This window comes from Mesoplodon densirostris, chromosome 11 (assembly GCF_025265405.1).
Source record: "Mesoplodon densirostris isolate mMesDen1 chromosome 11, mMesDen1 primary haplotype, whole genome shotgun sequence".
NCBI lineage: Eukaryota > Metazoa > Chordata > Mammalia > Artiodactyla > Ziphiidae > Mesoplodon > Mesoplodon densirostris.
This window is the reverse complement of record NC_082671.1, coordinates 85,105,920-85,214,735: the sequence shown is the minus strand read 5'-3', so window position 1 is coordinate 85,214,735 and position 108,816 is coordinate 85,105,920. Positions and strand designations below refer to the sequence as shown.

General features: G+C 37.3%; 1 protein-coding gene across 2 annotated transcripts; it reads right to left on the bottom strand.

Moving 5' to 3' along the window:
• Positions 1-8,261: 8,261 nt before the first annotated feature.
• Positions 8,262-107,923, bottom strand: CDK17 (cyclin dependent kinase 17). Of its 2 annotated transcripts, XM_060112615.1 has the most exons (18): positions 107,342-107,923; positions 55,226-55,345; positions 54,005-54,151; positions 44,200-44,364; positions 39,891-40,024; positions 38,346-38,471; positions 28,465-28,521; positions 27,361-27,475; positions 26,473-26,567; positions 26,088-26,150; positions 23,692-23,815; positions 18,700-18,820; positions 16,588-16,685; positions 15,977-16,082; positions 13,645-13,687; positions 12,507-12,597; positions 10,485-10,562; positions 8,262-9,959 (listed from the first exon to the last, which is right to left on the bottom strand). In XM_060112615.1, exons 3-18 carry the CDS (start codon positions 54,120-54,122, stop codon positions 9,922-9,924), a joined length of 1,572 nt encoding a protein of 523 aa, XP_059968598.1. In that variant the 5' UTR covers positions 54,123-54,151; positions 55,226-55,345; positions 107,342-107,923; the 3' UTR covers positions 8,262-9,921. The 2 variants fall into 2 exon arrangements, with proteins under 2 accessions (XP_059968598.1, XP_059968597.1); XM_060112614.1 differs by lacking the exon at positions 55,226-55,345.
• Between the last annotated feature and the right edge of the window lie 893 nt (positions 107,924-108,816).

Genomic DNA, 108,816 nt, shown 5'->3' with positions numbered 1-108,816 from the left:
TGTACAACGTTATTCAGGCATGAAAACAAATGAAGTTCTGACACGTGCTACAACATGGATGAACCCTGAAAACATTATGCAGGTGAAATAAGCCAGATAAAAAAAATAAGTGTGGTATGATTCCACTTACATGAAATATCTAGAATAAGCAAATTAATAGAGACAAAAAGTATTGGATTGGCCAAAAACTTCATTCAGGTTTTTCCGTATAACATCTTACAGAAAAACCCAACCAAACTTTTTGGCCAATCCAGAATATGAGAGGTAACCCAAGAGCTGGGGAAAGGGGAAAACGTGGGAGGGTGGGGGCTAAATCTTAATGGGTACAAAGTTTCCGTTTGGAGTGATGAAAAATTTTGGAGCTTGATTGTGGTAAATGCTTTACAACACTGTGAACGTAATAATTAATGCCACTGAAATGTATACTTACAAAGTGTAAAAATGGCAAATTTTATGTTATATGTATTTTACCACAATTTTAAAAAATAGTAAAAACAAAAACACAAAAATAACAACCACATGAACTGTCTTGGGTCAAAAAGATCGTTATAACATGTTAACAAGTACTCTTTCAAATGTAAGCTGATAAAGCACCAAATAGAATGCAGCCACTTCTATATATAGAGTAACATATTCAGTGTGTTAACAACATCACTTGGAAGGAAAACAAAAAGGCATCCTCTCTTACCTTTAAGAACCTTGTCAGTTTAAGATGAATCACGTGTTCAAGGTTCAATATTTCTGAGTTTCAATTCTCTTCACTGCAAAGTTTTCAGAATCTGAATGGTGCTCAAGTACCAAAAAAAAAAATCAAATTTCTTAGTAAAATGAAGAAACATCTCTAGCTTTTCCTAGGAAGAACAATTTTATGTAACTGCTGGATACAGTTCTTCACCTTTTATATGCAAGAATCAAACAAATGGATAACTATGTCAAATTTGCAACAAATATATAACGAATGAAATGAAAAGTCTGACAATGATACTTAAAAGTGCTATCCTATAAAATTACAGTATAGATTATTAAATGAATGGCCAGCACAATTATAAATTAAATGCCATTGACACAGTGAGACATCTTAAGGAGACCCATTAAGAGAAAATAATCCCAGAGACTGGTTCAAGATTGCAGAGTAGAAGGACGTGTGCTCACTCCCTCTTGTGAGAGCACCAGAATCACAATGAACTGCTGAACAATCATTGACAGGAAGACACTGGAACTCACCAAAAAAGATACCCCACACCCAAAGACAAATGAGAAGCTACAGTGAGACGGTAGGAGGGGTGCAATCACAATAAAATCAAGTCCCATAACTGCTGGGTGGGTGACTCACAAGCTGGAGAACAATTACACCACAGAAGTCCACCCATTGGAGTGAAGTTTCTGAGCCCCATGTCAGGCTGTCCAACCTGGGGGTCTGGCAACGGGAAGAGGAATTCCCAGAGAATCAGACTTTGAAGGCTAGTGGGATGTGACTGCAGGACTTCGACAGGACTGGGGGAAACAGAGACTCCACTCTTGGAGGACACAAAGTAGTGTGTGCACTGGGGCCCAGGGGAAGGAGCAGTGACCCCATAGGAGACTGAAACAGACCTACCTGCTACCGTTGGAGGGTCTCCTGCAGAGGCGGGGGGTGGCTGAGGCTCACGGTGGCGACAAGGACACTGGAAGCAGAAGTTCTGGGAAGTACCGCTTGGCATAAGCCCTACTGGAGTCCACTAATAGGCCCACCAAAGAGCCCAGTAGGCTCCAGTGCTGGGTCACCTCAGGCCAAACAACCAACAGGGAGGGAACTCATCCCCATCCATCAGCAAACAAGTGGATTAACGTTTTACTGAGCTCTGCCCACCAGAGGAACAGCCAGCTCTACTCACCACCAGTCCCTCCCATCAGGAAGCTTGCACAAGCCTCTTAGATAGCCTCATCCACCAGAGGGCAGACAGCAGAAGCAAGAAGAACTACAATCCTGCAGCCTGTGGAACGAAAACCACATTCACAGAAAGACAAAATGAAAAGGCAGAGGACTATGTACCAGAGGAAGGAACAAGATAAACCCCCAGAAAAACAACTTAATGAAGTGGAGATAGGCAATCTTCCAGGAAAAGAATTCAGAATAATGACAGTGAAGACGATCCATGACCTTGGAAAAACAACGGAGGCAAAGATCGAGAAGATGCAAGAAATCTAACAATGACTTAGAAGAATTAAAGAACAAACACCTAGAAGAAGTAAAGAACAAACAGAGATGAACAATACAATAACTGAAATGAAAAATACACTAGAAGGAATCAATGGCAGAATAACTGAGGCAGAAGAATGGATAAGTGACCTGGAAGACAGAATGGTGGAATTCACTGCCATGCCAGACTAAAGAAAAAAGAATGAAAAGAAATGAAGACAGCCTAAGAGACCTCTGGGACAACATTAAATGCACCAACATTCACATTATAGGGGTCCCAGAAGGAGAAGAGAGAGAGAAAGGACCTAAGAAAATATTTGAAGAGATTATAGTTGAAAACTTCCCTAACACGGGAAAGGAAACAGCCACCCAGGTCCAAGCAGCACAGAGAGTCCCAGGTAGGATAAACCCAAAGAGAAACACGCCAAGACACACAGTAATCAAACTGACAAAAATTAAAGACAAAGAAAAATTATTAAAAACAACAAGGGAAAAATGACAAATAACATACAAGGGAACTCCCATAAGGTTAACTAAGGCTGATTCTCAGCAGAAACTCTACAAGCCAAAAGGGAGTGGCATGATATATTTACAGTGATGAAAGGGAAGAACCTACAAGCAAGATTACTCTACCCGGCAAGGATCTCATTCAGATTCGATGCAGAAATCAAAAGCTTTACAGACAAGCAAAAGCTAAGAGAATTCAGCACCACCAAACCAGCTCTACAACAAATGCTAAAGGAACTTCTCTAACTGGGAAACACAAGAGAAGGACCTACAAAAACAAAAACAAAACAATTAAGAGAATGGTAATAGGAACATACAGATTGATAATTACCTTAAATGTGCATGGATTAAATGCTCCAACCAAAAGGCACAGGCTGGCTGAATGGATACAAAAACAAGACCCATATATATGCTGTCCACAGAAGACCCACTTCAGACCTAGGGACACATACAGACTGAAGGTGAGGGGATGGAAAAAGATATTCCATGCAAATGGAAATCAAGAGAAAGCTGGAATAGCAATACTCATATCAGATAAAACAGACTTTAAAATAATGTTACAAGAGACAAGGAAGGACACTACATAATGACCAAGGGATGAATCCAAGAATAAGATATAACAATTATAAATATATATGCACCCAACATAAGAGCACCTCAATACATAAGGCAAATGCTAACAGCTATAAAAGAGGAAACTGACAGTATCACAATAATAGTGGGGGACTTTAACACCTCATTTACACCAATGCGCAGATCATCCAGACAGAAAATTAATAAGGAAACACAAGCTTTAAATGACACAATAGACCAGATAGATTTAATTGATATTTATAAGACATTCCATCCAAAAACAGCAGATTACACTTCCTTCTCAAGTGAACAGGGAACATTCTCCAGGATAGATCACATCTTGGGTCAGAGATCAAGCCTTGGTAAATTTAAGAAAACTGAAATCATATCAAGCATCTTTTCTGACCACAATGCTATGACATTAGAAATCAATTACAGGGGAAAAAACGTAAAAAATACAAACACAAGAAGGTGAAACAATACATTACTAAATAACCAAGAGACCACTGAAGAAATCAAAGAGGAAATCAAGAAATACCTAGAGGGCTTCCCTGGTGGCGCAGTGGTTGAGAGTCCGCCTGCCGATGCAGGGGACACGGGTTCGTGCCCCGGTCCGGGAAGATCCCACATGCCACGGAGCGGCTGGGCCCGTGAGCCATGGCCGCTGAGCCTGCACGTCCGGGGCCTGTGCTCTGCAGCAGGAGAGGCCACAACAGTGAGAGGCCCGCGTACCGCCAAAAAAAAAAAAAAAAAAAAAGCCTGGAGAGAAATGACAACAAAAACATGACTATCCAAAACCTATGGGATTCAGGGGCTTCCCTGGTGGTGCAGTGGTTGAGAGTCTGCCTGCCGATGCGGGGGACACGGGTTCGTGCCCCAGTCCGGGAAGATCCCACATGCCACGGAGCGGCTGGGCCCGTGAGCCATGGCCGCTGAGCCTGCGCGTCCGGAGCCTGTGCTCCACAACGGGCAAGACCACAGCAGTGAGAGGGCCATGTACCGCAAAACAAAAACAAAAAAACCTATGGGATGCAGCAAAAGCAGTTCTAAGAGGGAAGTTTATAGCAATACAATCATGCCTCAAGAAACAAGAAAAATCTCAAATAAACAATCTCATCTTACACCTAAAGGAACTAGAGGAAGAAGAACAAATAAAACCCAAAGTTAGTAGAAGGAAAGAAATCATAAAGATCAGAGAAGAAATAAATGAAAAAAAAAACAAAGAAAACAATAGCAAAGATCAATAAAACTAAAAGCTGGTTCTTTGAGAAGATAAACAAAATTGATAATCCTTTAGCCAGACTCATCAAGAAAAAGAAGAAGACTCAAATCGATAAAATTAGAAATGAAAAAAGAGAAGTTACAATGGACACTGCAGAAATACAAAGCATCATAAGAGACTACTACAAGCAACTCTATGCCAATAAAATGGACAACCTGGAAGAAATGGACAAATTCTTAGAAAGGTATGACCTTCCAAGACTGAACCAGGAAGAAATAGAAAATATGAACAGACCAATCACAAGCAATGAAATTGAAACTGTGATTAAAAATCTTCCAACAAACAAAAGCAGGACCAGATGGCTTCACAGGTGAATTCTATCAAACATTTAGAGAAGAGCTAACACCCATCCTTCTCAAACTCTTCCAAAACACTGTAGAGGGAGGAACACTCCCAACTCATTCTACGAGGCTACCATCACCCTGATACCAAAACCAGACAAAGATACCACAAAAAAATAAAATTACAGAGCAGTATCACTGATGAATATAGATACAAAAAATCCTCAACAAAATACTAGCAAACAGATTCCGACAACACACTAAAAGGATCATATACCATATTAAGTGGGACTTATCCCAGGGATGCAAGGATTCTTCAATATATACAAATCAACCAATGTGATACACCATATTAACAAACTGAAGAATAAAAACCATACGATCATCTCAATAGAAGCGGAAAAAGCTTTTGACAAAATTCAACACCCATTTATGATCCATAGAATAAAAAGGAATACAAATTGGAAAAGAAGCAGTAAAACTGTCACTATTCGCAGATGACAAGATACTTTACATAGATAATCCTAAAGATGCCACCAGAGGGCTTCCCTAGTGGCGCAGTGGTTAAGAATCTGCCAGCCAATGCAGGGGATATGGGTTCAGGCCCTGGTCCGGGAAGATCCCACATGCCATGAAGCAACTAAGCCCATGCGCTACAACTACTGAGCCTGCGCGCCACAATTACTGAAACCCGCATGCCTAGAACCCGTGTTCCACAACAAGAGAAGCCACCGCAATGAGTAGCCCCTGCTTGCTGCGACTAGAGAAAGCCTGCCCGCAGCAAAGACCCAACACAGCCAAAATGAGTAAAAATTAAAAAAAAAAAAAAAAGATGCCACCAGAAAACTACTAGACCTAATCAATGAATTTGGTAAAGTTGCAGGATACAAAATTAATGCAAAGCAATCTCTTGCATTCCTATACACTAACAACAAAAGATCAGAAATAGAAATTAAGGAAATAATCCCATTCACCACTGCAACAAAAAGAATAAAATATCTAAGGATAAACCTACCTAAGGAGGTAAAAGACCTGTATGCAGAAAACTATAAGACACTGATGAAAGAAATCAAAGATAACCCAGATGGAGAGATATATCATGTTCTTGGATTAGAAGAATCAATACTGTGAAAATGACTAGACTACCCAAAGCAATCTACAGATTCAATGCAATCTCTATCAAATGACCAATGGTAGTTTTTACAGAACTAAAAAAAAAAATCTTAAAATTTGTATGGGGACACAAAAGATCCCGAATAGCCAAAGCAATCTTGAGGGAAAAAAAATGGAGCTGGAGGAATCAGACTCCCTGACTTCAGACTATATTACAAAGCTACAGTAATCAAGACAATATGGTACTAGCACAAACACAGACATATAGATCAATGGAACAGGATAGAAAGCCCAGAGTTAAACCCACGCACCTATGGTCAACTAATCTATAACAAAGGAAGCAAGGATATACAATGGAGAAAAGACAGCTGGTCTTCAATAAGTGGTGCTGGGAAAACTGGGCAGCTACATGAAAAAGACTGAAATTAGAACACTCCCTAACACCATACATAAAAATAAACTCAAAATGGATCAAAGGGCTTCACAGGTGGTGCAGTGGTTAAGAATCCACCTGCCAATGCAGGGAACATGGGTTCAAGCCCTGGTCTGGGGATTTCCCACATGCTGCGGAGCAACTAAGCCTGTGCACCACAACTACTGAGCCTGTGCTCTAGAGCCCACAAGCCACAACTACTGAGCCTATGTGCCACAACTACTGAAGCCCGTGTGCCTAGAGCCCGTGCTCCACAACGAGAAGCCACTACAATGAGAAGCCCGCACACCACAATGAACAGTTGCCCCCGCTCGCCACAACTAGAGAAAGCCCGCACGGAGCAACAAAGACTCAACACAGCCGAAAATAAATAAATAAATAAATAATTTTTAAAAAAGAATTAAAGACCTAAATGTAAGACTGGACACTATAAAACTCTTAGAGGAAAACACAGGAAGAGCACTCTTTGGCATAAATCACAGCAAGATCTTCTTTGACCCACCTCCTAGAGTAATGGAAATAAAAACAAAAATAAACAAATGGGACCTAATGAAACTTAAAAGCTTTTGTACAGCAAAGGAAACAAGATGAAAAGACCCTCAGAATGGGAGAAAATACTTGCAAATGAATCAACGGACAAAGGATTAATCTCCAAAATATAGAAACGGCTCATGCAGCTCAATATTAAAAAAACAACTAATCAAAAAATAGGCAGAAGACCTAAATAGACATTCCTCCAAAGAAGACAAATAGATAACCAAGAGGCACATGAAAAGATGCTCAACAACACTAATTATTAGAGAAATGCAAATCAAAACTACAATGAGAGGCTTCCCTGGTGGCGCAGTGGTTGAGAATCTGCCTGCTAATGCAGGGGACACGGGTTCGAGCCCTGGTCTGGGAGGATCCCACATGCCGTGGAGCAACTAGGCCCATGAGCCACAACTACTGAGCCTGCGCGTCTGGAGCCTGTGCTCCGCAACAAGAGAGGCCGCGATAGTGAGAGGCACGCACACCGCGATGAAGAGTGCCCCCGCTTGCCACAACTAGAGAAAGCCCTCGGAAAAAAAAAAAACAAACCTACAATGAGGTATTACCTCACACTGGTTAGGAAAAGGTATCATCAGAAAATCTACAAACAACAAATGCTGGAGAGGGTGTGGAGAAAAGGGAACCCTCTTGCACTGTTGGTGAGAATGTAAATTGATACAGCCACTATGGAGAACAGTATGGAGGTTCCTTAAAAAACTAAAAATAGAATTACCATATGACCCAGCAATCCCACTACTGGGCATATACCCAGAGAAAACCATAATTCAAAAAGACACATGCACCCTAATGTTCACTGCAGCACTATTTACAATAGCCAGGTCATGGAAGCAACCTAAATGCCCATTGACAGAAGAATGGATAAAGAAGATGTGGTACATATATACAATGGAATATTACTCAGCCATAAAAAAAGAATGAAATTGGGTCAGCTATAGAGACATGGATGGACCTAGAGACTGTCATACAGAGTGAAGTAAGTCAGAAAGAGAAAAACAAATATCATATATTAATGCATATATGTGGAATCTAGAAAAATGGTACAGATGAACTGGTTTGCAAGGCAGAAATAAACACAGATGTAGAGGACAAACGTATGGACACCAAGGGGGGAAAGCGGGGTGGGGGTGGGGTGAATTGGGAGATTGGGATTGACATATATACACTAACATGTATAAAATAGGTAATAAGAACCTGCTGCATAAAAATAAATAAATAAAAATTTAAAAAAAGATCCCATTCTGCACAGCCTTCTTCCCCAAGAAAGAACTGTGACTCAACAAAACCACATTTTAACAACATGAAGATTTTGTTATTATAAATTTCAAAACAAAATGGAGGAATTTTCACATAATATTTATAACCTTCAAAGTACAATATTAATACATATCTGTCAGTTAGAAATAACAGCAGTTTGTTAGGCTACAGGGTTTAACATAAAACCAATTTACAAATGTGGAAAGCAGTAGTGGTCCAATATTCACCATTACACATGAATCTGTTTCTTCCAGAAAATTTTTCTTAAAAAATTAAAATTTCAGTATTATGAAATATTAAAATAACACCCCAAACATGCCACAATCACTATTCACAAATAAAATTAAAAGGAAATATACAAAAATTCACTTAATACTGTTAAATAACAATAAACTACAAGATTTCCTGAACAGAAATGGTAGGACCCCTGAATGTTTTACAGTGAATGTCAGGAAAAGAATTAAGTTATGACTATTTTCATGATATATAAGCCCAAAATTTACATGACCATTTCAAGATATCGCAATTAAGATTTGCAGTTGGTAAGATGCACTAAACAAATAGTCCTTAAAAGTGAACACAAATGCTTAAAACACTGTTACCAACACCAAGGTGTATTTATGATGTTCAAAAAGATGCATAATTAAAACTGTAATATTTACTATCTCTGGTAAACAGATAATATCTATAATGCTTTAAAACAATCTTCCAAGTTCTCATTTCTCTCATTTGTATTTTTCATGGCTCATTTCAAAGACATATTACAGCTTTCAACTGATTCCAAGTGAATGTTATTAAAACACACACACACAGCTCCCAAATGAAATAAAACTGTTGCCCAATGAAGTATCATCCATTCTAATAAAAGAATTGTATTTAAAACAAATAAACAAAACAAGACCTCTGATGTTTGACTGGACTTGTATGGTTTAGTTTTAACTAAATTAAAGCACGATGTAAAATAGGTAAGTGTATTAGTATACAAATATCCAATAATATGCAGTAAATATTTCTAAAATGAGAAAAAATAAAAATAAATAATTTTGGTGCTTTAATTTACTGGTATTTAATGTGAGATCCCCAAAATGTCAGATATTCACTTGCTTGAATCAACTTCTGCATCACATGCTTTCCTAAACATAATGTGCTTATCAATTTCTTACTACTCTATTCGCCAATGTTCAATAAAAAAAATTATATAGCATGAATGTTAGAGTGTTCAAGTTGGCTCACTTATTTTACTGTTAAGCGAAGCTGGATTTACATTCCAGGAAACACTGCAGTTTAATTTTAAAAACAAACAAAGAAAAAACGCAGCAGTAAAACAATTTGTGAGGAGAAACAGATGCATTCACGTATAATAAAGCCACTGCAACTTCTTCAGGCATTCAACTGTTGTGTTAAATAAACAGACAGTAGTTATTTAGCAGCAATGATTCCGCAATAAATAATGCATTGTGTTTCTCAGTCCTGCACAAAAATTGCAGCTACAGTTACATCAATAGCTGTAACCTACTGGCTCTAATGGCAGAGAAGACCTTAAAACCAACTGTACAAAAAAATTGTCACACTGTGACAACAAATATAAAAACAATTTGTAGGTCTGAAATAAAAAGACTCCACTGTGAAGAGGACAGTGTAGACAAACGAAGATTCCAAGTCCACCAAAAGAAATAACTGCCTTCAGATCTGAGTCCTTGATTGGTAAGAAAGGCTGGGGGCTGGGCTTGAAAGCATGTTACCAGACTTAAAAGAGCATGCTCTGTCTTCTGTTCTTCCCATGTCCTAAAACATAAAGTCATTTTAGGAGGCAGTTCAAGGTTCAGTTTTATCCCACATACAGTATTTGTTGACTCTATGAAGCTAATGTTCCCACCAGCAAAAGCTAATATTCCACGGTAAGGGTGATCAGCACTGTCTTAAATGACCCTTTTGTTGATGGGGTCAGTCTACAGCTTCTATGCTTCCAAGTGATGAACCTGATGACTAGGAAAGCACAAGATGTGTCTTCTGCCTCAGGTGCCAGGGATGGCGTGTGCAGTGATCAAGCCAGGCCACTTGTAAAAGGTCTTTGTGCCATCTGCAGCTTTCAGGATCCCTGATTTGACTGAGTCAGATTTCTCTCTGAAGAATTACTGAGCTGCCCACATCATACAGGAAAGTATGTGCAATGCTAAACATACACAGCTGTGGAATGCACTGTACATTGTTTTTTACATCAGTAATTTTACCGATCAATTTATAAACCCAAAACTTGGTTCCACGCAAAATTTCATGATCGACACGTGAAATGGTTTATGACAAACACACCTGTCTCTGGATAAGAAGAATTTCGAAAACCCGGGTCCTTTTGCAACTGAATCTCTTTCAAACTGAATATTGATACACCTAAAATGCACAGACAAAAATTATCAGATGAAAGCCTATCATTAAAGCAAATATAACCCAACTATAGACAAAATATCTAAAAATGTATACTGATTCAACATGAAACATTTATACTACATTTACAAGGTTACAACCCTGCTGAAATACTTTCCCTTTTGTCCCAATGTCTTAAGAAAACCAAACCAAATAACCTCTCCCTCAGAACCTTTCTCCCCCAATTCTGCCTTAAATCATGCTTTGAGTATGTATTTCTCTAAGGAGAATGTCCATTGTCTATTTCTAGGGCTTACTGAGGTTGGAAGACCTAATCAAAATGTATTACTCGGTTTTATTCTCTCTGTTCTTTATCTGTCTCCTTATGATGGCGTGAAGGTCAAATCCTCAAACTATCTTCAGAATTTTAGAGAAAAACAAGAAATGGGTTTGTACACCTCACCCACAACTCAAACTATAAAACTTGGTATTAATAATGAAATGTAAATATCTTAAAAAACACTTGTAATTCATCCTTCTTTTTTCCATCTCTGCCAGAGAGGTAGTCTTTCATTAAAAAATATCCAATAGGGGCTTCCCTGGTGGCACAGTGGTTAAGAATCCACCTGCCAATGCCAGGGACATAAGTTTGAGCCCTGGTCCAGGAAGATCCCACATGCCGCGGAGCAGCTAAGCCCATGTGTCACAACTACTGGGCCTGTGCTCTAGAGCCCTCGAGCCACAACTACTGAAGCCCTTGTGCCTAGAGTCCGTGCTCTGCAACAAGAGAAGCCACTGCAACGAGAAGCCCACACACCACAACGAAGAGCAGCCCCCGCTCACCGCAACTAGAGAAAGCCCGTACGCAGAAGACCCAACGCAGCCAAAAATAAATAAACTAATTAAAATATGTATATATCCAATACGTTCTAAGTGAAAAGTCTTGAGGAGTCTTGATTCCAATTAGAAAACCTTTTAGTGAATCAACAGTCTAGTAAATGAGAACGGGAAATTAATGAAAGCTTTTGGCTGTTCAGTTCCCAAATATTCTCTTAATTCCCCACTCACCTTGCTAATTTTTTAAAATCTATTTTTGGCTGCATTGGGTCTTTGTTGCTGTGCGCAGGCTTTTCTCTAGTTGTGGCAAGCTGAGGCTACTCTTCGTTGCAGTGCGCGGGCTTCTCACTGTGGTGGCTTCTCTTGTTGCGGAGCATGGGCTCTAGGCACACAGGCTTCAGTAATTGTGGCACGCGGGCTCAGTAGTTGAGGCGCACGGGCTTAGTTGCTCCGTGGCATGCGGGATCTTCCCAGACCAGGGCTCGAACCTGTGTCCCCTGCATTGGCAGGCGGATTCTTAACTACTGCGCCACCAGGGAAGTCCTCACCTTGCTAATTTTAAAGTAAAATATTGGGGTAATTTATAAGACACTTCTGAGTAAAATCAAGCAGTTACCTCAGGCACGAGAAATCAGCTATTTTAGTGACAATATGCTCACCAATGTCATGGGGATGGTAAAGTCAGAGTGAACACAGTAAAGGAAAATCATCTTCACATCTTGAAAAGGAAATTTACTTCCACAAAAAAATCTTGTTTTGGTTGTGCTTCATTACTATTTGCTTGAAATCCATTTTTAACAACTCTAAATCAAAGCAATCCAGATTGGGCCTAATGACAACGTCTATCATCAGATGGCATTTTCCAACTTAAAAGTCAAATAAGACTAATGATCCACATCTAAGTGCTACTGATTTCTTACAGAGTCGTGGCAATATGCTCAGTGTTAAAAGAAATAAATTAAAACAGGCAAGTAAGACATACACCTCCCTTTAAGGAATTCTGATCTAATTACAGAAAGACCAGAATTTTAGGCTTAAAAACCAACCATCTTCCTAAATCTCTAATTCACCCCAGTCTCCAAACCTGGATAAAAATAAAGGGGGTGGGGGAATGCACTCTAGAATCTCTCTTACTTTCAGGTAAAGCATGTATCCTTGGTCCCAGACTTCGAAAGTACACATGTTTCATGGCCTCTTCTGCTGAAACCCTTTTCTTAGATTCATACTGTGAGAAACCAAAAAAACTGCTTCATTAATTTTTTTCTCTAAATACTGGAAAAAGTGTGGGCAAGGGGGAGGGGACACACACACACACACAAATTAGCATTTAAGCATTTAGAGCTACTCTTATCTTGATTACTTAATACACTGACTATTATTTTTAAGAACCAATTTGGAGTACTATGTTCTAATGTGAGTTACTACTGAGATTATGTAGCAATGATTATATCTCAGTTACAAATTTCCAAGATAAAGCTGGATCTTAACGAAAAATTTAGATGCCCTATATTTTCTGAAGTGATGAAAAAAAGCAAAATATCTGACCTTTTTTTTCACGAATACCAAAGGATTACTGGAAATATACCTAATACCTTTATGAAAGACATTTTTAATTACCTATTCAATACCCATTTCCCTTTTTTCCTTGACGAGATAATGTAGATTTGTTTAAGGTATCCATGCTTCCAATTCTGACATATGAATCATGACTATTCTAAGTTTAGGCTAATTATGGCAATCCTGCTCCCCAATTCTCAGTCTCTCTTACAATTAATATTCTGGCCTTAGGAAGATTTTGGAGACCTAGGAAGAAGTCCTTACAGGGGTTTTTGGAAAAGCCTTTGCTTTCCAGATACAAAAGGACTAATGCGACTGACACACTCTTATCCTCTCTCTTCTTCCTGCTCTGAATGAAGATATGGATGGTACTTGGGAGGTACAACAGCCTGTCAGGCAGTAGTATAAGGAAAAGAAAGAGAACGTAAGAGAACAGGAATTGCAGAGAACATGGCCTTGACACAGCTGATCAGGGCCAGCAGCTAACTACCTCAGACTGTTCTAGGTTACAATGAGAGACCCAGACACATTAAGAGAAACCGTAATTTTTTTTCACCTAAGCACATGTCTTAAGCATGCTAGATATTACCATAATCTTATTTGTCATGACAAATATTTGAGGGAGGTATTACTGATCCCATTCTACAGATGAAGAAACTAAGGCTCAGAGAAGTTAACAGACCATTTAACAATTATAAAATAAGATATAACTTACCTGAAGAAATTTCGTTATCAACTCGATTCCTTCAGAGTCTAACCTAAAAACAACAAAAGACAAGTAGCAATTTATTCTTTTTTAATCTTAGCTGATAGCAACTTTTCAAGTAAAACTATTTTCCAAATGTTTTTATCTGCTAAATTCAAGTGCCCTAAAATAGCACACCTTGCTGCTTTCAAACAGACTCAAATCTTTTATCCTTAGAAGGTTTATTTTGCCACTTGTTTAAGAAGAAACCACAAATAACTGGGCATCAACTCAAATGTTCAATATTCAAGAGTTAGATTATTAAAACTATAGAATTTTTTAAAATCACCATTCTGTCTCAAAACAAAATAACTTCTATTATTGAAAAAGCTTCAGTAAACTAGATCTGTTTTCATAGTGTTCCAGTGAAGGCAAGAGTACAAAAGCATCATTTTCCTATTATACAGGTGAAAACAAACAATTAAGTAACCCCAAAATATATCACTGTGGTTCAAGATAAACAGAGATGAGTCATTCAACAAATTTTTACAGGGCGGTCGGCTGAGCATTGGACACTAAGAGCTATAAAATTCAATTTAAATATGCCTCAATAACTTTATAAAACTTCATTAAAAAGGGATACAAAACCAATCAGATGGTCAATAAAGACATAATTACAAGGATGAAATTAATAAAACAGGGAGTAGAGGGTTTAGGGGTTATCTTAATGAGATCATCTCTTGATCAAAAATCACTAATTCTACCTTGCACTGACTTTCACTGGTAAAAGCACAATTATGGGGAAAAAAAATCCCCCCCTTCCCCCCTAGTGCTTAGTCGGTACTGTGGACGCTGTGGCATAGAAATTCTCCAGCGTCTTCTCATCCTTTGCAGTTTGCCATTCTGACAAATAACCAGAACTCCTTGGCCATAGACAAGCTAGGTGCTAAGGTCATAAAGAATGTGCTTTAAAGAGCTGCAACCTTTTATACTGGACATTACAACATATATACATATGTATACATATATATATGTTGTAATGTCCAGTGTAAAAAAATATATAAAAATAGGATTTATGCTATTTGGGAGAGACACATACAAAAAGTCTAACACATTATTCTTCCTAAGAAAGTCTGCTTAGAATATTCTTAGTTGCTATAGTGACAAGAGCATCAATTCACATAAAAACTTTCAAAATATTTTTGGTACCAGAATGGTTTTACTATTCTATGGAACTAGAGTGAGTGTGTAATGTTGTGAGCTATGTGAAACAACGAAACAGATATTGGCCTTATTTGGTATCCTGGTGCCCTTTTCACTTTTATTTTTTCTTAAAGAAAGATGAAAAAATACAGTCAAAGGGGTTATTCTATGTTACTTATTAAAAATGTAATACATTCCATAAGTAAATATGTTGTGAAAAAAATTTTTTTAATAAATATTTATTTTTGGCTGGGTTGGGTCTTCGTTGATGCGCATGGGCTTTCTCTAGTTGCGGTACATGGGCTTCTCATTGCAGTAGCTTCTTTTGTTGCGGAGCACGGGCTCTAGGCACGTGGGCTTCAGTAGTTATGGCATTTAAGCTCAGTAGTTGTGGCTCACGGGCTCTAGAGCACAGGCTCAGTAGTTGTGGCGCATGGGCTTAGTTGCTCTGTGGCATGTGGGATCTTCCCGGACCAGGGCTCAAACCCATGTCCCCTGCACTGGGAGGCAGACTCCCAACCACTGCACCACCAGGGAAGTCCCCTGACTCAAATTGTAATGGGAGTCTTGGATGGATCTGAGGTAGGTCTGAAAAGAAACTTTAATCGGATGGTCAACATATAGGATATGAAGGGTCAGAAAGAGTTTATATTCTTCAAATACAAATTGTCATTAACATTGACTGAAATGCTGATGGGTCATCTTGTGTAGGAGTCAAGATTTTACTTATAACACATTCTTAGGTTTTTCTAAGTAAATACATATAGAATAATTGTGTAGAAAGCAAAGCAAACTTCATCATGGTCTTCACAGTACTGAATAAGGCATTAATCAATGACTTCTTTCTGGGAAATGGAACAATCTACATAAGCCCTAGAATTTTATCATATATATATTCTATATTCATTTTATTTACAGCTCAATTCTGTGGACTCACATACTTTGGTAATTCTTGCTCACTGAATTATAAAATTAATGACACAGGAAGGAAGAAATTAAATCCTAAAATATTTAAGAACTGTGTATGTGTATCACATATTTTTCCCTGAATCCTTACTGTGGCTAATGCTTCAAGAGACCAAAAAAAACAAACAAACAAACAAAAAAAACAACAACAGGTGGGTTCCCCCCTTTTCACTTAAAGAGGAAAAAAAAATACCTGGGTGCATGGTTAATTAGAGGCTGTGGTTTATATTTTGGAAAGTTGTAGTTCTTGAACTCATCATTTGAAGAAACACCTGGCCAAGTTTCCTGAGATGGAGTTCCTGAATTTAAAAATATATATATTTATAAATATATAGAAATTTTTATACAGGCAAATATATATAAATAGGGAGAACTAAGAAAGCGTCTTAAAGAACAATTTATATTTAATAGATAATTTGATTATTTCAACTGAAACTAAAAAGATAGAAATAGTAAACATACAGATTTTTTTTTTTGGACTAAGCAATGATGTCATAAAAATGTTGTCTAATTGACACCTAAGCTAAAATATTTCCTAATAATGTGCTAAAAGTCAATTTTCAATAGTATTTCTCTTCTCTGTTCTTCCATACAATCATTATTGCAAAGGTAGAACTTGGTAAATAAAAAGCAGAAGTTACCTAGAGAGGATCTATCTTTATTGTAATTATGCTAATTATAATTCTTATAGCAGCTATTTATGTTAGTCTCAGTATCAAATTTATAAATATATTTTTTAAAGATATAGTCTTATCTAGCTACTCAATTATATGTAACAAATCACTGGGAAGAGAGTTCTGTTACCTAGCAGTCGGAAAATTAAGTGCAGTTCATCTTCCACAGTTGATCCTGGAAACAGAGGTCTTCCAGAAGCCATTTCAAAGAAAATGCAACCAACACCCCTACAAAATGTAGCATTAAAAAAAAAAAAAAAAAAAAAAGATGAGCAAACCATTTATTTATTATTAAGCACAAGAATCTTTTCCTTAAGGTTGCCTCTCTGGAGAATTTTGTACTAGCCTGCTAGAAAATCTGCAGAGATTTTTTTTTTCAGATCCGACTAATTTCTTAACATTTACCCTATTTGTCTCAACTTCCATACTGCCTTATCCATTTTCTCCACTTAAAATGTCCAGCCCTCCTCTGCATGATCCTTGAAGAACACCATTAACAATGGCTAATAATGATATAAAGCTTACTATGTATTAGGTAGTGGTTAGCAGGGCTAGGGAGAAGCAAATATTTCAAGATGTTTTTATGCAGGAAGCAGAGACAGAACACATAGATGCAGGGTGAAGAGTGTGTGAGTGTGTGAGTGAGTGACAGCAAGAGCGAGAGTGAGTGAGAGAGAGGGAGAGAGTTAAGAGAAGGAAGAGAAATGGATAGAGGCTCACTAAATAGATACTGTCTTCTAGGATCTGTGTGAATACACATCAGTTTAAGACAGTCCTTCTTTTGAAGGGCTCACAATCTAGCAATTATATAATAATTTAATTTTATATTTTAAAATGTTATATAGAAGATTAAATAATGGAGCCACTATGGAAAACAGTATGGTGGTTACTCAAAAAAAATGTAAAATAGAATTACCATATGATCCAGCAATTCTACTTCTAAGTATATAAAAGAATTGAAAGCAGTGACTCAAAGAGATATTTGCATCTACAACATGGGTGAACCTTGAAGACATTTATGCTAAGTAAAATAAATCAGTCACAAAAAAACAAACACAATATGATTTCACTCATGAGATACTTAGAAAAGTCAAATTCACAGACACAGAAAGGAGAATGGTGGAGGGAGAGGGAAATGGGGAGTTACTATTTAATAAGTACACAGCTTCAGTTTGCAAGATGGAAAAATTCTGTAGACTGATGGTGGTGACGCTTGCACAGCCATGTAAATGTATTTAATGCCAGAGAACTGTACACATAAAATGGTTAAAATGGTAAATTTGGTTGTATATATTTTTCTACAATTTAAACAAGTTTAAAAAAGAAATGTTACATAATACAAAAATTATATAAATGTTCAAACCCAAGACAAAACAGAACAAAGTATATGATTTATCACTATACTAAGAGTGCAAGCAATAAGTATAACCACAGTTCAGAGGAAGGAATTACCACGGGAGGCTAGGTTATATTCAGAAAGGATTTATGAAAAACTATGTTTTGAAGGCCCTAGGCACAGGCCCCAGTTATAGAAAAAGAGCAGGCGTTCCAGATGGGTGAACTAGTATGAACACAAGAGCAAAGGTGGGAAAACCCAGGCTATTTATGAAATATAGTGAGTAGCCACTTGGCTAAAAGGAAACGTTTGTGGAGAATAGTCTGAAATAAACTGAAAAAGGTAGTTTAGAGACATTTTATGGAGATCAAGTATCAGACTGAAGAATGTACCTTATTCTATAGGTAATAAATGGGGAAGCAGCAAACATGTTTAAATAAAGGAGTGTCATGATCAAAGTGCTATGTGAGGAAGATGCCTACGGTATTTTTTCAATATTATTTTTAGATCAACTTAAAGCAAGTGGGTTTTGGTGAATATTAAATGATGATAAAAATAAATTTTGTTTTAAATTACTATGTACCAGACACTCTTCGAAGTGCTTTATATACATTAGCTCATTTGGTCTTAACATTATCCACAGAACAGCCTTTTAAAGTAGTTATTGTTACTATTCCCATTTCCTTAAATGAGGAAACTGAGAAACAGGCCAATGATTTCAATAAGGTTATTGTATAGCTCTAAGTGGTTGAATTGGTATTTAAACCTAGGTGATCTTACTTGCCAGAACTCATAATTGTTGCTTACGTTTTATCTCCTTAAAGCCAAATATCTATCGGTATGCCCTGTGTTAATGGCTACATTCTTTCAAAATTATAAATGGCAGTAACATCTGCATATATTTACCACATGTCAATCTGTGTTGAGTACTCTGAGGAACCGAGAAGCACATCAGGCGGCCGGTACCACAGTGTGACAACTTCATTTGAGTAGGTCTTTGTGGGAACTGACTTGGCTCTGGCTAGTCCTTCACAGGGAAAAGAGAACAATTAAGAAATAGCTGGAATGCATTTCCCAGTCCATATTCTCACCGTGCCTCCAGTCACAAGGATGCCTGAGATGGCTACTCTATACCTTTTTGAGGCTTAACAAAATTAGTTTTATGAATTTTTTTTTTGAGTGTGCGTGGTCTTGGGTCAGCAAATCCTATTATTTATTAAACTAAATAATAATAATTCCACATTCAGAGACCATGCTTACTTTTATGAGTGAATGCACCTGGTACAGTATCTGGGCTAATCTAAACTTAAGATACCCTCCTTCTATCCACAAATTATTATGCCAAAATTATTTCCCACTTGAATTTAAATTAATGCAAAACAAGCCAATGACATTCGTCACCTTTTAACCTGATTCCAACTTCCATTTGCTATATCAATTCTTACCAAAAACCATGAAGTTACTGGTTCATGATCCTGTTAAGTTTTATTGACAATTCCCTTGCAGAAGTTTATATTTAAAGAAAGTTTCCTTGGAATAAACTACAATGTCATTCTGTACTTTCTAAGTTTTAAGTTACATGGTTAATTTTAAAATAAGGTGAACCTCACTGTCTTTGGATATTATTAATTGCTGTAGACGACGTAAAACATGAACCATTCCTTTGCCAATTTAATATGAAATTCACTGATTATCTAGAAATAAAGGCAAGAGTTCACAACTTTATCTCTTGAGCCACTGGCGTAAGAGAGTAGCTTTTATTACCTCTACGCCTCCAAATTCTGATCACCTAAAGAAGTAACTTTAAAAGATATATGAAGAAATATAAATTTATTTTAACATACAGTTTATTTCAAACAACACAGAATAATTAATTTTTAGGCTGTGATTTCTGTTGTGTGTAACTATTGTATCTAATTAAAATATTAAATAAGAAAAATGTAATAAAAGGATGATTCAATACTTTGTTAAACTGGATAAAGCCACCCAAATGAAACCAGAAATTTAAAAAATTAGGCAGTACTCATACTATTTTCATTAAGTATAAGGGCTAAAGGATGTAACTGAAACAATGTTGACACTGTTTTATTACAGGTTTTACTCTACCATCCCAACTTGGTAAAATAAATTCAACAAATTTTGGTAATTAGCAAACGGAAGCAGCTTTCTGATTTCTCTTCCTGATGTAATACTGGGTTATATGGGGGAAAGGACAAGGCTGCAAGTTTGCTAATACTATACATATAACATCAAAGCAATTGCAGTTATAGTTTCCTCAGTACCTTATACTCCACCTCCTGAGAGAATTCTAAATTATGATGCTCGCTCAAACAGGCTTCTGATTCAGTTCACAATTAGATTTGCAATTTTGGCATGAAATGAAATACACAGTAATTTCTTCCAAACCAAATTAATCGTGATATGGTATTATTACATAAACCATTTTCTATTATTAATGAAAATGTCTATTTATGTTAATACTTCCCTGATCACAGGAAAAGTAGGTCATAGAGATCAAGAACAATTTATTGTAAAATACTCAGTTATATGACTCTCCCTCACTTGTGTCCAAAGTATACTTACTATGAAACCAATAAAAAAATAAATAACTAAAAGCAATAGAGACAAAATTCATTGTACTATCTCATGGAATAATTAGATTTTCCTGTTGGCCTGTGTGGACAGATAAAATTTGCTTGGCTTGGTTTGTAGAGATAAAAAGCAAAATTTAAAGCACTCATAGTATTCCCCCACCAAAAGTATATTTTTGATGGCTTTTGCCATTCTTTTTGCATATCTTACAGCCAAGCAGGGTTTCTCCATCACTGCCATTCATTTGGGGATTAAGGAATAAGGAGCAGTAAATGCAGCCTGGCCAAAAAAATTTAAAAGAGGGGCAGGGAAAGAGAGAAAGAGAATAACAATTACTAGGAAAATAACAACATAAACTATGCCCTAGAGACTCTATGTAAGCATATGGAAATGACTTATAATTTCTCATTTAGACTCATGTGACCGACCCAATTCCTTTTAAATAGCAACCTACCTTTCAAACAAATGGAAAAGTGTTAAATGAATAAAGTACAGGAGTTTTCAGAACAAATTCACCACTTAATAACAGTGAATTTTTAATCTGTTACTAACAGAGTAACACTTGAAACACTAATATTTATCACATTAATCAAGTATTCCAAAAGTAAAACTACTACAATCACTTATGAAAAATGATAAATACTAACTATGGAAAACTGCATGGGCTTTTAAAAACTAACTTCTGTTACAGTACTCAAACTCTCAGAATGTGGAATATTAAAAAAAAAAAGTTACTATATGGAGTTCCTTCAATATAAAAAAGTTTACTCCCTAGAAGCCAAAAACATGTAATTTTATTTCACCTTTCTAGTCCCTTATAACTGGATTAGCTAAAGAGAGACAGACAGACAGCTACTAATTAAATTATTAAGCATATAAATAAATACAAAGCATGGTGGCAGGGACTTCCCTGGTGGTGCAGTGGTTAAGAATCTGCCTGCCAATGCAAGGGACATGGGTTTGATCCCTGGTCCAGGAAGATCCCGCATGCTGCAGAGCAACTAAGCCCATGCGCCACAACTACTGAGCCTGTGCTCTAGAGCCCGTGAGCCACAACTACTGAAGCCCATGCTCCTAGGGCCCGTGCTCTGCAACAAGAGATGCCACTGCAATGAGAAGCCCACGCGCCACAACGAAGAGTAGCCCCTGTTCGCTGCAACTAGAGAAAGCCCGCACAGCAATGAAGACCCAACGCAGTCAAATGAATAAATTAAATTTAAAAATAAATAAATAAAACTATTTTTTTTTTAAAAAAAGCATGATGGCAGGCATATTAAAGGAATCCCTTTCAGTAATGACATTTAAACTCTTTAGTCTCAGGACCCCTTTTAGGCTCTTAAAAATTATTGAGGATCCAAAAAGCTTTTATTTATGTAGATTATATTTACTGATATTTGCATATTAGAAAAACAGAAAAATCTAAAACTTCTTCCTTAAAAACACCATTTATATGTTAACATGCGTGTTTTATGAAAAATATTTTTTCCAAAATAAAATAAAAATTAGTATGAATGGCCTTGTTTTACATTTTTGTAGTCTATTTTAATAGAAGACAGTTGGATTCTCCTATCTACTTTTGCATTCAATCTTTTGTGATGTTACTTTGCAGTTATATATAAAGAGAATCAGGTTTCACAAGGATGCGAAATTGGAAAGAAGAGCATTTTAATAGCCTTTCTGATAATTGTGCATATACTTTTTTTTTTTTTTTTTTTTTTTTTTTTCCGTATGCGGGCCTCTCACTGTTGTGGCCTCTCCCGTTGCGGAGCACAGGCTCCGGATGCGCAGGCTCAGCGGCCATGGCTCACGGGCCCAGCCGCTCCGCGGCATATGGGATCCTCCCAGACCGGGGCACGAACCCGTATCCCCTGCATCGGCAGGCGGACTCTCAACCACTGCGCCACCAGGGAGGCCCTGCATATACTTTTTTGATACTACATCAAAATTAGAAAATATTTAGCTTCTTAAGGATTATATGGTTACTTGGAACTATATCAATCAACTTCTAATACTTTTGCTACATTAAAATTCACTGGTCTATCCTGCACTTTAAATGGATATTTTACCTATGCGTGATTCTATAATACCATGCATTGGTCATCTGGAAAATACTGGTTCTCTAGGCTATTCAGATATTACAAATGTTTACACATTTCTTTAGCATATCAAAAAAAATCATATTTGTTAACGTCACCACTGATCTCACCAGAAAAGTCTTCAAGTACTGGGAAGCTATCAAATTCAAAATGGCAGATCCAGGGCTTCCCTGGTGGCGCAGTGGTTGGGAGTCCGCCTGCCGATGCAGGGGATACAGGTTGGTGCCCTGGTCCGGGAAGATGCCACATGCCGCGGAGCGGCTGGGCCCGTGAGCCATGGCCTCTGGGCCTGCGTGTCTGGAGCCTGTGCTCCGCAACAGGAAGAGGCCACAGCAGTGAGAGGTCCGTGTACCGCAAAAAAAATGGCAGAACCAAATTTCCAAAATCTAGTTTTTGCTTGAAAACTCAAATTTTACTATTGTCAAGAAATACTTTCACAGTTGTTTTCCTTGAAATGATAAGGCTCACTTCATTCATTTTTTAAGAAAGCATCTGCCAAATACCTAAGTCTGAGTAACCACAGTTTGTCTATTGGTCATTTTTTTCAAGTAAAAATGATACTTCTTAAAATAAAAAGGTGGTGGGGTGGGCTAGTTCAGTTTGCACTCATATAATTACACAAGCACTTTTCCTTGAAATAACCATAGTATTTCTGTGTGCAGCAAATGTGTTTTATGTATATTTCCCATTTCATCACACAAAATACTAAAAAGACACCTACTCAAAAATGGAGATTTAATAAAATTTAATAAATTTTACTGCTTCATCTGATACCTCTTAAAAAGTGTTTTCCTACAAGTGTATAGTGGTGAAGAATACAATGGCTACTAAGTATAGTTTGGTGAGAGTGCCTTGATTTATACTAAGGGTACCAGTAGCTTTATCCCTTCTCACTTTTGGATAATCAACGCAAATATTAACACAGTGAAGAGGGCAAGTAAACTTTTAGTATAATTTTGAGAATATATTATACCTTTGGAGATCCCCTGAAAGGGTCTCAGGACACTTAGAGGTCTATGGACCATACCTGAGAACCAATGCCTTTTAGCATTCACTAATATAACTCACCACCAAAATTTTCAAATATTTTATTCCACGAGCTATGGAGAACACTTCCAAACTCACATAAAAGCAATCATACAGTGTCAACAGTTGTTCTTTTAAACTTAAACACCTGGAACTATTTATAAATATCTCATACATTCCATACCAAAATCTGCTAGCTTTAATTCTCCTTTTTCATTAATGAGGAGGTTCTGTGGTTTTAAGTCTCGGTGTAACACCTTTCTTCTGTGGCAATATGCCAAACCACGTAGAATTTGGTATAAAAACAGCTATGGAAACAAAAAATAGAAATTAGTCTTACAGATAATAAGATATACTTTGGTATAAGTTATGGTAAACAGAAAAGCAACTGGCTTAGAACAGTAAGAGAAAAAAAAAAGGAACCACATCCCTTTCCTTACATACCTGTTGTCTGAATTTTACAATTTATTATTCTATTTGAAGTATCTACGTATTTTTTTAGAGTGAACAAAGCGAAATGAAACTTTGTCTTAGTAGCAATGGTTCACTTGTTACTGAAAATGACTTTAAATAAATGTACCTCATAAATTTACAGGCCTACTAATTAGGCTTACAGTTTAATTATGAAATTCTGGCAAAACAAACAACCTTCTACCATTACCCCACACTACTCCCCCCAAAAAAATCTAATGTAGGACAACGTCTTTAAAATAAGGCAATGGAATTGGTGGTTTTATGAACATTCTGAGATGTCAAACAGAATGGTGTTGCATAGCTCTGGCAAATTATGTGCTATAAAAATAACCTAAAATAACCTAAACCAGCTTCTATCACCCACCTTCTGGGTACTTTACTTTCAGCACCTCCTACTCAGCCTTCAAAATCTGCTATGATTCGGAAAAGGGAATTGGCATTGTAGAGCTCTGAATGGCTTTTTGAGAAAAGCAATTCCTATAAGGCTAATGGGAGACTTTTTGTTGGTGGAAAAAAGAATATGAAACACAGGAGGTCTTTGATTCTTTGTGGTTAACAAAGAAGAGGATTCAGGACTGTACCCTTGGTTTTCTTGAAGGTGAAAGATAGCATTAGAACTTCAAGAATAAGCCAAGGCAGCGGGTGAACAATGGGCCTGAAGAAATTCTAATTAGCAGAGTTTCTACACTCTACATACTCATGTGTTTTGAAAACTCTTAAATTACTATTTCCAAATATTCCCGTTACTTTTTATGTTTGAAAAAATATAAGGGGCTAGTTAAACATAGAATAAAATACTCTACAACTTAAGCCAGGAATGTAAACCTGGCTTAAGACATATAAACTTCTCAAATCTTTGTCAAGTTATGATGATTAAGGACAATTTTCTTTCCAAATTACTGCTAATATGAAAGCAGGAAAAACAACATAAAAGCCACAAACAAAAATAAACACAAATGAGATTCAGTACACCTTGCAAAACACAATGTGAAATATGATGAAAACAATTCTCATAGAAAATATATGGAAAGAGACTTAAAGCCCTATTCTAAAATTCTTAGCCATGTGTTACCCATATGTTTTGAACTGTCTTTTACTAAAAGAAACTGGCTCTCCTTTATACCAAACTTAATTGTTTTTAAAAGTATATAAGTTTAAAGTTATTATCTACAGAATTGGAACTGTCTCAAAAATACAGCAGGGACAGCCTATTTTCAGAACAGTTTCTCACAAACTGTTGACTAAGTTTGGATAAATAAGTCTTTGCTAAATTTGGAGTACATCAGGTCAAAGAAACCTACTGTAAAAACACAACTGTATCAAAGGTTTTTATTTGATTTTACTTTTACTCTTGGGTTTCATCTGGCACTATTATACCAAACTTTTCTAGCATTACTTGCATCTTTAGATATTTTTCAGATAAGAAAACATAATTATGTTACTTTTCCTCCTGACAGTACAGAATGGTATTTCCAGTCTAGTATTCATAATACCTATGCAGGTTCCTGGCCTTACTCATTAGATTAGTACCTTGAAAAGATGTTTTATAATTAAATATCATTCTAAATACTTCAGGGGAGTTTGTCATGTAAAGGAGGCCCTTTGCAGAATGCACTAATCATTTTCATTGATCTTAATCATTTGGATTTTGATATAATAGGTATGTCGTTTTCTTTTTAAGCAGAATATACCTGTAAATGTATTCTACATATATCTAAGAGAATCAATGTTATAATGTGAAAGGAAATTGTCAAAAGTTTTTGTTTTTGTTTTTTTGGAGCAGAGAAAGGTTTATTGCAGAGCCAAGCAAGGAGAACGGGTAGCTCGTGATCAGAGAACGGGTAGCTCGTGATCAAAATCCTCAAATTCCTCAAAAGTACTTTTTAAAACTTTTTAAATGAAGTAGCTCTATAAAAAGGTCTGATTCTAAGAAATACTACAGTGTAGTAAACAGAAGTTCTGAGTAAATATGTTCAGAGGACAATAACCTATTTAAAATGCCTAACAGAAAATTCTGAAGCATATTTCATACGTAATGTAGTTCATCTATGCTTAAGTGTTTGTCTGTACTTTAAATAAAATTTAAAATGACACACTAAAGCATACCTTAACATTGTGCATACTCATGATGTTTCCACAGTCATCCATGTACTGTTTTAGATCTTTATCCTGAAAAAATACAGCACTTTACTATGTGATACATAGTTTTGAGAAGGCATGACTGATTTACTTAATAGCATTTAGTTAAAAAAATTTTTTTTTAATTGAAGTACAGTTGATTTACAATGTTGTGTTAGTGTCTGGTGTAAAGCAAAGCGATTCAGCTATAAATACATATATATACATATTCTTTTTCAGAAAAATAAGTTGTTTTTTGAGGAAAGATACTGAATGCACCACACATAATTTAATTAAACACTAATAACAATAATGTCCCCTGGGCTGTTACGAAATCCAATTTGCTATGTTTTATCATTTAGTAAATGCTTACCAGATACTCAAAGACCAGAGTCAAAGATTTATCTGTGTGAACAATGTCATGCAACGTTACTATATTTGCATGTTTTAGATCCTTTAATAGTGAAACTGCAAAACAGAAAAGAAAACCAATTACTTAATCTGTGGTAGCCAGTCTTTTTTAAAAAAAATCCTAAGTTTAACATATGAATGATTGAGTTTAGGAGTCTCTTAAATTTAAAACAATAATCCACCAAAGAGATTTGTAGTATAAATTTTATTAGAATCAATTTTTTTCTTTTCTTTTATGGTTCTGGGTTTGATATTTTTAATACTTAAATTATCCTCAATATTACATTAATACTCTCCATGACATCTTTTTTTCTCAAATGTTAACTTATCCAGACTTCTAGGATTAATTTAGACATAAAGTCCAAGGTACCTTTTTTTCCTCCAAATTGCTTGTCAGTTGCCTCAAACTATTTTCTGGATAATCTTTTTTAAAAAATTGTACCATTATACAAATATATTTACATCCTGTATATACTATTTATAGTTAGCTTTCCCCCATGCACCAATATATAACATTTCCCAATGTCAAATATTTGTCTGTGACAACAATCTTTAATGACTTCATAGTACTTCATTATAAGCAGTACAATAATATATCTAACTAATTCCTTTTATTAAATATTTCAGCTTTAGATATTGCTTTCCCCCACCCAGGGACTTGTTTTATTGTATTCTTTCTCCTCAATGAGATGCCATAAGCTGTAGTGGCATATATTTTCCAGTCATGTACTATTTCTGTATCTGAGCTCCTTGTACTTACAAACAATGAACTCTTACTACATAGCTTTGGTTTTAAAATATTCTATATAAATTTCATAATACATTCTGCTCACAAAAGTACAAATTATACCTTCTCTTATTGCTGTGCAGGGTGCACCTTCTTCATGTTCCAACCGGATCTCTTTCAGTGCCACCAAATTCTCTGTCAGTTTACTTCTTCCTTTATATACTGTTGCATATGTACCCTACAAAATATATTTTTGAAAGACACATCAAAAATATCATGAGTCTATCTATATCATCTATACAATAAAGAGCCCTAACTAAATTTCTAATTTCTAAGCATGTGTTAAATTCCATCTTGCAAGGAAAACCCCACCATGATTAATCTTGGTTTTCCTATAGCTAAGAGGACTTTCAGTTCCATATGCACAGCTTCCCTACTCTTACAACCCTACAGAGTGCTTCAAAGGTATGAAAACATAGGGAGAATATTTAATTTACTTTTTGTACTTCGTATTATATTAATAACTGAATCAATAGATTTGGAATCAAAGGTACTTTAACTGCAATGGTATGTGGAGATTGAGGAAATTAATTAAGCACAGTAAGTGAAAACTGAAAATTTAACTAACATATTGTGAAACTTTACCCGTTTTCAGACTTTTCAGAATCTTTGTATGCTAGAGCTCGCCTTTAAAAAACAAATATATTCTATAGATTTCTTCTATCATTTCCAGGATAGTTCTCAAACTCCCTTAAGGCCTCCCTAGTAACTAATTCTACTATTTTCTTCTCACTTTCTCACTCTGGGAGGTAGATCGTTTCAAAATTAGTCAGTACTAGTAGCAACTTCAAGAAAACCAAGGTCTTATGGGTCAAGAATTTCCTTAACCTTTAATGAGATGTGTCTTTAACCTTAAAGATAGTATTTTGATTTTTCACAAGTTTGAACACATGCAATTTCCCACATGACGGCACAAAGAATACCAGGAAGCTAACTAACAAATAAATGTCTATTTTGTTACCAAGAAAGCACAATATTTTATGTTTCAATAGCAGGTTATAAGGCTATTAAAAAAATTCATTTCTTCTCACACTGATGGGATGATTTCAAGAACTAAAGGGTTTTTCCTTCTAACATTCTGTTGCTTTTTCAGAACAAGATATAATCTTTTAGATGATGAACAAGAAAAAAATGCACCTTACATGTCTGAAATAAGTATTAACTTACCTCTCCAAGCTTTTCCAATTTGATGTAGGTTTCCATTTTTCCAAACCCAATTTCTGACTGAAAGCAAACAATTATAAATTTAGTATTCTTAAAATTTCAATTCATCACTGCCTCAATTTCTGAAACTCTCCTGCTCTGAAGAGTGTCTTGGAATAGAAAAATCTGATTATAATTAAATTGTTGAACATCTGTCAAATTTTAAAATAAATTTTAAAAACTGGAACATTCAAAGGTTCAAAAATATCAAAGTTCACAATTAAAATTGTCAACCCATCTTTTACACAGATCGATTAACATTCTGCTATAGGGACTTCCCTAGTGGCGCAGTGGTTAAGAATCCACCTGCCAATGCAGGAGACACGGGTTCGATCCCTGGACAGGGAAGATCCCACATGCCGCAGAGCAACTAAGCCTGTGTGCCACAACTACTGAGCCTGTGTTCTAGAGCCCACAAGCCACAACTACTGAGCCCACATGCTGCAACTACTGAAGCCCACGCACCTAGAGCCCGTGCTCCGCAGCAAGAGAAGCTACCACAGTGAGAAGCCCACGCACCGCAATGAAGAATAGCCCCCACTCGCTGCAACTAGAGAAAGCCTGCACACAGCAACGAAGACCCAACACAGCCAAAAATAAATAAAAACAAACAAACAAAAAACATTCTGCTATTATCAAAACTACAATAAGGTATCTATCAGCTAACACTGGTCAGAATGGGCATCATCAAAAAACCTACAAACAATAAATGCTGGAGAAGGTGTGGAGAAAAGGGAACCCTTTTGCACTGTTGGTGGGAATGTAAATTGATACAGCCACTATGGAAAACAGTATGGAGGTTCCTTAAAAAACTAAAAATAGGGCCTCCCTGGTGGCGCAGTGGTTGAGAGTCCGCCTGCCGATGCAGGGGATACGGGTTCGTGCCCCGGTCTGGGAGGATCCCATATGCCGCGGAGCGGCTGGGCCCGTGAGCCATGGCCGCTGGGCCTGCGCGTCCGGAGCCTGTGCTCCGCAGCGGGGGAGGCCACAGCAGTGAGAGGCCCGCATACCACAAAAAAAAAAAAAAAAAAAAAAAAAAAAAAAAAAAACTAAAAATAGAATTACCATATGATCCAGCAATACCACTACTGGGCATATACCCAGAGAAAACCATAATTCAAAATGATACACATACCACAATGTTCACAGCGGCACTATTTACAATAGCCAGGACACGGAAGCAACCTAAATGTCCATCAACAGAGGAATGGGTAAAGAAAATGTGGTACATATATACAATGGAATATTACTCAGCCATAAAAAGGAACAAAACTGGGTCATTTGTAGAGATGTGGATGGACCTAGAGAGTGTCATACAGAGTGAAATAAGTCAGAAAGAGAAAAACAAATATTGTATATTAACGCATATATGTGGAATCTAGAAAAATGGTACAGATGAACCGGTTTGCAAGGCAGAAATAGAGACACAGATGTAGAGAACACCGTATGCACACCAAGGTGGGGAAATGGGGCTGGGGGTGGGGGATGAATTGGGAAATTGGGATTGACATATGTACACTAATATGTATAAAACAGATAACTAATAAGAACCTGTTATATAAAAATAAAAAGAAAGAGAAAAACAAATATATATTAATGCATATATGTGGAATCTAGAAAAATGGTATAGATTACCTTATTTGCAAAGCAGAAATAGAGACAGAGACGTAGAGAACAAATGTATGGATACCAAGGGGAAAAGGGGTGGGGTGGGAAGAAATGAGAGATTGGGATTGATACATATACACTACTGATACTGTGTATAAAATAGACAACTGAGGGGACCATACTGTATAGCACAGGGAACTCTACTTAATGCACTGTGGTGTCCTAAATGGGTGGAAATCCAAAAGGGAGGGGAATATACGTATATGTATGGCTGATTCATTCTGCTGTGCAGTAGAAACTAACACAACATTGTAAAGCAACTATACTCCAATAAAAATTAATCAGAAAAAATTCTGCTATGAAAAAGTTTTGTCCTATTTTAAGACTCTGAGATTTTAAGATACCCCAGGCATTTTAAGATACTAAAGAATTTTATAAAAGGTAACTACATGATTTTCTTTTTAACAAAACTGCAAAATAAATAATTTTCCTACATATTCTCCTTCACCAATCTTTGTGTTCCCTAGGAAGGCCTGCAAAAAACAAAATACTATTTATTTCAGGTTTTCCCACCAAAATATAATAAAAAAGACAACTGCAAGTCACACTCTATTATGAGTCAGGAAATGGCTAACACAAAAGAAGCAATATAAATCTAAATCAGTCCCCTCCATCCCCAAAAAAGGGGTTTAAAAGTGAGTTCTTAAAATCATTGCTTTTAAACCTTGAGACTGTTTGCCTACTTTCTATGGAGTCAATAAATGAGATAGATGGAATACTCAAATATGTAATGGAAACCCAGTATTTAAAAACTAAAAACAAACAGAACAAAAAACCCTAACACAAAAGATTTAGGAAAAAAAGAAAAAACAAAGTGATAAAAATTATTGAGAGAAAAAAGTTAAACAGAGGAGAAGAATAAGAATTTTCTTAAACTGCTTTCTAGTAACCCTTTGTAGATAGTGCAAAAGGCAATAATAATCTAAAAATTCACTTCTCACTTTAGAGTGATACTAATGCCGTTAAATAAATAGCCAGTGAAAGGAATGATGTTCTTTTATATATAACCTCAGCTCTCAAAGGTGTATAAATAAGACTGGATCATTAAATACTATGTTTTAGTCAAATTCTGGAGGTTCAAATACACATTTTTTTCTGGAGGTGTTGAATAAAATAAAAATGATACTTGACAATTTGACTTAACATCTCTCACCACTTGGAACAAAAGGATAAACTGCCCCCACCTGAATGGCCAGAAGTAGCAGAGGCCTCTCAAAGGAACTGTTTCTATCCTTTTGTTACAAGGATATGTATCAATTTAAAAGCCATGCAGGGACTTCCCTGGTGGTGCAGTGGTTAAGAATCCGCCTGCTAATGCAGGGGACACAGGTTCGAGCCCTGGTCCGGGAAGATCCCACATGCTGCAGAGCAACTAAGGCTGTGCACCACAACTACTGAGGCTGCGCTCTACTGAGCCCTCGTGCCACAACTACTGAAGCCTGCGTGCCTAGAGCCTGTGCTCCACAATGACAAGCCACCGCAATAAAAAGCACACATACCGCAACAAAGAGTAGCCCCCAGCTCACCACAACTAGAGAAAGCCCGTGTGCAGCAACAAAGACCCAACACAGCCAAAAATAAATTAATTAAATAAATAAATTAAAAATAAAATAAAATAAAAGCCATGAGGAAAACTACATATCTAATAGTACTTAATTCAATTTTGGTAAACTAATGAAAACTGTGGTCACAGGCAGTATTATTGAATGACTGAAAAATTGCTTCTTTCTGTACTCTTAAAGACTTTTTTCTATATATGGTATTTAAAAAAATTTTAATTAAAAAAGTGAGATTTTGGGGCCTCCCTGGTGGCGCAAGTGGTCGAGAGTCCGCCTGCCGATGCAGGGGATACGGGTTCGTGCCCCGGTCTGGGAGGATCCCATATGCCGCGGAGCGGCTGGGCCCGTGAGCCGTGGCCGCTGGGCCTGCGCGTCCGGAGCCTGTGCTCCGCAACGGGGGAGGCCACAACAGTGAGAGGCCCGCATACCGCAAAAAAAAAAAAAAAAAAAAAAAAAAAAAGTGAGATTTTGGAACCATCATGCGCCATCCACCCACATACTATCTTATATATGACACAGATACTACGTCCTTGCTTTCTATTATCAATAATTATACAGAATAATAAGGTAAAACTACACTAGATAACACCTGCTAAATACAAATGGAGTTTTTTATTTTAATATGGAAAATGTGGCAAACAGCCCACCATCTGGTGCATGAGAACCTGATTCTGAATAACCTTTTGACTTTGCTTTTTTTTTTTTTTTTTTTTTTTTGGCGGTACACGGGCCTCTCACTGTTGTGGCCTCTCCCATTGTGGAGCACAGGCTCCGGATGTGCAGGCTCAGTAGCCATGGCTCACAGGCCCAGCTGCTCCGTGGCACGTGGGATCTTCCCGGACCGGGGCACGAACCCGTGTCCCCTGCATCGGCAGGCAGACTCTCAACCACTGCGCCACCAGGGAAGCCCTGCATGTTTTTATAGTCTATTTACATATTACCTTAACACTTAAAAAAAGGCTAATTACCAAGGTCACACAAACTATGATAGAATGTGTTTATTTTCTTATACCTATCTCTAGAATTCAGGTGATTAAATTCACAAACATGGAACTATTCTGCCATGAATTTTAAGTCTCATATCACATTTCTTTATGAAGGAAAAAAGAACTATATTTAAAGAATAAATGGAAACTAGTATGAACAAAATAATAAACGTCCCCCCCAAAAATATAATAAAAATGTTGTCATCTGTAACAATAAGAAGCACATAGAAAAATATAACTACGAGCTAGGAACTTTTTTTTTTTTTTTTTTTTGGCTACGTTGCGTGGCTTGTGGGATCTTAGTTCCCTGACCAGGAATTGAACCTGTGTCCTCAGCAGTGAAAGCACAGAGTCCTAACCACTGGACCACCAGGGAATTCCTGGGAACTTTTTCTTATCAGGAGTTGGGAAATTTTCTTATTCATTCTTTTACCTTAAGTGAATAAATACTAGCATGCCTTTAAAAGATCAAGTACACTTTGGTCCAATGGTGACTATGACAAAAATGCTGAGATTTGCTTTAAAGAGTGTATAAATGAACTATAAATTCAAGGTTATAAAGATAAAAATGTCGTAGAGATTTACTGTATCATATAAAGTATATAAGGAATAAACTGTAAGAGATGCATCAAAAATTAACATTACAAAGAGTCACTCTTCAAAGAATGAAACTTAGTGAGATCATTAAAATATGCTGAAAGTCTGCTTTTTAAAAAGAAGGTAAATACTGGAATTATCTGCCACAACCCAATTCAGAGTAAGTGTACCCACCTCACAACATTTTAATGATTCCCAACCTTTAGGATTTAATAATTACATCCAAATATTACTTACTGAACCTTTATATGGAATTTCTAGAAAATTTTGCTTACATTGTTATCTGCTGAACATGACAAGATTAACAATAGATATAATGACTAGCTTGTTGACACGCTCTCCTACTGAAATTATTCAGAGGACAGAGGACAAAGCTCATTTATTCAATATTTACCAAGCACAATGCTAGGTACTGGGGATATAGTGAAGAAGACAGATATGATTCCTGCTTTCATAAGTTCACAATCTAGACTGAGTTCCATCCTAGATTACTTTAGAGTATTTTTAAAGTCTCATAAAAACAGAAATAACAGCTAAAGGAACGGAACAGTAAGCTCTGTATTTTAATACAACATAAACATTTCCTTAATTCTGCTTTCCAAACAAAGATAATTTTTTTCTCATACTTCATTGCTCTAAGAGAATACTTGGCTTTTTGGAAAACCAAGCAAATTCCTGTTCAATCAGCTCTTGTACCATAAGCACATGAAAATTAAACAAAAATATAATTTATAATAGCCAGATTCCTATAATTCAGGGTAACTTGTAAGTAGCATCGAGTATTATGGGGTATTCCTTGATTACTTTGGCTCTGGCAATATAATCACTCTATCAAAGTTATAAAGATGTATTAACATGCTGGCAATGCAGTTCTAATTGAGCTTCAAAACAACTGAAATACGTGCAAAAGTTCTACAGATACCATTCTAAAAGTGAATGTGTATATAAGAAACACTGGGGGCAAAGGGAGATTTTTCAAACATCCATTTCCCTCCTTGTGAGATTCACCGAGTTACTGTTACTGACAGAGAAATGTGTTCTTAGATATGTGGGGGGCAGAAAAGAGACTGAGAATCTCTATTCTACTTGATCATTTGTCTTACAAAAATGTGCTGTCATCATCATCATGATACTACCTTAACCCTGTCCATAATACACCAAAGGTAAATTAAGTTGTGGGTGGACCTTTGAACCTCACTTCCACACCACATAATATACTTCTTATTTCTGAGAGACATCAGGACTTGATACCCTATTTACTCACCTGTCCTTAGAAACAAGGACTACATATGATATACCTTGGTAAAGTCATGAATGAGGAATCCAAAACTCATTGTTTAGGAAGAGGCAGATTCTTAAAATGTGTATAACTTAAACTTCAATAAAATGAGACAAACTTTCATGGATAGACTTAGTCTACTAAAGCTGCACTTAACACTCTTACAAAACTTCCACGGGGCATGCCATCATTGTAAGTGCAATAATGCTCTAACAAATCACTATCTCCCTATGGGCTTTCCCATTAGTCTAATGTTTAACTCAGTATGTTAAGAGTTAGAATATTCCATTTCTTATCAACTATAAATGAATATTAAATAACACTTCACCAATCTAATAACCAATATCTTTAATATGAGATAGAATGACTAAATGTAATGTGGTGTTCTGGATGGGATCCTGGGGAAAAAAGATATTAGTGGAAAACTAGGGAAATTTGAACAAAGTATGGAGTTTAGTTAATAGTAATGTACCAATATTGGTTTCCTTAGTTGTGAAAAATGTACTAAAGTAATGTAAAATGTTAATAACAGGGGTAACTGAGTATGTGGTATATGGGAACTCTCTATATGATCTTTTAAATTTTTCTGTAAATGTATAACTACTCTAAAATAAAAAAACTTATTTAAATAAAAAGTCAATAGAAAGGATTCAGCAAGAGAGGGAGACTGACTATACATGAGTGTATAGGAATAACAAATATTCTAATCATCTTGAGGAGATGGGATAGGAAGGACAATTCCTCAATATTAAAGAAAAGAAAGGAGAATTAGTGTAATTCAGAAAATGAGACGGTTTCTGGTTAGTGGCTTCTCTCTTCTTTGTCATGTAGTGGGAGAGGTCATCTGCTTAGAGAGGGGAAGAATTAACCAGAGAAATAAAATACAATAGGGCAGCCAAGCGATACTGAGAATCCAACTGAGGCTGATGATCATAAATTCATAGAAGAACCAATCAGCCCTATTGTATATCTTTCTCTACCAGAAATGAACTCTCTGACTGGTTTCTTATTTCCTACTCAAACAAAGGATTTATGTTATTTTTACTACCCTACTTATAATACACTGCTATTAAAAACAAAAAACAAAGTTTTATCCTTTTAGAAAGACAAAATTTTATATTTTGTCCTGAAAAATGTTTTTATCTTTTAGATAAAGAGTATATCATCCATGGAAACATGAGCTCTTACAAATGTGAAGAATATTTTTCTTTTCCCATCTCCTTTCCATGCATTCCCTAATCCTTCCCCTTCACATATAAACCTAGGGTACTCAAGAATAATTTTCTAATATACTTCAAAGAAACCATGGCTTTAGTAAGGTAGATAGATAATGAAAAGGATGAATCAGTAGAAACCAAAACAGAGCTGGCATGATTAATCTGAAATCTATAAGCCATTTCAGATCAAAAAGCAAGGGAGGTAGATAGGAACACTCAACACAATAAAAACTCCAGTCACGTAACATTCATTAGAGGGCACTGTTTTCCTTAATTTCATGTACACTGAAAAAGACAGGTCTTAGATGATAGCTTTGGTGATTAAACCATACCTTTAGTCCCAATCTGAAATATTTACTAACTCCAAAACTTAAGTACTGATCTTTAATAAAAATTGATAACCAAAGAAAACTTGCAAGCTGGTAATTAAATGACAAAGTTATTTGAATAAAAATGTCTTAAGCAGTGATGCAAAACTATGATGATCATAAACCTATACCAAAGTCAAGTTGGTATTACACTTCAACCTTGTTGTATAATGGTGAATGTCAAATAACTACCCATCCTTCTAGAGCCAGCTTAAGCACTATCACCTCTGTAAGGCTGTGATGTGCAAAGACATTTTACTTGCTGTCTCTTTAATTGTCTCATAGCACTTTATATATACTTCTACCATAGAACTAAAGTCATCCAAAACAGATCCTCACATACACAATCATCTCAATTTATGTCAAAGGTGACACTGCAATGGGGAAAGCTATCCTTTCAATAAGCAGTGCTGGGTCAATTGCTACAGATTGGGAGAAGGTATTTGCGAGACATGTAACTGACAAAGGTCCTTTATACAAAATGTATAAAGAATTCCTAACAAACCAATAAGAAAAAGGCAGAAAGTCCAAGAGTAAACAGATAACAGACTTGAACACTTAATTCAAAGAAGAGGATATCTAAATGGCCAATAAATATTAGAAAGGTGTTCAGCTTAAGGCATCAGGAAAATGAAAAATAAAACCACAATGAGATAGCACTATACACTCACCAGAAAAGTTAAAAAAAAAATTTTTTTTTAAAAGAAACAGTATCAGAAAATTGAATGGAGAGGGGCTTCCCTGGTGGCGCAGTGGTTAAGAATCCGCCTGCCAATGCAGGGAACACGGGTTCAATTCCTGGTCCGGGAAGATCTCACATGCCTAAGCCGGTGCACCGAGCCTGTGCTCTAGAGCCCTCAAGCCACAACTACTGAGGCCCGCGTGCCTAGAGCCCATGCTCCGCAACAAGAGAAGCCACCGCAATGAGAAGCCCGTGCACTGCAACGAACAGTAGCCCCCATTCGCTGCAACTAGAGAAAGCCTGTGCACAGCAACAAAGACCCAACGTAGCCAAAAATGAATAAATAAATAAATTTATAAAAAAAATACTGCATGGAGAGCAACTAGAACTCTCTTAATAGTGGTGATGGGAGTGTAAAATGGTATAATCACTTCAGAAACTATTTTGACAATACCTAGAAGAGCTGAATATATGCATACAATCTGATCCAACAATTCCACTCCTAGATATGCAACCAACAGAAATGCTTACATGTTAACCAAAACACATGAACAGGAATAGTGATGAAGCAATATTTGATCATAGCCAAAACTAAAAACTCAAATATAAACGTCCATCAATAGAAGACTGGATAAAATATAGCATACTCACACAATGGAATACCATGCAACAAAAAGAACAAATTAATTACATAACCACATGCAATAACCTAAATGAAAAACAAGCACAACACTGAACAAAAGAAGTCAATCACAAAAGGATACACATTGTGTACATACATAATAGATACATAATAGGTAGGCTATTTATTGTATACTATATATATAAACTTGTATAAATACACATTTTTATATATTTGAATAAAATGTATTTTAATAATTTGTATATTCATAATTATATAAAGTTCAAAAGTTTAAGAATAATCAGAAAAAGAATATTAAATGCATTTTTAAAATAAATAAGAATGTATATGTAAATGAGAATAAAGAAGTCTCATATAGAAACATATAGGTAAAACTAATCTTTGGCATTAGAAGGCAGGGATAATGGCTAAAGTTAAGGAAGTGAGGGTAGAAAGTGAACAAAGAAGTGGCAGGACAGGTTTTCTGGGATTTTTGGAATTTCATTTATCTGGGTACTTGTTACACAGGTATGTTAACTTTACAAAAATTCATGGAGCTATACAATTATGGTTTATGTACTTTTCTGTATATCTAGTATATAGTAATAAATACTTATATATCTAGTACATATTCTGTACATCTAGCATGCATCAGTAAAATTTACCAAAAAATAAAATATACCTTAAATTCTATTCCAATATAATATCTTTAAACCCTTAAGAAGGGAAAATGACAAAATCCAGAAAGCAACATAATAAACTTTAGTTATTCAACAATTAAATATAAAAATTAATATAAAATGTTTATACCCAGAAAATTAAACAACTAGATCTGATGGTGCAGGTATAATAGACTTAAAAACTTACTAAGGAAGCTCTCCGAGACCTTCGGCTCATTGGTTGATCAAATGGTGGACTGTTTATCTGCAACTTTTCAAGATATCCATCAGGTATTCTGATATCTGCAGGCAGTGATAACCGTTTATTTAAATCCTTTAAAAAAGTAGGAAAAAAAGATATTTGTAGGTAACCACAAACAGAAAAGACAGGGCATTTTACTTTTGGATTCATGGGCTCTAATATATTATTTCTTAGTGATCAATAACTATAAAGTTTTATTGCAATTGTAAAGTTACCTACATTGATTATACATAATATACTGAATGCCAATGTATTTATTTACTATCAGCAAAAGTATACAATATAGTTTAACAGAAATGGTATTCCACAACCCAGTTATTTCTGAGTCCCTTCACTGATAAATTCAACATGGAAATAATTTTGACATTATTATACCATAGTAAGAATAGGCAAAGTCTACCACAAAATGCAATTGGTTTAAATAACCAAGTGGATATTGTATGATTTTGCATGCAACACAATGAGACAGTTGAAATATTTTATTATTGCTATGCCAATGGAAAGAAATAAGTAAAAGGCATTTCTATTTCACTGTATTATGTGAACTGGGAGAAACATAAAAAGAGATTTTGCCTATATTATCACACCAAGAAACATAAATCCTTTAAAAATAAATCCCTACTGTTCAAAATAGTAACCAAACCATGAAACAAAATTGAGATGTATAGGAACTGTATACATATTATTGAGAGATATATGGCTTAAGTATAGATTTATATATTGTTCTCAGATGATAAGAGAAATAAAATGATGATAATCCTCCCATATTGGTTTTATATTTTACGTAGCCCTAAACAAATCACAGTCATTATTCTTGGAACAAAACAAAATGTTTACAATTTATCTAGAAGAATAAATAGAAAATATCCAGAAACATTCTCAAATAAGTATATACGTGGGGGTGCGTGGGTGTTAAGAAAGAAGTCTTTCCAGATACTAAATTATACAATAAAAAAACCATAGGGGATTCCCTGGTGGCGCAGTGGTTGAGAGTCTGCCTGCCAATGCAGGGGACGCGGGCTCGTGCCCTAGTCCGGGAGGATCCCACATACCGCGGAGCGGCTGGGCCCGTGAGCCATGGCTGCTGAGCCTGTGCGTCGGGAGCCTGTGCTCCGCAATGTAAGAGGCCACAGCAGTGAGAGGCCCACATACCAAAAAAAAAAAAAAAATTTTCTACAAAGAAGACTTTCCTAATGTATCATCCTGGATTTCTGAAACGTTTGAAAATCCACATATCCCTTACAGAGACCCTACATAGTATTTTGCAGAATGTTTAAGTATAATTAATGTATACTTGTCTTAATAGTAGATAATTAGAAAAAAATAATATTCACAGACTAGTTTTTGCTAATGCAAAGAAACAGCTTTCTTACAGGTGTCACTGCCCTAATCAACATTTTCAAATAGGCATTTATTCTGCTTGACATACATATATATATATGCATATTTATACACACAAACACAGGCATATTTGTATTTTTTAAATGGTACCTCCATTGAGATCCGTCTATGTATACGATTTCTAAGACAAACACCCGTAGGTGACTGGACTTCATCAGATGATGTCCCAGAAGCTTGGTCACTCTCACCATCTGATCCCATTTTTAGATTTTCATGAACAATATCTGTATCAGAAAATGAAACATTATTTATCTTAGAAGAGATGTATTAAATTCTACTATATCACTTAATTTATTATCACCACAGGTAAGATGTAGACAGCGAACACATAAAAATCACAGCATAAGAAGTCTTTTACATTCTGGGTACCATAGGTGTGCAGTTAATAAAAACTGCACACTTAGAACAAATGTCCTAAAGCAGTAGTATAAATCCTTCTATGCTCTCAGATTATGAAAAGTTATTTTAAAAAACTAACATTCAAGTTATTACCAAGAGTAGAATATTAAAATTAGAGACCGAAAATAACACTTGAGGATTATTTTAGTCAATTCTCTTATTTTCCAGATCTGGAAACTGACACCTTGAAAGGCTAAATGACTTTCAAAGGTCACAGAGCTTAAAAGGCAGACCTAAAATAGAAACCTGGTCTTTTATTTAGTTTAGTATTCTTTCCATGAAATAATGGGCTATTGGGTCTATAGCCAAATAAACTGGTTCTTTGAATATTCTTTTTAAAAACTGTTTTACTGCTGCTAATGCAGCTTCCCACCTCCCTGTGTTAAAAAACAACAATTCAAAAAGTATTCACTGAGTATCTACTTTGTATCATAACTACAAAACAAGTACCACAAAATCTACTGGGGGCCAAAATATATTCCACTTACAATACAAGGTGGATTACGATATTTTTTAAATAGGGATAAAAGATAAATGGGGGGCTTCCCTGGTGGTGTAGTGGTTGAGAGTCCGCCTGCTGATGCAGGGGACACAGGTTCGTGCCCCGGTGCGGGAAGATCCCACATGCCGCGGAGCGGCTGGGCCCTTGAGCCATGGCCACTGAGCCTACGCGTCCGGAGCCTGTGCTCCGCAACAGGAGAGGCCACAACAGTGACAGGCCACATAACGCAAAAAAAAGAAAAAGAAAAAGAAAAAAAGATAAATGGGAGTAGAGGGGAGGGAGATTAATTCCATTTGGGAATATTAAAAACAAACTTGTATACTTCTGTATCTGCTCATAAATTTGCATTGGTCAATCATCCTCTAATTCATCTAGAGCAGCCCACCAGAAACAAATGCTAGATCTCAAACACATCTCTTGCCACCAGTCCTCTCCACAGAATTATTCACTCCCCCAAAAGTATCATGTTGTTTCACACTGCAGTGCTTTAACAAGCTTTTTTTTTTTTTCTTATCTGTAAGAGATGCCTTTCTTCATTTTATCAATTTGGTGAACCCATTCTTCAAAACTATGCACATATGTCATCAGCACTCAGTGAAGTCTTTTCTACTCTCAGACACAGATGACTACTGTACCCACACCTAGCACACCTACTGCACTGAAGAGCATTTTTTGGTTCATGTTGTTTTATACCAAGTTATGAGATCCTTGGGGGAAGAATTTGGCTTATTCACTTTTCTATTCCTAGAACCGAACAAAGTTCATGATACTTAGTAGGTGGCTCAACAAATATTCTACTGAATTAAATATTAACTAAGAAGAATCAAAGAATGGACTAAACAACTGGACCTTTTCTTTCAAATGAAATGTAATATGAAATATCAACATGTAAAATAAATAAAAATAGTACTTCATAATTATAAATTTGAGCTTTTAGTTAACATTTACTTCTACAAATATAAGAACTGTTTAAATTAACAAAAAAATTGAACTCCAGGGTCTCATCAAATCAGTCTTAGAATTCATACATTTCTGTATTTTGTCTTGGTAACACATTATTGAGAAAATTCTTTTTCACACTGATAAGCAACTGCAAATAGTAATAATGGTTTTTAATAAACCAATATGTAATTTAAGAATATACTTCAATCGGGCTTCCTTGGTGGCATAGTGGTTGAGAGTCCGCCTGCCAATGCAGGGGACGCGGGTTTGTGCCCCCGTCCAGGAAGGTCCCACATGCCGCGGAGCGGCTGGGCCCATGAGCCATGGCCGCTGGGCCTGCGCGTCCAGAGCCTGTGCTCCGCAACGGGAGAGGCCACAACAGTGAGAGGCCCGCGTACCGCAAAAAAAAAAAAAAAAAAAAAAAAAAAGAATATACTTCAATGACACAGAGATTTCTGGAGAAATTTTATCCCATCTGAACAAAATATTAACATGGCAGTGAAAGTCAATGTATTTATCGGGTGACTGATTCCTAATCCAATGGTATTTAATACATCTGAGGCCAAGCATTCTTTACTGCCACACTTTTAAAATGTTAAAGATTATTTAACCATGCCTTCCACTTCCAGCAAAATTTAAAAATCTTCCTTCCTCAAGGAAATGTTGAATAAAAATATACTTTAAAATGTATAGCTAAGTTTGCATGAATATATGTTTAATACCTAGGAAGCAAAGACAAAGAGAGAACTGAATGTCCAAAGTTGTTATGCAAAAATTGACTCTGTCAGTTTCTTGGGATGGGCTTCTTATCTTGGTAAGAATGTGCTTGGATTTAGCAGCCACACTGAGATAAAAGATGAAGCTTCGGGTGTCCCACCTACAAATGAGAGCTCCTTTAGAAAGGCACGAGACTCTCAAAGAGCTACATCTTCAGTAAAAGGCAGACTTAAAAAAGAAATCTCCTCTTCTGCATGAGGACTACAAAGGAGCATATTAATCTCAGACTATGAATAAATACTTGAGTAGCATCTGACTCAACCAAGAAACAGCTCATGTCATTACTGAGCAAGTATAGTTCCGACATGAATACCAGTTGGTATTTTCACTTCCATCAACAAGACAAAAGTGAAATGATGGAGGCTTACGTCAATACTTTACTCATTTGTCACTGGTATGAGCAACTTCTTTTCTGAATCAGGTAATAGTTTTTGAGTAACTGAAGAATATTTACTTCTCAAATGGCTCAATTTTTGTGTAATTCACAATGTAACAGCTACAGGCAGACAACACACTTTTAAATTTAATCTGCATTACTAACATTTTCAACGTCACTTTCTTAAGTTTAGACCAAGGATCAGTATATGTGACCTGTTTTTGTATGGCCCTGAGTTAAAAATGGTTTTGGCATCTTTAAAGAATTATTTTAAAAAGAAGATTATGCAACAGACCATATATGGCCCTCAAAACCTCAAAAATTTTTACTGCCTGGCCCTTTACAGAAAAAATTTGCCAATCCCTAGTCTAGACAATCAAGAGAACAATAAATTAAGCCCTGATTTGAAGTGTTTTCCAACTTCTGTGGGGTAAGTACTCTGTTCATGGCCAACCTCAAGCTACCCACATGGCATCACTGAACATGCAGTTGGGAAATGGGCACAGCATGACACAGTGACTATCCAGATGTAATAGAAATAAATAACCCCCAAAGCATAGACAACAGTAAAGTGTAGTAAAATAATTAGGAAATAATGACTTTTGAGTATTCATTACCTTTGTTTTCAGTTTACTTAATTGTACGTGTATATAATTTAAATTTTAATAATGGCTATGTTTAACAATCAGCTTGCAAAATTTCTGAAAATTTTAACCATCTCTCATGAACCAGTGTAAGCCACAGACAAAAGCCCCCTGTAGATAATAAGCTCATCCTCCTAAAATTAACAAAACACATGAGAAAATAATCTACTATGGCTAGAGTAAGCAGATAAAACAAGAAGCAGAATAAAACCCTCAGGAACTTCAGTAAATATAATTATGTCGTAAGACTATAAAATAATTATACTTAGAATTATTTAAAAAACAAAACATGATAAATAAATAAGAAACCATCAGAAAAGACCAGAGAAATAAACGGAAACTTGCAGATAGATATTTTTCCTAGATATTTAAAATGACACAGTGATGTAAGAATAACTCAGGTAATGATGATATATACTAATTATTGCACTAAGCTATCAAATGGTGATAATCTGGAGTTACTAAGTATGACCCTAAGTTAAGCACCACCTCAAACTGCTGTTCACCTTGGAATCCTGCCTCCACCTCTTGAGGGCTCTGTTTTCTTCCTGGTGGACAGAGTCTCAAACATTACTCCTCTGTGGTGTCAGCACTAACACCTCTCTAGGCCCTTCCATCTTTCTACTCTCCCTCTTATTCCCAACTTGATTTTTACCTTACCGAAAAAACCAGATACTAAAGGCTGGCTGACTTGCATACAACTAAGACCTAGCTATGGACATAAGCTACAGTCAGAAAAATTTTTAAATAACAAATTACCTAATCTGCTTCCATTTCTGGGCATTGCCATGAAGGAGCCAAGGCTTCCTCCAATAACGCTATGTGGTCTCCGCAATGGAGGCTTCTTGAAGGACCCTGTGTACTGGTGGAGGAAGGAATGCATACTGTGAGAGGTTGGAGGTCTGCCATTCTTCACGATAGGCTCTGTGGTTCAGAGTATCCGAAAATCATTCCATCCAGGATCACATGAGAAGGATTGAGAAAGCAAGAGAGAAAACAAAACAAAAGATTATGATAGAGATCGTTACATTTAACCTCATTTCTTTGGCTATGTATATAAAGTACTAGAATTAAAATAATTTCTATTAAAAAATACAGAAAATTCTTCATTATTTGGAATTGATCTAGTAACTTAGTTACCGATTTTAATATAGTCAAAACTGGTTAGCAATCACAAAATTACTAATATAGTCCAAAGATTTTTGATTCTGTTTAATACATCTCAAGACTGTTTCCATAATTCTACGCTTACTGACTGCCTCATATAGGCTTTATGATTAGGTATGCTGTAGAATATAAAAGACATGGTCCTGGCCTGAAGTAACTTATATCCCTACTTGCTAGACATTCAAAAAAGTATGTCAAGTTAGTAAATAAAACAGAAGTACTTAAGTACAGATCAATATAGAAGTTCTGAAATTTATTTCCCCAAATTTGGAATTTTTTTACTATAAAGAGTTTTTTTTTTTTTTTTGCGGTATGCGGGCCTCTCACTGTTGTGGCCTCCCCCGTTGCGGAGCACAGGCTCCGGACGCGCAGGCTCCGGACGCGCAGGCTCAGCGGCCATGGCTCACGGGCCCAGCCGCTCCGCGGCATATGGGATCCTCCCAGACCGGGGCACGAACCCGTATCCCCTGCATCGGCAGGCGGACTCTCAACCACTCGCGCCACCAGGGAGGCCCTATAAAGAGTTTTTTTAAAAAAATCATAGGCCTATAACCATGCAGAAACATTACAAAAATACTTAAAAATTATTTAATTCTAAATGGGGGAAATCCTGTTTTGTAATGTTTATAGGGAATCTCATGACGCCTTTCCACCTCCAAAGAGCTTTGATAACTGTTAAGGACATGAAGTCTTCTGTGACACACAATCAGTCTTTTGTATTAGAATTACGTTTTTACTGGCAGTAGTCAGGAATTTTAAAAGGAAGTGGGCTCCTCTGAGTATCTTCTCCTCTAACATGCAGCAGCTGGCTCTTCTTTTGTAGCTGATAATCAGGAGTAAGGATTATTTCCTGATGAGGAGATTCCTCTACATGTAAAGGTTTATCAGACACAGAGAACAACTGGCAGGACCGGGTGGTTCAGATCCACAGAACAAGAAAGACCATGGTGGGCTTCCCTGGTGGCGCAGTGGTTGAGAGTCCGCCTGCCGATGCAGGGGACACGGGTTCGCGTCCCGGTCCGGGAAGATCCCACATGCCACGGAGCGGCTGGGCCCGTGAGCCATGGCCGCTGAGCCTGCGTGTCCGGAGCCTGTGCTCCACAACGGGAGAGGCCACAACAGTGAGAAGCCCGTATACCGAAAAAAAAAAAAAAGAAAGACCATGGCATGGGCCTATGAAAAATGAGCCAAGAAGGCCACTGGGCTTGTGCCTCGACTAATAATGGCTGCCTAAAAGGAGGAGAGAGAAGGAGGATGGGGCAAAAGAGCCCTCAAGGATCACACAAGGCCTAGGTCATCTACTCTGGGTGGAACACCAGACTGGAGGTAGGGGAAATGCATAACTAGTAAAGCAGAACATCAGTCCATGTCCCATGCCTGTACATTCCTTGGCAGTAGCTAGCTGATAAAAGATTTGGGGATCTTAACCTAAGCCTAGCAAAACAAACAATGATTTAACAATGAATGGGGAGAGGGTATCTGTCATAAATATATAAATTAGTTACAAACACTCGGGGATACAGGCTAGAACTATAAGAAACATCTCTTTCTAGGTTATAATATTTCATATCTGGAATCATAATATATAAATATTCTGCCTAGCGACATTTGTTTTAGTTGCTCTCTGAAGTTATCCTGGGAAACATAGCTTTATAGTACTGGGGAATATTGGAACAAAACAAAACAAAACAAAACACAGAGATCATAAATACATTCAATTATTCAGGGGATATTTATTGTGTGCTTACCATTTGACAAGCGCTCTTCCAGGCCCTGGGCATGAAGAGGTAAATAAAACAAACAAGGTACTACTCTTTGAAACTATAATATCTATTGAAGGGGAAAAAAGATACTAATAAATAAGAAAAATATCAGATAATGACAGGTAATATGCAAAAGATTAAAAGAGAGATGTAGTAGAAAATAAATGAGTGGTTATTTTACACTGGAATATTGAAAAAGTTCTCTCTGTAGAGGTATTTTCAAAAGAATTATAAATGCAAGAAAGAGCCAGTCATAGGAAGATGGGTGAGTGGTGGGTTACAAGATATTCCAAAGGGAAAAGCTACCGCAGAAGTCAGCACATGGCAAAGAGTTTGACTTACTAGAGCAATGGTCCTCAAACTTTAGCATGTTTCAGCATCACCTTCAAAGACTTGTTAAAACACAAGATTTCTGGGTCCCACCCCCAGACCTCCTGATTCAGTAAGTCAGGCATGGAATCCAAAAATTTGCATCTCTAACAAATTCCCAGGTGATGCTGATGTTACTCGTCCAGGGGTCACACTTTGTGAACCACTGCATCACAGAAACAGAAAGAAAGGAAGTGTAGCTATAGTAATAATTGTGGGGGGAACAGTGTTATTAAGATCAGAGAGAGAAGCAGATTTATATGTCACCACAGAAGTCTAAATTTCACTCTGAGATTGGAAGCAGTTATGGTAGCTCTGAAGTAGGAGGTAATATATCTGATTAATGTTTTAAAAATATCACTGAGGGGTCAGGGATAGTGGGAGGTAAGGAGGCAGGAACGACTTATAAAGGGGTAGCATGCAAGGGGTCTCTTTGTGGCAACTGAGTAGCTCTTTATCCTGACTGCACTGGTGGTTACATGAATCCACACATGTGATAAAATGACATAGAATTATATTCACGCTTTATTCCAATGTTAATTTCCTGCATTTGACAATGTTCTATAGTCACAGAAGGTGTAACCAAAAGGGCGGGGGATACTGAGAGAAGGGCAACCTCTCTGTACTATCTCTGCAACTTCCTCTGAATCTATTATCAAAAATTAAAAAAAATTTTAATCACTCTGGTTGCTGCTGGAGAACAGATGATAGAAAAACAACAGAAGGGAAACAGGAGGAGGAGACTATTGTATAGTACTCGAAGCAACAAATAATGGTGGCCTGGACTAGGATGAAGAGAAGCAGGCAGATTTAGGATATACTACACAAAGGCAGAACCAGAAGGCCAGCAGACATGGCTGCAAAATTACTTTCATACATACTCTCCGCACCCCACCGCAGCTTTTAGTGATAACCTACATTAAAAATATTTATCCAAAGAAAAATTTTAAATCTCCAATAGAGCCACTGTTAAAAATATATGAAATACAATATGTGAAAGGACAATTGGAATCATGTGTCAAGTATGCAAATGATTATCATTAACAGTGAGTTTTTTTAAGTTATTTATGTAGTAAATATATAGGAAACTACAACGGTAGAGGAGGGAAGAAAGGGTAAAAGAGAAAATAATCAAGGATAATTCCTGGATTCCTAGCTTTAAGGTTCCCTCACTTTAGGTTAAGTGAGGGAAGTTGGAGTAGAAGCTGATTTGGGGGGGAAGGAAATCAAGATTTGTGGTTTGGTCATATGTATTACATTTAAGGTTCTTATTAGACATCTATGTGGAGAAGCCAAGTAAGCATTTCGATATGAATCTAAAGATCCAGAAAAAAATCCTGACTAGAGAGACAAATTTCGGTGTAGTCAGCATTACATAGTAGCTGAGGTCATAGGACTAGATGAGGTCAAATATTCACACATTTCAAGATTATGACAGCAATTAACTGGACAGTTCAGTAAGATAATAATACTCTGTATTTTAAAAAGAAGTGGAAACCTTTAAGGCATTATGCTAAATGAAATAAGTCAGACACAAGAGGACAAATAGACAAAGGAGAATAGTGGTTACCAGGTCCTGAGGGGAGAGGAGAATGGGGAATTACTGTTTTGTTTTTTTATAATTTTTATTTTATATTGGAATATAGTTGATTTACAATGTTGTGTTAGTTTTAGGTGTACAGCACAGTGATTCAATTACACATATACGTGTATCCATTGTTTTTCAGATTCTTTTCCCATATAGGTTATTACAGACTACTGATCTTTCTGTTTTCTTTCTTTTTTTTTTTTTAAATTAATTAATTTATTTTTGGCTGCATTGGGTCTTCGTTGCTGCGCGCAGGCTTTCTCTAGTTGTGGCGAGCGGGGGCTACTCTTGGTTGCAGTGCAAGGGCTTCTCATGGAGGTGGCTTCTCTTGTTGCAGAGTACGGGCTCTGGGCTCACGGGCTCTAGAGAGCAGGCTCAGTAGTTGTGGCACGCTGGCTCAAGTAGTTGTAGCCCATGGGCTTAGTTGCTCTGCAGCATGTAGGATCTTCCCAGACGAGAGTTCGAGCCTGTGTCCCCTGCACTGGCAGGTGGATTCTCAACCACTGCGCCACCAGGGAAGTCTGGAATTACTGTTTAATGCGTACAGTGTTTCAGTCTGGGCTGATGAAAAAGTTCTAGATATGGTTAGTGGTGGTGGCTGCACAACAATGTGAATGTATGTAATAACACTAAAACTGTATGCTTCAAAATGGTTAAAATAGTAAATTACAGGTTATATGTATTTTACCACAATATATTTTAAAAAGTAATGGAAATCTATATGAAAACCTGCACTAGATCTTCCCTATTCTATAAAGTAATTAGTTCCAAGTAAGGATTTCAATGATTTTTTTAATATCATAACATGGCAATCATTAGATTCCACTAAGAAATTTATTTGACATCTTATTTATTTGGATAGTCTTATTATGTGAACTACTATGATCAGGAGAACGAATTTCTTAGCCAACACCTCGTAGTCTTAACTCACTCCCTGGTTCCTAATCCTGCTCTTGTAAGCTCTCTTATTAACCCGATCCTATTCCAGACCCTACATACATCCAATGAAGTCTGTGCTTTCAGCCTCATCCTCTCACAGACCTTGTGCTATTTGGAGGAGTTAGCGCTACTTAAAAACACCCTATGTCATCCACTATTGTCAAAAACTGTCACTGCTACCATGTAGTGTAGCGGTCCCCAACCTTCCTGGCATCAGGGACCACTTCCGTGGAAGACAATTTTTCCACAGATGGGGGTGGGGTGGGGTGGCGGATGGTTCAGGCGGTAACACGAGCCATGGGGAGTGATGGGGAGCGGCAGATGAAGCTTTGCTCACTTGCCTGCCGCTCACCTCCTGCTGCGTGGCCCGGGGGCGGGGGCGGGGGGGGGGGGCGGTTGGGGATCCCGATGTATCAGATTACCAGGAGAAAGGGAGAAACCTGGAAATAAGACAAGGTCTCACAATATCCATAAAACTAGTCTTGTTAATTCTGAACAACACGATAAACTGTCCCAGTGCACAGACTGAGGAATAAGGACAAGAAACTGAATATCTGGAAAACTGCACCATTTCAATCTTTGCCTTTTGGGTTTTTTGTTGTTGTTGTTCTTGTTATTGCTGCATTTGGAAGCCTCAAATAGTTTACGTATAATAAAACGCTACTTTTGCCTTTCTATAAGTGTGATCTATTCTCTTCATCATAATTAAATTGTCACCTGTCCTCATCAAATCAATAATTTCAATACACTTCTCATTACAGAGTAAGGCTAACTACTTAAAGACAACATCATGAAATATAACTTTCTGTATGTCTAAAATCATAATAAGACTTTTAGCAAGCAAATCAAGAATCTATGAGAAAAAGGTATTTTTCAGATGAACTGTTTTTACTGAGATGAAATTCACTAACATAAAATTAATCACTTTATTTGGTAGATGTACAATGTTGTACAACCATCACTTCTATTTAGTTCCAAAGTATTTTCATCACTACCAAAGGAGACCCTGTACCTACTACGCAGTCACTCCGCATTCCCCCCTCTCCTGAGTCCCTGGCAACCACTCAGCTGCTTTTTGTCTCTGGATTTACCTATTCTGGATATTTCATATAAACGGAATCATAGAATATGTGACCTTTGGGGTCTGGCTTCTTTCAGTTTTCAAGATTCATCCATATTGTAGCATGTATCAGTGCTTCATTCCATTTTATGGTTGAATAATATTCCATTCCTGGAATATGTCACATTTTGTTTATACATTCATCTGTTGATGGACATTTGAGTTGTTTCCACCTTTTGGCTACTGTAAATAGTGCTGCTATAAATATAAACATTCATGTGCAAGATTCTGTTTGAATACTTGTTTAAATTATTTGGATATATTCCTAGGAATGGAACTACTGGGTTATATGGTAATTCTATTTTTAATTTGTGAGGAACTGAGATGAATTAATGTTTGACAGGTTTTTTTTTTAAATGAAATATTCAGTGCCTTCTCAGTTACTAAAAAAAAAAAATCTGATGTGCTCAGAACTCTCTTTCCTTGAAAGTACTTTAGAAAAAAATGTTTCTTATACTTCAGTTTATAAATTTTAGTGCAAAAATTTCATTTTATAATTAGGAAAAGTTGTACTGAGTTAAGGCCAGTATGCTTAAATCAACCAAGTTTGCAAACTTCCAACCTAATTTTAACACACTAAATATAAATTCAAGATTCCTCTTTCCCGGGGTTCAATCCACCGATCAATCTGTAAACACACTAGCTTATCTAGAAAGGTACTCTAATGCGAACTATAATTATATTATACATTTATAACTGAGTTAAAGCCTTCACAGTATGACTCATAATTATCAAAATAGAGATAACAGCTCAAATTCTCTTTGGATGGAGGTAGAACATGTATGAGTGACAGTGTATGTACATTTTGATACACCTGTATCATATGCATTATAATTTTTCCAAGATTTTTATAGTATTATCCCCATTTATGTGTACTTTCTCATTTGATTTGTCCTAGAATATGCATGAGAGACATCTGCCTATATATAATGCAAGAATAAGAGGATTCTGCTCATACAAGTGACTGAACAAAAGACAGATCAAAAATTGGTTTAGTTTATTTAAGAAAGTTATAAACTATATTCTTCCTTCTTAAGCCAGCACTGCCACTATACAGTTGTTAGACAAATATCACTTGCTTTATAAACTGGTTATAGCGTATGTGAGAAGATCTTTTAAAAAGTATAGTCTACCTCTTCTCATTCATTAAACCATATTCAGACACAGACTGTGTGTGTTACCGATCTTAGGAGCTTTTTACCTTTAAGATAAACTCCATAAAGAAAGAAAATGTTGGAACCAGCTATCAGGTACTGAAAAATAACCAAAAAGGTAGAGAATCTTTGTGAAAACTGTCCCATGTGCTGTTGTTATACATAGGAAATAAGTAATAGCAGGTATAACTCAGAGATAGCCTATGCTACCAGCAATCTCTGCAACCCAAGAGGAATCAATGTCTATTATGACATCTTCAAGTATTATTTCAAATAATTTGAAAACCTTAAAGAGGAAACTCAGTAGAGTTTCTATTTTCTCTTCTTTACTAATTGTTAATGTTACTATTGAAATAAAAGTAAATTTTAAAGTATGTTCTACTTCAAAAAAATTTTCAATGTTTCACCATTCATTATAAATTAAGCATGTTTTAAGACAATTAATACTAAAATATTCCAGGAAATATACTATGAATCTAAAATATTAATTAGCTCTCCAAAAAGTATGTACATTTTCTTTGACTCACACTCTTTTTTTTTTTTAAAAGAGGTTTGTCTTGTAGTCAAATTCCCATCCAGAATGTGTTCCCAGAAAGCATCCATTAAGATGTATTCTGTGCTTACTTTACTCCTGAATATCACTGGCAAATAGCTAGCAAGACTCGTGGATCATAAGAATGAATAGACAGGGTTTAATTAATAACAAGAAATCAAAGGGGATCTGAGAGAGAATTAAGGATTTTTCTCCTGGCAAGAGGAATAAAAGTAAGACATTATAATATCAGCTTTGAGATTTGATCCAAATATAAAATATTTCCCTCCTAAAGTAAATTATATCCAAATCATTATTTTAAATTTTCTATCAAACTCATCTATGTTTCCCCTTCTATATTATGAGCCAGATAACCTTGAGTAAAATAATGACCCTTCTGAGGAAGAGATAAATTGAAGGTTGGGTAGGATAAATTACTTACCCAGAATCATGTAACTAATAAGTGTGTAAGTGTATCCCAAATTCCAATCCATGACTTTTTAAAAAAAGTAATTAATTAATTAATTTTATTTTTTGGCTGCGTTGGGTCTTTGTTGCTGCACACGGGCTTTCTCTAGTTGCAGTGAGCGGGGTCTGCTCTTCATTGCAGTACGCGGGCTTCTCATTACAGTGGCTTCTCTTGCTGTGGAACATGGGCTCTAGGCGTGTGGGCTTCAGTAGTTGTGGCACGCGGGCTCAGTAGTTGTGGCTCACGGGCTCTAGAGTGCAGGCTCAGTAGTTGTGGCACATGGGCATAGTTGCTCCGCGGCATGTGGGATCTTCCCGGACCAGGGCTCGAACCCATGTCCCCTGCACTGGCAGGCGGATTCTTAACCACTGCGCCACCAGGGAAGTCCCAGTCCATGACTTTTAACTTAAAGTCCAGAGCACTTTCCATTATACCTTTCCCTCTCTCACAAGGAGAGTTACATTTCATCCCGAGGGGGTGAGGGTATTCATGTTTTCACCCACTGCCACAAACCTCTAACAGAAGAACTTCAGGCAGAGGCAAGGAAGAGAATCTGCACATTATGACACACTGGCAGCCATTCCTGTAAGCTCCTTCCTGGTTATTACTATGACATCTCTAGAGCTATTTCAGTTTTGAATATGTAGGCTTGTTCTACAGATTTCATCAGGATTTTGCATTTTAATACATTCAATTTAACAAGCTTTTTATTTTATATCAATATCTGTGTAGTAACTACTTTACACCGTAAAAAGAACTGTCAAACTTGTGAAACATTATATGCCTATCTACTATAAGTGCTTTCAATACCATGGATAGATTCTTTGGTCAATATAAAGTAAGAAAATAGTATGATTCACTCATATGATAAATGTTGTCATCTATGTGGATAGTCAATATATGCATATATAATGCTATAAACCTATGATGAAATTTAAAACAGGAATTTCACAAACTTTTTTTTTTTTTGGCCACACCGCATGGCTTGTAGGACCTTAATTCCCTGACCAGTGATCGAACCCAGGCCCTCGGCAGTGAAAGCACAGAGTCTTAACCACTGGACCACCAGGGAATTCCCAGGAATTTCACAAACTTACTATGCACTTTTAAGCTGTATTAACTTTGGTTATAAGAATAACAAAAATATTTAAATGTTAATTTAAAAACAGCCACTTAACTAGGATAATATTATACAAAGTATTCTTATTTAAGAACTAATGAAAAATGGAAAGATAAACAGGATAGAGAATTCATCAGGGTTAGAGACCAGCTATAGTAACACTGTTGGAGTAAGGATAGAACATTCCAGTAAACAAGCAAAAGTTATTGAACTAGGGAAGGAGGCAGAGAAATAAACAGAAGGAACCTACTAGGACTAGGGACTAATCAGGAAAGTAAATTTACATTCGATTTATCATGTAATTCAATTCTCTCCTCCCCTTCCCTACCCCCTAAATATTTACCATTATCTTTGCTGCTGTTTTCTTCAATAGTCATTTGTTCAGCCAATTCAGACAACGATTCATCAATAGTCTGGCTTCCTCGAAGCGTGAGGGATAGCCTTCTCTTAAATTTTTTCATCCTATCAACTGAATGTCACTTGAAAAATCCTGAAAGAAAAGAACACAATGAACATAAGATTAAAGCTATGAATATCTTACAGCTCCAGAAAAATGTTGTTCTCAGTTTACTGGGAATCTTCAAAATAAGAATAAAATGAGGAATTCTCACGTCCATCAAACATCACAAAATCCAACCCTTCCTTAAAAAGATCCACTCACTTGAATTAATGCCATATTCATATAGCATCATAAGAGCAAGAATTCTACAAAACTAAAGACTGAGATTTTAAGCATCACAACTAACCTTAGAAGGATTACAAATCTTCCTAAAATGAGCTTTGTAAAAACCAATTTAGTGAAAATATACTATTTTGATGTGTAGGTTCCATTATTATAAATATCAATCATCATATTGGAACCAGTCAGTGATATCTTTAGATATAACTGAGGGGATAAGACAGGTGAAAGAGGTGGGGTAGGGAGAGAATAAAGAATGATGCTTGACAATTCATTAAACAGCTCCAACAGATTTTCTTTTTTAACTACTTATTTAGCCAATATATTGGGGGTTTGTTCCTCCCCCACCCTGGTCAGCTGTCAGGAGTCTCCTCCTATTATTATAACAATGCCAAATTTTAGAAGGAAAAAATGAAAGTCAAATTAACAGGTTTCAAATGCCTACTCCATACTAGACACTTTCATGTCTCTGAATTCATTTAGTCTTCCTAATTCTAAAGAGCATACTATACTATCCCATTTTCACAAATAAGTAAACAGGCTCAAAGAAGTTGCCTGACAGAAGGCAAACAAACAATTATCGATAGAACTGAGATTTAAAACTAAGATTACCATTTACCTTTTCCCCCACATTTTAACATCTCTGAAATCAGGATGTACCACAATTACAGTTAAGTCCCCTACATATGAATGAGTTCCATTCCAAGAGCATGTTCATAAGTCCAATTTGTTCGTAAGTCCAACAAAGTTAGCCTAGGTACTCAACTAACACACGCAGCTATATAGCACTGTACTGTAATAGGTTTATAATACTTTTCACACAAATAGTACATAAAAACAAACACAAAAAATAAAGAAAACATTTTTAATCTTACAGTACAGTACCTTGAAAAGTACAGTAGTACAACAGTTGGCATACAGGGGCCGGCATCGAGTGAACAGGCAAGAAGAGTTACTGACTGGAGGAGGGAGAGGAGGTGGGAACTGGCAGAGCTGAAGGACCATCTGCAATAGGAGATGGAGGGCAAGCTGCAATTTCACTCACGCCTGATGGTGATGGAACACGTATTCGCATCTTTGAAAGTTTGCAGCTTGAAGGTTTGTATGTAGGGGACTTATTGTAATAGGATGTCAGTTATAACTGACAGCTTTCTTTTGTCCTAGCAGTACATACACTAATGGTATAATTCATAGTGGAGTAGTCTTGGATGTGATCAAACAAGGTATTTGCTGCCAAAACCAATTCCTCAATTATTTACCTGTAACTTCTTTCCTAATCTACAGTCTTAATTGTGGTGAGCTAGTTTACCAGATTACCAGGTGTATTGTAACCATTACCCCAACTAAGAGCTTCTTCTAACTCCCCTATGCTAAAATACCTGTTTTACCATCCAGCTCTGGATATCTATCTTCAATCTGTAAGTAGTTTGCCTATTTTCTCATCCTAGGGCTCTATTCCAAGTAGCTGAGTGTGCTGAACAAGTGAACTCTACCTAAGATATTTTTAATGAATAATTTTTGTTTGCTCAAAGGCTCGGGGTAGGGTACTGAATACAAATTTATAAGTGATAATATTATGTTTTACCAACTCTGTTTTACATAGTTAAAGACAAATCAATGTTGCTGAATATTTTCTACTAACTAACCTTCCAGCTGACCTCTTTTCAGCTGTGCCTAAACTGCAGTTAAACCGATCTACTGGGTTCTAAATTTTAGTTATTGTATTTTCAATCCTAGAATTCCTATTTGATCCCTTTCTATAGATTCAAGTTCTCTACTGAAATTCTTCACCTTGCCATCTATTTTCATGACTAGGTTATAGTATTTTAAAGTTCTTATCTATAACTCCAGAATTATACAACCTATGAATAACCTGCATAACCTGTTTCTACTGCTGGTTTTTCTCTGTTGGTCCTGTTGAATGCACAGTAATTTTTTTTTTACTGAATAGTACACATTGTATGTGAATGACTGTATGAACATATGTAAGAAAAAATGTTGAAGCTCTGGATGATGTTATTATCTTCTTCCAGAAAGGATTTAATTTTTTTCTAACAAGCAGTCAGAGTAAGAGATCAACAGAGCTGGCTTGAGACTGAGTTTCAGATACTGTAAAGTCTGGCCTACTTCTGTTTGTTCCCACTCCTATGGTGTGGCCTTTCAAAAGATTCAAACTGCAATCCTAGGACTAAAACAACAACAAAAACTATTGAAAGCTCCACTCAACTACCTCAGTTGCTTTTTGCTCACCTCTCATACACTGCTCAACTTTTATCCTCTTATCCAAAAGAGCTTAAGAGTTAGAAAATATCTCCAGAGGAAACTCACAGAATACATCTATTTCTCTTCTCTCCTGAATCTTTACTCCTGAAGTCCTGACTGACTCAGAAGCTCTACGATGCCTTCAAACTATATTTTTCCCTAGTCTGATACAAGTTCCTCCCATCACAGGCAGAAATGGATGTTCAGATGTGGATTAAAGGAGATAATATATACTTTAGCAAACAAGGTGAATTTATAGGAGGCAGTCAGTAAACTTTAAGAGTTGATTCCAAGTAAGAAACCTGTAACTATATGGCTGTCCTAAATGCTAGATTCTTTACTTCTCAAAGTCAGCCTTTATACAGCTCTACCTTGACAGTCAGTAATCCATGCCATTTGCTTAAAACATTAGATATTTAAGGTGAATTGAGCTATCGCCAATCTTCATCTACCCTTTGGTTTCTCTAAGAATTTATACTAGAGACACTCTCCTTTGTATCCAGAATCATCCTGTGCAGTAAAGGGGTAACTCTGCAAGCTTGGGGGGTTAAACTCTGCACATTCCAAAGAAAGGAATCACCTAAGACAAGCTCCTAGGAGATAACCTCTGACCCCTTGCAATATCCTGCCTGATAAATTTCTTTGTATACCTAAAATCTTGGGCCACACCAGATAATTTATATTAACAATGTGAATTATGGTAAATCCCTATATCTTTGTATGCCTGGGGCTTTAGGCCACACCATATCAGCTGGACCTCAGGGGGGAGGAGGAATAAGGGAAACGAGACTAAGTAACTAAAGACAGTCATGTAGGTACTTCCATGCCTATGTAATTGACCCCTAAAAAAAACTCTGGACACCAAGATTCAGGTAAGCTTCCCTGGTTGGCACCACTTTGCCATGTTGTCATACAGGACAACTGGAGGAATGGAGCACTGTCATGCAACTCCACTAGGAGAGGATAACTGAAAACTCGCACCTGGTTTCTCTTGGACTCCACCCTATATACCCTTTCCCCTTTGCTGATTTTAATCTGTATCTTTTCACTGTAATAAAACATCATCCTGAGTTTAACAGCTTTTCTCTGATTTCTGTGCCCTTTTAGCACATTGTCCAGCCTGAGAGTCTCTTCACACACTCCTTCAGGACGCCTGCGCCCTAACAGAAACCCCTAGGCGCCAGTAGCTCACAGGTACCAACTGTTTGACTCCAATGTTCTCAAACACAGTCATGTGGTCACGAATGTCTACGTAACTATACAAACATCACCACTTCAGAATCTTGCACACCATTTCTGAAAGTTTGCTGACCATGTACCTGCCTCTTATTTTAGATGACAAATAAGGATAAAATAACAAACTATAACAGACATCTTATTACAGAATTAATTCACATTAATTAATTAATGGGTAACATCCCATTCTGACCATGTATGTGAAAAGTGGTCACTCCAAACTGCCTTGTACTGTAAATAAAAAATATGCACTGGATTTTAAAGACTTAGTATTTTAACAGAACGTAAAAAATCTATTGTTATATGCATAACATGTTTTTGAAAAATTCTAGACATATTTGGCTAAGTAAAATTTATCAGTATTTCTAAAACTAACTCTACTAATTAAATTATACCTGCAAAATACTTTAAAGTTCAGTATGGTGCTCACATTATATTTCTATTGGGCAATGTCACTATAGAGCGCCAAGTAAATCTTGATGGTTTTAAGTGGGTACGGAAAAGGGGGGGAAGGGAAATCACATAAGCCTTAACTTTTTCTTCACACAATGCTTTTGAACAATATATTAGGAGAAATTCTATGTGTTTATAACTCAGAACAGTATGCATTTCCATCAAGAGTGAAGAAAATTCTAGTCTATAAAGTAACTATACGTATTTTCTACTCTGTCAAGAATAAGAAGGACATTTCTAATCCATTAATAAGAGGTGCAGTGGTTAAGAATCTGCCTGCCAATGCAGGGGACATGGGTTCAAGCCCTGGTCCGGGAAGATCCCACATGCCACAGAGCAACTAAGCCCGTGAGCCACAGCTAAGGAGCCTGCACTCTAGGGCCCGTGAGCCACAACTACTGAGCCCGCGTGCCACAACTACTGAAGCCCGGGCGCCTAGACCCCATGCCCCGCAACAAGAGAAGCCACCACAATGAGAAGCCCGCGCACTGCAACAAAGAGGAGCCCCCGCTCACCGCAACTAGGGAAAGCCCACACACTGCAACGAAGACCCAATGCAGCCAAAAATAAATTTATAAAAAAGAAAAACTTCATAATAGAACACACTGCATCCTCAGAAAGGTCCTATTTTTTTATCTTCCATGCTATAACTGTAACCTTTTAATTAAGTCACAATGATCAGTAAACACAGATGTTAAGGAATTTCATCAACAATGCCTAGATCATTATTAAAGAAAAAATACTCCCAAATTAAAGATTCCTTGACATTTCTAATTATCTTTAAGAAGAATTATGCATGTCAACTTTTTTGCCCATTAGGTTGAGGACAAAAACACATGCAATGCTACAATAAAACACCTTTTGTGAAGTAAATATTACTATTTACATTAGCTTGAAGGTTAACTAATATGTACTGTATATTAATAAAGCAGTGCTAAATTACTGATTTCCTAAAACCAAAACCCTCGAGAGTTGGCTTAAAGGGCTTTCCTCGTAGTCCAGTGGCTAAGACTCCATACTCCCAACACAAGGGGGCCTGGGTTCAATCTCTGGTCAGTGAACTAGATCCCACATGATGCAACCAAGAGATCGCAAGCTGCAACTAAAGATCCCGCATGCCGCAACTAAGACCCAGCACAGCCAAATAAATAAATAATATTTTTAAAAAAACAGTTGGGGTGGGGCTTCCCTGGTGGCGCAGTGGTTGAGAGTCCGCCTACCGATGCAGGGGACGCGGGTTCGTGCCCCGGTCCGGGAGGATCCCACATGCCGCGGAGCGGCTGGGCCCGTGAGCCATGGCCGCTGGGCCTGTGCTCCGCAACGGGAGAGGCCACAGCGGTGAGAGGCCCGCGTACCACCAAAAAAAAAAAAAAAAAAAAAAGAAAAGAAAAGAAAAAACAGTTGGGGTAAATTATTTTTTCTATTTTAGCAAAAACTTTCATTTGGGATTGTTAGGATCTTTACACTGTCGTTTTCATGAAGATTAAGATATATTAACAGGGCTTCCCTGGTGGTGCAGTGGTTGAGAGTCCGCCTGCCGATGCAGGGGACGCGGGTTCGTGCCCTGGTCCAGGAGGATCCCACGTGCCGCGGAGTGGCTGGGCCCGTGAGCCATGGCCGCTGAGCCTGCGCGTCCGGAGCCTGTGCTCCGCAACGGGAGAGGCCACAACAGTGGGAGGCCCGCATATCGCAAAAAAAAAAAAAAAAAAAAAAAAAAAAGATATATTAACAGTAATTTATAGTGAATGCTTAAATATTGTTTTATATTTAAATTCATGCCACTGAAAAAGCTATTTTTACCTTAGAAGTAAAGGTACTGTAATTTAAAATAAACCCTAAATAGGGGCTTCCCTGGTGGCGCAGTGGTTGAGAGTCCGCCTGCCGATGCAGGGGACACGGGTTCGTGCCCCGATCCCGGAAGATCCCACATGCCGCGGAGCGGCTGGGCCCGCGAGCCAAGGCCGCGGAGCCTGTGTGTCCGGAGCCTGGGCTCCGCAACGGGAGAGGCCACAGCAGTGAGAGGCCCGCTACAGCAAAAAAAAAAAAAAGAAAAAAAATAAACCCTAAATAAAAACTCCACAATTGTTTGGTTTTAGTATTTTAAAGACTTAGCTATCTAGAGAACAATTATAAATGCTCCAATTTCAACATAAGCTTTACCCTGCAAAGGGCTCTTTCCTGACCCTGACCCTCTCTATTCCTTTATCCTTAGTTGTTTTTTTTTTTTTCACTCACAGCACTTACGACGTATATATAATACATATATATTCCATATATATACCCATTCGAATATATCTGTGTGTATGTATAATACAAAACAACTTTTATGCCTTTCTAATTGTCAAAAAGCCAGCTTTTTGCCATAGCTAGATCAAATTTTAAAAGGTAAAGGGGCAATAAATGATACTCAGAATGACTTAACATAAACCCTGCCTCTTTCTCTTCCTCCCTCCCCCATATATATTTACACACACACACACACAGCTGAAAATGTTCAAAAATCAGTTTCCACCTACAAGTGCTTAAAAGAAACATGTAATGTGTTAGCTTACTTTATCATCTAAAATTTGATCTGGGATTGCCTGCTGTACAATTAAGAAATTTTTTCATGTTTTTTTTTTATCCTGAAAATGTAACTACAAGCATACATAAGCATGCAGTAAAACAAAGTGCATCTTTATTGCACTTTGTCTTACTGCACAACAGATAATGTGTTTTTTATACTAATGGAAGGTTTGCAGCAACCCTCCAAGTCTACAGGTGCCATTTTTCCAAAAGCATTCGCTGACTTCGTGTCTGTCACATTTTGGTAATTCTCCCAATATTTCAAACTTTTTCATTATTATTATATTTCTTGTGTTGATCTGTGACCAGCGATCTTTGATGTTACTATTGTAACTGTTTTGGAGCACCACAAATCTCGCCCATCTAAGACAGTAAACTTCATAAATGTTATACGTGTTCTGACTGCTCCACCCACCAGCAGTTCCCCCATCTCTCTCCCTCTCTTCAGGCCTCTTCCCTGAGACACAATACTGAAATTAGGCCAATCAATAACCATACAATGGCCTCCAAGTGTGCAAGTGAGAAGGGTCGCACATCCCTCACTTTAAGTCAAAAGCTAGAAATGACTAAGTTTAGTGAGGAAAGCATGTTGAAAGCCAAGACAAGCCAAAAGCTAGGCCTCTGGTGCCACACAGTTAGCCAAATTGTGAATGCAGAGGAAATATTCTTGAAGGAAATTAAAAGTGCTACTCCAGTGAACACCCAAATAAGAAAGCAAAATAGCCTTACTTCTGATATGGAGAAAGTTTTAATGCGCTGGATGGAAGATCAAGCCAGCCACAACATTCCCTTAAGCCAAAAGCCTAAACCACAGCAAGGCCCTAACTCTCTTCAATTCTATGAAGGCAAGAGAGATGAGGAAGCTGAAGAAAAGTCTGAAGCTAGCAGAGGTCGTTGGTTCACAAGGTTTAAGAAAATATGCTATCTCCATGACATAAAAGTGCAAGGTGAAGCAGCAAGTGTTGATGTAGAAGCTGCAGCAAGTTATCTAGAAGATCTAAGATAATTAATGAAGGTGGCTACACTACACAACAGATTTTCAATGTAGACAAAACAGCATTCTACTGGAAGAAGCATACCATCTAGGACTTTCATAGGAGGAAAAATCAATGCTTGGCTTCAAAGCTTCCAAGGAAAGGGTGACTCTCTTGTTAGGGGCTAACGCAGCTGGTGACTTCAAGCTGAAGTCAATGTTTACTTACCATTCCAATCATCCTAGGACCCTTAAGAATTATGTTAAATCTACTCTGCATGTGCTCTGTAAAAGGAACAAGAAAGCCTGGATGACAGCACATCTGTTTACAACATGGTTTACCGAATATTTTAAGCCTACTTTTGAGAACTACTGCTCAGAAAAAAAGAATCCTTTCAAAATATTACTGCTCATTGACAATGCACCTGGTCACCCAAGAGCTCTAATGGAGATGTACAATGACATTAGTGTTGTTTTCATGACTGCTAACACAACATCCACTCTGTAGCCCATGGATCAAGGAGTAATTTTGATTTTCATGTCTTGTTATTTTAGAAATGCACTTCATAAGGCTATAGTTGCTATATATAGTAATTCCTCTGAGGGATCTAGACAAAATAAATTGAAAACCTTCAAGAAAGGATTCACCATTTTAGATGTCATTCAAAAACATTCGTGATTCACAGGAAGACATTAATAGGATGTTTGGCAGAAGTTGATTCCAATCCTCATGGATGACTCTGAGGGGTCTAAGACTTCAGTGGAGGAAGAAGCTGCAGATTTGGTAGAAATAGCAAGAGAACTAGGATTAAAGTGGGGCCTGAAGATACGACTGAACTGCTATATTCTCATGATAAAACTTTAACAGATGAGGAGTTGCTTCTTACAGATGAGCAAAGAAAGTGGTTTCCTGAGGTAGCATTTACTCCTGGTGAAGATGCTCTGAGCACTGTTGAAATGACAATGAATGATTCAGAATATTATGCAAACTTAGTTGATAAAACAGCAGAAGGGTCTGAGAGGACTGAGTCCAATTTTCAAAGAAGTTCTACTGTGGGTAAAATGCTATCAAACAGCATTGTATTCTATAGAGAAATCGGTCATGAAAGAAGAACCAATTGATGCAGCAGCTGTTATCTTAAAAAACTGCCAGTCACCCCAACCTTCAGCAACCACCACAATGGTCAGTCAACAGCCATCCTCCACCAAAAGATTGAGTCACTGAAGGCTCAGATGATGGTTAGCATTTTTTAGCAATAAAGTATTTTTTAATTTAGGTGTACACACTGTTTTTTTTGTTTTTGTTTTTGTTTTTGGCATTACGTGGGCCTCTCACTGCTGTGGGCTCTCCCGTTGCGGAGCACAGGCTCCGGACGCGCAGGCCCAGCGGCCATGGCTCACAGGCCCAGCTGCTCCGCGGCATGTGGGATCTTCCCAGACCGGGGCACGAACCTGCGTCCCCTGCATCGGCAAGCGGACTCTCAACCACTGCGCCACCAGGGAAGCCCTACACACTGGTTTTTTAGACATAACGCTATTGCACACTTAGACTACAGTATAGTGTAAACATAAGTTTCATATGCACTGGGAAAAAAAAATTCGTGTGGCTCACTTTACTGCAGGGGTCTGGAAACAAATCTGCAATATCTCTGAGGAATGCCCATATTCTATTTACTTAAAGAATACAGATAACCATCCTGGAATGCCAACTGAGTTTTGCCCTAGGAATGGAAAACACTTTATTATTGTTGTTGTTGTTGTTAAGACAACAGCTATGAAAACTCACAAACTAGATCCTCTACTATGAGTATTTACCTGAAAAAATGTTGTCATTTTGTGGCCCTTTGGTACTTCCAATAAAAAAATTTCTGTACACAAATTTACCTTACAATCCAAATTTCTCTTGATTAAAGGACTTATTTGAGTGGCAATTCTCTGCTTATGTCTTTGAAACATTCTTAAAACAATTTCTTATTAATAATTGCAGGAAAAGTTGAAGAAAAAGCTGAGATTGTTTTAAAAATGCCAATGACTTTTCTTTGAGAACTTTATTTCTTTATAACATTTTCTGCAGTGACTATAGTTTTAAATTAAACCTTCTGTAACTGAGGTAAACTCACTGAGTGGCCTGTAAGCAAATTTTCTAATAGCTTTTCCTCAATAATTAAATCACAATAAATATTTAGAACTTTCTAAGACACTTAAGCTAGCTATACTTGATGAGGAATAACAAAAATTAAGTTTTTTCACTAAAGACACAAATTTCTTATTTGTATAAAACACAAAGTTATTGTACAAAAGATTAACAGAGCACTGAAATAAAATTTCCATCATGCTTATAGGTTTTTTTCACCAAACACTTTAAACATCTTAATCCTTTATGAGTTCAAATCTGAGACTGATTCTTTTCCTTTGAAAGTCTGAGCAAACACACCAACCAGAAAAAAGACACCTACCGAAGACGTTCCTCTATTCATAAACACACATTAGAAAGACAATATAATACTGTGACACTTGAGATGCAAAATGTCATAGTAGGAAGCTCTTGGGGTTGGTCCCCCCACCATAAACAACCAGCAAAGTGGAAAAAAGGACCAGAATCAACTATCTCAGAACTGGAATCTGACTTAACACTTACAACAACCAGGGGAGTGCTTGCTGAAGGGAGAGGCTGTTGATCCTGACAGGAGAACCATATGTGCAAACCAGTTAACGCTGCCCTTTCCTCAGCCTGGTCCCAACAAGAGCAGATAGCAAGCTGCATTCCTAGGGCAGCTGGATGGTGCCAGGGTGCCAGGGCAGACAGTGGGGAACCCTGACACAAAAAAAGTGGGGGCTGCAGATTCTGGGCAGTCTGACAGACCCCTTGAGAGACTGGCACTGATGCAGGCACTTGCCTTCCTTAAGGCCCTTCTGGGCTGCAGGGGGTGCCTGTACTGGCATTCTACTGGGAGACTTAAAAGAGACAGCGATGTTTTCTTTTGTTGTTGCCTGAGCCAAATATTAAAGAAGATCTTCAGTAGGTCACTAGCTGACTGCAAAGATAATGGAATAGAAACTTCAGTGACCACACACAGGAATACATATTTGCAAAAATCATTTGGGAAAGTCACAAATGGACGGAAGCAGACCTCAACAACCAAGAAACACCCACAGCCTTGGAGCGGGAGAATCTGGTTTTCAGAGTTACCTCATTATAGTACAGTGTCCATGTCTCAACAAAAAAATTACATAGCATATAAACAAATAAGAAAGCATGGCCCATTTACAAGAAAAAAAGCATTTGATAGAAACCATTCCTGAAGAAGACCAGAATTTTGGAATCTGTGGCCAAGGATGTTAAATAAACTGCCCTAAATATGCCCAAAGAGTTAAAGGAAACCAAGAACAAAGAACTAAAAGAAACCAGGAAAACAATGTATGAAAAAAGAGACTATCAATAAAGAGACAGATATTATAAAGGAACCAAACAAATTCTAGAGCTAAAAAATACAGTACCTGAAATGAAAAATTCACAAGAGATTTAAGTAGGCAGAAGAAACTATCAGTGAACTTGAAGATAAAGTCAAAATTATCCAGTCTGAGGAACAGAAAGAAAAAAGAATCAAGAGAAATGAACTGACTCTGAGGAACCTGTAGGACATCATCAAGTATACCCACAAAGACATCAGAGTCCCAGAAGAGAAGAGAAAGAAAAGAGGGTAAACATTTTTTTGAAGAAATAATGGTTGAAAACTTCCCAAATCTGATGAAAAACATGAATATGCACATCTGAAAATCTCAACAAACTCCAAGAAGGATAAACTCAAAAAGATCCATGCTATTCAAAGTGTCAAAGCCCAAAGACAAAGAAAAAAATAAAAAAAGAATCTTGAAAACAGCTGGAGAGAAGCAACTTGACACACACACACAAGGAACCCTCAAAAAGATTAATGGCTGATGTCTCATCAGAAACCATGAAGATCAGGTGGCACTGGGAATAATGTATTTAAAGTCTGAAAAGGAAAGAAAAAAAAATCTGTCAACCAAGAATTCTATATCCAGCAAACTATTCTCCAAGAAGGAAAGAGAGATAAAGACATTTCAGATAAACAAAAGCCTAAGAGGTTCATTATTAGCAGACCTGCCCTATGAGAAATGCTAATCAGAGAGCTTCAGGCTGAAATGAAAGGAGTTAGACAGTAACTCAAAGCCATAAGAAGAACTAAAGAACACCAGTAGAGGTAAGTATACGTAGTTATAAAAAACAGTATCATTGTACTTTCAGTTTGCAACTTCTCTTTTCCCCCTTTTTCCTATATGGTTTAAAGGACAATGTACACACACATAAAAATGATAAATCTATGTTAATGGGCACACAATGTATAAAGAGGTAATCTGTGACAATAACAATATAGAGGGGGAAGGATGGAGATATATAGGATCAGAGTGTTTATATACTATTGAGGTAAGTTGGTATTATTCAAGCTAGGTTGTTATAAGTTAATTCTAATTCCCAAGATATAAAGACACAAAGAGATTGAAAGTAAAAGGATAGAGAAAGGTATTCCATGCAAATAGTAACCAAAAGAGAGCTGAAATGACTAAATTTTTGTCAGAAAAATAGAATAGTGAAAAAAGGTTACAAGAGACTAAGAGAGACATTATATAATGATAACAGATTAAGACATGACGATCATAAACATACATACCTAACAGAGCCTGAAAATATACTAAGTAAAAACTGAAAAAATTCAAGAGAAAAGGAGAGTTCTACAATAGTAATTGGAGACTTCAATACCCCTTTTTCAACACTGGATAGAAGAACCAGACCGAAGATCAATAAAGAAATAGAGGACCTGAACAACACTATATACCTAGTGTATTAGACTTAACAGACATACAGAATGCTCCACCTAACAACAGGAGAATATACGTTCTCCTCAAGTGCAAACAGAACATTCTCCATGACAGACATTAGTAAGACCACAAAGCAAGTCTTAATAAATTTAAAAAGACTGAAATCATACAGAGTATATTTTCTGATCACAATGAAATGAAATTGGAAATCAATAACAAAGAAAACTGGAAAACTCACAATATGTGTAAATTAAACAGCACACTCTTAACCAATGGATTAAAGAAGGAGTAACTAGAGATATCAGAAAATACCTATAGACTAAAGAAAACAATTCCACTCCTAGGGATATATCCCAAAAAATTGAAAACAGGGACTCAAACAGATACTTTTCCACAAATGTTAATAGCAGCATTAATCATAATAGACAAAAGGTAAAAACAGCCTAAGTGTCCAACAAGTGAACAAGCCTAAGTGTCCAACAAGTGAATGGTAAACAATATGTATATATACACATAAATACATACACAAAAATACACACATACAATGGAATGAATACTATTCTGTCATAAAAAGGTAGTGAAATTCTAATACATGCTAAACTGTAGATGAACCTTAGAAACGTTATGCTATGTGAAATAAGTCAGACACGAGAGGACAAATATTATATAATTCTACTTGTATGAAATATCTAAAATAGGCAAATTCATAACACAGAAAGTAGAACAGAGGTTACCAGGGAATAGAAGGGAGGGGGCAATGAGGAGTTATTGTTTAACGGGTACAGAGTTTTTGTTTGGGATGATGAAAAAGTTCTGGAAATAGTAGTGATAGTTACACAACTTTTTGAATGTATTAATGTCACTAAACTGTACACTTAAAATGTTTAAAATGGTAAATTTTATGTTATGTATATTTTACCACAATAAAAAAAAAATCAACTATTGTGTCAGCATGCATTTACATCAGTTTTTTATCAAACCTACATTGGTCAATACCTTATTTTAGTATGATTTTATTAAAAGAACAGGCTAAATAATTTCATTGTGAACAAACTATACAAATTATTTTGAACACAAAAGAGTAACTAGTACTACTGCTTATGGTTAGGATACAGAAACTCACAAAAGGCTTTTTTTGCTCCCACCTCAACAATAAGAACAACCCAGACAGGCTATAAAATCATAGTTTTTTAAACTCAGAAAGCTGAGATGCAAAAACAAAACAAAACAAGCCACACAACATAAATGAACTAAATTCCTAGAGGGAACTAGCCCTTTCCAGGGATGAAAACACAAATGTCTGGTGTCACAGTGAAAGGAGGAGTAAACTTGCTATAAAAAGGGAAAACTAGCCCAACTTTTAAGAAATGTTTTAGGGGTTCATGGGGTCTGGCAAGACATTAAAACCCTGAGCAGCTTCAGTCACAGAGCAAATCTGTACTTTCTCAAAAGGATCCTTTCCAAGTACTGGAGCTCTATTAGGAGAGTGGGGAGGTAGGACTGCAAAATGCTGGGGACAGTGCAGCAGAGCTAAGAGAAAAAACTCTGTCCCCAAGGGGCAAGTCCAGGCCTACTACAGAAAGGGTATTAGGTGAATGCTTTTTCCACAGGCGAGGAAAGCCAGGGGTGGAGCTAAAGAGAAAAGAAAATGGCTCAGCTGCCCAAAACCCCAGCATCTGAGTTGTGAAACAGAGATCTCTTACAGTTTTGCTAACTGCTGGCTGGGCTTTAAAGCGGGAAGAGATTTCCTGAGTCTCACAGGTGGCTCAGACCCCAAGCCCTAACGAAGGGAAAATTCTGATTCTGCACTCAGAACATTTGATACCAGTGGTGAACTAAATATAACTAAAGTTATAACAGAGTTAGGACACAAATAAGACTGTTTTCCTATCAAATATTATATTTCAGCTCTTCCCCCAAAACTATGTCATGGAGACGCATTTACATACATGAATGTAGCTATTCAGAATTAAAGTCTAGCATCTGGGAAAGGTATCAAGGAGAAAATAACACACGTTATCTCCACTGCCTCCAAACCCTGCTCCTCTTGTAATCCTCACTATCCCAGTAAATGGTAACTCTATAGTTATCATCTGCTCTGGCTGTCTTCCCTTTTTTCATACCCCACCATCAATACATCACCAAAACCTGTAGGCTCCTCCTTCTTACCACATGAACTGCTAAAACCCTGAGCCAGGCCCCATCATCTCTTTGTCTAGAATATAATATTCAGAGCATCCTAACTGGTCTTCCCGCTCCCACCCACCACCTTCCCCCTCCCTGCCCCACTGCCCATAGTATATTTTCTATATAGCAGCCAGAGCAAACATACTGAATCATAAATAACCTCATCTCTCTTCTCAAAAATCCTCCAATGACTGGCACTTTACTCAATAGTTAAACCCAGAGTCCTTACATGGCTTGCTAGACCCTATATGACCTGTCTGCCACTCTCCTTTTTAACCACATCTACTACAATTCTACTCCCACCCACTCTACTCTAGCAACACAGTCTCTTTGCTGATTCCTGCCTTTGCCCTTGCTCTTTGTCTGCCTGGAATGCACTTCTCCCAGATACGCTTAAGGCTAACTTCCTTCTGTGTTCTACTCAAACAGCACTTCCCTGGTCACCCTGTATTAAACAGTGACAACTCTACACCCAGGTTACACATTCCATTCCCCTTGCCTGTTTTAATTTCCTCCATAGCCTTACTGCTTGACATTCTAAATACTGGTTTATTGCTGATTCCTTCCACTAGAATTTAATCTCCTTGAGAACAGGGACTTAATGTTTTGTTAATTGTTGTATTTAGTACAACCCAGCATTTAGCACAAAACCTGGCACTCAACAGGCACTCATAAATACCTGTTTGAATGAAAGCAAATAACAGAGTTAAGTCATCTTTTATAACAGAAGATCTTTCTCCTACCTAAAGTCAATCTATCAACTGGCAAAGTTTTAGATCACTGTCTCATTCTGATAGCTCTGCTTAGGTTTTCCCTTTATGTTAAAAAGTTTTATTTATTCATTCGACAAACATTCACATAGAGGCCTTACCATGTCCCAGGCAATATGAGGCAGAAAGATAAATAAGATATGAACTCTGCCCATAAGAAACTTAGTTTGGGAGGTGTTATATCATTTTCAGAACGATGAAATTGTAGTACTGCAAGTGAATGTAACTCTAGGTTAATACATTAAATGTTTTTATAATTATTACAAAAGCCAAACAATTTATTCAACCAAGAGAATACTCAAATTGTACTTTTTGTGAAAATTGCTTCACCAGTGTGACAACTCATGTTAAATTTATTTTGATTGGCTAACTTTAAGGTTGTAAAGATCAAGACATTTAGTTCATTATACTGGAACCCCTACAGGTACATGAAATGACTCGTTATCCCCTGTATTCAATTAACAGCTTAGATGAAACCTAAACCAGTTGCCAAGAAGCCTCTAAAGGGTTTATTAATGTTGTATCTCAGTACATTCATTGGTATAAATAATCCCCCAAATACTTCTGGCTTTTAGAAGATAACAGTTTTCCACTAAAAGTTATTTTAATTATTTTCTTTAAACATGTATTTTTGCATACATTTTCTGATGGGAAATAAGTTAAAATTCAAAATGTGATTCACTGTTATATTTTAAAAGGATAACCAACAAGAACTTACTGTATAGTACAGGGAACTCTGCTCAATGTTATGTGGCAGCCTGGATGGGAGGGGAGTCTGGGGGAGAATGGATACATGCATATGTACGGCTGAGTCACTTTGCTACGTACCTGAAACTACCACAACATTGTTAATCAGCTATACTCCAATATAAACTAAAAAGTTAGGGGCTTCCCTCGTGGCGCAGTGGTTAGGAGTCCGCCTGCCAATGCAGGGGACATGGGTTTGAGCCCTGGTCCGGGAAGATCCCACGTGCCACGGAGCAACAAAGCCTGTGCACCACAACTACTGAGCTTGCGCACCTAGAGGCCATGCCCCGCAACAAGAGAAGCCACCGCAGTGAGAAGCCCGCGCACCGCAACAAAGAGTAGCCCCCCCGCCTCGCTGCAACTGGAGAAAAGCCCGCGCGCAGCAACAAAGACCCAATGCAGCCAAAACCAAAAATAAATAAATAAAATAAAAATTAAAAATAAATAAAGTTAAAAAATAAAATACTAAAATAAAATGTTAAAAATAAAATAAAATAGATAAGCAACAAGGATATATTGTACAGCACAGAGAAAGTCATTATTTTGTAATAACTTTAAATGGAGTATAATCTATAAAAATACTGAATCACTATGTTGTATACCTAGAACTAATACAAGATAGTAAGTCAATTATATTTCAATAAAAAATTTAACAAAATAACTTCCACGAAAAACTAAAAAAGATAAAAAAATTTAAAATGATTAAAACCTGATGTAAAAATCACTCAAAATGTAGACACTTTCATCATGAATAATCATCAATTGATTTGCAGATGATAAATTCTCACAGAAAGGGCTTCTGTTTGAAACAGCTGTTTAGTTTCAGTGAATTCAGAAAGTCGTCTATTAAGAAATGTCATCTGATGCTTTTGACAATAATGGTCTTACTCAGAGCAGAACCAAGAGAGCAATTGTAATCACTTGAGGTAGTGCCTCATTTTGTTACACAAATGGGTATATACAAAAAGGAAAAGGCCCATTGAAAAAGCAGCCAAGATTTGGAAACAAAATGGTATATGAAAAATGTTCGACCTCATTAATTTTTATCTATTTCTTTGTAAATGAATCAAATTCTCTTTTAATTATTTATTCCAGCTAGATTTGTTATACCAAATTCTCTGTGATTTAAAAAAAAAAAAAAAAAAAAAAAAAAAGCTTGAGGGACTTCCCTGGCGGCGCAGTGGTTAAGAATACGCCTGCCAATGCAGGGGACACAGGTTCAAGCCCTGGTCTGGTAAGATCCCACATGCTGCACAGCAACTAAGAGACTGTCATACAGAGTTAAGTCAGAAAGAGAAGAACAACTAACGTATATTAATGCATATATGTGGAATTGAAAAAAATGGTACAGATGAACCGCTTTGCAAGGCAGAAATAGAGACACAGATGTAGAGAACAAATGTATGGACACCAAGGGGGGAAAGCAGGGTGGGGGGCATGGGGATGAATTGGAAGATTGAGATTGACATTATATGAATAAAATAGATAACTAATAAGAAAAAAAGAAAATAATGGCAGAGAAACTAATGAAAGAAAAAAATGACCTGGGCGCTTTTTAACTACAAGGTCAGAAAAAGTAACTACATTTACATCCCTGATTCACATACTAGCTGGAAACTCACAAGTTATTCTTTACCCTTCCCACTCCCTCAACTGCCATATCCAATTCGATTATCAAGTCAGATCGTGTTGCTTTCATATCCCTCACATTTCTTAATCCCATCCCCTTTTATCTATTTCTACTGCCAGGCCTTAGTTTAAATCACCATAATTTATTATCTAAATCACTGCAAAAGAGTAATTAGATAGACAAGCCTTTGGCAATCATATCAAGAAAAAAACTAACATAAATGAATAGCATTATTATAACAACAGTGGAAATTAATTAGGTACCGTCTTGTAAAGTTAAACATTGCATACTCTATGATCCTGCAGTTCTTCCCCTTGGTACATATCCAGGAGAAAAGTTTAACAGAAATACTCATAGCAAAATGTCTGTAACAGCATAATACTGGAAATAACACAAATGTCTATAGCCAGGAAAATGGACAAATGATGGTAAATCTGCAGAATGAAAGATTATACAGTGGTAAAATAAATGAACTACAACCACATGCACTAAGAATGAGTATTAGTGATAATTAACCAAAAAAGCAAGTGCAGAAGGCTACATTTAGTATATTCTTTTTATAAAAACAAAAACAGGAAAAAAAACATATTGTTCAGGTAAACATACAGATGATAAAACTTTTATAAAATGCAGAAGACTAAAATACAAAGTTCAGGATGATAGCTGCCATTTAGGGAGAGGCAAAGAGAACACATAGGAAGATGTAAGTTACTAGCAAGGTTTGAGAAATTGGATTCACAGATATTATTTTATTGATGTATATAAATACATACACACTAGATAATCAGATCATGCACAGACCAGAGAGGATAATCATGAGCCAAGAATTATGATTAGCATAATTCTGTGCAAATTCATCGAAAGTGTTAACACATTTTGGCGGTGGGGATAAGGAATGAAAAGAGAGGAATGGATTAAAAATCTTGAGAATGAGTGAAATATTTTAATTAAAAAAGGGACAGAGGGCTGGAGTCAAAAGGGCTGATTTCTTTTTCCCAGTTCTGCCACTAAGTAGCTATGTAATCTCAGGCTAGTCACTTAACAGGTGAGTTTGCAAAACTGACTGTGGTCAGAGGCATGGTCCATAGTTCAGTTTTTCCTGAAACAAATGGACTATATTTAATGTTATCAGGTATGAAATCTGGTCTTTTTTGGAAGATGTGTCATTCCATTCCTGGCTTCCCTTCCATTCCTGGCCTGCCAACATTATCTAATACCTGTCACTGTACTATTTTGCACACAAATAAGGCACCCAACTAATCATCCCAGCAAATTCTCTTAATAACTTATACTGATTATTACAAGCACTTAGGCTGAACTTCAAAAGACACATATACCCTGGGAGAACAACTGTGAAATGAATGTTGTTACTACAAAATAAGTATGTCAGGTTTAACTAGGTTATGCTACAGGTACAGACAAACCTTGGTGGCCTTAAATAATGAAGCTTTTGTTCTTTCATGTTGTATGTCCATCGAGAGTTGACTGGGGCTCTGCTCCAAGTCTTCAAGGACCTAATCTGAAGCAGCAGCCACCACAGGAAGGGAACAAAGAGTGTGGCAAAGAATATACTAACTCTTAAAGCTTCTATCTAGGGTATCACTTTTACTCACACTTCACTAGCTAAATCAAGTCACATGGCCATGCCTAATTTTAAGCAAGCAGGAATTGCTACCATATTCCCAAGAGGAAAATCAGAATATATGTGAACAATTTTCACAATTTCACGTTGTTTTAGCATTTGGAGACAAACATCAAATGTATTAAAAACTCAAGAATAGAAAGATATAACCAACATAATTGGTTTTTTAAAGATTTAACATAAAAATTCAAACAGCAAATAAAGAAAAGGTCAAATACAAACCAAATCCCCATCAAAATTCCAAAGATTGAAAAAAAAATCTGTAACCCTCAACAAGCATAAAGACATTTCAAGGAACTATTTACTTTTTCCCCTAAAATCTCAGTACTGCTAAGACATTCAAATTGTCCATAGGAAATTAGGAAATAAAATAGGAATAGAAATATGTCCCACAAACTCTCATTCTGGAAAACAGTTAACTACAGATTTAAACTGTTTGATTTAAACTGAGGGGAAGGTAGCCTGCACTAAAGGTATTACAACAGGAGTCACATGGGTCCCATACGATGTACCATGATGGAGGAAAGAACTGGGATTGATGAAGGCCAGGATGGTCCCACCAAATACTGGAGAGGAATGTATGTTGCAATCAACTGAACTAGAAGACTTGGAAACCCTCTGGGTTACCCTGTATCTAGCATACACAAGTAATGATGATGAAAGTACACTGAAGAAATGGGTTCACAGTCTATAATCACAATGAAGTTCTGTAGAAGGGAAAGGGAAGCTTGAAGGCTTAATCAAAAGTGAGACAGGATAGGACTGATAACCTGAGAGGTATCATGATTTAGATTCTTCCCTGGAACAGAGTTGTATAAGAGTTGGTGAAGATGTGCTATTAAGAACTAGGCATGGGCTTCCCTGGTGGCACAGTGGTTGGGAGTCCGCCTGCCGATGCAGGGGGCGTGGGTTCGTGCCCCGGTCCGGGAAGATCCCACAGGCCGCGGAGCGGCTGGGCCCGTGAGCCATGGCCGCTGAGCCTGCACGTCCGGAGCCTGTGCTCCGCAACGGGAGAGGCCACAATAGGGAGAGGCCCGCGTACCGCAAAAAAAAAAAAAAAAAAAAAAAAAAAAGAACTAGGCATATGCAATCGCATGAACAACTAAACTGTAACAACTGAACCAGAAAGGTCCAACCAAGCCTCAAGTATTTGACTTCTGGAGGGTTATCATATAATCTTTGATGTCATATTAACATTTGGTTTAAACATCTCAATATCCGAGGAGCTTCAGATGCCAAAAGTAATCAAAATAAGATCCTTCCCTTCATCAGATAATTTTTATCATTACTTCTGCCCTTTACAACCATTATCTACAAGCACGTTCATTACTTAAAATACTCACTGAGCATCCAGTACACACAAATCTTGTGTTAGGAACTAAGGACAGAGAGACAAAAGACACTATCACTGGCCTTGAAGTGAGAAATAAAGAAAATCAGACAGGGACTTCCCTGGTGGTCCAGCGGTTAAGACTCCATGCTCCCAATGCAGGGGGCCAGGGTTCAATTCCTGGTCAGGGAACTAGATCCTGCATGCCACAACTAAAAGATCCTGCACGCCGCAACGTAAAGATCCTGCATGCCATGACGAAGATCCCGCATGCCATGACGAAGATCCCGCGGGCCGCAACTAAGACCCAGCACAGCCAAATAAATAAATATTAAAAAAAAAAAAAAAAAAAGCAAAGAAAGGAAAAGCAGACAACAATAATGAAGTGTGATGATGATGATTCTCAAACAGCTCTGGGACCGCAAATGAGGACGTCTGATAGTGGACACAAAGAAAGGCCTCACACATTGCAGAGGCTAAGTAACTACTAAATGAAGAGTAGCCTAATGTGATCTCTAAGACTTTAATTTACAAAGTCCTATTATTTTGACCAGTGTATTAGTCAGCAATCAATCAAAAACCAGAAACGACACCAGTAATTTTAACAGAGAGAATTCAATATTAGTTGTTAATCAGGAATTGGAGAACTGAAAAGGCAAAAAAGAGGGCATAGATAGATAGCAATTGAGGGAAGCAGCTATGACCCCAGAGCTAGGGAAACAAAGGGAAGTGGCTGGAAGTATTAAAACTCAAAGGCCTGGAGAAACCTTATGAAACTGGGACCCAAATCTCTGAAAAGAAAGCATTCTTTGAAGCACACCAATAACTTGAAGGAGGGTCCCTGCAAACGGCAAATGGGAGCCATTTACCACTCCAATTCCTGCCAGGGTGTGGTCCTGTTGCTGTGGAGATACTGACAGGAAGAAGAGATAAACAAGGAGGAGCAAATCCCTTGTCCCTCGTCTGGCTTTAGTGTCTCCCACTGGTATCTCCTATTTGCAGAATGTGACAGGGAACCAGCTGGCAAAAGAGAAACATACACCACAAAATAAAGTTTAGAAGGATGAACCTGAAGCTGACAGAAAATAGCTCAATAGTCAGCACCACCTATATAAATTTTTTTTTTTTTTTTTTTTTTTTTTTTTTTTTTTTTTTTTTTTTGCGGTATGCGGGCCTCTCACTGTTGTGGCCTCTCCCGTTGCGGAGCACAGGCTCCGGACGCGCAGGCTCAGTGGCCATGGCTCACGGGCCCAGCCGCTCTGCGGCATGTGGGATCTTCCTGGACCGGGACACGAACCCGTGTCCCCTGCATCGGCAGGTGGACTCTCAACCACTGCACCACCAGGGAAGCCCCACCTGTATAATTTTACTTCTCCATTCTAAATATTTAAGGTAACATTCTGCAAATATTTAGAATTACAAAGCTCTAGTTGAATGAAGGCTATTTGAGTCTTCTCATGACTTGTGAGGAAATTAAAAAATCAAGACCAAAATGAGGACATCTATTTTAAAACCCAAACTTTAAAAGAACAAGCATTTCTGTACTCTATAAATTAGGCAATGTATAGATCCTAAAAAACAAAATCAGAATCTCAGGAGTTCAGCAAAACCTTGAAGCCTCAAATTTAATGTCTACATACAAATTTTAAACTCTCATCTATTCAAATATCAAAGGAAAAGATTAAGATGGATTAATGAAAGGTCTGAATTGCTAAAATTTTAGATAAATGATATTTCATTACTTTCACATGTAAGTCGCTTTTTCTTTTAGACCAAATTTTAATCTTAGTGATTTTAATATTTTTATTGCTTGAAATGTTCTGCATCTCTGAATAGCTGACTTATGGATACATCATTTCAAACATACACATTTCACCAAATCTAACATTCCATCTATTATAGAGCATAGCATAATTGCATAAACTACTAAGGAAAAAAATGCTATAAATTAAACTATGACTTCATGAATTCTTCCATGGACTTTTAAAACTTATTGAAAGACCTCTACTCAAAATACACTTTGATTAATAACTTTTTTATTGTCAATTGCTGTTATACTGGTTTTTAGAGTACATGTAAGTATTTTGGTTTCTTAAACTTCTACTTTTATTTTTCTTGTAGCTTTGTTTACCTTACTATTTACTCAACAAATCCCTTTTTCTAGAAAGAGCACAAAGATTAACCTTACTTCATTTCAAACTAGTGAGCTAAATTATATCATTAAACATTTGCAGGGCAAACAAAGGCAGGGGATGGGAAAGGAAGGGAAAGAATGGGTACAAGGTTTTTATTTGGGGGGGAGGGTGATAAAAATGTTCTAAAATTAGATTATAGTGATGCTTGTAGAACTGTAAATATATTAAAAACCAGTGAATTCTGCGGTGGGGTGGGGATGGTGGTGTGCTGAATTGGGCGATTGGGACTGACAATGTATACACTGATGTGTATAAAATTAATGACTGATAACCTGCAGTATTAAAAAAAAACAAACAAAAAACCAACTAATACTAAACTTTCTTTGGGTTATTTGTATGGAAATATGTTAATATAAATGTTTCAGACATTACATGAAATTTCTAAAAATCTTATACGTTCTGCTATAATGTTATAAGTCATAATTCTAGTTATTACTTTAAAATGTATATCTCAGAAATAACTTTTAAAAAACCCAAAAAAACCAGTGAATTGTAAAGGGGTGAGTTTTATAGTACATAAATTATATTTCAACAAAGCTGTTAAAATAACTATATGACAAAGTCTGTTTTCTCACATCGAAACAATTAACTGAACATAAAATATGTATAGCATACTTTTGAAATAACTGAAAATAACTATACATTAGAGCAGGAGTCCCCAACCCCCAGGCCGCAGACGGCTACCGTCGTCTGCTAGGAAGCCGCCTGTTAGGAACGGGGCGCACAGCAGGTGGTGAGCAGCAGGCCAGTGTGCGAAGCTTCATCTGCCGCTCCCCATCGCTCGCGTTTCCGCCTGAACCACCCCCCACCCGTCCGTGGGAAAACTGTCTTCCACTAAACTGGTCACTGGTGCCAAAAAAGTTGGGAACCGCTGCATTACAGGATCCTCTAGCTCAGGTGTCAGCAAACTTTATCTGTGTATTACTCGATAGAAGCTATTTTAGGCTTTATGGACCACATACAGTACCTGCCAAATTATTTAAAAACCACCATTAAAAATGTAAAGTCATTCTCAGCTCTAGAACTGTAGCTTGTTGACTCTACCCCAATCACATACTGCTTTTGTATTTCAGAAAACAAGCAGTCCAAAGTAGCCCAAAGTGATGACAACGTTAAGGAGGAAACTAAACAGAAGAGCAGTATTAGTCTTTTGAGAAATTCATTTTTCCTCTCATGCACTGCTGCGGGGGGTGGGGCTTGGAAACAAAAATTATTTCCACGTCATAAATCAGATATTCTAGATGTACCTTTTCAGTATCCAAGGTGCATTAATGGAAGAAGCCAGCCCTCAGACCCTTATAATCATCACGTCCAAAAACTATTTGAGGGGACAATTCTAGAAGTGACTCACAGATACATGCCTTATACATCTAATCAAAATTCACATCATTTCCAGTTTTGAAAGGAAATAAATCACAGTACAGTTTTTCAAATGGGATTCCACAGAATCCTAGGGTTCTATGAGGTGCTACTTGTTTTAGAGATCGTGACTTAAAAAAAAAAAGTTTTTCTTTGAACTTTGCACACTGAAAGAGAGCTCACAGTGCTGGAAGGTGATCAAAGATCTCCATTAGCAGCTTCCTGTCTGCGAGCCCCTTGAGGTAGTACATTCTTTAGAATTCCATGTACATTGAATCACATAAGAGTACATACTCTTACATGTATGACTTCTTCACTCAGCATAGTGACTGTGAGATTAATCCATGTTGTATGTACCAGCAGTTTGTTTTTGTTGCTGAAGAGTATTCCACCGTATGGATATACCACTTTCTCTTCATTAGCCTGTTAAAGAACACATGGGTTGTTTTCCAGTGTTTGAATGTTCCTAGGAACATTTTCGTACAAATCTTTTTTGCTGGGTCATATGGTAGATGTATGTTTAACTTTCTAAGGAATGTCCAGTTTTCCAAAGCGATTGTACCAGTTTTATATTCCCACCAGCAATGTATGTTCCAGTTGTTCTACATCCTCAAAAACATTGGTTTTTATCTATTTTAATTTTAGCCATTCTGATGAGTTACATCTCACTGTCATTTTAATTTGCATTTTCCTAGTGACTAATGATTTTGACCATCTTTTCATGTGATTATCCATATAAAATAATCCATCTTCAAATCTTTTGTCCATTTTTACTCAACTTATGTGTCTTACTAAAATTCCTTTATGTAAGTCCCCTGTCAAACATATGTATTACAAATTTTTTTTCTTGTTCTGTGGCTTGTTTTTGTTCTCTTAATATTGCCTTTTAAGGAACAATTTAAATTTTGATGAAGTCCAGTATTTTTCTTTTTATATTTTATGGTTGGTTCTCTTTGTGTCCTAAGAAATTTTTAGTACCATAAGATCACAAATATTCTTCTATATTTTCTTCTACAAGTTATTTTCTTCTACAAGCTATAGTTTTAGCCTTTCAATTTAAGTCTATTATCCACCTTGAATTATTTCTTGTATTTGTTGTGAGGTAAGGGTTAGATGTATAAGGTTATACCTGTGAGTCATTTCTATAATTGTCTTTGTCCTCTCAAATATTTTTTGAATAGTATGTGAGTTATTCATTTCTTTACTGATTGTTTTGTCTGCGTATCCTATCAGATAGGTCTATGAGAGAGGTCTAATAAATCCACAAGTATAACTGTGGACTTATCTGTTTATTCTTGTAGTTCAATTTTTGCTTCATATATTTTGAATCTATGCAATTAGGTGCATACAAATTAGAACTCTTGTACCCTCCTAATGAGCTGACCCTTATAAAATTATCCCTTTTTAACTCCAATAATGTTTCTTGGCTTAAAGCCATTAACATTAGTGTAGTCACACCAGTCTTCTCTTGGCTAGTATTTGCACAGTATATTGTTTTCCACCTTTTTACTCTGAACCTCTCTGTTTATGATTTGTAGCACCTTACAGATAGGCTGTACTTTTTTATTCAGTCTGATGATGTCTTTTAATGTGAACATTAAATTTCATTTAATTATTGATATATTTGAGTTTAAGTCTACCATCTTTTCTATTTGTTTTCCATTTGTCCCGCTGTTCTCTATCCTTTGTTCTTCTTTTCCTTCCTTCTTTTCTATTAATCAAGTATTTTTTATTCTTCTATTTTATGTGTTCTATAGGCTTGTTATCTTTTAGCATCACTCTTTCAGTGGCTACTGTAAAAGATACAAAAAAGCATCTTTATTTTCTCTCTTACATTAGTACTCTTACCATGTCCCCAACAATGAGAGATTGTTACAACTGCATTTACTTTTTTTTTGCTACTGCTATCATATAATACATATCATATCCTACATAAAGTAGTCCCCCTATACGCAGTTTCACTTTCTGTGGTTTCAGTTACCTGCAGTCAACTGCAGTACAAAAATACTAAATGAAAAATCCTAGAAATAAACAAGTCATAAGTTTTAAATTGCACACCATTCTGAGTAGTGTGATGAAATCTCACACTGTCCAGCTGCGTCCTGTCCAGGATGTGAATCATCCCTTTGTCTAGCATATCCATGCTGGATATGCTACAGCCCCATGAGTCACTTAGTAGCCATCTCAGTTATCAGCTTGACTGTCAGGACATCGCAGTGCTTGCATTCAAGTAACCATTATTTTACTTAATAATAGCCCCAAAGTGGAAGCATAGTGATGCTGGCAATTTGGACATTCTACTAAACCTTATCGTAGGTATGTATGTATAGGAAAAAACATAGTATATATAGGATTCAGTACTATCCACAGTTTCAGGTATCTACTGAGGGTCTTGAAACATATTCCCCATGGATTGGGGCGGGGTGGGGGGGAGACTATTGTACGTTACATTGTTTCCTGATAAAACACTGTTAGACATTGTTAATACTGTTGGTTTAAGCAGTCAATAACCCTGCCTACCATATTTCGCCTATCTGGTACTCTTCATTCCATCATGCTTCCATATGAGATTTTTTTCTTTATCCTGGTGAACTTCCTTAAGTGGAGATATGCTGCTGATGACTTCTCTCAGCTTTTGCTCACCTAAGAATATCTTTATTTCACTTTGCTTTTTGAAGGATATATTCACCGAGAATAGAATTATTGGTTGGCAGTATCTTCTTTCCCACTTTAAAAATGTCTTTCCACTGTCCTCTGACTTCTATAGCCTGCTGAAAAGCTGACTTGCCAAATTCTTAGTTCCTTCTGAGTAACATGTCTTTCCCCCTCTGACTGCTTTTAAGGTTTTCCTTTTACATGTGGATTTTAGCACTGCAATCCCAAGCTGTGTGCTGAGGAAAACACAGCAACATCTGTCAGATAGTGTACTAACTGCTACTGCTAATTTATGTGGACCTAACTACTAATAATAAATAGAACTATTCGTTACTTCTTTTGCATTAGGGGTGCTATGAAAACGTTTCTAAGAACTAAGGCTAAGTGTAGTTTTCTTTGTTATCTATCCTGTTTTGGGTTCACTGGCTTCCTGTCAATCACTGGTTTGTAGTCTTAAGTTTCAAAAAACAGTCATTATTTCTTCAAATACTGCTTCTGCCCCTTTCCCCTATCTATTTCATCAATGTCTTAGTCTGTTCAGGCTGCTATAACAAAGTACCACAGACTAGCTTATAAACAACAGAAGTCCTAACCACGGCAATCAGAGAAGAAAAAGGAAAAAAAAAACAGAAGTTTATTTCTCACAGTTCTGGAGGCTAAAAGTGTGAGATCAAGGTGCCAACATGGCCATGTAAGTTGCAGACTTCTCACTGCATCCTCACATGGTGGAAGGGGCTGGGGAGCTCTCTGGGGTTCTCTTTAATATGAGGATTAATCCTATGTGTAAGGGCTTCACCCTCATGACCTAAGCACCTCCCAAAAGGCCCTACTTGCTAATACCAATACACTGGGCATTAGGATTTCAACATATAAAATTTGAGAAGGGCTTCCCTGGTGGCGCAGTGGTTGAGAGTCCGCCTGCAGATGCAGGGGACGCGGGTTCGTGCCCCGGTCCGGGAAGATCCCACATGCCGCAGAGCGGCTGGGCCCGTGAGCCATGGCCGCTGAGCCTGCGTGTCCAGAGCCTGTGCTCCGCAACGGGAGAGGCCACAACAGTGGGAGGCCCATGTACCGAAAAAAAAAAAAAAAATTTTAGGAAACAAACATTTGGAACACAGTACTCTGGGACTCCAATTATACATAGGTTTTTTTTTTTTTATGCTGTTCTGCTTCTTTCCGTCTTGTTTTCTCTCTGTGCTTTAAACATATCCTTACAACAACCCTCCCAGGGGGTACTATCAAGAAAGATAGCAAGTATTACAGGAAATCACTTTAGTATGCTTGGTCTTCTACTCTACTCCGTAAAATGGGGAAATGAAGGCTTCCCTGGTGGCGCAGTGGTTGGGAGTCCGCCTGCCGATGCAGGGGACACGGGTTCGTGCCCCGGTCCGGGAAGATCCCACATGCCGCGGAGCGGCTGGGCCCGTGAGCCATGGCTGCTGAGCCTGCACGTCCGGAGCCTGTGCTCCACAACGGGAGAGGCCACAACAGTAAGAGGCCCGCATATCGCAAAAAAAAAAAAAAAAAAAATGGGGAAACGAAAATATTTTCCCTTATGTTACACAAATGAACTTCAAAACCTGCCTTGAAATAAATTTAAGATTAGAAAATTACTCCTCCCTTTTAGGCAGAGAGCAGGGAATCCAGCCCTACCATTAGTCTCATCCACGAAAAAACTATTTAATATGTTCAAGGACTTAAGAGGTCACCAAAAATATGAGACAGAACAGTATATAAGGAAGGTGCTGAACTTGCAAAAAGTATTACTTGGTTACAATGAAATCTTTTTCAGACACCAAAACTTTGTCTATTTATCACAAATATTTTTTTGCCAAATTAAATATCCTCTGAATATGTTATTGTATTAATATCTATTATATTTATCCATAAACATTTTTAAGCTTTAGAATTGTCCTTAAATATCATTCAATGTTAAAATGCTTTTCTCTTCAAAGATGAAATATGCATTGATAGCCACAACACAGATAATTCGTTTACCAAGTTACTGTTAAAATAACATGAATAACACCAGTATGTACCTAGCCTTATGGAATTTACAGTCTTCACATCTTACCTGATTCTCAGAATAATTCTGAGATAACAAAAGGTATTATTATTTACCTTTCCCATTACACAAATGAGAAAATAAAAGCTCAAAACTTAAATAACTCACCGAAGAGTCATTACACTGAGTAAACCATGATAAAGCCAAAATTCAAATCCTATGTTTCTTTCCATTAACCTACACACAAATAAGTTGGTTCACATGCAGATTACAAGGGAACCACAAACGGCCTTTCCCTTTAATTTCTGTGAAACTGAGTAATATTCTTTTTTTTTTTTCTTTTTTTTTTTTGCGGTACGCGGGCCTCCCACTGTTGTGGTCTCTCCCGTTGCGGAGCACAGGCTCCGACGCGCAGGCTCAGCGGCCATGGCTCACGGGCCCAGCCGCTCTGCGGCATGTGGGATCTTCCCGGACCGGGGCACGAACCCGTGTCCCCTGCATCGGCAGGCGGACTCTCAACCACTGCACCACTTGGGAAGCCCTGAGTAATATTCTTGAGTAAAATAAGTCAAAGCACTTGTGATCATCTTTTTCAAAAGAAAACCCACAACTTAAAGCAAATTTAGCAATATAAAATTATCTGAAAGTCAACAGATTTTACTTACTATCCTACCAAAATGTGCTTAACAAATTATTTCCTAATGAGGATATCTTAACTGCTATTTCTTTTAAATATAAACTATGTTTATACAAAGTAGATGATATTATAAATAGTACATTTGCAGGAGACCTGTAAGTATTCCTCCTTCCTCCTTCAGTAGGCCTACAAACATTACTCCTTGAGCAGAATCATAAAGATAAATTCCAGATTCAACTCCACAAATGGTTAAGAAAATTTTTCAACTATTCCTGGTTATATTTCAACACTTCTGAGAAGAGATACCTGACAAAGGGAAGGACAAAAAGCCTCCAGCAAACCTTAAGCAGCTATCCAGCCTTCCTAGTCAGTGTATTTTTAAATGAAGTTATTTAAAATTATTAATAAACTCTTTTTGAGGACAGTATTGTCAAGTGTGACACATTCCATCAGAGAAATCAATAGGCCACACCCATTCCTGTATGAACACAGACATTACCCTTACTATCAATACATACATAGCAAGCCATTTTTGTCACTACTTTAATGGGCAGTATAATCCAGTCCTTCATATAAGAAAAAGTAAAATAAATATCAACATGAAAAGCTCCATTAATTCTAAGTATAATAAACCATAGCCACCACCTGACATATTATAATTTATTATATAATATCTGATGTTATATCTAGTGTATTGCAATATATAGGCTAAACAGACATGAAAAAAGTAGACATCATCTCTGAATGATTCGTGTTATTTAAATTCCACTATCCCCCCACCAAAAAGTCAGTTATTAGTAACTCATGCTTGTTTAAAGTATTTGGTTAAGGGTAAGACCTATAATTTGATCCTTATATAAATCAATTAGCTCTGCACTACTAGGAATATAATGTATCCATAACTCTGGACGTTAAGAAATGGAACTCTGTATCATTGGTCTTATGGGAATTCAGCCAAGATTATAGGTGGCTCAATGTCATCACTGACACCAAGGATACACAAAGGATGTGACCTTGGTTAGATAGCTGGGTCCTTTTCTCTTTTCTGATTAGAAAGATGTTAACTACATAAGTCAACACAATTTTAATACTTACAAAACATCTGAATATATTTACCTCCTTATTTCCTTTTATCCTCTCACTGTATGACATTTTTCATGACTTCTGCTCTTGCTTCTTATTTTGTTCTAACTCAGTATGTCCTCCAAGCGCACTTGAGCGCCTGAATTACTAACAGTTGAAATAAGAACTGTGTGAATTATACTTAATGAATTAGAGCAGATTCAGGGTTATTTCAATAATGTCACTCCCGATAACGAATGGGAGAGAAGAATGGTTTTATAGTTTATGAACTGGAAATTGCTCACAATTCTCCCTTATCTACAGTTTTCCATATGTGAAATTATCTTTGCTGTCATGTGAGCCACAGCATAAACAAAACTGAAACCTCTAGAAAATAAAGCTCAATAAAACCTCTACAGTGACTGCTATGAGTATTCAGAGAATAATGGGAGGCCCAGATTTATCAAAAGAAAGCAATGGTCCAAAACTGTATACATCAAGAAACACTGGTCTGCTATCTAACACAGACAAGAGAGTTGTCACACTCTGGTGGCTTTTTAAGGAAAAAGGCAGGTTTACAAACACAGTCTCAGGCCTATTTTTATCTATACTGCTTCCATAGGAATGGTCTAGGAGATTTCAACAGGAAAAAAACGAGGAGAGGAGGGGAGGGATTATTTCTCTATTTAACTAACAATACTACATTAAGACTTGTCCCTTTTACTGTTCTGAATCCACCTGTATAAAGTATTAAAAAAAGTCAAGAGATCACAATCTTTAGATGTGGCTGTATGTTCCCATGCTATTTTGTGGCTAGAAGTCAGGGAAGTGACTGGAATTGTTCCCTCTCTCAAAGGTAGGAAATGAGAGGTTACCCTAAGGTCAGGATCGTCTAATGTGGCTCTTGATTTAAATTGTGTTAACTTGTTCTGCTCCAGGATGAAAGCAATTATAACCAGATCAATGTGCTACGCAGCTGGTTAGTCAGCTGCTCCAGAGTAGGCAGCCAGCAAAACAGCTTTGGGGCCCTCTCCGGGCACTGTGCCTCCTAAGATTCGAGTGCAGGCCAATGCTGTTGACATTAATTCTTAAAAGGTATTTTTAGCTCCCCAAGATAAGAAGTAAAATAAACATAAATAGGAAATACCCTCCTTTTAATTTTCCAAGTAAGCTGTAATTATTGAACTGTTCCACATTTTAATCTAACATCCACCAGAAAATGAAATAAAATTTTGACACCTCTGTATGAAACCATTATACTGGCTCAAGAGTCTGCCGTAGAAGCATCAGCTGATTCCTTGGAAGAGGACATTCAAAAGGAAGCCATTCTGTGTTTTTTAAAAAGGGGCAACCAAGGCTAGAAAGGAACACAAGAGGGTTTCCAAACCTAGGTAACTAATACAAAGTCTTGTTAAAGGACACAGCTTGAATACAAAATTTTATGACCACTGTTATAACCACAAGTGGTATTAACTATGGAATCAAAGCGTATTCCAATTTTACTACTAAATCCATGTTAAAGTTTGAAAATGTGCTTCAATCCTACTGCTAACTTTCAAGTTAGAGTTCAAGAAAAATGTCTGAGATAGAATGGTATAGTCACTAAACACAAGAATTGGTGAACCACCTAAGGACCAGTCCACTAATCAAGTCAGTAATTCAATGAATCACAAAAAAAGGGCAAAAATTACCTTACGCATTTTAACTTAAAACATTCAAATGTGCTTACCAATCTTCTGCTGTAAAACAAAGGCCATGATAGCAATTTCTTACATAAACCCATGTGCCAATAAAGACTCTACCATTTCTAGTCAATTGTTTTTAAATTGAAGGGAAAAGTTGAAAACACCTGTAAAGCCAAACTTCTAGATTTGTATGACCCTTCCAGGTTTTTAGTTGTCTTCCTTACATCTAGTTCCACAGATTTTTTTTTTTTTAGCAACCTGCCTTTATCAAGTCTTTCCAAAGTTTTCACAGAAATAACTCTCCTTATACACTGATATTTTATTGGTTCAGGTAATATTTGATTAAATTATATAATTACAAGTAAAGCTGGCATACAACAACTGGTAGGAAAAGAATGTAAGGTCAAACTAAAGAAAAGCCTACTAGTCATCAGTTAGTACTGAACATGCCATGACCATCAGTCAGTAGTCCTACACAGGGACTGAAGGCCACAAATCAGTCAGAGCTTCTACCACACCCTCACTTGCCTTCTTAAAGGCTGCACACAGATGTCTCTGCAAGCATGCAATCATCTCATCCAAAATACTTTAAACGTAGCAAATTAACTGCAGTATAGGTGGATGATCTGAACTTTCTAAATGAAGTGCTGACACACTGTAATAAAATTTCTACACAATTTTAAAAAACATTCTTAAACTGGAAAAGAATTTAACCAGAGAAAAGGAAAGAACCAAACTCAGTATTATAAACAAAAATTTCATTGCACAATCTTATCAGCCGATCTCTGTGAATGTGATTTCTTTTTTAAAAAATAAGGTTAAATTCCATTATGAGAAACTTATCCTTATTTCATTCTTACAACAGATACTGCTTGAAATATGTGGATATCAGCTAAGATTTGAATATTTTATATAGAAATTAAACATAAATATTTATTACAGAATTTGACCTGATGCTTGAAAAATCAATTCTTGTTTTTATCATGCTTTGAGCTCCTAGGCACTGAGTACATGTTCATTTATATGATTGCTTCCATAACAGCAGGCTGAATATGTGATTAAAATCCAAGTCATCAGGTGTGCAAACAATCAACAGGAAAGAAAACCTAACAGCACTCACCAAAGCTCTCCAGAACTCATGAGTAGTAAGAGACAGTAAAATGGGTATGAATTCATTATTACTGAACTCCAGAATGTATTTTACTCTAACTTTATTCAAACATTGGGGGAGGGGGTATCATTTAATTACAGTGAGTGAGCATGTTCAACTTAGTAGATTTTTTTTAAGTGCCTGGAGTCCAAAATAGACTCCTTTGTGGTTCCAATTGCTTCCAAAAATATGGCTTCTTTCACCAAGGAGAAAATAAGACTTTTTTTCTGACACTCAAGATTGATTTTTTATCTGGAAATTAAAAAGTGGCAGTATAGGTCTCTTGTTTTAAGTATGTAACACCAATTAAGCTTTTCCTGGAGCCCTAATGTGTATTTGCCTTCCATGTACACATTTCATTAGCATTACTATCTCTGACAACCTCAGAAACACAACGGACAGAGAAAGGTTTCTACTCTTTTTCTATTATTTCTGTAAGCAGAAGGGATTAAATTTAATAATGATTTTCACCGATTGCTCAAATGACTCTTACCTCTTAATAATCACTGTCTTAGAATGCAATAATTGTTACAGCTTACTGCTCAACCCGACACTGGTTTTGATCCAAAATTTAATTTACCACATTAAAAGATCTGTTCAAATAAATCAGTCTCAACATTAGAATTATGAGCAATTGTTTGTAAAGTTAACCAGGTAACTCACAAGTTTATGTCCCTATACACTGGCAAATGATTAGAAATGTACAGAAAATGACTAGTACCCCGTGGTACTAATGAACAGTTTTTCTCTCAGGAAGTGAGATTTAAGTTTAAGTACTTCCTTACCCATTAGTTTCTCTAGCAACATCATGTAAGAAGGCGTCTATAATAAATTCAATGGAATAAAGTATCTAAGATTATTAATGTGAATTTAGGTAAAATATATTTTAACTGTTAAGAGATCTGGCCTTTTATCAATTTTCTCCTCTTGTGCAAGTTTAAGTAATAAAATGTGCTTTAAATAACAATAACAAGAAAATGAAAAAAGACAATATCAACCTTTCACATTATACAATTTTTCAGCAATCCTTTTAAAATAAAAGATCTCTGTGAGACTACTAGAAGTTAATATTATCAAGGAAATGATGTTTTTTCCCAATTTTATGTAATAGGAAAAGTAATAATATGATGTGCCAATCTGTTCTAATGCTTTATTTACATTAACTCCTTTTAACTACCACAGTAACCCTATAATATTAAATTATCCCCATTTTACATATCTAAAGAAACTCAGTCACTGAAGATTTAAAAACTCACTCAAGGTTACAGCTAGTAAAAGGAAGAGCCAGTTGGAACTCAAACAGTGTAAGATCCTACCTAGTCCATGCTCTTAACTAGTATCGCCCAGAATAGGGTTTTACACACTGCTTCACTCAGTAAACATGAATTGGCTGGGTGCTTAACAGCTTTTCTTTCTTCTAGGAGTTACAAAAACCAGTTTTTGAGAAATAAGGCACACACTAATCCTTTTTCCTTTCCTTATTCTACTTCTACCTAGACAGAACAGAGTTTTCCCTACACTATGCTCTCATAATCATATATTGTACATTGTTTATATAGCATGTTCCTATTTGTTTCTAACTAGTTTAAGTACAAAATTAAGAAAACTTTCAGAGAAAGAAGGATGTTTCGCTGTTTATGTTTTTAAATCCCATTTCCTTGCATAGGACCTAGCTCTAAGAAGGAAGGTCCAGATAAGTGCTGGACAGGACAGAAAGGAGAGCAGTTAAAAAAAAAAAAAAGTCACTCTCTAGAGTAACTTATAAAAAAAGAGAGGATCCAAAATTAGAGCATACCTCAGGTAGCGGTTTTTTTGCTAAGCTCTATAAGTAAGATTTTATTAGCGACTGTATATAACTTTAATCATCTATTATAATTTGATTTCCATGAAAGACTTATGAGTTGGTACGTATTGCTCTGCCCATTTTTGCAAATGAGAAAAACAGACTCAAAAATGTTAATGAATCTGCCCAAGATCATATAGCTAGTAAGCCTTGTCATTTCCAAAAGAGGTAAGGGAATATAAGAATCAAAGCCTACAGCTCCAAGGCTATTCATAGAAGAAGACAGCCAGGAATAGATTTGAGAAATAGAATTCAGTGAGTTACTACAGCTTAATAGACATAGCCCCTAAGAATATCCAATTGAGGATGCTCAAGGGTAGGATTAGGATCCAATTCCATTTTGCTCTAAAGCAGAGGTTCTCCAAGTGAGTCTGTGGAATCTTTAAAGGTGGGGGTGGGGGGTTCCTCAGGTCAAAACTATTTTTATAATAATACTAAAAACTTAATTGCCTTTTTTACTTTTCTCTCACTAGTATAAAGTGGAGTTTTCCAGACTACATTTCACAGAATACTGCAACAGACTAAAACACAAGTTGTGAGAAGCCAGCTGTCTTTTATTGAGATAGACATTAAAGAGATTTGCAAATATATAAAACAATGCTACCCTTCTCCCCATATTTTTCAGTTATTTTTCATTTTAAAATATTTATGTTAATTTGTAATGCTTGTTATTTTTAAGTAAATAAATGTTAAAATTAATGTAAAAATTAAAGAATTTTTTTGACCTGAGACCAAAAAGGTTGAAAAGCCACTGATCTAAAAAGCTATGCTCAACCAATCCTCAGATCTAAAATCTGGTCTTCTAAACTGATTTACTCACCAGGATAAGTGGGCTATGTAAATGGAAAGTTCCTGAGTTTCACCATATTACAAATTGCTTAACAACAGAAACATTTTAAAAAATCTTTGTGTTCCTCCCTACCCTCATCACAACACTCACATCAAAAAAAAAAAAATTGGTTGTATCAATCCAGATTACTTCATTGTACATTTCTAAATTAACACTATACTTTATACCTAAATTACATAAAAGACTGTAATACCACATCACCTCAAAATAAACTGAAGGAATATCAACCCATAAAACTGAAAAGGTCAGACTTCACCACATGGTGACACATAATGACCTCACTAATGTAAAGACATCTTATAAGGCTCAGCTAATCATTCACTCTTTCAACCACCTCCTAACTCCAACAGCAGGAAATTTTAAAAGCATTTTAGGAGAAGAATTATTTAAAATATATGTTTAGGTATTTAAAAGGTCACATTCTTATGGCTACTATAAGAATAAAATTTTAATTTCCTTCAAAAATAATAATATATCACACAACATATTTTTCAATTACCAAATAAAAAATTATGTATTATCTTTATATGTTGTCAAAGTACAAATTTCACAAAATCTCCTGCTTTCTAAATATCCATGTAGGTTTCACTCAGAATGTTCTTAGCATACTTGGCATAAAATAAATATGAACTTATTTTTGATGTTTAAAAAAACAAAGTGTGTAGGCAACTTTCTAGCCTTTCTCTCCAATAAACATCTGAACTACATAACTGAATGTGCTATTCTGTCATTCTGTAACTTGTGACACAATAATATTTATCACATTTAAAAAAAAACTAACACTTTATTAAAGCTTTTATAAGACAGATTCTACTGGATAGTGGCCAACTTTCCTCAGCAACAGTGGCATTAAAAATGCCAGCATTCTTCAACCTTCTGGTAAAGTTTTTCTTTGGGGAAGGAAGAGCTGTTTGGGGGGGGGGGGGAACTCTTAAAAGTGGTCAGTTTTGGTGATATAGGAAATACCCTCAAAAGAGATCTTCCTAAAGGCTGAATCATGTATCAGTTGATCTCAAATTTTTAAAACTATCAGCACACCTTCAGAAAAGCCTTCTTGCCATTCTGGAGAAAAACAAAACAAACAAAAAACCAAAAACTTAACCCTCTACACCACATTACTTGCTAAATGGAAAATTAGAAACTGCTCACATACCAATCCTAAAAGGGAGAGAGCATAACAAGCCAATTCACAAATACACTTAATTTACTTTATAAGATCTGTAGTAGAGGCCAGGGTGTAAGATTTCAATCAAAAGATTAAGAAGACAATTTGTACCTGACTAAACTCCACAGCTACAACTTTGGTATTTTCCAAAAGTTTTCGTATTTATCTCTAGCATTTTTTATTCTACTAATTCTACTTATTTAGGAAATCTTTGCATACTAGAAATAAGAAAAGCAAAGCACTAAATTAGATTAACACAATGGAAGAAAGAAGAGAGTAAAATGTACCTTTTAAGGAAAATGAGAAAAAAAAAAGGTTCGAAGAAAGGTTACCTATGAGGATACAGAAAAGTATTTTTAAACAATAATACCTGAAATTAACTGGAATTCTGACAATACCTGAGTATCTCCCTTAAGTGGAATTAAATGGATTCTAGTTTATCAAAGCTTGAGTATAATAAGGCCCTCGATCCTCTCTTTGCTTTGTTATTGCTTACTACCTATTCATTCAGTCTTGATCTCAAAAGCTGAGCGGTAAAATATTCCTACATTTAATTAATACCTGTGGTAAAATGTTAATTACATACATGTTTGGCACTGGTTGATGAAGGGTGTATAGCATACAGGAAGTCCACTTGGTGTAGTAGAAAGTGAGAGTAAGCCTAACACAGGTTCAAATCCTTTTTCCTTCATACAGACACTGGGGAGAGTGAGAAGCACAACACTGAGAAAGCCAACCTTAGTTTCCTCTTTGAAGAAGGGAATTAACAACTACCTCAAAAGAATGTGACATATAGATTAGATTGTATATATATTGTGTCTAGCATATAGTAGGCATTCAACAAATGTAACTTCCTCCCAAATTATGAACAGCAAATATACGTACTGTATACAAAATTGCAGGTTACACACCAATGACCTCCTTTCCTCAATCACAGTCAAAATGAGAGCTTAAATAACTTCTATGGGGTCATGTGGGAGCAAGACGGTAAAATTACTTCTAAGAAAATATTCTTAATTTCAAATAACTACCCTGCAAACAGAATTGCCCACTAGGCAATTCTTATGTGAAGAATATCATGACAGAACAAATAGTTCTGTGAACAGTCTATATTTTGTACATTCACAGAACTGTTGAGTGAAAATTCATCACTGGGGCCAATAGATCTTCCTCCATTTAGGCACAAAAAGCTTCTGTGTACTGACCCCACCACTTTACAGCCACACCTCCAGAGACCACAAAACAATATCCTGTTTTTTTTTTTTTCTACCTCTCTGGCCACTTCTCTGTAGGAGGAATGTATTCCCTCCCTCCTCCCTCCCTCCCTCCCTCTCTCTCTCTCTCTCTCTCTCTTTCTCACAGACACACACACACACACACACTCTCTCTCTCTCTCTCTCTCTCACACACACACACACACACACACACACACAGTATAGCCATTAAGCACTATTAAGGCCCAAGTAGTTTTCTTCTTACTATGCTTCCTCCTAAAGCAAACTCACCTAGGCACACAAGTTCAATCTAAACAGTAACTCCCAAATTTCCATCTCTGATCCTTTTCTCTCTTTTCTGAATTGCAGAAGCATATATCCAACTACCTACTTGGGTGTCTCAGACCATTAATTGTCAAAGTTAGGCTTCATTCCTCAGGGGAAAAAATTTCAATGTCAAACCCTTCACCAACAATGTATTCTCTTTGTAGATGGGCCTAAGAATTAGACTTTTTATAAATACATTTTCAAACTTATTGTGGTTCTGAATGGGCACTGAGAACTAAAACCATCTGCACCCAGAGTTTACAGTCTACATTAGCATCACTATTCAGCTGTCTTCAACAACAAGACTTCACTATTCCAGGAAACTCTTGCCCAGGCAGATAAGAATTGCAAATAACTTCATTGTTCATTCCAGGAACTTCCCCAAAACCCCATATAAACCAGCATCAGACTATTCAACTTTTCAATAAATAGCAGCAAATGATTGTTCACTTTCCAAAACTCTGAAAAAATCTCACCTTTAAAACCCTTGCTTTGCTACGTCTATCAATCCTAAACTATTACATGATCCCTACTAATTCTAATCAAGCTCCTGCATTGAAATACCTGCATTAAAGATTCCAAATTCTCAATAAATATCCCAACTTCACTCTCCCTCCGAACTTTGCTCTTCTTTTCACCCATACACATACCCCTCATCCCCCTCTTCCCCCAGCAGATCCTACCAACTCAGGAAAGGTGGTGTTCTTCTTTACTACAATAAGCAATAAACTCACCACATTATTTTGGGTAGTATTTTCTAGGAGCCAACATTCCACAGCACTATCAGATAGTTTCTCAAATGTCTTAAGATTCAGTTCAGCAATAATAGTTTCATCACAAGTAGTGCGAGGAAAATATGAAACCTTTATAAAATGTTATAAGAAATCAGCACCCTACGTTAGGCAACATCTGCTGACACTACTGCTTCCGTTTCTTAATGAGTTAAAACAGCTAACTGGCCTACTAATTAAATTTCTAAATAATACCAAATAAAGAGATGACTAATATCAAAGGGGCCATAGAACCAGTGAGGAGTTCTAAGGAAGATGGAAGATAAATCACAGAGGGGTTTAATAATCTAAACCGTAATCTTAGGAGAAACAGAATGGGGAAAAAACTAAATTAATATATGAATAATCCACAATGCTAATAATCTAGAAGAAAAAATACTGCTAAATATACTACAGTATAACAGTGAAAACAAACTTTAAAGGAGTCTTCATTGGGCCTCCCTGGTGGCGCAAGTGGTTGAGAGTCCGCCTGCCGATGCAGGGGATACGGGTTCGTGCCCCGGTCTGGGAGGATCCCATATGCCGCGGAGCGGCTGGGCCCGTGAGCCATGGCCGCTGAGCCTGCGCGTCCAGAGCCTGTGCTCCGCAACGGGAGAGGCCACAACAGTGAGGGGCCCACATACCGCAAAAAAAAAAAAAAAAAAAAAAAAAAAAAGGAGTCTTCATTACTTTAAAATTATTTTTAAACCATGATTTGGAATTAAGATATAATGAAATGCTTAATACATTTTCTAGAAAGTTGAAACTTCGTATCCACCAAAAGTAAATGTATAAACATTTCTTCTACTATAAATCATTTAAGGTACCTATAAGACCACAGGCATGCTTACACGGGAGTAATTTGAAAGAAAAGGTTAAGCATTTAAAATGCCTCAATGATTGGGAGGAATTGAAGAATTCAGATTTTAAGATCTAAGTGTAAAAAAGGAAACCACAAGTACTGGAAGAAAATTTGGATGAATTCCTTTATAATCTTGGAGTGGTGAAGACGTTTCCAACTATATTTCAAAATCCAGAAACATAAAAAAAATTACCATATAAAAAAGGAAAAAACTTGTGTGAAAAAATATCAAAGAATCTAAACATATATATTTGCAACCCGGATCACAAATAAAGGGCTCATTTCCCTATAGAGAAATCCTGAAATCAAGAAAAAAAGGCCAGCAACCAAATAGAAAAATAAAGAACATGAGAGTTCACAGAAAGGGAAAATAAGTAAAATACCCATTAAACATATAAAAAAAATACTCAATGTCATTCATAATGAGAGAAACACAATAGTCTGAGTTACACCAGTTCTCATCTATCAAACCGACAAAATTCCAGAAGTTTGACAACACATTCAGCTGGTGAGGCTATAAGAAAACAAGCCTCTCATACATTCAGGAAGTAGTAAAAAATGGTAGTTTGGCTATAGCTAACAGAATTACAGAAACACCTATCTTTTTTTTAAATAAATGTTTTATTTTATAATAGTTTTAGATTTACAGAAAAATTTCAAAGATAGTACAGTTTCCCTACACCACACACCTAGTTTCTACTATTAAGATCTTATATTAGGGGCTTCCCTGGTGGTGCAGTGGTTGAGAATCTGCCTGCTAAGGCAGGGGACATGGGTTCGAGCCCTGGTCTGGGAGGATCCCACATGCCGCGGAGCAACTAGGCCCGTGAGCCATAACTACTGAGCCCGCGCGTCTGGAGCCTGTGCTCCGCAACGAGAGGCCGCGATAGTGAGAGGCCCATGCACCGTGATGAAGAGTGGCCCCCGCCTGCCACAACTAGAGAAAGCCCTCACACAGAAACGAAGACCCAGCACAGCAAAAATAAATAAAATAAATTAATAAACTCCTACCCCCAACATCTAAAAAAAAAAAAAAAAGCATACAAGAGAACAAACTATACCTAATAAAATACAGGTGTAAAAAAAAAAAGGTCTTATATTAGTATGGTACATTTGTCACAATTACTGACCGAAAACTGATATATTTAACTAAAGTCATTCCTTTATTTAGATTTCATTAGTTGTTTTTTTGTTTTTTGTTTTGTTTTGTTTTGGCAGTACGCGGGCCTTTCACTGTTGTGGCCTCTCCCGTTGCGGAGCAGAGGCTCCGGACGCGCAGGCCCAGCGGCCATGGTTCACGGGCCCAGCCGCTCTGCGGCATGTGGGATCTTCCCGCACCGGGGCACGAACCCGTGTCCCCTGCATCGGCAGGCAGACTCTCAACCACTACACCACCAGGGAAGCCCTAGATTTCATTAGTTTTTATCTAATGTCCTTTTTCTGTTCCAGGATCCCATGGAGTATACCACATTACAGTATAATCATCTTCTTAGGCTCCTTTTGGCTGTGAGTTTCTCAGACTTTCCCTGTTTTAGATGACCTTGACAGTTTTGAAGAGTACTGTTCAGCTGTTTTGTAGAATATCCCTCAACTGAGATTTGTCTGATGTTTTTCTCACGATTAGACTGGGGTTATAATTTTGGGGGAGGAAGACCATAGAGGTGAAGTGCTATTCTCATCACATCATACTATCGACGTAATTTATGATTGCTGAAGTTAACTCTCAGTCTGTTGGGCCTGCTATAACAAAATACCTTAGACTAGGTGGCTTATAAACAACAGAAATTTATTTCTCACAGTTCTATAGGCTGGGAAGTCCAAGATCAAGGCCACTGCAGATTCAGTATTTGGTGAGAGTCCACTTTCTAGTTCACAGACTGCCTTCTCACTGTGTCCTCACACAGCAGAAGGGGAAAGGGATCTCTCTTAGGTCTATTCATGAGGGCTCCACCTTCATGGCATAAGCATCTCCCAAAGGTCCCACCTCCAAATACCATTACACTGGGGATTAGGTTTCAATATATGAATTTTAAGGAAATCCTTGTTCTTGGAATCTAAATCACGCATTTGCTTATGCAAATGTTATATATATATATATATATATATATATATATATATATATATGTTGTCCATTTGGCAAAGTAATAGCAAAAGAAAAGGAAACAACCCAAGGATCCACACAGGACTGAGTGATCATATATCCAACAGAAGTACTACAACTATTAAAAATAAAGGAAGATCTTTAGATATGGAAAAACCTCCAAAATAAAATACATTGACGTACATTTGCAAAAAGACACACTGGAAATTTAAATTATGGTCTATTTTCTACATTATTTTATGTTCTTATATTTGAAAGATAATTTTTAAAACATAATAATTGAGACCATAAAGACAGAAAACAGTAAGACACTGATGAGAAACTAAAGTAATTAAACAAGAAGGGCATTAGACTGAGGTGGCAGTGAACAAACCAAAACCTAAGCCACACTCAATACACTTGAATCTGAGGAAATGAAACTGAAGAACCACCGATCACAGCCAACCACCTAGGCTTTCCTAAATAACGTAACTGCTTAAGCTATAGCCAATCAAATAATTTCCTTGCTTTGCTTCCATGCCTTCTCCATGAAAACCTCCACCCTAGCTCCTGTTGGTGGAGCACTCCTAACCACCTCTGGCTTGGCTCTGCCTGATTCAAGTCAATGTATGCTCAAATAAAGTTGAAAATTTTAATGTGCCTCAGTTTACCTTTTAACAAAACAAACTAAAAAAGCGAGACAAAAACATTCATTAAAGGGAAAAGTAAATAAGTGGAACAGAAGACGTTTATACATCAACTTAAGAAAACATCCCCCCGGGCTTCCCTGGTGGCGCAGTGGTTGAGAGTCCGCCTGCCGATGCAGGGGACACGGGTTCGTGCCCCGATCCCGGAAGATCCCACGTGCCACGGAGCGGCTGGGCCCGCGAGCCATGGCCGCGGAGCCTGTGTGTCCGGAGCCTGTGCTCCGCAACGGGAGAGGCCACAGCAGTGAGAGGCCCGCGTACGCAAAAAAAAAAAAAAAAAAGAAAAAAGAAAACATCCCCCCAAACACGATTAAACTAGCAAATCCAAAATAGAATAAAAAGGGAGAAAAAATAAGACGGAATGATGAAAGTTTTAATCATTTTGCCTTTACTTTAAATTTAAATCCTAGAACAATGACTCTAAAACTCAAGAATTACTTGGAATGTTTTAAAAAAAAAACCAAACCCAGAGTATCCAATTCAGTTGCTCTGGGACAGAGCTTGAGATTTTACACACACACACACACACACACTCACGCGCTCTCACACAGGCTTCTAGCTTTTCTTTTTTTTTTTTAAATCAACAAGAGTGCTTCTGAAGCTCAGGTTAAGGCCACTGACCTATAATAACATAAGATAATAAACAAAAACATAATAATAAACAGTAAACATCTAAGCAGATTTTATGACAAAGGAAAAAACCAAACCAGTTTCTTCTCTTGATGGATAAGTTGTATTACCTGTTATTCTATTTTGACTTCAGAAAACCTGAGTCACATACAAAAGTCATTAAGAAGGAAAGCAAATATTGCCTAGACTGTTAAGATGTCAAAGAAATGGTATAGCACAAGCCTGAAGAAGGGAAACAGGGCAAATGGTTACACGAAAAATTTGGCTGGCCCTAAGGAAAAGCTTATCAATGTGTTCATCAGGAAGATTACGACAATTTTATCCCTAATGATCATTAGATAAGAAACAACGATGAATATCCTAAATTATTTAGTCCACTAGTCTATACTATTCCCTTCCTGCCAATATACCTAAAGGGTATAACATACACCCATTAGTAACACTAACTCACTAACACACTGATTCTCAAATTCGGTGGGAGAGGCATATTAGAAAATCCAGGAGGTATGTACGGGTTAAAAAGCCAGAGATTATTTTGATTCAATTGTCCTTGTGAACTACTTATTTAGACATTCATCAACCTGAAAGAATGGATCTGCAAAACAATTCTAGTACCATAACCAAGTTTTTCCCGCTATAATACAGAGTCATAAAAATAACTGCTAACTGTGAGTGCTCACTAGGTGCAAGGTACTTTGCAAAGTGCTTTATACATATCATTTAATTTCTACAACACTATGAAGTAGGTTCTGTCATTCCCAATTTTATATAAGAAACTGACCCTTAACAGTTTAAGTAACTAGCTCAAGATCACATAGTTATTAGTTATTACTTGGGGAGGCATTATTATCTGATTTCTCAAATAAATCTGATTTTTCAAATGAATCTAGTTTTTATCACACACTTACTATACCAGAGATACAATTTAAAACTCAATTTTACTGATAAAAACCTAAATAAAATGTCTTTAATTTTAAAAGTAGACCATAAAGCAGCTTTTATTTAATTACAGTAATTCCAATGAAAACATATCTCCTGGTCAACTGTATACATAACTATCAGGGTAACAGGAATGACATTAAATGCAGTTCTGAGTGCAATTCTGTAATTTATTTTAATGAATTTAAGTTTAGTACTATACAGTTAAACAGCTGGATTTCATTAAGGATGAAATTTTATCCAAATCTTACTCTTGATATTGACCAATGTTTTTAGACCTTTAGAAATAGATATTTTATTTACATATAGATATTGTAATTTTAGATTCTAATTTGTCTAAAAGATAACAATCTTTGAAGATTACAGCCCTTTTCTCTCCATTTTCACTAACAAGTTAGTACAGCTCACGTGTAATTAAAAAGGCCCAGTAATACCAAATTATTGCCCCTCCAAACTGGCCTACCAACTGCATCCAAATTACTCTCATACAAACAGCCTACATGGCCTACATGTAGCACCAACACTCAAAACTTTTAATGGCTTTTTATTTTCTACTATATCAACATTAATTCTTGACCCTTTCTAGGTCATAACTAATCTGACCCTAACTTACTAATTCAGTGTTGTTTCTCCTAATTCCATCACTTCACTCACTCAATTAAACAATACATAATATGGGGGAAATACCAAAATTTAAAAAGCATGGTCTCTCTGTAGCACAAAGACAGACAAAAGGGTAGAGGATCTGTAAATAATTAATTACAATACAATACAATGTATTAAGTACTACAGTAGACATAAATGCTATAGCAGAACCACCATAACTCTGCCAGAATGGATCAAAGAAGACTTCAGAGGAAGTGACATTTGTCCTCAAAAATGAGAATTTCTCTCCAACTGTCACAGCACTGTAATATCCACACACCAGTTTCCTCATCTTTGTATTCTAGCACTGACCACAGTGATGGTACAGAGGAGGCATGCGCTTCAGACATGGATGCACGGATGGATGGATGGATGGAAGGAAAGAAGAACAGAGGGATAAAAAGACAGACACAAACCATCAACAGGTGAATGAATAAAGAAAATGTGGTATATATATATATATATATACAATGGAATATTACTCAACCATAAAAAAGAATGAAATATTGTCATTTGCAGCAACATGGATGGACCTAGAGATTATCACACTGAGTGAAGTCAGAGAAAAGACCAATATTCTTTTGTAGCACTTATGTGTGGAATCTAAAAAATAATGCAAATCAATTTATTTATAAAACAGAAGCAGATTCAGACACAAAAAACAAACTTATGGTTACCAAAGAGGAAAGGGGGGGTAGATAAATTAGGAGTATGGGATTAACAGATACACACTACTATATATAAAAGAGATAAACAACAAGGATTTACTGTATAGCACAGGGAACTATATTCAATATCTTGTAATAACCTATAATGGAAAAGAATCTTTAAAAGTATATATATAATTGAATCACTTCACTATACACCTGAAACATAATATTGTAAATCAACTATACTTCAAAAAAAAGACATATATATAAAGTAAGAATGAATAATTGTTAGATTAAAATAGGGTAAAATTGGAAGTAGTAATTCAGATGAGGCATTCCAAAATCCTGACATGTGAAAGTGGCAACAGAAAAAGATAAATCTAAAAGATGTTTAGGAAATAAAATTAACAAGATTGGGTGTGACTGACTGGACTAGAGGGAGAAGAGCATAACAGAAAAACATAAGAAGCTGCCAAAGGTTTTGGCTTAAGTGACTAGGCTGATGGTGGCGCATTCACTGTGGCTGGAAATAGAGGTAGGGGGGTAATAAAAGAGTTCAGCTCTGGTAAGGGAGCGCCAAGAGGCAATAATACCTGGGAGACAGCTAGAAAAGAACTAAGAAAAAGAGGTCTGGATTAGAAATAAAGATATGGAGATCATCAGCATATAGGTGATAAGAACAAAGCACTAAATACAGATGAGAATGCCCAGGGATCATGTAAAACATGAGAAGAGGGGCCAAGGACAGAACATTCCAGACAACCAAAGCTGCCATTATTTCTACCCATTAAAGTATATTTTTATAACGTACAATGACTAACACAATGCTGAGGACATGACAAATGCTTTAAAAGTACTGTTTACATCTCTGAATTAACTGAAAAATCATATTTATTAAGTATAATAAAGCCATAGATAAAAAATCATTTCTTAAAAATAATTCAGTAAGATGGGCTCAAGGGACTAACGTCTGCTTAAGGAATCCAAAACTTACTTCAAAAATCAACAAAAAGCTTCCTTCTCACCAGAAATAGCAATACAGATCAGTAATTAAAATATTAAAACCTGGAAGTATATTATACTTCAAAAGTTTTTTATAAAATACTTAAAAATATGTATTAATTTAAAGGATAATACCTCTAAATTTGGAGTAAGAGCTTCAGTGTTATTACCTGATAATTTTTCACAAGTATTAATACCAATTTTAACCAACTTTTGTTTATATCATTTAACATTAACACACACTAATAACAAATATTAACCATCAATTGTAAAAATAGCAGGATTAAATATATGATAAGACCAAAGTGAGTTAGTAACGAATATAGTGAAAGAAAAATTATTCTTGGGTCCTTTTCCCATTGTTTACAATTATGCATACAAAATTTAGAGTATTCTTGAAAGTATTTACACTAACAAGAATGTGCTATTAGGGCTTCCCTGGTGGCACAGTAGTTGGGAATCCGCCTGCCAGTGCAATGGACACGAGTTCCAGCCCTGGTCCGGGAGGATCCCACATGCTGCGGAGTGATTAGGCCCGTGCGCCGCAACTGCTGGGCCTGTGCTCTAGAGCCCACGAGCCACAACTACTAAGCCCACGCACCTAGAGGCTGTGTTCCACAAGAGAGGCCACCGCAATGAGAGGCCAGTGCACTGTGGCGAGGGGTGGCCCCTGCTCGCTGAAACTAGAAAAAGCCCGTGCTCAGCGAGGACCGAACGCAGTCAAAAATAAAATAAATAAAAATTTTAAAATGTACTATTAAAAAAAAAAAGAGATTTTGTTAACCTTTTAAACTCTTACCACAAACAAAAGAAAGCAAACCTTCTTTCATTGTTTTTCACTTTAATGGACTACCCTTAGGTCAAGTCAATAACGTTTTTTTAAATCTAAATAAGAGATAATAACAATACTAATGTGAAATTTATATAAGGATCAGTTTTTAATATAAAAATGACAAAAATGTACAATTTGGTCTGGTATTTCCATTTTTCAGTGCAACTTCAAAGATCAAAATTACACTTTAGTTAATTAAAATATGCAATACCAAACCAAAACCCAATAAGTACTTATACCTGTATAAATATAGACATAGATTTTATCTACCTTAAGGCAAATTTTTCCCCAATACTGAAGCAATCTACACAGTATGTATCTGGCGCTAATTTCCTTTTTATGACACATGCTCAAATAATGTGAACTAATTTTAACATATTAAAAAAATCAAAATAAAGACAATTTTCACTTATCCCGATATGTCATGGATTTATAAATCTACCTCCTTAAATACAGTATTCAATATCATGTGTTACTGCAGAATGTCATGGATTTATAAGTCTACTCCTTAAATACCGTATTCAATATTATATGTTACTGCAGAACATAACATTATTTATAGTAGGCACCCCACCTGTTAGATTTACAGATAGACGTCTACTGATTTTCCAAGCTGGCCAAAAGAGAAAGGAAAACAGGATAGCAAAGGTAAGCGACACTCAAATACATTCAATACATTTTTCTGGTCCTTGGCAATTCCTCTTTTCAGGTCAAATATTTTGCAGATATCAAAGTAACTGACAACGGGAAGGGACAGTTAGGGAGTGTGGGATTGACAAGTACACACTGCTATATTTAAAAAGGATAACGGGCCTCCCTGGTGGCGCAGTGGTTAAGAGTCCGCCTGCCGATGCAGGGGATACGGGTTCGTGCCCCGGTCTGGGAGGATCCCATATGCCGCGGAGCGGCTGGGCCCGTGAGCCATGGCCGCTGGGCCTGCGCGTCCGGAGCCTGTGCTCCGCAACGGGAGAGGCCACAACAGTGAGAGGCCCGCATACCGCCAAAAAAATAAATAAATAAATAAAAAGGATAACCAAGAAGGACCTACTGTATAGCACAGGGAACTCTGCTCAATGTTATGTGGCAGCCAGGATGGAAGTGGAGTCTGGGGGAGAATGGATACATGTATATTATGGCTGAGTCCCTTTGCTGTGCGCCTGAAACTATCACAACATTGTTAATTGGCTATACTCCAATACAAAATAAAAAGTTAAAAAAAAAAAAAAAGCCTGGGAGCAAAATAATGACAAAGAATTCACTAGTGACAGTAAGAATTTTTGGTTCAGACATTTTTGTAAAAAGTCAGTCTAGGGCCTCCCTGGTGGCGCAAGTGGTTGAGAGTCCGCCTGCCGATGCAGGGGATGCGGGTTCGTGCCCCGGTCTGGGAGGATCCCATATGCCGCGGAGCGGCTGGGCCCGTGAGCCATGGCCGCTGAGCCTGCGCGTCCGGAGCCTGCGCGTCCGGAGCCTGTGCTCCGCAGCGGGGGAGGCCGCAGCAGTGAGAGGCCCGCATACCGCAAAAAAAAAAAAAAAAGTCAGTCTAATAGGTCCTCTCATCACCAGTCAAAGAAATTGGCAACACTGTAGGTTGAACGCAAGTTATACCAGGTTTTCTATTGTAGGCAGTTTTTTACCTCACAAATACTATATAAAGCACATATAAAAATGCCATAAACCTACTGTTTATCTTCATCATTTCAAATGCAAAATGCCACAATCATTTTACAAAATGCATTTAAAATAATTTTTCTATTTAAAAGTTTAAGCAAAAATTATACATTCAAAATTCAAAGAAGTCAAAACTATTTTTCCTTCACATGTATGAAAGGGGGCAACTTTTAAAATACATAAAATACTCTGAAGACTATTTTATAAGCTGCATTTAACATATAATGTCTCTTTTCTACAATACAGCAATACATTCATTGTAATTACACATCATGAAAGTATAAAAGCTATATAAATGAATGCCATGACATGATGCTATAATTTTTATTAAGACTAGAGAACAGTAATAAAGATTCAAAATGTAATGCCCTATAAATATTCAGTATTATTAGACAATAACAAAGAAAATATCACTGCAAAAATTTTGTGTTCATAGAAAATTTTTTTATATTAAGGAACATCATCATTTTCACTTTTGAATATCCATCTCAGAAGCCATTATAGTTCCACCGTTCACAATAAAATATTTGCAGTTTTTTAGTTAGTACTATTTCACCAGTAAAGGAAAAGGAGAAAAATATTGCTGAAAATAAGGGAAAAAACAAAAGCCTTGATAGAGTAAATTATTTTATATGCCATCTCTTTCCACCATAATCGTAGGACTAAACAAGTAACTGAAAACTAAATATATCAACATTTATATACTTTAAAATCTTAGTCAACACAGCTATTTTGTACTACAGAAAAAATAAAATTTAATTTTTCTATTTTAGTAAAACCAATGACTTATTAGAACAAGATTGCTGGTGTACAAAGCTACCACACTGGAGCTCTACTATACACTGAATTAATTAATTAATTAGAATTAATTACTCTAATTTCATCTTTCCTTACTATGTATCTTTTTCCTTCAGGTAACCAGAGTACATTTCACAAGCTGCACTATTTCAAATACCTCACACTAAAAGTGACTTTAATGGGCCTGAATCCAAGGATGAGAATAAATTACACATTTTATAAAAGCTTCTTTGAGTAACAGGCAAATTAGGATATTAACGAGACTTTAATTCTTTTTTTCTTTTAAACAAGACTTTAATTCTTCACATACTCTTTTCACTGATTGTAAAAGTAATGTGAAAATTTGAAAAATAAAGAAATGTATTTTTATTCATCCATAAGTCTCACCACCCAGAAATCTTTGTTAACTTTTTGGCAGATTTCCTTCTAGTGAGAATAAAACTTCAGGTATCTAATTAGACACTAATTAATATGTAGTGGAAAAAAATCAGTGTATCCTCAATATGACCTTTCGATAAATAAATAAAACATCGATTACTTATGGTATGACCTGTTAATTTCACAAAGAATTGAGGGAGTCCCTCAATTCAGAGACTGGTCCCTAAACTGAAATCCCTTTCACAATTTTTATAGTGTCAACATTTTAATGGTAACAAGCAGCAAGACATGACTGTTCTTACAATGACATCAACAGTAATGGCCCAAATATCAAACAGGCTTTATTTTTCTTTCCATTCATATTCCAATGTTTTTATTTTCGCTGTTAAAAAATCAATAATAAATTATATTTGCACAGTAATTTTAAAACAGCTTAAATTCAAAGACTGTTATTTTCTTTGAAGCCCAGCACTCAAACTATTAGTGTTCCTGACCTATGAGATAATTTACCAAAAAGGTTATCACCTTTAATTCCGACAATCTCTCTTATTAAAAAAAAAAAGAATATTCCTTAAATATAGTCACATTTTTTCTTTTGTTCCAACCCGTTGTTTATGGAAGTATGCAGATGCTAGGATTACATTACAAAGACTGAAATGACTTCATTAACAAAGCAACATGTCAACATTAAATAAACCAACTACTTAATCTCATAAAAGAACTGAACAAAGCCAATAATATTAATGCTAGCAAATTTTTTTCTTAAAATGTGGCTGAACCTTATTCCTAGCTTCAAGGAAGGCTTTCCTTTACTCAAGGCATCAAAGATCTTAAATCCCATTCATTTTCTTCTGTCCAATGGTCAAAAAAATAAGTCTAAAATACAGTAACTCAGATTTGTTAGTCTAGGCTTCTTACGCAAGCGCCTTTTAAAAGAAATCCTTCAACAAAGCCTCGAGAAAGAATCAGCAAAGTTGGAGGAAAGAACTGTCTAAGTCAAGCATTTCCTGATAAGTGACAGAAGGTCTAGAGGCTGCCAGGGATACACTTTGCTGACCCCAGGAACAGTCAAAACTCAAAACAAAATTTGCCACTTTTTTATCTAAAAAGTTAATTTGGCTAATAAGAACTGATAATTCATGACCAACGACGTGTCTCTGGTGGACACATTAATATAAAGAAGGAGCGCCAGGGATTTCAGCTAAGTGCTTTTACCATTTTTGCAGAAGAAAAGCTAATTGTTAATGGCCATGTGACATTATAAGATCCCAGAAAGGAAAGGGTGGGAGGAAGAAAGAGGAGTTCAAGGCAGTTCAGGGTCAGAACAAGCTCAGACATCCTGTCATTAGCAAACGTTCCCCAAGCTGAAGGCAAAATACTGCTTACCCGAAAACGAGTGGGTGAGAGGTACGGGGAGAACGAGGGGGAAACCACTGGAGAGTCAGTGTGGCAGGGAGGGGGTGATGGGAGGGAGCGAATCTGGAGCTATCCAGCTGAACTGGGGAGCAAAACCATCGGGCACAAAAACCCTGAGAAAAGCCACTGCGACGGAGACGACAATACTTGGCAGCCCCCCCCCGCCCCATCTGCCCCTCCCCATCGGTTCTTTGGGTTTCCCACATTCCCTCCACCTCTGCTCTGACCCACACTCAGGGGTGTGACTCGCCAGCGGGAGGCTGCCCTGATCTTTGTCTCGGCCGGCTCCTCACGCGAGTGCTCCTCCTCCTCCCGCTCCCCACCCACGCACACCCCCGGCGTCTCCAAGGAGCTGGAAACGCGGTGGCCACCGCCGCTTCCTCTCCCACCTCTCGCGGACCTGCGCCCCTTCCTTCCCCTCGGAGTTGCGCCGCCCGCCCTCGCAGCTCCACCCCCGCCGAGGGGACCTTTGTGTCTCAGGGGACTTTCTGCCTCCTCCCCTCCTCGGCCTCGCGGGGAGACCGGCCTCCCCCGGAGACCAAAGCGGCAGCTAGCGCGGAGGCGGCTGCGGCGGCTGGAGGCGCCTCTCGCGAAGGAGCCCGAGCGTCAGACACTCACACCCCACCCCACGCCCGGAAATGCCCGGGCGACCGGGGTCCGAAGTGGACCCGAGGAGCGACAAACACAAGCGAGCCCCCTGCGCCGCGCCGCCCTCCTCAACCTCCCGGCCGGGCCTGAGCCGCCCGCCCCGGCCCCCAGTCCCAAGCACCCTCCAGCCGCTCTCAGCCCAGGGTCGGCGGGGCAGCAGGGAAAGCCCCGAGCGGCCGCCAGCCGCCAACTCACCAGCAAGTGCGGGGGCCGCGTCCCGAGAGCTGGCGAGGCGAGGCGCACAAGCAAAGCGGCTCCTCCAACGCCCGCGGCGACCGGATGCAGGTCCGGGTCCCAGCGGCTGGCAGACCCGAGGCGCCTCCGAGGCGCAGGCCTCCGCCGCCGCAGCAGCCTTCCAGCTCACGCCGAGGGTCCGAGCCTCCGGGAGGGGCCACGGGTCCCTCACGCGTTGTCAAGCCCCCCGGACAACATGGCTCCCGGGCTGCCGAGCCGCGCAGGCGGCCCACTAATCCCCTTGGAGGAGCCGCGGCGGGAGTGAGGCGGGCAGGGAGGCGCCGACGCCCGGTTGCGGCGGTCCGGCCGGACACGGGCTCCTTCTTCTCTGGGGCCGGGCCGTGCGAAGCTGAGGAGACGCTCGCTGCGTATGCGTCGCTTTTTCACTCGGCGGCTGCGGACTGACGCCTCCGCCTGTTCCCCCGGGGAGAGCGAGCGAGAGAGAAAAAACACTTTTATTGAAATGATCCAACCAGCAGCGGCGGAGAAAGGCGACCGGCCTCAGCAACTTCCCCCACCCCCTCTTGAGCAGCTCGCCGCAGGCAGCGCGACCCCTGCCGGCGGCGGCGGGGGGCGGGGCCGGGGCGGGGCCTAGAGGGCGGGGCGGGGTAGCCCCGGGAAACCCCCCACCCCGAGATGTAGGGCCTCAGTCTCCCTTGCCCGGCTTCTGGAGTGGCTGGAGGGCGGTGGGAGAGGTGAAGAGACCCCCGCAAGGGTGAGAAGGTTAGTCAGTGCCTGTCTACGGCGACTGGGGAAGAAATTATCTGAATAGTTCAGCCCCTTCATCTTCCACCCCCCCCCCGACAAAACAAAAACTGTTGCTTAAATTATCCAAGTAATTAATTATGTAATTTAGATACCATTGCCGCAGCTCTCTATTGGTTCTCTAGAAAGTTGATGTCAAAGGGCCAACACCTGAGCTTGATTGCTGCAAGTTGTCTCCTTTATTGTGGGTGGCTGGGTGGGTACCAGGGCAGTATTCACTCACACAGGCAGCATTTATTCATTTAAACTACAAACTTCTTTGTATTATGTTCTTGACAATATACTAAGTCCTCAGAGGACGGAGAGTCTCCCTGGGATGAAAAATACTCCATAAGCAATTGTAATAAAAGTCTGAGCTTTATATGAAGGGAAATAGAAGGTGCTATGAGAACAGAAAGGAACTTCTGTTGCAGAGTTGGTTAGGTTTTGTTTTCTTGGAGGAGGGGGGCCGCCCGAGAGGTTGGCCCAGTTTCTGTCAATGTTTTTACTTTCTTCTTTCCCAGAGGCTAAAGGCTAGTTCAGGAATGAACAGCGGAGTGAAAGTGAAGACAAACTGAAGTAATACTGACCCACTTTTTTCCACTAAAAAGGATAAAAGCATAAAGTAAACACAAACATAAACCCCTAGAGGGAGATAATGCAAGGACCAAAAAAAAAGAGAATGGAGACCG

Excerpts from the sequence above, each read along its gene's own strand:
- CDK17 (XM_060112615.1), bottom strand. The coding sequence starts at position 54,122 with ATGAAAAAATTTAAGAGAAGGCTATCCCTCACGCTTCGAGGAAGCCAG. Across the intron at positions 44,365-54,004 it reads AAACAGCAGCAAAGATAATG|AGCCTATCGTGAAGAATGGC; the intron begins GTAAATATTTAG and ends TCTGAACCACAG. Across the intron at positions 10,563-12,506 it reads GATACATGCTTTACCTGAAA|GTGTATCAATATTCAGTTTG; the intron begins GTAAGAGAGATT and ends TGTGCATTTTAG.